The sequence below is a fragment of the Benincasa hispida genome, chromosome 1 (assembly GCF_027475165.1).
Source record: "Benincasa hispida cultivar pf3 chromosome 1, pf3_genome.v1.1, whole genome shotgun sequence".
NCBI lineage: Eukaryota > Viridiplantae > Streptophyta > Magnoliopsida > Cucurbitales > Cucurbitaceae > Benincasa > Benincasa hispida.
Window position 1 is genome coordinate 41,672,462 of NC_143478.1, and position 126,175 is coordinate 41,798,636.

At 36.2% G+C, this 126,175-nt stretch overlaps 2 protein-coding genes across 13 annotated transcripts; one reads left to right on the forward strand and one right to left on the reverse strand.

The window, feature by feature from the left end:
* Window positions 1–10,795: 10,795 nt before the first annotated feature.
* On the forward strand, window positions 10,796–17,784 carry LOC120091970 (beta-glucosidase 44-like). 2 transcript variants are annotated; one of them, XM_090316854.1, is made up of 12 exons: window positions 10,797–11,198; window positions 11,297–11,355; window positions 11,802–11,877; window positions 11,989–12,060; window positions 12,243–12,330; window positions 13,964–14,216; window positions 15,131–15,246; window positions 15,675–15,892; window positions 16,562–16,593; window positions 16,691–16,793; window positions 17,377–17,489; window positions 17,582–17,784. In XM_090316854.1, the coding sequence occupies exons 1-12, from the start codon at window positions 10,946–10,948 to the stop codon at window positions 17,603–17,605; spliced, it is 1,407 nt and encodes a 468-aa protein (XP_090172980.1). In that variant the 5' UTR covers window positions 10,797–10,945; the 3' UTR covers window positions 17,606–17,784. The 2 variants fall into 2 exon arrangements, with proteins under 2 accessions (XP_038906085.1, XP_090172980.1); XM_039050157.2 differs by having other exon boundaries at window positions 10,796–11,198; window positions 17,377–17,784.
* Window positions 17,785–21,481: 3,697 nt separating this feature from the next.
* On the reverse strand, window positions 21,482–97,287 carry LOC120092733 (AAR2 protein family). 11 transcript variants are annotated; one of them, XR_005486138.2, is made up of 15 exons: window positions 97,028–97,274; window positions 95,571–95,653; window positions 82,504–82,561; window positions 79,746–79,805; window positions 50,808–50,937; window positions 47,511–47,734; window positions 47,309–47,401; window positions 47,163–47,234; window positions 40,394–40,426; window positions 37,194–37,328; window positions 36,601–36,657; window positions 26,375–26,423; window positions 23,887–24,981; window positions 21,926–22,021; window positions 21,482–21,832 (listed from the first exon to the last, which is right to left on the reverse strand). XR_005486138.2 is itself a non-coding variant. In XM_090316860.1 (14 exons), exons 1-13 carry the CDS (start codon window positions 97,121–97,123, stop codon window positions 21,954–21,956), a joined length of 1,158 nt encoding a protein of 385 aa, XP_090172986.1. In that variant the 5' UTR covers window positions 97,124–97,274; the 3' UTR covers window positions 21,482–21,832; window positions 21,926–21,953. The 11 variants fall into 11 exon arrangements, 9 of the variants coding, with proteins under 9 accessions (XP_090172986.1, XP_038906828.1, XP_090173004.1 ...); XR_005486146.2 differs by lacking the exons at window positions 23,887–24,981; window positions 26,375–26,423 and adding an exon at window positions 22,249–22,334; XM_090316860.1 differs by lacking the exon at window positions 23,887–24,981.
* Window positions 97,288–126,175: the final 28,888 nt, after the last annotated feature.

A 126,175-nucleotide genomic window follows, 5' to 3' on the forward strand; every position in this document is an offset into this window, starting at 1 on the left:
TGGTTCTCAAATGGAACGAAAATAAATGAAGCATTGTCAACCGTCTTGATAATACAAACTAACCTCGACCTTTATTCTAAAATCAAGGTTTTAGAAACTTCTTTTTTTTCATAATTTATCATGAAAGGTGTTGGGTAGTAGTGTTGATATTGATTAATTTTCAAAAATTAAAAAACAAAATGGTTGTCAAATGGAGCAACATCAATCTTCTCGCCAATGACGACTAACCTCGACCTTCATGAAATGTGATTGATTCTTTGACATTTTCTTCCTCTATTAACTTTCTGTGCTGCAAATAAAAATGGAAGTTTAAAGTATTAGGTGAAGAAGAAGAAGAAGAATTATGTTAAAAAGAGTGAAAGAGAGGAATATGGTCAACCTCATTAAAAGGGTGTGTGTGAGAGTTCAGTAGCCGCATCAATAATATGCTCTTTCTGACTATTCATAATTGCCTTCGCCATTTTATGCTTTTTCTCTCTCTTTTTCTTTCTTATTTTTTCTTTCCAAATTACTCAAAGAAGTGAAGTTAAATAAATTTCTCTTTTGAGATGTAATTCCATATTAATGATAAATGATGATTTCCCTCTTTATTTTTTAGTTTTAATTTGATTAGATTATACTTTAACTTGAATAAGTGATGAAATGGTGAAATTTTAATAGAAACTAGTTTTGAATGTATAATCTCAATTTCAAGAAATATTGATCAAATTTACGAGAAATGTCAGCGGATGAATATTTCTAAAACTATTTACGTTTAAGTTAAGAAAAAATATATTTTTCGTCATTAAGTTTTTTATCTAGTTTTTATTTGGTTTCCTAGTTCCAAAATGTTACAATTTATCCCGAAGTTTTGAATGTGATTTCTATTTGATCTCTTTATTTCAAAATGTGATAGATTTACGCTTTGTTTTGAGTTTAGTAATCATTTGGTCCTAAGGTTTCAATACTTTATACTTTTATCTCTAAGTTTTTGCTAATGCTTACTTTGGTATTTGACGTTAACTGTGATGGAAAATTAGTGAAAACTAATTAATTATAGTTTTTTTTATTTTTTAAAATTAACTAATAGATATTAACACTAAAGATCGAATGTGTGTATCTAGTGTAAAAAAAAAATCAAGCTTAAAAGTGTAAATTTTGAAAATTAGAGACCAAGTGAAAACCAAACTTAAAATTCAATATATGATAATTACATTTTGAAATATTGTATTTTAGTTGGGTTAATAACTTAATTATAAGCTTTAAAAAACATTGGTTCTTTTGTGGGTTTATTTATTGAAGTTAGGGTGGTTTATGAGTGGTTTTGGACTGAAAGATGGTGTAATAGACATAAAATAGAGATAGAAGCAAAAAGACCAATAAAAAAAAATTGGGCCCACATACCCATTTTGGGCCTAAGGAAGATGAAATAACTAATGAGATATGTCTTGTGTATGCCTCGGCCCAAAGCATCACCCTAGGACCCAAATGGGCTTGAGGAAGGTACTCAGCCTCAATCTAGGTTGAGGCTAACCCTTTCCAAAGACGAAACAGAGCATGCCCTTGGTCTTGTGAGATGAAGAGTTATCCTAAAGTTATTCCTAAACTCTAATATAGATCAACCACTCCTATAAATGCATCCTTATAGCTCTATGAAAGGTACGTCCATTCTAATACTAAAATCTACTAAGTTGTCACAACATCACAATGAAAACCCATTTTATTGAATTTAGGGCCATTAAGAATTATTATCCTTAAATTAAAATTTGAAAACAAATAAATGGCAAACTATGTCACATGTCTTCTTCCTGGTCATTTGATCACAATGATATATTTTTCAAATTCAACACTTCTTAACCCTAAACAACGATCGATTAATTTCGCTAGTAGCCCAATCGGACATGAAATTATAAATTGGATTGAGTTGAGTAATTAAATTCACTCAAGTCCAAGTCCAATCCAAAGTTCAATTGTTGGGCCTAAAAGACAACCAATCCCAAATTCATGTAAGACCCATGTAAACTCTATAAATAGTTTTTTAGGTTGGAAAAACTAAAAGATAAAGCTCTGAAACTCTAAAGATTTGAAGTCTTGATGATTCAAGCTAACTCTAAAGACCAAAGCTCTAAAGTTTTGATCAAGCTCTAAAGATCAACTTTTTCTCTCTTGAAGATATTGTTGGGATTGATGCCCTAAAGTCTCGTGTCCTGTAGTTTGTAAACAGTTTGTACGAACGATTGTGTTGTTAATATATGATATTTACTTCGCATCTGATATTTTGCTCAGTTACTTGTTTTATTTGCTTTACCACAAACCAATAAACATAAAATCCCTAGTTATCTATATGTGACTCAAGCATGTATGTGGTGATATACAAGTGGATCATATCTTGAGTGATAACCAAAATGGTTTGTAATATATGGATATAGGAGGGAAACCTTATCTTGGTAACGCTACGGATGCGGCCCGCTTTGTGGAATGGTCACAAGTTTTAGGACTTGTCACAAATTGTCTGATCCTAATCATTCGTGTTGGGGACATGCGAGCGGGGGCGTTTTATACAAAGAGTTTGTATAAGACCTGACCATGAAGTGTTAACGTCTCGTTATATAACATCGTTCATGACAGAGACTTCACTTCACTAGGATGACCATAGGTAACATGACCTCAATCCTGAGTGAGTTGGGAACTCCTGCCATTGAGGGCGGTCCTTTGATTTGTATGGGTACGAGTGACCAGGTCGTCGATTCAAACCTACCATTTTGGGGATTCGTCTGATTTAGGAGTTGGGAACTCAGCTACACAAGATGGAATTCACTCTTTCCCCGAGGCAGGGGTAAGTAGATAGATAGCTCCTTTAAGGGTTGATTTCGGGGCTTGAACGATATGGCACCACACACCTTCTCTTGGCCCGAGAGGTGTTCACACATAGTTGGACGATGTTGTATTGTTCATTAGAGGAATCAGTGGTACTTAAGGAGTGAGATGTAACTACAAGGGCATAACGGTAATTTGGCCCAATTGTACTTACGAGCATCTGTGAAGGGTCATCGTATTCATGATTGGTTATATCCGATGGACACAGAAATATATCTGTGGTAAGAAGAGTTCAGCTGTTGGTCTTTAGTGGAATGTCTGAAAGTTAACGGATGGTGGATCTCATGGCTAAAGAGTTTAGTCAGCTATTCACGGACCGCTAGAGTTTCGAGCCACAGGTCCATTAGGTCCCTTGGGTAGCTTGGATAAAGTTGAGAACCAGTATTTGGGTTAATTTGAAATGTTCAAATTGACAAGAGAAAGTTCGATTATATATGATATAATTGGACTGGTTAATTATATATGATATAATTGGCTAAACGTATAAGATACATTATTTTGGAGGAAATTAGATATAAATATGATTTATATCAAGTGGAGGAGAAAATACTATAGTAGATATGTGATATCAAACTATAGGATAAAAATATAATATGATTATATTTACTAATTAATTAGTTGGTTAATTATATGATAATTAATCCAAAATTTACGTTCGGACGTGGGTTAGTGGGGCAACGTCGGTTATTGTAATCGATGAGTTAAAATGAAAATGGTTTTCATTTTGATCAATCGCCTGAAGAGAAATCGTAAGAGTGCGCACTGGAGAATAGAGAATGATCGCTTAAGAAAATTGAGAGCCTATACGATAGTTGCTCTTCTTCTAGACGATCGTTTACCTCGCGCCTAAACAATCGCACACTATCGCCTACACGATCGCATAGCTTCTCTAAACGATTGTATACCTTTTCCTAAACGATCGTTCAGTAAATCCTACACGATCGTGTAGCTCCTCCTAGACAATAAACATTTTTGCTATGCGATAACGTCTTTCTCCATCCCACTTGCTTATCGCCTACACGATTCGTGTTTCCTCCTTCCTCTACCAAATTCACAAAGACCACCCTTTGGGTTTTCACTCCGAGAATACCCGGGGCTCTTTAGTAGTGGTGTCGTCCCTGTTGCGGTCACGAGTTCACGGTTGTTCGTGCTGCTGCAATCGACACTTCCGCTGGGTGTTGGTAGATCACGTGGAGGTTTTCGCTGCATTGGAGTTCCGAAGTGTGAAGAACGTCTTCAACTGGTATGGAACTTTCTTCCTTGTTATTTATCTTGTTCATAGCATGCCGATAATTATTGTTTGTTTGCATTACTGTATGTATTGAATGTATAATATGTATTTCGGTCACGGTGAGATGAGAGTGATCCGAACACGCTCATGGAACTCTTAGATATGAGATCCTTCAGATAGAAAGGCTAAAGCTTAGAAGACTACTAAAAGATCAGAAGACTCTTTGATTCATAAAGTCAAAAACTCGAGAGACGATCGAGAGAAAAATTTAAAGACTCCAACGGAAATCTAGAGAAAACTCAGAAAGCAACCACTCTCCAAACTCATAAGAACAAACTGAAAGTTCTCAAGACTAATCAACATCAAGAATAAACTGCAAAGGCCTCAAGATAAATCCACCTTCAAGAATCATTGACAAAGCACTCAAGACAAATCAACATTAAAAACAAGTTGCATAGTGTAATGACCCAAAATTTTAATATGTTTCTAGGACGCTACTCTATGCATAGGCTTGACAATACATTTTCTCAAAGAATAATAAAATAAAAGAATAAGAATTTTTTTTATTTAATTTAAATAATGCTCCAATAAGCAAAGGTGAGAAATCATTACAAAAAAAAAAAAAAAATTACCGTTCGAGGTACCCTTAACCTAAATTTAAAATGAATAACAAGTAAATAATCAATAAATAAAATCAATGAATATTTCAGAAAATTCTAAAAACGCCAACTTCTAAACCAGACTCCAATACTTAAATCCTAAATGCAGAAGTAATAAAACGTCCAAATGGCCAGGTCACGGATCTCTTTTGTCATGCGCCAGTCTATCGTTACCCCTACCTGAAAAGCATGAAAAGAAAATGATGAGTATATAAATATACTCAGTAAGCAGCCCACTACTGGGCCCACTCAGTGATCTGTTAGTCTTCCCATTGGGCCAAAGTGCACAAGGGCATCATAAGCGTAGGCATAGGCATAGGCATAAGGGGCGAACCCGAAGGTATGCTTTCATAAATAATGACCTCCGTGGGCACTAACATAGACATAGGTGGTGGTCCCAAAAAGGGACACTGTACATAAGCATAGAGTGTGGCCCGAAGGTTCACAATATGCGATGTGCATAGCCCAATGGTAACACTAATAGTCACTAGAATCTTAAACAGACATAAGCATGCAAACAAGATCATAGATCATAAGGTCACGCCTCATGCCAAGACCATCCAACAGTTCACAATTTACCCACCAAATCCAATTTTGCAACATACAATACTGACATACAGTGGCATAAGCATAAGCTTTCAAAATTCTCATCAGACCAGTATGCATACCAAAATAGTTTATTCCAACCAAGGAACCAATACGTTACACATGCTTAGCAACCAAACTCTAATTATCAACCAAATCCCTCTTTGACTCGAGGACGCTCGAATTGCCCTAGAATAAACCAATTTAATGTTAAACCTTATAAACACAACCTATTCACCCAAACTGCAAAAAAAAAAAAAAAAAAAAAAAACTCCAAACCACTCACCCAAAAGAATGCCGACATAACCAGAACTACACTGAGCTCCAAGAACGGAATCCAAAACAGTCCTAAGCCAAGCTGAAATGTTTCAAAAATAAATTCTAAAATCTAATAAACACCAACATTCACCAAACCAACTGGGAAACGAGATTTAAATCAGAACAATCAATACAGCTTACCAAAAGGCGCCTAAGCGAACCTTGATGCTGCTGGACAGTACCGAAAAAATATCTTGAAATCCTGAATTGAGCAACAACGCACCCTGAGTAAACTTAAATCAGACCAAAAATCGGTAGCCATTCAAAACCCATTAACTAAAAACCAAAAAAGAATTTAAATCTCATCAAAACCAAGTTCTTGGCGAAACAGAAATGGTCGGTGACTGGCAGACGCAAGAATGGAAACGGAAAAAAATCGAAGAAGCTCGGCTGGTAGGAAGCGGCGCGGCTGGAAGCAACGGTCGAGTGGCATGGCTAGAAGCAAACGCAACTTCGTGCGGCTAGAACGATCGAGACCTATGGTCGAACGGCGGACGATGGACGAAGATGAGGCGTGCTGGGCTGAGCCGTGAGGAGGCGGCGGTGGAAAAGTTGGGTGAAGGGGAGCTTCGTGAGGGCTGGAAGGAGGAAGAAGAAAGGAAAAAGAAAAAAAAGAATTTTTTATTTTCTTGCATGCAAACCGAGGTTCCCTAATTCCTTATTTATAACCATTTGCCCTACTAAACCATAATTCCCCTTCTCTTTTCCTTAATTAATTATTATCTCTCTCCTTTTTTTAATATATATATATATATTTTTTCCAAAATCCCCTAACTATTTTCAATGTAATTTCAAACTCAAAATAAAAGAGAACAAGACGGATTTTACTTTACGATCTTTGGGGCGGTACCATGATTCTCACACGATCATGATTAGCATTAAGGGAAACTCCAATCCCAACCCACTTTTTGTTTGACTCTTTGAAGCTTCATCGGACCTTAGGCGAGGTTCTTTCATCTTCAACTCTCGTCAACCAACCCATGGACAACTATCCAACTCGGGACTTTCTGGACTTCCATCGATTCGGACATAGACATAGACCCTTTTCGGTCCTTGTCGAATCAAAACGACATACTAGTTGCTACATCAAACTTCTAGCCCATGGGAAAGGGTGCAAGCTGGCACATTCGTGTCGCCCGATGGTCCATGAGACCCCATTCTCGATGAAAGATGTCCAAGACACTTGTCTTGCAACATTTACCCACACCATGACATACACATGTGCCATGGGGTTGCCCACTTAGGCCACAGGGCCCAGAGGTGGTGGAGAGTTGACACCATGCCTCTCCTTTATAGTGCATTTTGAACATTTTCCTCTTTGCCACCCTTACATATGAAATGTGGCGAACTGTCACTCACCAAACGTAGAGCACCCGTCTGAACTCCGATTGACATAAAATTCGACGTACTTGCATATCTTATCAATATGCATCTAACTTTAGAGCCGCTTGTCCAAACTCGTGACGGAACCCCATCTTTCAAGGTCATGGCCCGGGGGCCCAACTGGCCCCTACGGAGCTTATCATTGACACCACCGATGACAAGGTTGCTTGTCCTTTCACTTAATGTTCAACATGGCATGCTCGCCCATTTATATTGGTGCGTTGGATGATGAACCGTTCTCCTCGGTCGCATCATGGCACTTCTCTTGGCCCTTTGTCTTTTCCTGATGTGTCGACACTCACGTGTTGCCACTACACTGTCTACACAAGTGGGGTCATAATCTACTATCTCAAAGTTAGACTGCGACACTTTCCCCTACTTAAATTGTCATCGTCCTCGATGACACACTTGGGCAAGCAATCCACTTTCATTCTCGTGGATTGCAACAATCTCCCGCATTTAATCTCGGCATCGTCCCGATGATGATCCAAACTCGGGTTGGCTTGCTAACGAACTCGCTGAAATAATGTGTGTTAGACCAAGTATGGAAAGTGCCAATACGTATAGCCTATCCACGGGCCTCCTCGCACCCCACTCTAGGACTTGGCCTCCGAAACTCTACAACATACGCACGGCAAAAGCTTTGGCATCCTCTCGCCTCCACTAACAAGGAATATCTTTTCATCCCACACAACTTGCCCGTCACCACAACTATAACACATACTCTCTAAGCACACATCAAGATGCACCCCTCGAGGTGAGACTCATAAGCCTACCACGGAATTTCACTCATCATGGCACTTACCTACACGTTTGCAATGTCGGACAACAAAACACAACCCCCTCTTTCGCCGACACTACACTTTAGCCGACTCCCTAGCCACCTCATGTAGTAACGCTGCGAAGATGCTTCTCTTGCTATGCAGCTTCTCTTCTCTTTCTCTGAACTGCCAGACTGTTGGTCATCTCCAATACGCACTGGCCCCAACAACTGTGACGCCACCCCACTTAGGCATGTGGAATGACTTAAGGGACACACTAGCTCCACAAAGGGAGCATTCTCACGGGACAACAACCCATTCTTGCGAGTTGTTTTCCAATCACTTGGCTCTACTAGCCATGACGTCCGCCCATACAGATTTTTTATGCACAAAGGCACTTGATCGACGCATGTCTCCCTGACCCCCAGTTCTTTTGCTTGCAACCATTAGCACTGTCTTTCTTGTGGTAATGGTTCTTTCGAAGGCACCCTACCTGGTACACCTGTTGTGCTTCTTCTTGCTAAGGTTGCTTGTCCTTTCACTTAATGTTCAATATGGCATGTCCACCCACTTAGGTTGGTGTGTTAGATGATGCATCGTCCTACTCGATCGCATCATGACACTTCTCTTGGCCCTCTGTCTTTGTCTGATGTGTGGACACTCACGTGTCGCCACGATACTGTCTATACAAGTGGGGTCACAATCTACTATCTCAAAGTTAGATTGTAACACATAGCACTCACGATAAATTTGCTTTTTGAAAAAAAGCATCAAATAATCATTCATTGGAGACTGTACTCACTATAGTATACTTAACTCAATACAAATACAAAGTTAACCTCAACAAATTAAATTTCTTTGGAAATCTCGTCCAACATAGATTATTTATGAAGTTTTATCAAACCATAAAAACTAAATTTTGAATTTTAAAACGACTAGTATTTGACCACTTGCATTGCAGGTGTGTTTAATAATTTTAAATAATTTAGATGAAATAGTGTTAGTTAAGATTATATATATATAATTGTCAATGTTCAATATTCTTTTTATGACTTTAAGATATATATAGTTCCTGTTAGGTTTGTGTTTTTATTTTCAATTTTATATTTTTTCTAACCGATCAATTTTTTAAAAGTAAAAAAAAAAAAAAATGGTTATCAAAGGCAACTTTTCATGAGTTTTCTTAATCAAAGGCGAATGGCGAGACTGAGAGAGACAACTTCTTGCCTCGCCTCGCCTCCGCTCTTTTTTTCTTTTCTTTTTTTTTTTAAATAAAAATAAATAAACAATAGAGAACGTGAATCACAAATATTTATTTTAATATTTAACAAAAAAATATTTATTTTAATTAAAAAAAATATGTAACATTATCAACAGAATTTCGCAGCTTTTTCCATTTATTGATATTTTAGAGCGTTGTTCGTGATTCGTTTTTCTTTTTCAAATTATTATTAAGATATAATATTATAAGATTTTGCTTCTGTGTCAAATAATCATTGATAAAGATTGTGAAATACTATATATATATATATTTTTTCTTACTTCAAAGTTATATTACAATTATTTCTATATTATTAAGCTTAAAATTAATATGCATACCATAAAATGTTAAAATATACTATTTTTTTTATTCAAAATAATCAATGTCATGAAGTTTATATAATATTTATTTCACATGCAAGATACATTTCAATTTTATCTTATCTTTTAGAATACACTTTATGAGAACACATTTTGTATATTTGTATTTGGAAATGAGATTTAATTTCTTTACATTTAAAAAAGTAACATTATTTTTTTTTTAGTTAAACAGAAAGTTCGAATCTACACATTTGGATTAAAAGATACAACAAATGTGAGAAAACAATCACAATCTTTTAAAACCAAATACTAAAAATAAATGTCTCATTTCATAACTATTTAGATTTTTGTTTTAAAAAATTAAATTTATAAACATTAATTTAACCTATTGATTTCTATAATACATTTTAGTTCTCAAAATCTAAACAATTTTTGAAAACTAAAAAAACCAAATCAAATAGTTTTAAGAATTTATATTTTATCTTTAGAATTTGACTTAAAACTCATAAGTTTATTTAGAAAAACAGAGATCGTAGTTAGAAAACTATGAAAAACGAAAACAAACAGAATTTTCACTTCAGAAACAAAAGTCAAACTATTTATCAAAGGGCCATAATTTTTAGTTTTTTATTTCTTATTTTTGAAAATTGTAATTGTTTTCTAACAATTTTTTACCATTATCTTCATCTTTTCTAAGTAGATTTTTGTGTCCTTAGCCAAATTCTAAAATAAAAACTATGTTTTTCTTTTTAATTTTCAAATATTGTCGTGAAATTTCAATTTAAAATAAAGAAATTATACGTGAAAGTAGTGTTTTTAAATTTAGTTTTAAAAGAATAAAATCGAAAATCAAATAATCATCAAAACAGGATCCAATTACACTCTCAATTAAACTATAAAAAAGGATTCAAATGATTATCAAACATGGACCTGATTTTTAAAATCATTACTTAGTTTGCTTTTGTTTTTTTCAAATTTATTTAAGAGTTTTAATGTTTCTTTTAAAAAAAATACAAACGATTATAAAAGAAATTGATTGTAAACCAACACAGTTCTCAAAAGTTGAAAATCAAAATCATTATCAAACTGACTTACACGTCATCATATACTCTTTTTTTTTTCCTCGTACAATTAATGTTGCACTGAAATTTTAAAAGATAAAACAAAATTTCATTACAAGTTTATCTTATCCAATTATTTATTACCATTAATGGATATTAGAAAAAAGTTTATCTTATCCAATTATTTATTACCATTAATGGATATATTAGAAAAAAGTTTATCCACTATCTTATAAATGTTAAGAATAAAAGTCTGTCCACCTTCATTAGCAATTTTAATTCATTCATTTCAATAGCTTACTTTAAACATTACAAAAAGAATGATCTCTTTCCAAAAATACTCTAACTAAAATAATAATAATAATAATAATAATAATAATAAAATCTTCCAGAATCCCAAAATCATATCTGAGAAATCATAAAAAAAAAATCTTCATTTCTCATGTTATATAAACTCAAACTAGCTTATAAAAGCAAAGCAAAGATAGTTTAATTATCTCAAACTCATTTATGAATATGGAACGTTGTTGTATCTTCTTTGTAATTTTTGTGTTTTTAATTAACCTAAGTCGGGCCGAGCCGATCGACCGATCTTATGGTTTCGATTTCTCGAAGATTCGGTTCGATACGGGAGGACTAAGTAGAGATGCATTTCCAAAAGGATTTACATTTGGAACTGCAACTTCAGCTTATCAAGTAGAAGGAATGGCCGACAAAGATGGTCGAGGACAAAGTATTTGGGATCCTTACGTTAAAATTCCAGGTTTTTTTTAAACATGTTTTTCAATTATTTTGTTTTTTTGTTTTTTTTTTTTCTCAATTTCTTTGTAATTTTTTATATATAATTTTGAGATTAAATAGGTAATATTGTTGGTAATGCCACTGGAGAAGTTGCTGTAGATCAATACCACCGATATAAGGTCTGTACAAAAACTAATATTGAAAATTTGAGACTCGAATTGATAACCGTTTTGGGTTTTTGGTTTTTGAAAATTAAATTTATCAACGTACATCTTTTCATTGGTTTTTTTCCATATGCTAAGATTTTTCAAAATGAACTTGTTTTTATTCTACAATTTTCAAAAATCAAAATTAAAATAGTTAGACTCTACTTGGCAATGATTTCGATTTGAGTTTTCTAATTTTAAAATTTATGCTCTTACTTTCTTCTAAATTTAATACTATGATTCTCATATATTTTGAATTAACACTTGAATTCTTAGTCAAATTTCAAAAACAAAAACAAATTTTTAAAAACTATTTTTTACGAAGAAACTTATTGCAAAAATCAATCCCTTAAAATTAAATAGTTATCGAAAGAGGCCTTAAAATTTTGGTTAATATCATTTTTTTCCATATTATTCAGGAAGATGTTGATATTATGAAAAGATTCAGCTTTGATGCATATCGGTTTTCGATCTCGTGGCCGAGGATATTTCCAAGTAATTAACCTAACATTAATACATTATTGATTGAATTAAGTTTACTTAATCATTAAAGTAATCAAGTTCACTTTTAATTTTACCTTTTTCCTTATGTTTTTTTTTAAATAGATGGAACTGGTGAAGTAAATTGGAAGGGTGTTGCTTATTACAACAGATTGATTGATTATATGATTGACCAAGGTAATTCTAATTTTTTTTAATATATATATATATATATATATATATATATATATATTTAAATTTTCTTATGTAATTACTGATGAGATTTGGTAGCTATGAATGTTTAATTGGTTGTATTTAAATATTATCATCTTGGATTTTAATCAAAGTATAATTATTTTGTGTTTTATGATATTATGTAGGCATTACTCCATATGCAAATCTGTACCATTATGATCTTCCATTGACACTTCAAGAGAGATATGGAGGCTTATTGGGGAAGCAAATTGTGTAAGTTTTGAAATGAATTGTCAAGCCAAAAATAAATAATAAATAATAAATAATAAAAAAATTAGCTTAATTTCTATTTAATCCATAAATTTTAAAATGTTACATATTTAATCTTTAAGTTTTGAATTAGGTCTCAATTTAGTCCCTAGCTTTCAAAATGTTACAAATTTACTCTTGATATTTGAATTTTGCTTCAATTTAGTCCCATGTTTTGAGATTTACACTTTTGACCTCGATTATTCACTAAATACTCATTTTTCGTTTTTAATATTACTTTATGTTAATAAATTAAAAATCATTAAAAGAATTATAGTTAATTAAATTTCATTAGTTATACCACTTTTAACATCAAATTTAAAGTTTCACTTTGTAATTATTTTTAATTAATTAGTAGAAATTGACATCAATGATTAAAATGAATATTTAATAAAAAACTGAGGTTAAATATGTAAATCTTAAAAATCTAGAAACCAAACTGAAACGAAACTCAAATCTCAAGGGTAAAATTATAATATTTTGAAACTTAGAAACTAGATTGAAACAAAACTCAAAACTTAAAGACCAAATGTGTAAAGATTCGAGAATCTAGACGAAATAGAAATTAAACTAAAAAATTAGAGAAAAATGTAATTTTCTTTTAATAAAAAAAACCCTTTCCAAAAAAAGAAAAAAAAAAAGGTTAAATGATACAAATCAATTATGCTCACAAACTTTTTCATTTTTATGCTTAAACATTGAAATAGTTAAGTTATACTTTTAATGAAAAAGTTAAATTGCATAAGATACCCTAACTTTGATGTATTTTACAATTATGCTCCTATATTTTGAAAAATAACATTTTGAACTTCGAAATTATTTCGAAAAGTTCTAGATTTTTCTTTTTTCATTAAAATAAGATGAAAAATGACAACAAACAACGACTTTATTAACATTTTTGTGACCATATTTTTTTGACAATTTTTCACCGTGGTTAATATATTCATATCAGTACAAAAATATCAAATTCTTTAATTATTTATTGACAATGGTAACTTCTCCTATGGTAGATTTATATCATTGTCAATAATTGTTTGTTGTTAACAACAATGTAATGTCATTGAAAGGTATTTCTTGATATAAATTTGAGAGTTTAAGAATATAAGAATAAAACTTTAAGTCCAGTGCATAATTGAAACAGTTTAGGCCAAAGTTCAAGAGCATTTTGATTAACATTGTCACATCAATTTACACTAATTTTAAAATTTAATGACGAAAATAAAATTTAGTAACGAGAACCTAAAATGAATCTAATATGTAATATATGTAAGGTTTAAAATATCGATATTGATGGAAATATCAAGGCCTTAATTTTACAAAAATGTCAATCATGAAAACAACTATAAAATGTTATGATATAAATAGATATTTCTCACAAAAAAATTACAAGGAAAAAAAAACTAAAATAATATTTAAATTAGTAAACAAAAATTTTGTGTTTTTTTTTTTATAATAAATTTCAATTAAAATGTTTGGTGTTTGTATATTATTCACATGATTGATTTATTTTTTTGTTCACTTCCATATATCGATGTCCAAACTAAAGAAATGTGGAAATTTCGACATGTCAATGACGTAAATAATATCTATAATGCAGGAAGGATTTTGCTAAGTATGCGGAGTTTTGCTTCGAACACTTCGGAGATAGAGTGAAGAATTGGATGACATTTAACGAACCGAGAGTGATAGCGGCTTTAGGGTTTGACAATGGCATAAACCCTCCTTCAAGGTGTTCCAAAGAGTATGGAAATTGCACAAATGGGAACTCAGGGACTGAGCCTTACATTGCAGCTCACCACATGATTCTTTCTCATGCAGCAGCTGTGGATACATATAGAAAAAAATACCAAGTAAACTAAAACTAAACTCTCCATAAGCTTTCGATTTTGTATCTAATTTAGTTATCGAACTTTTATGTTGGTATTTGTCGTCTAATAAGTGTTAACTTTTAATTTTATGTCTGATTTAGGCCATGTTTGATAACCATTTTGTTTTTTTAAAATTAAACCTATATCGTTCACATTTTTTACCATGATTTATAATTATTGAATTCTTAGGCAAATTCCAAAAACAATAACAACTTTTTGAAAGTTAATTTTTCTAGTTCTTAAATTTTGATTTAATTTTTTAAAACCATAGGTGAAAAATAAATAATAAATGAAGAAATTTAAAGATGAAAGTAGTGTCCAGAGATTTAATTTTTCAAAAAAAAAAAAAAAAAAAAAACATGATGTTCACTAAACAAGACCTTAGTTTTTTAACTTACATGTTTGTGTTTGTTGTCTAATAGATTATAATTTTCAATTTTGTATCCAAGTTTGGTTTAAAAATTTTGTATCCAGTTTTTGAACTTTTAGGTTTGTGTCTATTAAGAGATTTCAATTTTATTCCATGCATTTTCAGTTAATGGATCCTTAACCTACTCAATTTTTTTAATTCACATATAAGTTATACACAAAACTAAAAGTTTAGGATCTTATCGCACAAAATTCAATTTTAAATCTTGATCAATGGATTTAAAATTTTGAATATGAGAAAAATTAGAAGTTCAAGGACCCATATTTAACAAAAAGTTTAAGGATTTTTTAGATACAAAATTAAAAGCTTCAAGTCATACTAGACTCTTTTTTTTTCTTTCTTTTTTTTTTCTTTTCTTTTTTTTTTTTTTTTTAATTTCATGGCCTTTATTTTGACATAAACTTGAACCTCCTTGTTATTATTTATTATTTTTCCAAATGCTTATAAACTATGCAAATATTTTCAGAAAGCACAAGGAGGCAGAATTGGGATCCTGTTGGATTTTGTGCATTATGAGCCTCTTACAAGGGGAAAAGAAGATAATTATGCAGCACAGAGAGCAAGAGATTTCCACATTGGCTGGTATTGTTTGTTTGTTTTTTGTTTTTTTTTTTTTAAAAAAAGAGAAAAATAAGTTTTCAAAACCGATTTGGCAATCATTTTGTTTTTTAAAATTAAACTTATGAACACTAATTCCACCTCCAACTTTCTTTCTTTGTTATCTATTTTTCACCAATAGTTTAAAAAACCAAACCAAATTTTGAGAACTTAAAAAAATAGCTTTCAAAAAGTCATTTTTATTTTTGAAATTTGATTAAAAAATCAATCATTTACTTAAGAACGATGCAAATCATTATAAAAAATATAGATGAAATAAACTTAATTTTAAAAAATACAAAAACGAAAACTAAATGGTTACCAAATGAAACCTAAATGATTTTGATTGTTGGTTTTTAATCAATATATATACATATATATATATATAAACTTTTTATATTTTGTGGGTTTAGGTTTTTGCATCCAATTACATATGGGGAATATCCAAGAACAATGCAAGAAATAGTTAAAGAAAGACTACCAAATTTTAGTGAAGAAGAGGTTTCTTTGGTGAAAGGATCAATAGACTTCTTGGGAATCAATCAATATACAACTTTCTATATGTTTAACCCAAATTCAACTCAACTTGATGCCCCTGGTTATCAGAATGATTGGAATGTTGGCTTTGCATGTACTCCCCCTCTCTCTCCTCTCTCTCTCTCTTAAAAAGAAAATTTTTTAGACTAAATTATGAAAATACTCCTCAACTTTGTACCTATTTCTAAAAGGTCTTGAAATTTTCAAACGTTTTAATAACACCCTTCAACTATGAAAAAAAAAAAAAAACGTTAAGAAATACACTCATCATCAGATTTTGATGGAAACTACTGATACTTTGTTTCAAGAATACCTATGTCATTATTGTATTCTTTTTAAAAGTTCAAATGTATATTTATTAACAATTTTCATCCAAAACTAATAACAGTAGTATTTTTTAATTTTTTTTAACAATGTTAAATTTATTAAAGTTTTAGACATTCTTTAAAAAAAGTACAAAGTTAAAACAACATTTTTATAATCTAACAAAAGAAAAAAAAAAAAAAAAAACTCTTAAGTTAGAGCATTTCTACCATAAGTGCTTGATCATTTTGCATTTTTATTACATACGGAATAAAAATAATAATTTATAGTATGTTTGAATTGACTTTCTAATATAAAAAATCATTAAAACTTTTGTCCACTTTGCGAAGTTACTTTCTCTTATTATTATTATGCTAATGTTTGGTGTTAATGTCATATCTTCTTCTCTACTAATTTTGTTAATTTTTTTCCCCATCTCTTACCTTTTGCTTTACCACAGTTGAAAAGAACGGAGTACCAATTGGTCCACGGGTAACACGTCATTTTTTAATTAACTTTTTATTAGTCTGATTACTCTTTTTTTAAGAGCCTATAAATTTGAATTAATATTGTATAATCAAATTTTCAGGCCTATTCTACTTGGCTTTACCAAGTCCCATGGGGAATGTATAAAGCCTTGATGTATGTCAAAGAGCGCTATGGGAACCCTAATGTTATTCTTTCGGAGAATGGTATGAATATGAACTAAATAAATTACATCTCATAGATTAAGTTCTCTTTTTGACCAATTGTTTTAATGGGCGGTCTTGATGTCATCTTAATTGGAATCGTTACTAAGACCAATACAAAACTTTTCATTATTATTTTTTTTTTTTTTGGGATTGATATCGCAATCTCGATAAGGACAATAATCAAGAATAGTTTTTGTGCTATTGGTATCGATATTGATTTTCTATTGAAGCTCCCAAGTCCATGGTACAAAGCCTAAAGAGCTCTCTTCAAGCTTTCCCAGTTGTCAGTGGAGCTCAAGATCAAGAAGACCAAAGAGGAATTGGATCGAATGAAGTTTTCGATACGGTGAACTCCGATTCAACGAAATGGAAATCTAATTTTTCAAAGAGGTGCAATAGAGTTGGGAAGAGGAGAAATGGGACGAAGTGTGAAGTTTTTTGTTGGTATTGGTACCAATCGCGTCCTAGATGGCAACATGACGATCCCATAAAAACAATGGGTCAAAAACAATGTTATTTGCAAAAAGTGAAAAACTCGTGCTATTTCTGACCATTGTTTTTTTTTTCTTTTCGCAATCAACAGGTAGAGATACACCCGACATACAACTCCCCGAAGCGCTCTTTGATTTAGAGAGAATTGAGTACTTCAAGTTGTACTTGCAAAATATGAAAAGAGCCATTGATGATGGAGCCAATGTAAGTGGTTACTTTGCTTGGTCTTTGCTAGATAACTTTGAATGGCTGTCAGGGTATACCTCTAGATTTGGCATTGTCTATGTTGACTACAGAAATGGCCTCAAGAGATATCCTAAGATGTCAGCTCATTGGTTCAAGCAAATGCTTCGGAGGAAGAATTAAATTTGGAATTGGGAATTTAGGGAATTTCTGTGATTCATTTGTAATAAAATGTTTTAGATTTCATTGAAGCTATGTTTGTTTTGAAATCTTGTGTAATAATAAAGTTCAGTTAGTCATTTGATGACTATGTTAATGTTGGGACAACTTAATTTGGAAAATTTTGTTTTGTCCAAACTGAAATAACTTTAAGCATAAAGTAACAAAAAGTACATTGCTAAGATTGAAATGGAAATATATAATGCAATGACATTTCATGCGTAGAAATCATGCTAAAAAGTTATAAATTATGATATGTTTGAATTTTTTTTACTCTACTTTTATAAAGTGTGTATATACATAGCAAGAGATAAAAAGCAAAGGCAATAAGAGTTAAAAAGCATTTTCTAGAGTAATTCTAAAATGATTAAAATAATTTTTCATTTTCAAAGCCACTTGAAAAATGATTAACTATTCAAAATCATATTTAATAGTATGAAGAATAGTGTTTAAGAGTGTAAAATCAAACCGTAAATTGATTTTGAGTGAGTGTTATGAAGTGATTTTAAACATGCTCAAAATCACTCGTGCGTCTTTTGGTTTAATTTGAAAGAAAAAAGGATCAAATTTACGTAAACCTAATTTGTGTGTAAGGACCAATATTATGTATAAAAACATTAAAAATACATACAAAATATGACTATGAAAGAGCCCCAAGGAGCAAACTCCTTATTGGGACTAGCCAATCAGGACTTGTTTGGATCGAGCAAAAAAATATTTTTCAAAAAAATCATTTTTATTTAAACTCTTCTCATAAAAGCTATTTAAATTTTCAAAAGCTAGTCCGAGTATGGTCAAACATTTATTTTCAAAATTGAGTTAAACCAAACACTAAGGGTGTTCACATTTCGGTTGGATCCAATTTTAGACAAAACCAAAAAACGAACTGAGGTGCTCAGTTTATAAGGGGAAAGAGCCATGAAAAACCAGTAAACCTGCTTCAGTTCAAGCCAGTTCAGTTCGATTTTGACCCATTTTTCCTTTTTTTAAAAAAAACAAAACCCTATACTGATTACTAAACTTGAAAATTTTAAATAAACTCCAAAAATAGTAAGAATCAATTCAAATAAAGATTGGAGAATATGAATAATCTGGTGATGAAGTCAATGACAAATGGAGGCAACAAACATGGAACAATGACCAAGACGAAGAAGAGAAGGGACTGGTGGGTGAGGATGAAGGCGATGAAGCAATGCATCTACCAAAGAAAAGGAAGAGATAAATTCCAAAAAAAGAAAAATTACAGTATAAAAATAACATGATTTTATTATTTTACTGAAGAAAAATAATAAAACCTTAAAGATTTATTTCAAAAAAACAATAAAACCTTAAAAGATTTATTTTAAAAAAACAAAACCTTGAGAACTCCGCCGTGAAGAGAGGGTGGGAGAATGGCTTGGCTGCGTGAGGATAGAAGAAAGGGGAGAATAGATGAGATTAGAGGGTTTTCTTTCCTAACTCGTGTATCTTTTATGTTAAAAATTTAAAAAGAATAGGCTAATATGAAATGGGCTGGAACTTTGGTTTTTAAGAAAAGAGTGGGTTGTTAGGTTATCCATGGGCTCTGGGTTTAAGTAAAAAGTGGGCTGCCGAGCTAATAGTATCAAATGTGTATATATAAGCTCGATTCGGTTCGATTTTTCATGGTTTTTTTAAACTACTGAACCGTAAACTGAACCCAAAAAGTCGATTCTCTCTGCAACTGAACCAAGGAACTCTAGAAAATTGAAATAACTGGACCAAACCAGGCTTCGTCGGTTTGGAACGAATTTTGCATATCCCTACTAAACAGTAAACCCTTAGTCCAAATGATTCAAACTCAAAAACCCTAGGGTCTTAATCTTGAGTATGACCCCACAAAGAAAAGAAAACGAATTAAAAAAAAGTAAAAATTAAGATGCCATCAACATAAGAATCCAGAAAATCCATGTTCAGGAGGGCATCCAACTCTTAAGATGCCCTCCTCCATGAGGACATCTTTAGATGCCTATGAATCTCCAAATGTCGGATATTTTACATTACCACAAACGCGTTAATCTACATGCCTACTACATAGAAATCTTGAATTCCCTCAAAACAAATGACCCTTGAGAGTTTTCGATACCCTCCTAAAACATGAATTTGCTGGTTCTCCATGTAGAGGACATCCCATTTTCATAATTAAGACAAATATGGTTAAGTATATGCATCACTCTTTTTTACTTATATCGCAGTTGTTTTTATTTTTTATTTTTTTTAGAAAGATTCAAATGTAAATTATTTAATTTATTAAAAAAAATCTTAAATTAATATAGATTATTTTATTGACAAAAATAAATCAACCATTCAAATTATGTCAAGTTAACTATAAACTAATGAATAACATTCTTGGAACATTATGTAAATTTAAAACATTTTCGAGTAGAAATCCTACGAAACTCACAAAGTTATTCAAATATTCTCATATATCTATAAAAGTATTCCTATAGAAAAAATATATGGTTATCTAAAGATGGCAAACATATGTAACTTCGAACATCTATTCCGATTATCCAGATTTCCAAAAAAAAACAAATGGTCCCTTGTAAGTTTTTTGTCAAACCCACCAAATGAACCAACTTCAGCATTCAACAATAGGAGGTTAATGACCTCACATTATGAGCGAAGGGGTAAAAAGGGATGAGAACTTAGAAGAACGTGCATATCGTTGTCAAGAGGAGGTTTATCTGATGGAGGTAGGGGTGTTCAAATAACCCGACAATCCGAACAACCCCGAACTACCCAACCCAAAATATAAAGGTTGGATTGAGTTAGTTTTGTTTTTGGGTTGGGTTAAACTTTTTTTATTTTTGTTGGGTTGGATTGGATCGGATCATGGGTTGGCTAAAAAAAAATTGATTTGACCCAACCCAACCCGAATTTTATATATAAATAAAGTATACTATATATATTTCTCTTTGTTCAAAATTTGATTACTTTGTATGGATTAATTTGTGAATTTTAAAATTTTTTTTTTATTTTAAAATTGTTATGATATTTGTCTTTATTTGGAGTTTGCAATAAATATCTTTGATATAATTGGAATTTAGCATTTGAATTTTATGAGATTTTAGTTATTAGTCATGTGTTGTATATAAATTTACATATTTTTAATTAAAAAGAAAAAAACAAATTATAACCTGACAACCCAACCCAACCCGATTGGGTTGGGTTGGGTTAGAGACTTTATTTGGGTTCTTTGAGTTGTCAACTCAACCAACCCGATCCAAAAAAATACCCTCAACTCAATCCAACCCAACCCATATAAACCTCTAGATGGAGGGTCGAGATTAGTGACTTTTTGTGTAAGAATTGAGAAGTTTGCTCAAGTGCAGGAGAACCAGCTCTTTCGAGGCAATATCTAGTTTTCTTCTTCCTTTTACCTCAAGTTAGCTTATCAATGTTCTGAGTTAAGACTCCATGCTGAATCAATTTCGTATATCTTATTTGTGCTGGAATTTGTTAGGAATAAGGCTAAAACATGAGAAACAAGAGACCAAATCTTCCTAGAACTCCTCTCCACCTCTCTATACATCCTACTGTTACGCTCACCCCACAAAACCCACAAAATAGCACACCCAACGAGTCGAAGAAAACGACCCTTCTCCCCACTAGGTGGGTTGAGAAGGGACTCCCCTATCGAAGCACCACCGTCTCCATGCCAAACAACCAAAATGTCAAAACATCTGAAAAAAAGAATCCAAACAGAACTGGCAAACTCACAAACGCCAAATAATATAGTCCACATCTTTCTCCGCCTTCTGACAAAGATGCAATAGAAAGAACCTTTTGTTTCTTTGCGGACTTCGATTTCAATGGTTTTTTTTGTAACAATTCTATAAGTATTAATTTTACATAGTTGAAGTCCCCTTAGGTTGCTTTTCCTTGTATGGACTACGTTTTTTTTTTTTTTTTTTTATATATATACCTTCGTATACTTTCATTTTGTTTACTCAATGAAAGTGGCTTTCCTCGTTTATAAAAAAAAAAACATTAGGGCTAAATTCATATTTAAAAAAAGAAAAAAAAAACTAACATTCGGGACTAAAATATAAATTTAACCTATAAGGACTTATAAAACCTCATGACAACTCAGAATCATCCATCCTCACAACTACAGGAGCAAACTGCAAAAGTAAATAGGCATTTACGTGAGTGTGAGAGAGAGAGAGAGAGAAAGAGAGCAGAGAGAGATTACTGCAATGTAAACATTGACTGACCTCATCATCTTCATCAAAGGAAATTCCATCAGCTGCAATATTGTTCTGGAATTTCCAGCCCAGTCTGTTCTCCAACAGTTCCTTGAGTTTCCTCGTCTGTGACACAGGAATTTGGTGCATTAATATTTTTCAATGGTTAAATTGAAGCATAATGGGAATTACATAGTAGACAGAGGTACAGTTCAGTTGACAGGACAAACTCCAGCACAAAAAGAGAAATATAATTTCATGAGATAAACTACCGAAGTTGCAAATGATTATTTTATTGTCTTTCCTAGTAATGAGTCTATTGTTAGATATTATAGATATTATATTAAAATTACCTTCACCCACTATAAGCTTTTGAGTTAATTGGTGATATAAAATGGTATCGGAGCAGGTTGCTTCAGGATGTCCCAGATTCAAGCTCCTGCAATATTTGTTTCCTCCCCAATTTAATATTGATTTACATTTGTTAAGTCTTCTTCATATTTCATACCCACAAGTGAAAGGGAGGATTAGATATTATAGATATTATAGATATTATATTAAATTTACCTTCAATCACTAGCTTAAATTTTTGGGTCAATTGGTGATTTAAGATCTATCAAAATTCCATAACTTGATTGATAAATGAACTCTCTCTGTTGTAGTTTGTGAGGGAAAAAAAAAAAAAGGAAGATTCTTGACCCTCATTCATAAAAACAAAATCACAGCATGGGGTACTAACTAATGTCAAATAATATGCGGTAAAGAAAATGATCTAATGATTCCAAAAATACAATTGTAAAAAATGAAAATCTTAGGCTCTGTTTGGTAACCAACTTGATTTATTATTATTTTTTTAAAAAATTAAACCTATAAACACTCTTTCTACCTCTAAATTTCTTGTTTTATTAACTATTTTTTATTTATGTTAAAAAAAAAACCAAAATTTGAAAACTAGAAGAAAAATAGTTTTTAAAAATTTATTTTTGTTTTTAGAATTGGACTAAGCATTTAACTCTTGTACATAAGAAATATGCAAGACATTGTAAAAAACTGAGAGAAAATAGGCTTAATTTTCGAAAACCGACAACCAAAAACAAAATAGTTATCAAACGGAACCTTAGTAAATTTCTAAAATTGATAAATACGATTTAAGGTAGGAATATTCTTCAACTTCTCTAAACAAATTAAATAATAAGATTTTTTTCCTCAAAAGTTGTAAGTCAACACTGCCTAGATCGAGAAAGATGAGATCAAAGAGTTGGTTAAACCTTCAGGGGTTGTTTGGGACGTTGAGTTGAAATAAGATGTTCGGAGTTCTTAAGTCTGTATTTAAGGGTGCAAAGTTGTTTTGTCTGAGTTCATATGTGGTGCAGAGTTGTTATGTCTATGTTTGGGAGTGTAGAGTTGAGTTCATAGGTCAGGGGTATTTGATTACAGTTTTTTTAACTCTAAAATAATCTGTTTGTATGATAATTATTTTTATTTTGAAACTCTTTTATTCAATAATTCTACCCATGTTCATTTTTTAATAAAATAATCGATTATTATTATTATTATTATTATTTTGAAGAAAACATATATTATTCATGATCTTGAAATATGGTCTAGTGTTTAATTTTGGATCTTTCATTCCAAATATTCATTTGGAACAAAAATAATAATTTTACAAATTTGATTTCTATTAGTCGATTTGTGAAGTTCCACAAAATTATTTGGATTCATTTGATAAAGAACAATTTGAGCCTATATATTACGTGGAATACCTTCAAAATGTATATATAATATGATGCCCCTATTGATGGTCAATTTACATGTTCAAAAAGTATATACTATCTATAATATATGGGTCACATTCTATGGCCTGTTTACATGCTGCACAAAAATTAATTATAAAATCAACAGATGATCAAGTTCACTTAAAAAAACTCTATATAGACATCCATAATATAATTATGAGTCAGTAAGACTTGTCCAACACATGCAGACAATACCTTCTTCTCGTCTCGGGGGAAACGACTAAAAAACAGTCTGTTTTCTGAATATCAGTCACTAGTAGATTGATAAGGGTCACTCGATCATTTTCCTCCAAATCCTCAATTATGAGTCAGTAAGACTTGTCCAACACATGCAGACAATACCTTCTTCTCGTCTCGAGGGAAACGACTAAAAAACAGTCTGTTTTCTGAATATCAGTCACTAGTAGATTGATAAGGGTCACTCGATCATTTTCCTCCAAATCCTTAACCTGATAGATTTGCTCGACGACTTCCTTTTGCCTCCCAAACTCCAATTCATATTTCTCTCTTTTCCATGACACAAGCTTTTCCATTTGAATTTCTTGGGCATCCATCGCTCTTTCTACCATATTAAGAAATTGAGATTAGACTGTATTTCTCTTTCGCTTGCTTCCTCTGGAAGTTGCTAAGTCCAACACGCCTACTGGTAGGTGTCTCTGAGAAAACCTTATCACTGCCATCAACAATCGATATGTTCTCATATGGTTGATCTTTTAGCTATTCATTATCCTGTGATCTCAATTTAGGATCCTCCATATGTTCTGTCATTTCAGATGCCTGATCAATGGGGGCTCTGACAGCTCTCACCAATAGCTTTATTCTTCCCAAAGATGATAGAAAGCTCATCAAAGTGAGAGAATGGTTTGTTTTATACCCTTCGCGTTGGGATGTGACTATAAATGGATATATATTATGTTAGAAAGAGTACATCAATTGTGATAATATACTGTAATGTATTATCTTACCCAAATCCAATAAATAGAACACGTCCTTCCCTTCGTCCACACACTTGAACTCATTCCAACCGAATTCGCTACATGCATTGCTCAACATCTCATTAATTGTTGTATATTGTCGCTTTAAAAACCTAACCATTGCACTCCATTGTTCATGCTCCTATGCTACAACTAAGAATTTTCTCATACAGCATACGTTCGAGTTGTTGTAAATAATCAGGCTTGAAAGTTCCATTATGTACTCGCCAACCACTCTTGATCAAACTCAATAATGACTCAACCAATTTTGCATCTTCAATCTTCGATCAAGTGTGGCTTTTTATCCTTTCACGACCTGCCATTAAGCTTCATGCATTTATGAATGCAAAGTATGTAAGGCATATTTCATAAACAAACAAGCTAACATGAAATAAAACCAAATAAAATTTAAATTCATAATAAGTTAGTTTGAACGATAAATGGAATGTTTCTTCATGATGCTTGTTCCCATGCATCAAACATTCGACTCGCCAAGTCATTTCTAAGGTTGGTCCATTCATCAGACTTTTCAATAAATTGTATATTATCCCTCGCCAAATTCGGTAGATTCAGAGTCTTCGTCCTTTTCTGCTTCGAACATTGCAGCTGACCTCATTTCCTTAGTGATCAAGTTGGGAAGCAGGCAACGTCATTATTGTTCGACATTAGACCTTCACTGCGTAGAATGACTTCCCACGAAGTATTGCCCATCGACCCTTCAGTATCTCAAATGCTCTTTCTATGCAGTCTTCTAGAGAATGAGTGATTCATGTTGAAAAATTCTTTTGGACTAATCAGTGCATTTCCAACACCACGCCATTCTGAAAGGTAATACCGTTCTCCCCTATCTGATGCTAAGAAATGATTAGGCATTGGGATATCCAGCATCGCATAGGTAGTAATAACCTAAACAGGGTATATAGATAGTTAATTGACAAGATATTTGAGTTCGAACACATAAAATGCGGTCCTTATTAATTCTTATACCCTTTGCAACCTTCAATCCAGTAGGTTGAAAAATCCTGAGATAGCCACTAATGTACTTGTTATTTGTTCTCCAAATGGAGAGTTCTCCAAATGTTGATGCCAGGGTGGGAAGGGTCCACAATTGATTCTAGAGTGTCTAGGGATGCAATTTCTCGATCTACTAGATTGAAGGTTCCAAATAGTATAGGAATTAATTGGGACTGCATTTTATGTATTCAATTAACTATTTGTATATCCTATTTAGGTTATTACTACCTATCAATGTTAAATATCCCAATGTCGAGGATTTCTTGGCACCGTATAGGGGAGAACGACACCACCTTTCAGAAGGGCGCGGTGTTGGAAATGCACCGACTAATCCAAGATAATTCTTCAACATGGAACACTCATCTGCTAGAAACTACATAGAGAGCATTTGGAGTAGTGAAGGGTCGATGGGCAATACTTCGTGGGAAGTCAATCTCCCCAATGAAGATTCAATGTCGAACAATTGCCTGCTTCACAACCTGATCTCCAGGGAGATGAAGTCAACTGCAATGTTCAAAGCACAAGAGGATAAGGACTCTGAATCTACTGAATTTGACGAGGATAATATACAATTTATTGAAACGTCTGATGAATGGACCAACTTTCAAGATTACTTGGCAAGTCAAGTATTTGATGCATGGGAACAAACATCATGAAGAAACACCTCATTTACCGTTCGTGGAAAGTCACTCTACCCGGTGAAGATCCAACGTCGAGCAATAACGATGCAACCTGCTTCACAACCTGATCACCATGGAGATGAGGTCAGCTTCGAAGCACAAAAGGATGAGAACTTTGAATCTACTGAATTTGGCGAGGATAATATACAATTTAATGAAACGTCTGATGAATGGACTAACTTTCGAGATGACTTGGCGAAACACCTCATTTACCGTTCAAACTGACTTATTATGAATTTAAACTTTATTTAGCTTTATTTCATGTTATCTTTAAACTCAAACAATCTGTTTGTTTGTTGAAATATATCTTACCTCGTACTCATAAATGCATTTATCTATATGTTCCCAAATTTTAGTTTAGTTAGATATATGTATAAATATAGCTTAATGGCAGGTCATGAGAGGATAAAAAAACACACTTGGTTGAAGGTTGAAGATGCAAAGTTGGTAGAGTCATTACTGAGTTTTGGTCGAGAGTGTTTGGTGAACAGATAATGGAACTTTCAAGTTTGGCTATTTACAACAACTTGAACGTATGTTGCATGAGAAAGTTCCTAATCGTGGCATAAGAGCATCAACAATAAAGTGTAAGGCTAGGTTATTAAAGCGACAATTAATGAGATGTTGAGTAATGCATGCTGCGACTTTGGTTGGAATGAGGAGTTCAAGTATGTAGATGCAAAGAAGGCCATGTTCGATTTATGGGTATGAGTAAGATAATACATTACAGTATATTATCACAATTGATGTACTTATTCTAACATAATATATATCCATTTATAGTCATATCCCAATGCAAATGGTAAGAGGCACAAACCATTCCCTTACTTTGATGAGCTTTACATCATCTTTGAGAAAAATAAGGCTACTGGTGAGAGTCGTCGAATCCCAATTGATCAAGCATCTGAAATGAGGGAACGTATGGAGGATCCTAGGTTGGGATCACATGATAATGAATAGCTAGAAGATTAACCATGTTAAAACATACAGACTGTTGATGGCATGGATGAGGTTTTCTCAAAGACACCTACCAACAGGCATGCTTGACCCAGCAACACTTCCAGAGGAATCAAGCAAAAGAGGAATACAATCCAATCTTAGTTTTCTCAACATGGTAAAAAGAGCGATAGACGTCTAGGAAACTCTATCAAAAATAGTTGTATTGCTCTGGGGCATATTTGTAATTTTTCCATTGACCTAAGGTCCTCTTGTCTATTTATTTGAGTAGTGTCCTTGTATTTTGGGTATCACTTCAATAATAAAAAATAAGTCTCTATCGTGGTTTTTTCTCCCTAGTTCTAGGGTTTTCCACGTAAACCATTTGTGTTCTTCTCCTTCATCTTTTATTTTCATCATGGTATCAGAGCAAAGCGACGAAACCCTAGCCGCCATTGATGAGTCCCCTTCGACGACCAACTCCGAGATGGCTGCCACGATTAAGGAGGCTGTCCAACAGTACCTAGAGGCCGTTTTACCGTGTTTTCTTCAACAGATCAGTGCCGGACAAACAACCCCCGCCGTGGAGACAACCCAACCGATCAACGATTAGACCGGATTGCGCCCGGCCGTGGATCGTGCCTAACTCTTCGACGGCGACTAGATCACGCGTGGTAAGGATCGTGCCCAACCCTTCAACGGCGGCGCCCAACCCTTCGACAGCGTCCAGTCGTTCGATGCCCAGTCATCAGCTTAGCCGTGGATCGCGCCAACCCAGACAACCTTGAATCCTCGGCTACAGATGACGGGCCACGTCAATCTCATCGGCTTGACCAGCCACAAAGTTTCTGTTGAGCAGCAACCAATGCTGATTGGTCCAGCCACGTCCGACAGCAGCGACACGGCTCACAGCTTCAATCCGGTAGCTTTGAATAGAGATACGGGCAATGGGCGGTCTATGGGTGTTTTCCCTGTTGAGATTCAAAGGCGATTTGCTTATCTTCAGCAACAGATTGCAGATCTTGGAACGGTTATTGGCACAAGCCCACAAACTGCTCAACTAGAGCCAACCAATCTTCCATTGTATTCCGAAAACCCGGTAAATTCTTTCCATACTTTACCTACTGCAAATTTGTTGTCTAGATCAATGGGAAATTCTGCAGGATTCATTATTGGAGAAAAACTGAATGGCCAGAACTTTGGTGTCAGTGTTATTGCACACTCAGGTACGGTTCAGTCCTTTGGTCTGATTAGTATAAATGGTAAAAAAATCATGGATTGTGAACTCAGGAGCTATAAATCATCTAACTGGGCTCATCTCATCACTTTATTTCATACTATCTGAGCACTGGCAATGAAAGAATCAAAATCGCAGATTGGTCCTTTGCCCCTGTTGTTGGAAAAGGGCATCTTTATCCATTTGAGGGTTTAGTGTTGCGTGATGTGCTACATGTCCCAAAGATTTCATATAACTTATTATCTGTCAGTAAATTTACAAGAGATTTGAATTGTTAGGCAGTTTTCTCACCTGACTCTGTTTTATTTCAGGATCTGAGTTCGAGAAAGATGATTGACACTGTCCGACACGATAGGGTACTCTATTTCCTGACCGACGATACTTCTTTTAGGGATTGTTATAGGACGAGCTTCATTTCTTTAAACTTTTCTACTTCGGAGAATGATTTTATGTTATGGCATTATCGTTTTGGGCATCCAAATTTTTCATACATGAAGTATTTGTTTTCGCATTTATTTCGTAATATTAATATATCTTCCTTACGTTGCGATGTGTGTATCCGGGCCAAACAAAGTCATGTTCCCTTTCACTCTCAGCCCTACAAACCATCTAGACCCTTTTAACCATGTCCACAGTGATGTCTAGGTCCCTCACCAACCACCACTTCTGTAGGTAAACGATGGTTTGTCACCTTTATTAACGACCACACTCGGCTTACTTGGGTATTCCTTCTGAATGATAAGTTTAAGGTGTCTTCTGTATTCCAGCAATTCTATGCTACCATAAAAACTCAATTTAACACAAAAAGCGCAATTATGCAAAGCGACAATGGGTGTGAGTTTTTTAACAATTCTTTCCGGGGTTTTCTTGCTTCTAAAGGATTGTCCACCAAAGCTCGTGTGCCTACACTCCTCAGCAGAATGGAGTGACCAAGTGGAAAAATCGTCATTTGGTGAAAGTTGCCCATTCCCTTATGTTGTCCACTTCCCTTCCTTCCTAGTTATAGGGGGATGCCATTCTTACTACCGTCCACCTCATAAACCTCATGCCTTCTCGTGTTTTAGACTTTCACAATCCCCTTGATCGTTTCAAAGAGTCATACCCTACCACCCGATTGATTCCTAATGTGCCTCTCTGAGTGTTTGGATGTGTCGTCTTTGTTCATACCCATGGTCCAAATCACATGAAGTTTACCCCCCTCGTGCTCAAAGGTGTGTCTTTATTGGGTATCCTCTCCACCAACGTAGGTATAAATGTTACCATCCACCTTCTCGAAAATACTTCGTCTCCATGGATGTTACCTTTCTCGAGGATCAGCCTTTCTTTCCCATTAGCCATCTTCAGAGGGAGAGTCCTAGTGAAGAGACTAATTGGTCCACGTACTCAGCTCCCTTAGATTTGCTACCTGAACAAGTTCATGTTGGTCCCGTCCTCCCTACCAATCTGGTAAGCCTATGGGCCTTTTTGTAATTTTCTTATGGGGCTAGGGTTTCCATCTGTTTATTTATTTAAACAAGTCTTCCTATATTTTGTATCACTTCAATAATAAAAAATAAGTCTCTATCGTGGTTTTTTTTCCCCAGTTCTAGGGTTTTCCACGTAAACCATTTGTGTTCTTCTTCTCCTTCATCTTTTATTTTCATCATGGTATCAGAGCAAAGTGACAAAACCCTAGCCGCCATTGATGAGTCCCCTTCGACGACCAGCTCCGAGATGGCTGCCACAATTAAGGAGGCTGTCCAACAGTACCTAGAGGCTGCTTTACCGCGTCTTCTTCAACAGATCAGTGCCAAACAGATAACCCCAGCCGTGGAGACAGCCCAACCGATCGACGGTCAGACCAGATCGTGCCCACCCGTGGATCACGCCCAGCTCTTCGACAACGCCCAGATCGCACCCAGCCCTTCAACAACGCCCAACCTTTCAACAGTGCCCAGTCGTCAGCTCAGCCGTGGATCGCGCCAACCCAGACGGCCTCGAACCCTCAGTTGCAGACGATGAGCCGCGTCGATCCCATCGGTTACCAACTGCGGAGTTTCCGTTGAGCAACAGTCAAGAGGAGTGTGAAGGTCTAAAGCACGGAAAGGCATGCGATTGATGAGGTGGATCGCAGTGAGGAGAGCATCCCCCATAAATAGGAAGGAAAAGATGTAGATATCATAAGGGAACGAGCGACTTCTACCAAATGCCTATTTTCCTCTCAGCTACTCCATTCTGCTGAGGAATGTAGGCACACGAGCTTTGATGGACAATACCTTTAGAAGTTAAGAAGTTTCGGAAAGAGTTGTTAACAAACTCATGCCCATTTTGACTTCGCAAAATTGCAACTTTTGTGTTGAACTGCGTTTCCACGGTAGCATAGAATTGCTGGAATACAGAGGACACCTCAGACTTATCGGCCAAAAGGAAAACCCAGGTAAGCCTGGTATGGTCGTCAATAAAGGTGACAAACCAACGTTGCCTATAGAAGTGGTGGTTGGTAAGGAACCCTAAACATCATTGTGGACAAGATTAAAAGGTCTAGATGGTTTGTAAGACTGAGAATGGAAGGGGACATACCTTTGTTTAACCCGGATACACACATCGCAATGTAAGGACGATATATTAATATTATGAAATAAATGCAGAATAGACCGAAATTCTGTTATGGTCCAACGATGATTTATAGGGTATCTTTCCCTATTCGGAGGAGGAACAGTCCAAGACGATAATGCCATAACATAAAATCAGTCTCAGTAGTAGAAAAATTTAAAGAAATAAAACTAGTCCTATAACAATCCCTAGAAGAAGTATCATCAATCAGGAAATAGAACCCCCTATCGTGTCGGGCAATGTCAATCGTCGTCCGCGAGCTCAGATCCTGAAATAAAACAGAGTCAGGTGACAAAATAGTATGACAATTCAAGTCTCTTATAATTTTACTGACAGATAATAAGTTGTGTGAAATCTTAGGGACATGCAATACATCACGCAATATTAGACCCTCGAAAGGAGAGAGATGTCATTTTCCAGCAACAGGGGCAAATGACCCATCTGCGATTCTAATTCTTTCATTGTCGGCCCTCGGGTGGTATGATATAAAATGATTAGAAGAACCAATTAGGTGATATGTGGCTCATGAATCCACAATCAATGATTTTTTACCATTAATGCTAATAAGACCGAAGGACTGAGCCATACCTGAGTGTGCAATAGTACTGACCCCGACAGCACTTAAGTTATTTTGACCATCTGCTTGAGTTTGAGCCTGGGTTTTGTCACTCGTCGAATCGTTCACCAGAGCTCGTCCAGGGCCAGACTTGTCCTGTGACTGACGTCGTCTATTATTTGGAGGTTTCCTATGCAGCTTCCAGCATTGGTCTTTTGTATTCCATGGCTTTTTGCAGTGCTCATAAACAGATGAAAGTTTCTTATAGGTTAGGTCCAGAGGATTTTGTAGCAAAAGTGACAGTATCAGTAGATGTAACTATTGGATTATTCATCGCATTAGATTTGTCTTCTTCTAAGCATATTTTAGAACACGCCTCCATAAGAGACGGCGTAGGACATTGACCCAATATCCTGCTACAGACATCATCAAATTTTGAATTTAACCCAGCTAGAAAATCATACACTCGATCAGCTTCCTTAATTTTTGAATACTGAGTCCCGTCATGTGTACACTTCCAGATGATTTCACGGCACAGGTCCATCTCACGTCCATGGTCCCTTGCTTGCATTCGTGGACTTGCTTACATAAGGTATATAGACGGGATGCATTCTACTTCTTTGAATACAGCTGCTGCACTGCATCCCAAATATCTTTGGCAGTCGTCGTATAGAGTAATGATCTGCCTATTTGGGGTTCCATGCTGTTCACCAGAACTGACCGTAACAATGAGTCTTCCGCTTTCCAGATGCGTTCTTGGAGGTTACCAGGTTCAGGCTTTGGTATCTCTCCAATTAGATACCCAAATTTTTGTCTTCCTTCTAGAGCCATTCTGATGGATTGTGACCAAGAGAAATAATTTTGGCCATTCAGCTTTTCTCAAATAATAATTCCTGCAGAATTTCCCATTGATCCAGATGACAAATTTGCAGTAGGTAAACTATGAAAACAATTTACCAGGTTTTCGGAATACCACGGAAGATTGGTTGGCTCTGATTGAGCACTTTGTGTGTTTGTGCCAATAACCGTTCTAAGATTCGCAATCTATTGCTGAAGATAAGCAAATCACCTTTGAATCTCAACAGGGAAAACACCCATAGACCGCCCATTGCCCATATCTCCATTCAAAGCTGTCGAATTGAAGCTATGAGTCGCACTGCTGCTATCGGACGTGGTTAGACCAACCGACAGTGGCTACTGCTCAACGAAAACTCCGCAGCTGGTCGAGCTAATGAGATCGACGCGGCTCATCGTCTGCAACCGAGGGTTCGAGGCCGTCTGGGTTGGCACGATCCACGGTTATTGTCGAAAGGTTGGGCATCATCGAAGGGTTGGGCCCGATCCTTACCACGTGCGATATGGGCACTGTCAAACAGTTGAGTTGTCTCTACGGGGGTTGTCTGCTCGGCACTGATCTATTGAAGAAGACGCGATAAAGCAGCCTCCAGGTACTATTGGACAGCCTCCTTAATCATGGCAGGCATCTCGGAGTTGTCGTCGAAGGGGATTCATCAATGGCGGCTACAAAATACAGATGGTTTGAACTGGTTCAAGTGGTTACCAATCTGGTAAACACTCAGAGCCAGATCCTGTACTAGGTATCCTATGTATAGTTATATGACGTACAGTAACTTATCTCCTGAGTTTGAGGCTCTTACTACCAGTCTAGATGCAGTGATGGTACCGAGTAGTATACAAATAGGTCTTTACCATAAAGTACAAGTCTGATGGCACGATTGATAGATACAAGGCTAAACTGGTTGCTAGAGGCTTTACTCAAACCTTTAGAATAGATTATTCTAAGACATTCTCCCCTGTGACCAAGCTTAATACTATCCAGGTGCTGTTGTCTGTTGCAGTGAATAAAGATTGTCCCCTTCATCAATTAGATGTAAAAAATGCATTTCTTAATGAATAACTTGGAGAGGAAGTCTATATAAGCCCTCCCCTGGTTTCGAAAGCCAGTTTAAGCACCAGGTTTGCAGACTAAGGAAGTCGTTATACGGGTTGAAACAGTCCCCAAGGGTGTGATTTAACAGATTCACCAGTTTTGCTAAAGCTCAGGGGTATAATCAAGGGAACTCAGACCACACTTTGTTCACAAAGAAGTCAGGTTCAAGGAAGATCGTGATTCTTATTATTTATGTCGATGATATTGTGCTGTATGGTGACGATAATGTTGAAATTATGAGACTTAAAGCAAGAATGGTCGAGGAATTTGAAATTAAAGACCTAGGAAAGTTGAGGTATTTCCTTCGGATGGAAGTGGCTCGGTCAAAAGAAGGTATTTCAGTCTCTCAACAAAAGTACACTCTTGACCTTCTCAACGAGACAGGAAGACTTATCAACGGACTCTCTATCTTTTCTTTTGCCATCTAATCGAATGACTGGGTGTAAACCTGTGGACACCCCTGTGGAGTATAATGCAAAGTTTAGCAATACAGACAATGGAGTTCCCGTCAACAAAGAAAAATATCAGCGATGAGTTGGGAAGATAATCTACTTATCCCACACTAGACCCGATATATCCTATGCAGTGAGTATTTTCAGCCATTTCATGAAGCCCCCTGTGAGGGACATATGAATGTTGTTGAACGCATTTTTACGGTATATGAAGCCAACTCCTGGTAAGGGCTTAATGTTCAGAAAGTCCAATATACGTTGCATTGAAGCGTACACCGACTCTAACTGGGCAGGTTCTGTTGTTGATAGAAAGTCGACATCTGGGTACTGCACATTTTTCTAGGGCAACCTGGTCACTTGGAGAAGACAGATACAGGGGTTGTAGCCAGAAGTAGTGTTGAAGCCGAGTACTAGGCCAAGAGTTTAGGGATATGTGAAGAGATCTGGTTAATTGACAGATCTTCATCAAGACAGCGAACTTCCAATGAAATTGTTTTTCGACAATAAAATAGTAATAAGTATTGCAAATAATCCAGTTCAACATGATAGAACTAAACATGTTGAAACCGATTGACATTTCATCAAGGAGAGACTAGACAATGGAAGCATATGCATTCCCTACATTCCTTTAAATCAACAGGTTGCAGATATCCCCACAAAAGGATTGTTGAGACAGAGTTTTAACTATTGTATCAGCAAGTTGGGTCTTATTGATATTTATGCCCCAACTTGAGGGGGAGTGTCGAAAATAATTGTATTGCCCTAGGGGCATATTTATAATTTTTCCATTGACCTAAGGTCTCCTCTTGTCTATTTATTTGAGTAGTCTCCTTGTATTTTGGGTATCACTTCAATAATAAAAAATAAGTCTCTATCGTGATTTTTTCTCCCTGGTTCTAGCGTTTTCCACGTAAACCATTTGTGTTCTTCTTCTCCTTCATCTTTTATTTTCATCAAACTCAAATGGAAAAGCTTGTATCATGATAAAGAGAGAAATATGAACTAGAGTTCGGGAGGTGAAAGGAAATCATCGAAAAGATCTACCAGATTGAGGATTTAGAGGAAAATGACCGAATGGCCCTTATCAATCTACTGATGATTGATATTCAGAAAACAGACTGTTTTCTAACCATTTCCCCGAGACGAGAAGAAGGTATTACCTACATGTGTTAGGCAAGTCTGACACAGAATTATGTTATGGATGCCTATGTAGAAGTTCTTTGGTAAGTGAACTTGATCATCTGTTGATGTACATTTTATAATTATTCTTTATGGAGCATGTAAATGGGTCGTAGAATGTGACCCATATATTACATAGTATAGGGGGCATCAATATTATATTTACATTCTTTGAACAACATGTAAACTGGCCATCAATAGGGGGCATCATATTATATTTACATTTTGAAGGTATTCCACGTAATATATAAATCCAAACTATTCTTTATCTAATGAATCCAAATAATTTTGTAAAACTTCACAAATCAACTAATAGAAATCAAATTGAGATTTCACATATCCTATATCAATTCAGCACCCCCAAATAGCCTATAATGGAGAGTTATTATCTCAGCGGACCAAATACTAAGTTGGGTTTATCTCATTTCATCTCAATAGGCCAATCAGCTCCTTATAATTGTAAAATGAGTCCTTGAGAGAATATGAAGCACTTGATAAGCCTTCACTTAATTGAATGATGCTAAGGAAGAAATAAGAAAAGGGTTCTAAGGAATGAAATGACGATATGGTTGAGAAAACCATCTACGAGTCGAAGGACTTGCCTCATCCATGAAAAATAATTCATTCATATTTCATACAAGTCTCATTACACCATAGATATTTCTTGGTAATTTTCATCTTCTTGGGAGGCCTTAACGTACTAGAACATGGGTAAATCTGAGTGTACTCTATATATTAAACCACCAGATGACCAAAAAGTTTAAGTTATATGACCTCACAAGGATTCTAATTTATGACCTCTGCTCTAATACCATGTTAAGTCGGCAATCGACTCAAAAGATTAACTTCATGGGTAATGAAAATTTTAATTATATCAAAAATTAAACATTCTCTCACTCGTAAGTTTGAAAATTTGTAGAAGACCCAACAAGTCCTGAGTCGAGTCTATGTAAAGTCATAGTTTAAGCTTTTGGGTCAACTGGTAATTAACACGGTACCAGAGCCGTGAAGCCCAAATAAGCATTAGGTCAAAAAAAAAAACAATTGAAATCCAAACCAACAATGGTTAACTCAAAAGAGGTATGATGTTAAGAGGGCATGATGAGGATCCCACAACAAAATTAAGGGGCCTCACAATGTGTTATAAGTTACATGGGTTATTTCTCTCATTGTCAATTAGTTCATTATCAATTAGTTATAAAATGAAGTCTCACATTATCTAAATACTATACCAAATCCGTGTAGGCTAGGATACTTGAATTCTCAGTATGGTACAATTGTATAAATGGTTAAATCAACAATGGAAAAACGATACGAAATAAGGTTTGATCCACATACCCATGTCAGAAGATCCCCATCAACAACCGGAGCCTCTAGCACCAATGAAAAGAAATCCTGCATGATTTTAATCATAATTCAGGTGATTGGCAAAATGTTAATCTCAATACAATCACCCCCTAAAAAAACAAAAAACAAAAACAAAAACAAAAATACCGAGGATTGACCTGCAATAAACAACCCAACGAATTTAATATAACATATATGGACCTCAAATAATTGAATACTCACTCACCACAGATAACTGGAGTGAGAATAGTAGCATATCCAACTTCAAAATATCATAAGCATCATAGGTGTAATAGAATATGGATAAAATATCAAATACATGAACCTTTTTAGCCTAAGCAAGAGATCGTGTGTTTGAACCTCTTAATATCGGTTTCTAAATAATTGATATTGGTAATCATTTTGTGAGTAGAAGGAATGTTAAGAATATGCAAAACCGAACAAAACAAAACAAAACCTACCAACCAAAAAAAAAAAAAAAGAAAAAAACAAACAAACAAACAAAAACATTAAAAATACCCAAACAATAAACTCAAACTTTTGGGTAAGCTAGTGGGTTTTTAATGATCATGGGACTACCTTACCTTACATAAACGATACAAGAAACTATCAGCAGTAAACCATGATTCGTCTAAAATTGTTGATGATGATCCTACTGTATCATTAGAACGATCTCTCCCTAATCCAAATTTCAATTGATGGTAGATAACCTTAATGAACTGCAATAATTCTTCAAATCGTCAGACATATAAACAGAACAGAAACAAACTTTATAGCAACAGAAGAATGTCCAAGCAAGACTTCACAAATGTATATGCTAAAACGATCCATGTATTGGATATTAAAAAGGATTATACACAACTTGAACACGGCAGGACATGCTTAGACATGGCTAGCACCAATAATAAAGCCGTAGGCCAAACCTAAAGACTAACAGAACTATTGATAATAAAAAGAGAGATTCCATAACAAATTCTGAATCCCAATATGTAGATTTGTGTTTGGTATAGTTTTTTAGATTAAAATATCAGTCATCTATCTCTTAATTACTTTTTTTAGATATCTTTTTTCTTACCGGGGACAAAATTTTTCTTGGATGAAATGAAAAGAGACTAATGCTCAAAAGATACAAACTCCAGAAGGTGAGGAAAAAATTACAATGGAAGAATAAAATCAAAACCAAATGAGACATAGAACTTGAAAAAGAATATCCAGAAAGCAGATCAGAAAAAGCACAACATTAAGAGGTTGACAAACGGACCAAACCGAACCAAAGAAGTCTCTTTAACACCCAATGTTTCTGGAACAGATACCAAAACGTCAGATTCTACTTCCAAACCATCGAGACAGGGCACTTTAATAGCTAGATCCTCTAGCCTTTTAATTTCACACCCTTATCAAATGATTCATTTAGTAATACTTCATCCTTGCCTTCTGATGAAAGTGAAGGGCATTGTCCTGCCCAGGCAACTTTTCATCTTCTATTACAAATTTAACTTGAAAAGAGTCCAATGAATTCCAATAATCATAATGATTATTCTTTTAAAAGTAATCAAAATGAAGGGTGAACCAATAGCTACAATGTCCCCAAAATTAAGGAAAGCGTTGCCCCTTATGCTGTCTTGAATTTCAATTGTGGCTGAAACCACATGAATTTTTTTTTACATCTATCTATCCCACTCCACAATCAATCAAATTAAAAGTTTTGGATGAAATTCCAATTAGTCCAACAAAATACACCGCAGTGCTTCAAAGGTGGCTTTGCTCGAGTATTGCAAAGGTAAGTTCGATAACATAATCTTTCCTACATTGTCCACCCTAAATTCCGGCTTGCTATGCTTCTTGAAAGATCAATATTCAAACTTCATATGAAATGGAAACGTAATTATCCATTTACCTTCTGTCCCAATATCACCTAAAAGTCTGCCATCTTCCATTTGCAAAAGAGCTGCATCAGCCATGAACGGATTTAACACAAAAGTAGCCTATAAAACTGTTCGATTGTCTTTTTGATATCCATCCATCATGGGCATTCAGACGTCAAATTACTATAGATGAACTCAAATCAAGGCTGGCCACTTCTTTTTCTTTTGCAATCCGAAACTTATTTCTACAAAGAGGTGGAGATCTTGTAGAAGCGGTTAACCCCTTAGAGACTGTTTCCTCTATTCTCTGCTTTCCATCCCAGATCTTCCTCGCAACATCTTCACAACTGATGGTAGGAGACTTGGTGTTGACCTCATGATGCACAAGAATATCCTTAATTGTCTCCTAGGAAATAAGCCATTTTTTTTCAATAAAACCCACTAGAACTGGTAAAAGCTTTCTTCCTCCTATAGGTGGCCAGACAATGCATTCAAAGAACCACCCCCTGTTGAGAGCCTTTGTTTCGAAAGACGGATTGTACCACTGTTGTCTGGAATTTTTTTTGAAGAAATGCGTTGACACCAGAAGTTGCAAAAGATCAACAAGCAGACTTTCAAACAAACAAAGATGGGATAAGAAAAAAGGGATAAACAAATTGCTCTTCATTTATACCATGGTCCAATCTTTCCCTATCAGCTCATCTTTTATGGGTCAGTGCACTCAAGTCTCTTTTTGGAAATGTAGTTCAAATGCAACCAAATAATGTTTTAGGACTGCTCAAGTGGTTGGCTTGAGCACTTTGAATTGGCCAAGACCAAAGCTTCTCAAATGGTGTTCCCCTGCTACTTCCCTCTACTTTATTAGCTAACTACTCTTGCAATAAGTAACAATTGGGATGCTGAGGTAAGTAGAAAGGAGTTAAATTGGGTAATTAGGTAATAGGTATAGGTTAATTCCCTTTTTATCCCTCACTTGTATTAAAACTCTATAAATAGGAGTCTTCCCCCATGTATGCACAACTAACGAATAAGATTTTCCTTCAAGAGTTCTCTAAGATTTCTCTAAGATTTGTAATCTACATCAGATGCTTTCATATTTCTTTTCCAGCTTCTATATTATGCCTTCGATTTTTTGTTTTTCTTTTCCGTCCTTTTGGTAATTGTAATCTTTGTACATCTTTGTTCTTTCTCAGTAATCAATAAGAATATGCACGATTACGCAGAAAGGGAGGGAAGAGAGAAGGAAAAAGACTGAACATCTCAGGTAAAAAAATGGACTGGATTCTCATAATAGAAAGGACGTGCAGAAGAAGACAAGAACAACTAAAGGAACTTCCAAGAAAGAGAAACAACACAGTAAACTAACAAAACCACAGGATAAGAAGCCATCTGAAAGGAATAATGAACAAAAATGATGAAGGCTACCAAAAGTTGTGAACACATTTTCAGCTCTGATATTGTTCAAGAACTGGTAAGTTCTCATTCAATGTGGAAAATTAGAAAGCCACGCCAACTTCGTGCTTCTAGAAAGATAATTTGCACTTTGCAGGCAACAGAAAGCAAAAGTAGTATATTAAATTCCTAATGTACCTTTTCCTAACAAAATAATAACAATAACAATAATAATAAAATATATCCGCAAGTGACTGGTCCTCCAATAGGTAATTCAGAAGTGTCCCTCTTTTTCATGTATGTTAAGAAAAGATAACACGTCATTATAATTGAGTAAACGACCATATATCAGCTGGGATAAGGTCCCATTAGATAACCAAGATTGCTACTTTATTTGAAAAGTGCCATCCCATATGTTCAAAAGATTATGCATCTACCTCGACCATGAACAGGGCAACATGAGAACAACACACAACAAGGAAACAAAGACAATAACATTCAAAATAATTAGGAATCACCGAACACACCTTTGTAAATAGTTGACTCCTTGTGCAAAAAGGCTGCAACAAAATGTGAATTCTTAAAAAGTGTATTGACAAAAGAATACAACACAGCTAGAACAAGAAATGCAAACTATGCCCCTGCTATTTTTCGTCCAAGGTCAGATAACCTCACAAACTAAGGGTACAATTTGCTATGTAAAAGAAGAAATATGCTGCCACAAAAAGAAATAACTTGGGCTGGAAAGAAGGAAAAAAAATTGTGGTCAAACCACGACCTGGAAATTTTTATCTCCCAAGGATAAAACAGAACATAAAGAAAAGGATTTTCAGCATACTCAGGGAGAAAATGAATAGGAATTCATAGTTCACCTATGATATCGTCTTTTTTATATAAATAAATAAATAAATATATATAGAGAGAGAGACACATTGTCAAGAATGGAAAAATAAGAAAATTATTTACATCCTTTAGCAAAAAAAAATTATCAACGGAAACAGCTTCAGTTTTTAAAAAAATTCCAAAACTACCCCTTCGTAATTCAAATTTTTTGCGCGTATATCGACAACTTCTGAGTGTAGTTTTCAACTTCACAATTTCACTTGATCAATATTTTGACCAATTTCAACTACAACTGTAGTCATGCCTTCAACTTCAACTTCAACGACAATTTCAACTTCAATTTCAATTTAGTATTCCCGATTCAATTCATTTTCTTCTTCTTGCAATCAGCACCAGGTTTTCATTCTTCTTCGTGGATTGCATAGAACACAGGTGCTCTATGAGGAATAGAAGATTTGGTTTCATATCAATTGCTTAGTTGTTCTTCTTTTGGGGGATCTTTGTGACTCTCTTCTTTTTTTCTTCTTCTTCACAGAATGTTGGATATCAATATTGGCAGGATTATGTATTGTATTATTATTTGTCTATCACTGATAGACATAGATAGAATTTTATCTCTGTTATCACAGATAGACAGAGATAGACGCCTATCTTTGTCTATCTCTAGATAGAGATAGACCTCTATCTTTGTTTATACCTGATAGACAGAGATAGACGTCTATCTTTGTCTATCAAGTCTATCTCTGACTATCCCTGATAAACAAAGAAAAATGCCTTGTATTGTATTATTATATTAGCAAGGCAGAACTATTTATTGATAGACAACGATATATCACTATCTCTGTCTATCAATCATCATTGTGATTGGATGTGTTGGTGATAGACAGAGATAGAAGTCTATCTTTGTCTATCAGTCTATCTTTGTCTATCATTGATAGACAGAGATAAAACTCAATCATTGTCTATCAGTTCTATCTTTGTCTATCAGACACTGATAGAGTTCTATCTTTGTCTATCACTTATAAACAAAGATAACTCTATTTCTACCTATCACTATTGGATATTTTCATTATGAGTTCAGTGATATTTTCATTATGAGTTTCTTATATAATGGAATTTTGGTAGATGACTGGATAGACTTTAATGGTTTAGTTGGTTTAATATATGAAGAGATTCAATTGAATGAGTTGGTAGATTTATTAGTTTTATTAGATTTTGGTAAAAATAGCATTCAAATTGTGGTTCCGATAAAAAAGGACAAGGATGTTTTTTGGTATCTGACTTTGGTAAAGATGCAATGAGTAGACATCCATTAGTTGCTCATGTAAGTGTTTGTTCTTTAGAAATGTCTTCTGCTGCTATTAGTATTGTAAGTGACGATGGTGATAAAATGTTATATTTAGGTTCTTGTTCTTCTTCAAATGATGAAATTATAAGAGATTTTTTTTTTATGGTGATTTGAAGAGAAAAAATGTATCTGAAAGTAAAGAAGTACTTTCAAAGTGTTTTTACATATATGCAGTGAAGAATAATTTTCAATTTTAGGACTACAAGATCAAATTCAAAGTCTGTTGAGTTCAAATGTTTCCAAGAAAGCTGCAAATGGTATGTCAGGACACCTCGGTATAAAGAACAGTGAGTTGTGGATGCTCAGGAAGTACATTTCTGAGCATGACTGTCCATTGAGCACAACTCAAAGTTGTCATAGGCAAGCTTCTTCATCAGTAATTGACAATTGCTTTATAGATGATTTTAGGTTCAAGTCTACGAATCAATCCATTCCTAGAGACATTATACATAAGGCTCATACAAAACTTGGAGTTAATATAAGTTATCGAAAAGCTTGCAGGGCAAAAAAACACATAGTAAAGATATTAAAAGGAGATGCAGTTGAATCATACACCTTGATTCCAAGATTTTTGATCAATTTTCCTTAACAAATTTTTATCTCTTCCCATTGTAGATTAGAAAGTGATAGACAACTATCACTGTCTATCAATGATAGTTATCTATCACAATCTATCTTAGATAGACAAGGATAGATGTCTATCGGTATCTATCTTAGTTTTGTTATTATTCAAGCTAATAGAAATGTTTTTATGTATTTTGACAGGTACCTACACTGCTTTAGAAATGGATGATAATAGTCATTTCAAGTCTTGCTTTATGTCTTTTAGTGCATCAATCGAGGGGTGGAAGTACTGTAGACCTATCATATCTGTTGATGGCACATTTTTTAAGTGTAAATTTGGTGGTATGCTATTAACAGCCTCATCACTAGATGGTAACAATCAAATCTTTCCCCTTTGGTATCATAGATTCTGAAAATGACGCATCATGGACATGATTTTTTGAAAACATACGAAGTAGTTTTAGGGAACGAGAGAATTTAGTCACTGTTTTCGATAGTCATCTTAGCATTCCTAAAGGAGTTTTAAGAGTGCATGCTAATGTTGAGTACTGTGTGTGCATACAACATCTCTTAAGAAACTTGAAACTTCATAAAAGGATTCATTTCTTGATAATTATTTCTTTAGTTGTGCTAATGCCTACACTACCGATGACTTTGAGTACCACATAAGATGCATGGAGTCACTCTGCCCGAATATTAGAAGTTATCTTAGTTGTGTTAGGTTTGAGAAGTGGTCTCGGGCATATTCATGAAGAAGAAGGTATGGAATGATGACATCGAATATTGCAGAAAGTAAACTCAGTTTTTAAGGATGCTAGAGAATTATCTATGGCTAGCTTGCTTAGTTCAATCAGAGATATATTGCAAATGTGGTTTTATGATCGAAGTAAAGCACGAAAAGTCAAGATAAAACTAATAGAGTGTTATCTCTATCTAACAGGGATAGATAAAGATAGGCATCTATATCTCTATCTATCTCAGATCTAGCCTGTCACACTCTCTCCTAGATTACCCACCTAATCCAGAAAGAGGTGTGAAGATACTAAACATCACCTCCCCTGATGATATTTAGCATCCAACTAACCAACTCAACTTGTATCTAAACTAGAACAGTTACACAATGATCATTTAATACATTTAATTTCCATTTGACATAAACCATATCATGACATTGACAAACACAATTCAATACATATTCAGCCTCACTTTACCCTTCTGCATAAGAGCACACCCTAAACCGTGGCAAGAAGCATCATAGTAAACTTCGTACTCAAATACCAAATCTGAGATAGACAGAGATAGAACTCTATCTCTATCTATTACAGATAGATAAAGACAGACGCCTATCTTTGTCTATCTTGACTTTTCGTGTTCTCGTCATAATATGTTCTCAGCCCAAGAAGTCAAAGGAGTTTTCATTGCAAAAGCAGCTTTACTTCGATCATAAAACCACATTTGCAATATATCTCTGATTGAACTAAGCAAACTAGCTGCGGATAATTCTCTAGCATCCTTAAAAACTGAGTTTATACTTTCTACAACGGGATGTTATCATTCCATACGTTCTTCGAGAATATGCCCAAGACCACTTCTTGAACCCAACACTACTAAGATAACTTCAAATATTCGGGCAAAGTGACTCCATGCATCTCATGTGATACTCAAAGTCATCAATAGTGTAGGTATACAACTAAATAAATAATTATCAAGCAATAAATCCTTAAAATGAAGTTTCAAGTTGCTTAAGAAATGTTGTATGCACACAGAGTACTCAACATTAGTATACACTCTTAAATCTCCTTTAGAATCTTAAGATGCCTATTAGAAACAATGACTAAATTCTCCTGCTCCCAAAACTACTTTGAATGTTTTCAAAAAAACCATGTCCATGATGCGTCATTTTCAAAATCTACGATACCAAATGCAAGGGCAAAGATTTGATTGCTACCATCTAGTGATGAGGCCGTTAGTAGCATGCCACCAAACTTACACTTCAAAAATGCGCCAACAACAGATATGATAGGTCTACAAAATACTTCTACCCCTCGATTGATGCACTAAAAGCCATGAAGCAAAACTTGATAGATAGTGATAGATTAGATAGGCCAACGATAGACAACTATCCCTATCTATCTAAGATAGACTGCGATAGATGACTATCATTGATATAAAGTGATAGTCAATAGCAAGAAAAACAAATTGTTAAGAAAAATGGATCATATCTGGATTCATTTCATTCAACTTTTCAAAAAATCTTGGAATCAAGATGTGTATTATTCAACTGCATCTCCTTTTAATATTTTCACTATGTGTTCTTTTTCCCTCCAAGCTTTTCGATAACTTATATTAACTCCAAGTTTTGTACGAGCCTTGTGGATAATGGACTGATCCATAGACATAAACCTAAAATTATCTATCAAGTAATTGTCAATTACTGATGAAGAAGCTTGCCTATGACAACTTTGAGTTATGTTCAATGGATAGTCATACTAAAAAAATGTACTTCCTAACCATACACAACTCACCGTTCTTATACTGAGATGCCTAACATACCATTTGTAGCCTTCTTGCAAACATTTGAACTCAACAGCCTTTGAATTTGATCTTGTAGTCCTAAATTGAAAATTATTTTTCACTGCATTTATTTTAAAACACTTTGAAAGTACTTCTTTAATTTCAAATACATTTTTTTCCTTCAAAATCACCATTTTTTTTATTTAAAAAAAAAAAAAAATCTCTTATAACTTCATCATTTGAAGAAGAACAAGAACCTAAATTCTATCACCATTGTCACCTACACAATTAACAGTAGAAGAAGACCCTTCCAAAGGACAAACATTTGCATAAATAACTAATGGATGTCTACTGATTGCATCTTTAACCAAAGTCAGATATCAAAAAACTTCTTTGTCCTTTTTGAGAATTTTATATTAGATTTTACTCTTGTGGGTTGGGCTTTGCTAGGTCGGGTTGTGGGTTTTTATTATTATTATTATTTTTTTATCTTAGGTTTGGTTTGGTTTTTAAGGTTTGGAAAAAATGCAAACCGTGAACTAAACTAAATATGTTGGTTTATTAAAGTTTTAAACCGAAAACCCAATTAATTTCAAAACACCCGAACCAAACCAGTCGATTTGTATCGGTTCGGTTTGGTTCCTCAATTTTCTCGATTTGTTGCACACCCCTAAGGAGGGGCGTTGGAAATTTTACTATTTACGAATGATTGTGTGAAAAGACTACTTGTTAAATATTTAGTATTTATTGTTGTTAAATTACCAATTAACCCGAAAGTTTAAGCTGATAGGTGAAGGTAAATTTAAGGGATAGATGCAAATATAGCAATCAGGCTCAAAATATTAGCAAGCAAAATGCAAAAGAATTTGCAAATATAGCAAAATTTAGATCTAGCTTTTAGAGTATATCAATGATCAACCATATCACTAGTAGGAGAGTATCAACAATAGACTATATCGCTAATAGGAGTCTATCAGCCTATAACCAAAATTGATAGATTTTGCTAAATGTGCAATTCTTTAAAAATGTTAGCCCTAAAAGTGTTACCCATTGCAATTACTCTAAATTTAATATTATATCAATTCTCTAACACTCTCTCTCACTTGTGGGATTTAAATATGTAGAAGATCCTAATAAGTGAAACGAATCTTAGTTGGGACGGGAAGAACATTGCAGTGGTTTCAACACAAGACCTCCTACTCAACTCTGGTATCATGTTAAATCTGATTGACCTAAATGCTTAAGCTGATAGGTGAAGGTAAATTTAATATTATATCAACATTCTAACAATTGTCTTAATTCTTTTCCATATTTGTAGTAGTCTTTCTCCGATATAAGAAGACCTAAATTGCACATATGGATTACTGAATTATCTAAGATATTTTGCTTCACTTATGCTCCCAACAAAATGTTTTCCGACAAGGTCACTCCAAATTTCCTTTTCCTGTATAGCTAAATGTAAAAAGCGGGTTCGCTTTCAGGTTCAGAGATGGACCCCAAATTTAGGTTCAAGGAAACAAATGGTTGGACTGATCTACTGAGGGAGGATTATCCAAATATCTACACCTTGGAAAACAAAATAGAGCACCATAATCATTGTGGGACACCTGGAAACAACTGTTGATCTATGGTTTCAGAACAACTCTTCTCGGCAAAAGAGGCGGAAGAATGGGTACGTTTCATCAGAGTTTTCTCTAGTACACTAAATACTATTTGACGAGAAAGCTACCAAACACAAAAGCCTCCCCGTTACACCTAAATACTTTTTACTACCAACAAAACAAGCTTATATTACAAACGTATTAAAAAAAATAAAAATAAAAATTGCTCCAAATATGAGAAATGGTAGAAGAAAGCTTCGCTCAAACAAACTAGTCTAAGAGAAAAGGTGGAACTTTTATTGAAAAGTTCAATCGGAAAATACGTTTCTAAAAGTTCAATTGGAGCTCTTATAGAAAAACTCAATCGGAAAATAATCAATTAATATATCCAAAAGTTACATGCCACGGTTGGAATCAAATACTTACGGCTTCTGTGCACTCAAGAAACAGGGTAATTAATGATTTCCACTGCAGAAATCCTTCAAGTGATTGTCCCATCTGCACGACGTTAGATGTTACATAAAATATTTGCCAACAAAAGGAGAAAACTCTTGTCCACGGCAGTTACTAACCAAAAAAACAACGAATGCAAACTGTAGCTCGCCAAGAAGTAGGTCCTCTGAACCTCCAAAATATTTTTTCAGTAAGTTTTCTAGTAGTAAGGTCTACAAAGATCACAATAACATAATCAAATTAAGAAAAAAAATTTGTAAACAACTGACATGATCTCCAACAACATTTTTTGCTACAAAATTGATACACACTAAAGTTTACCTTATCGAGATTCAAATAAGTTAGTTCCTGCCCTTGAACTCCTCTCTTTTTGATGACATGGGGAATTTCTGTGTAATAACATCCTCTCCTCTGAGATGAATCAACAGGTGTTGCAAACTTACTAGCCTTTAACTGATCATCCAGGACTTTCTCTATTGCTGGCTTAGAAGTGCTCTGAGAAATTCCAGGTTCACAAGCCACAGTAATGTCACCTCCAATGGGTTCTGTACAATGTATGGATTGTCAAGAATATAAATAATATATCTTTTTTGTTTAACAAAAAATAAAATGAACTTTTTGAAGTAAGAACATAAGGCATTCTTATTGTTCTTGGCTAATCTTGTATTCTATTGGCCATTCTTGCATATCATATATGAACGAAGATGTCCTCGTGTTACCTTACCTCTAGAACCAATCACACGTTCAAGGGCCAAGAACCTACAGTTAGCTTTAAATTCTGTTATGTACTGAGATAATTAGTATGGGGTTAGGGGTATTAAGGGTAATTAGATAAAGAGTTAGTTACTAATAGTCAGTTACTGTATGTGGTTATAAATAGAAGGAAGGTGAGTGAGTGAGGGCCGACTATTTTGTGGAGTGATCTAGGGCTTGGGTGAGAACACTCAAGAGGGAGGTTCCAAGTTCCTTTATACTTGGATTATCTTGTAGTTTCTTCTTTAGTTCTCAATATATTTCAGACCTTGATTCTTATTAGGAAGTATCCTAACAAATTCTCACATACAAATAGAGATGAACTCAATTATTGAGAGGACTCGAGCAACAAAAACTAGTCAGAAGCTCTATAATTAGTTTTATATGATGCAACAAGATGAAATTGATTGAGCTTTGTTAAAGGCCATTGGTGTTATTTTATTTGCAAGCATACTTTATTTTGGTATTTTCATTTTGGACCCATACATGTCTTACTTGGGATTTTAGTTTTATTATGTATTTTTGAGTTAGGGATAGAATGGTGTCAATGGACTTTTAAGTCTTCATGACTAAGTAGGATACATTTTAAGGGTTTGTAGGATAACAATGTACGATTAGTTTTTTTCCGAGTTTTTAGGTTTTTCTAAATGAAATCTTCTAGTAGATGACAAAGCCTCATCCCCCTTGTAATTCTTGAGCTAGGATTGCATGCCAAGAACATTCAGGTAGGTTTGATCAACTTGCTTGTAAAGTGTGAATTTCAAGTGAGGAACTAGTTCTCGTTATCTATTGGTACTCGATCAAAACATAATCCACATCTAAACCTTCCCTTTGGATTGGCATCAAATTGATTTAGGGATTTTAGAACTTATTATTATGAGTTTTTTTTAAACGGGTAACCCATTTGACCCTACAACATTTAGGTGTCAATAAAACTCACATATGATATTAAATCCTAAACCCCTCCCCCCTCCCCTCTTAACCCTATTTAGGAGTTCAACTCAAGGGTACCTAATTTACAAATTGTTAGGGTTTTCTCTTATAGTATTATTTTGAGTCTTGGCTACTTATTTAGTATTTAGTTGGATTATGTTTAAATCTCAACCAATTGTCTTTTCTAGCTTTTAGTTACTGTTGTAACTTCTTAAGTTATTGCCTTCTCCATATGAATATAAAGGTAGATTGCCACTTCGTGGGCTAATAACCAAATTGAGGTATTCTTTGAACTAGTGTACATCACTTTTCATATGCAGGTTATATCATTAACTGTTTTCTAGTAGTATATATTAACTAGCGTTCCCTCATTTAATAAGATGAATGTTAACGAATTTGTCTCCAAGATTTGATCTCCACCATAATGGTATCAAAGCCCTCGTGGAAGGGACTCTTATGTCTGGAAAGAAGGATGCTAGCACCTCCACCGGGAGTAGAGTCAACTTTTCCACCGATAACCCTCTCCCCTAGATCTTCACCTTAGAACTTAGTTTGAGACTCATCAACAGAATCATCTTTCTATTAAATCCGGGTAAAAAAAAAAAAGTTCTTTCCACAAATGAAACTTCTTTTCTTGGATTCATCTTCTTTTCTTGGATTCATGATTAGTAAGAATGGGATCCCAGTAGACCCAAATAAGATTCAGGTAATTCAACAATGGCCTACCCCAGAAAATGTAAAAGACATCCAAAGTTTTTGGGGTTTAAGATCATTCTACAGGAAGTTTATCAAAACTTTCGGTTAAAAATAATTTTGGTTTTACCTTTAATTGAGTGACTCAAAAGAAAGGAAGATTCAACTGGTGAAAGAACAACTTTCTAGTTTTGAAGTGCTAAAACAGAAACTTATCACACCTCAAGTCCTGGCTTTTCAAGGCCCTTTGACATTGGCAGTAGTTGTCCTTCCACAAAGTTATCATCCGATCGAATATTCCAACAAAAAGCTTAAGCATCATTGGATAACCATTTGGTAAATTATGTTTGTTTTCTTATAACCTCTCTATCATAGTTTTCATCTTTCTCAACTAAAATCACTTTTAACTCTTATCCAAATTCTAAAAACAAAAACAAGTTTTTAAAAGCTATGAGCCTTGTTTAATAACTATTTGATTTTTAGTTGCTTTTGAAAATTAAGCTCATATACCCTATGTTTCCCTCTAAATTTCTTTGTTATGTTCATTTTTTTAGCGATGTTCTCAATTACCTTAAGCCCTATCATCATTAGTTATATTTGTTACTCCATTTTCCCAAAGCAGAAAAGATATTTAGGCCAAGTCCAAGCAAGGGAAATCCATCCCTTAGAGATGAGAGAGCACTCTCTATGAACAAAATTCTATATGGAATGGAGATCAAAAACTTTCTCTTACAACCCTAAATTGGATATTGATAACCTTACAATAAAATAAGGAGTTGTTCTCAAATATAGAAAAATGAACCAAAATATTTACAACTAATAGCAAAATATCGATAGACCGCAATAGACTACTATCTGTATCTATCTATGTCATGATAGATACAGATAGTAGTCTATCGCGGTCTATCACAGATAGACTATGATATTTTGCTATTAGTTATAAATATTTTTAGCATTTTTGTTATTTAAAATAATTTCCCTAAAATAAGACAACTAACTAACTAATTATAAAATACTAATTAAATATTAATTAATCTAAATTAACAACTTAACAAATACTAAACTAAAATATACTAATTATCCTATAATTCTCCTCATCACAATCATAGACACAGCCCAATAGGACGTGGGCTTCCCGCACCCGGCTTCTAGTGAACGTCTAAAATAAAATTTGCATGCAAAAGTTTGGAAAAGTAAATCGTACACACACTAGGCACTGAAATAGAAAAGGGCGCATGCCTAGTCGCTTAATTGTAGTACTGCTGATGTGGTTAGATATACGTTTCCATTCTCCATATTGACCCAGATTATACGGACCAAGTTGTCTGTCAAACTCCAATTGTCTAACTGCTTCCCCAAATCGCTCCTCCTATTCAAGAGATGAAAAAAATCAACAAACAAAAATAACAAGGGATTGATGTAGGAGAAATGAAGATGAACAAGAATCAGCAATATTATAACATTAAACTTGTGACTTTGAGTAGAAGAATACTTGCTATCAGGTCTTTTAAAGATACAATTAGGCTAAACTAGGGTTAAAAAAAAAAAACTAGGAATAACGATCTAAACTAAAATCTAAATGAATCATCTCAACCAACTAGATACACCTTAATAAAGATACGAATAAATATACAAAAGATAATCAACTAAACACAAGATTCTATAAAATTATTCAAATGGGTGGAGTAATCGCCTTTCCAAAGGTAGATTGCACAACAGATACCATGAGATTCGGGTTAAATAGGAATACAAGTGGAAAACAACTTTTAAACTAATTATTCAAACTGGAATACGGGTCAAACGGGTTTTCGTTATTTTGTTACTTTTGTTGACGATTATTCTCATGTGACTTAGTTATATTTATTGAAATAGAAAAGAAAGAAACGACACAAGGAGTTTACATGGAAAACCCTAATTTATGGAAGAAAAACCACAATAGAAAATGCCTTATTATTTTTAATGTCATACATACAAGAGACCCCAACCTCAGATATAAATAGGATGAGGTGAAACCCTAATTTAGCAAATATAGTGTAAACTAAAAAATGCCCTTAGGGCTAATTCAACGTATTTCAACACTCCCCCTCAAGTTGGGACGTAGATATCGACAAGACCCAACTTGCTAATACAAGCTTCAAATGTCTGTCTCGATAACCCTTTCCTAAGAACATCTGCAACCTGTTGGACTGAAGGTACATAGGGAATACAGATAGCTTCGTGGTCTAACTTCTCTTTAATAAAGTGTCTGTCAATTTCCACATGTTTGGTTCTATCATGTTGCACGGGATTATTAGCAATATTGATGGCAGCTTTATTATCACAATACAGCTTCATGGGCCCCAAACTACTCTAGTGAAGATCAGATAAAACTTTCTGCAACCAGATTTCTTCACACACTCCCAGACTCATAGCTCTATACTTTGCCTCAGCACTACTTCTAGCCACTACACCCTATTTTTTACTCCGCCAAGTTATCAAATTTCCCCACACAAAGGTACAGTACCCTGAGGTTGACTTTCTATCAGTCACAGATCCGGCCCAATCCGAGTCAATATATGCCTCGATGCTCCGTGTGTCATATTTTCTGAACACTAAGCCCTTCCCAGGGGTGGACTTCAAGAATCTCAAAATTCAAGTCACAGCTTCCATGTGCTCCTCATATGGACTCTGCATGAACTGACTTACCACACTCACAGCATAAGAGATGTCGGGCCTAGTATGAGATAAGTAAATCAGTTTTCCTACCAAGCGTTGATACCTCTCCTTATTCACAGGAACTCCTTCCGAAATGCTTTTAAGTTTGCTATTGACCTCAATAGGAGTGTCAATGGGTTTGCATCCAGTCATTCCTGTTTCCTTCAACAAGTCCAGAGTGTATTTCCGTTGAGATACAGATATTCCTACTTTTGATCTTACCACTCCATCCCGAGAAAATACCTCAAACTACCAAGATCTTTGATTTCAAATTCACCTGCCATCCTCTGTTTCAGCTTAGCAATTTCTGCCGTGTCATCTCCTGATAAAATGATGTCGTTAACATACACCACCAACACAACAGTCTTCCCTAAGGATTATTTTTTGGTAAACAAGGTATGATCAGAATGCCCCTGAACAAACCCTTGGGACTTAACAAACACGGTGAACCTGTCAAACCATGCCCTAGGGGACTGCTTCAACCCATATAAAGACTTCCTTTGCAAACATGATTCCCAAACTTAGCTTCGAAACCTGGAGACGAACTCATGTAAACTTCCTCTTCTAACTCACCATTCAGGAAGGCATTTTTTACATCTAGTTGATGTAGGGGCCAATCTTTATTTACGGCGAAGACAGGAGAACACAAATCGTGTTTAACTTAGCCACTGGGGAAAAAGTTTCTGAATAATCAATCCCATACGTCTGAGTGAACCCTTTAGCAACTAACCTGGCCTTATATCTCTCGAGCGTTCCGTCAGACTTATACTTCACTGTGAACACCCATTTGCAACCAACTGTTTTGTGACCTCTAGGGAGAGCTACTATCTCCCAAGTCTTATTTGTCTCGAGAGCTCTCATTTCCTCCATTACTGTTGCTTTCCACTCGGGAACTTCCATGGCCGCATGTACACTGGTAGGTATTGCTAGAGCATCCAGTTGGGTAGTGAAAGCCTTAAAACCAGGAGATAAGTTACTATAGGTCAGAAAACTATGCAGAGGGTACTTTGTACGTGACCTGGTTCCCTTTCTCAGAGCAATTGGCATATCCAGAGTGGTATCATAATTGTCAGTTTTTGTCGGTCTCTCTTCAGTATCAGACTTTTGAGACAATTCTGCATCTTCTTGAGGATCTTTCAGCATCTTATTACCTCCTGAAATTTCAACCTTATTTGAGCTCATCTCATCATTTTCTATGTTCCCAGACTTCTCTTCAAGAATCTCCTCTGAAACAACAGGATCTTGAACCTGAGCTGGTTCCGACTCTTGGACATTTTCCGATGGAACACCAGGGGTTTCCTAAATTTCCTTTCTGAGATTCTTCCTATAGTATGTTATCCAGGGCACTTGTCTAGTAGGAACGACAGACACGGGAACAGCAGGAGCAGAATTAGGTTCAAAACTAGGTAGACTGGGTCCAAGAATATTAGGACTAGGCTCAAGATTGAAGCTAATAGGTACGGAGTATGTGGAACTGTTAGTCTCTTCATTCATGGTCTCCCCCTAAAGATGACTAACGGGAAAGAACGGTTTATCTTCAAGGAACGTGACATAAATAGTGAGAAAATATTTTCTGGAAGATGGGTGAAAGCATTTATAGCCTCGCTGATGAAGGGGATACCCGACAAACACACATTTTTGAGCTCGTGGAGCAAACTTAGTCCGGTATGGACCATGAGTATGAACAAAAGCTGTACACCAAAACACACGAAGAGGAACCTTAGGAATAAGACGGGTAGACTGATAGGACTCTTTGAAGCACTCAAGAGAGGTTTGAAACTTTAGAACTCGTGAAGGCATTCTATTAATGAGATGAGCTGCAATAAGAACCGCATCTCCCCACAGGTACGAAGGGAGAGACGCTGGAATCATCAAGGAACAAGCAACTTCAATGAGATGGCGATTTTTCCGTTCAGCCACCCCATTTTGTTGTGGAGTATACGCACACGAGTTCTGATGGATGATCCTCTTTGACGCTAGGAATTCCTGGAGGGTGTGATTGACAAACTGTTTGAAGGTAGGTAGAACCTCGGACTTATCAGCAAGGAGATATACCCATGTAAGTCGGGTATGGTCATCGATGAAAGTTACAAACCACCATTTACCAGACAGGGTAGAGATGTTTGAGGGATCCTAAACATCACTGTGGACCAAGTGGAAAGGCCGGGTAGGTTTATAAGGCTGAGAAACAAAAGACACACGAGGTTGTTTAGCACGTATACATACATCACAAGATAACGAAGAAACATTCACATTATGAAATAAATGAGGAAACAAATATCGCATATATTGAAAACTCGGATGTCCAAGACGAAAATGCCACAATAAATAATTTTTTTCAAACATAGAAAAAAAAGATAAAAGACTAGTCCGAAACAAGCTCCTGGAGGAAGCATCTTCAGAAAGGAAATAGAGACCTCTATCATATCGGGCAGTGCCAATCGTCTTCCTCGAGCTCAAGTCCTGAAACAAGGCAGCATCTGGTGAGAAGACAACTCTACAGTTCAAATCTTTTGTTATTTTACTTATTGATAACAAGTTGTAAAAAATTTTAGGCACATGTAGGACAATTTGTAGAGTTAATCCCTGAAATGGTGACAAGCTGCCTTTTCCAGCAACAGGAGCGAAGGACCCATCCGCAATTCGAATCCACTCATTTCCAGCGCTTGGATAGTATAAGAGAAATCGGTCGGATGAGCCAGTCAAGTGATCGGTTGCTTCTGAATCTAGAATCCATAACTCGTTCCCTTCGACAAGAAAACTAAAAGATTGAGGGTTACCTGATTAAGCAACTGTTCCGATCCCTATGGTACCTGAATCACCAGGGTTGGTCACTGGAGGCTGTGTCTGAGGTTGTGCGGCCCCCTCAACTGATTCACTCACTAGAGCACGACCAGATTTCAACTTGTCATTTGGAGGGCGACGTTTACCATTCGAAGGACGACCATGCAGTTTCCAGCACTGATCCTTCGTGTGCCACTGTTTTTTGCAATGCTCACACACTGGGGGTGGTTTACTATTCTGTTTGTCACCATCAAATCCAGCGGATTTCACCCCAAAGGCAGCTAACTCTACAATGGTAACACCCGGCCCATTCATTGCACTCGATCTATCTTCTTCCAATCTAACCTCCGAACAGACCTCCATGAGAGACGGTATTGGTTTCTGCCCTAGTATTCGACTCCAAACTGTATCAAATTTGGGGTGCAACCCTGCAAGAAAATCATACACACGCTTAACCTCTTCTATCTTTGAGTATTGAATTCCATCTTGCGGGCAGTTCCAGATGATCTCCCGACATAAATCCATTTCTTGCCATAACAAAGACATCTTTGCTGAAGTACGATGTTACATTCATGCTCCCTTGTTTGCATTCATGAACCTGTTTACGTAGATTATACAGGCGGGATGCGTTCTGGCACCTCAAATATAGCCATCGGACTGCATCTCAAATATCTCAGCCGGTGGCTGAATAGAGTAAAGGTTTCCCAATTTGTGGTTCCATGCTACTGATCAACATCGAGCGGAGCAAAGAATCCTCTACTTTCCAGACACGCTCTTGAGGATTCCCAAGATTCAGTCGTGGTATCTCTCCAGTCAAATATCCAAACTTATGACGTCCCTCAAGAACCATTTTAATTGTTTGGGACCAAGAGAAGTAATTTTATCCATTCAGCTTCTCTCCCGTGATCATTCCTGCAAAGTTTCCTATAGTTCCAAATAAAAGATTAGTGGTAGGAAGAGTAGGAAACATTGATACCGGATTTTCTGAATACATCGGGGAAGAATCATGGCCATTCAATCTGGCTCCAAGGGCGGCCATCTGTTGTTGGAGACTAACCAATTGTTGTTGGAGTTCCCCATGAGATTCAGATCTGGAGTGTTTCTGTCCATAGGCCATGGGATTTTCTTCAACGGAATCGCCCATTCGAAACTGAGGTTGAACTGGGTACACATGAGGAAGAGGCTGTCCACCATGGTACTGTGAAAAGGCTACTACGGAATCCCACCGGCGGCAAAATACGACAGCCCGTGATCGGCATTGCTCCCAGATGGCTGCGACGGTGGGTAATGGACAGAGGGCTCGGCGATCAGTTGCGATGTTGAAGAAAACACGCCAATCTGACCCGACCCGAGAGCTAGAGCAAACCCAAGGCCGCCTGGAGCAAACCCGATCGCGTGCGAAGTTGAAGGGTCGATCGTGTGTGAAGTCGAAGGACCGAGCGTGTGCGAAGTCGAAGAACAGATCGCGTGCAAAGTCGAAGGACCCTCATCGACGATGTTCGGCTGGAACGGCTGCGTCTAGAAGCTGTTCGACGCGTCGGCTGGAGCAAATCCACCAGAGCTCTGTATCGAACGTGATCCAAGCTGAGTCTGAGATCCGAGATGCGCGCCGACTGGGTTGATGATGCTCGGCGATTGAACCTATCCAAGGTGCGCGCCGACTGGGTTATTGAAATCTGGCAGCGGGGCTCCAGATGGGTCGGGTTGCACTGGGTTTAAGATGGTTCGGAGATATCGATCAACTGCTGCTTGAATCACAACCACATTAGTCATGTCTGCCAGTGTACCTTCACCTATCAAGTTTGATGACTGAGTTTCTTCTATCGGGGCTAGGATTTCATCACCTTTCTCTGATACCATATTGAAATAGAAAAGAAAGAAACGACATAAGGAGTTTACATGGAAAACCCTAATTCAGTGAAGAAAAACCACGATAGAATAGGCCTTATTATTTTTAATGTCATACATACAAGAGACCCCAACCTCAGATATAAATAGGATGAGGTGAAACCCTAATTTAGCAAATATAGTGTAAACTACAAAAAATGCCCTTAGGGCTAATTCAACGTATTTCAACAATATTTAATGAAAAATCGTTCTACTGAGTTATTGTATCATTTTTATGCTTCTCATGCTAAAATTCGAAATCAATTTAATGTCTCTATCAAAACCTTGTGCACTAATAATGCTGGTGAATATTTCTTTCATGTTCTTGGATCTTACTTATGTGATCATGGCATCATTTATCAATCCTCTTGCACAGACACTCCATTAAATGGAGTTGCGGAAAGAAAGAACACACCTCCTTGAAATAGCATGTGCCTTATCCTTTCAAATGCATGTTCCAAAACAATTTTGAACTGGTACAGTGTCCACTGCTTGCTTCCTGATTAATAGAATGTCTTCCTCTGTCCTCAATGGAGAGATTCCTCATTGTACTCGTTTTCCTACGAAATCTTTGTTTCCTATTGCCCCTAAGATCTTTGGATGTGTTTTTTTTTTGCTTGAGATATTTGTCCACATCGTACCAAATTAGATCTAAAATCTTTGAAATGCATTTTCTTAGGCTATTCGCGTGTTCAAAAGGGTTATCGTTGTTATTGTCCTACTCTTAACAGGTATCTTGTCTCTCCCGACGTTACATTTTTTTAAGATATACCTTTTAATCCCTCACTATCCAGTCATTGTAAAGAAGAGGATGATGATTTCTTTATCTATGAGATTACCTCTTCCACATCCTCTCCTACTCAACCTTCTTCTGTGTCTCTTCCTCCTCGCCCATTGGTCACTCAAGCTTACTCCAGGCGTCCTCCACAACGACCTTCAGACACATGTCCTACACTGATGGCTTCTTCGACATCCGATCCGGAATCAAGTGATGATCTACCCATTGCCCTTCGAAAAGGTAACACACTTGTACTTACCCTATTTCTTCATTTATTACGTATAACCGATTGTCTTCACTCATTTATTCCTTTATTACATCTCTTGATTCCATCTCTATTCCTTACTCGGTTCATGAAGCTTTATCTCATTTTGGGTGGCGTAGTGCAATGATTGAGGAGATGAATGCATTGGATGAGAATGGTACTTGGGATTTAGTCTCGCCTCCGACAGGAAAGAAGGCTATTGGATGTAAATGGTGTTTGCTATAAAAGCCAATCCTAATGGAATAGTGGCTTGCTTGAAAGCTCGTCGTGTTGCCAAAGGTTATGCCCAAATCTATGGGACTGATTATTCTTATACATTTTCTCTTGCTGCCAAATTAACTTCCATTCGACTATTTATATCAATGGCTGCTACTCAATTTGCCCAACTCGACATTACATGGAGCAACCACCTATGTGATTTTCAACTTACACTTGTCTGCATGGTGATCTTCAGTTTACATGGGGCAACCACCTATGTGATCTTCAACTTACACTTGTCTGCATGGTGATCTTCAGTTTACATGGGGCAACCACCTAAGTTTGTTGCTTGGGGGGAGAGTGATATGGTATGTCATCTTCGAAAATCTTTATATGAACTAAAACAAATCCTCGTGCATGGTTCGGTAAGTTTAGTCAAGCACTCAAATGTTTTGGTATGAAAGAAAAGTGCTTCTAATCATTCTATATTCTATCGACGATCTGATAATGGTATTACTTTGCTTGTGTGTATGTTGATGATATCATTATCACTAGAAATGATATATCAAGTATATCTTCTCTCAAGACTTGTCTTTAGGGTCAATTTCATACTAAAGATTTGGGACAATTGAAGTATTTCTTGGGCATTGAAGTAATGAAAAGCAAGAAAGGTATTATCTGTCACAATGGAAATATGTACTTGATTTGTTGTTTGAGACTGGAAAATTAGGAGTTGAACCATGTAGTATTCCGATGATACTGAATTTACAACTTGCTAGAGAAGGAGAATTATTTAAATACCCTGAGAGATATAGAAGATTTGTTGGAAAGTTGAACTATGTAACAGTAAGACGACCAGATATTGCTTACTTTGTGAGTATTTGTGAGTCAGTTTATGTCTTCTCCTACAGTGGATCATTGGATTGCAGTAGAACAAAGTCTATGTTATCTAAAAGCTACACCTGGATAGATTCATATAAAGATCATGGTCATATAAGGGTGGAATATTTTTCAGATGCTGCATGGGTTGGCTCTTGAGAGGATGGGAGATCAACCTCTAGATATTGTGTTTTTGTAGGAGGAAACCTAGTGTTATGGAAAAGTAAGAAATAGAATGTAGTTTCTCGTTCGAGTGCTGAGTCAAAATATAGAGCTATGGCACAATCCGTGTGTGAAATAGTGTGGAAACACTAACTTTTATTTGAGATGGGTTTCAGCGTTACCGTACCAGCTAAATCATGGTGTGATAATCAAGTTGCACTTCACATTACATCCAATCCGGTGTTTCATGAACGAAGTAAACATATTGAAGTGGATTGTCACTTTGTTCGCAAGAAAATACAAGGGTATCTACAGGATATGTGAAGATTGGAGAATAGTTAGGAGATATATTTACCAAAGCTATAAATGGAGTAAGAATAAGCTATTTATGCAACAAACTAGACATGATTGACATATTTGCTCCAGCTTGAGGGGGAGTGTTATAAGATATATTTAAATTAATATGTACAGTTGTCCTTTATTGTAATTTTGTATATCCTAGATTAAGGTTTCTCATGCTTCTATATATGTACCTTTTATCTAATTAAATGATAAGAAATTTATTTTCCAAAAGTACGGAGTACATATTGCATCTTCTTTCTTTTGGATTAAGCAAATGAAATTCTCTTGAACACAAGCATTTAGTCTTCCATTCTCATGGAAGTCTTCTAATAGAGTTTGAAAGTTTCCTTTCACCAAATCCCAGAATTTAATAAAAAATTCTACTGTCAAACCATCGGGTCCTGAAGCTTTTGTTCTTTCCAAGAGCCTTCAAGGCCAATCTAGTTTCAACTTCTGAAAAGCGAGCAATAAGCATAGAATTCTGATTTAAAGTAACACAAGGCCAACAGTTGGCACACCTTGATCATTGATCAGTTCCTAATCAAATTCCTTCTTTTTTTAGCTGCTAAAAATCGATGGAAGAAGCTGGTATTTTTGTCCCCCAATCTAATCCAATTTAACTTACTCTTTTGGATTAGGTTTCTTTCATCCAGCCTATACAAGTTCATCAAATCAGCCTTCAAAGAGATTCTGGTGGCAGTATCACCTGAAGCTAAAATGGAGTTTTCAGCCTTAACATCAAACTTTTCAATTTCATCTAAGAGCCTCTCTTCCTGTCTTTTTTGCTTCTCAACGAATCCAGTATGCCAAATCTTTAAAGCAGAGTTCACCTTTCTTAGTAATAATCTGGACACAATTCTTATTTAATAGCCAGCTATTACAAAAACGAAAAGGCAATGAGCCCCAGCTCACTGAACCAGCTTCAAGGCCCAGCTCACCGAACCAGCTTCAAGTAGTAAACAAAATTGCCGACTCACTCTTGTATTTTCAAAAGCTTCATCCCATTCTTTAATAACAAAAAAAGGTCAATAAGTGATCGGGAGATTGAATTGCCTTTACGTGACCAAGTATATTTTTTCCCATTTGAGATAGGTACTTCCATAAGCTTAGCATATTCCACAAAACTATTAAACTTCCCCGTTCCTTTTGTGCCTCGACCCAGTGGAAGTCGTTCATGACCCAACGAGTTATATTGAAATCCCCACCAATGCACCATGCTTCCAAACCGTATGCTGAAAGGGATAATAATTCTGGCCATACAAATCTTCTTTCTTTATAATCAATCTTTTGGACCATATGTTGAGAATGTCCTAAACTAAAATATATTATTTATCAATAAAAATGTTGTTGAATATTTTATTCAATAAATTACTATTGATATTGCATTCTTTTATAAAAATCCAATAAATAAATTCATGGCTATAACATGAATACTTTAACCATATGTGGGGACATAAGAGAGGATCAAATTCTAGTATGTAGCCAAAATGGTCTATAAGTATACGGATGAAATTGGATACCTCATCTTGGTGACACTATTGGATGCTGCCATTTTGTATACTGATACAAATGATGTGATCCAAAAAATCATTCATGTAGAGACATGTGAGTGGGGGCATCCTGTGCAATGAGTTTGCATAAGACCGGACCTCGAAATAATCACTTTTCTTTATAACAACCGTTTACTGTTAAAACTGACTATCTTGAACTCAATGATCTAGAGGAGCTTGATCTTAATCCTAAGCTAACTATGAACTTTTGTTTATTCGAGATTATCCTTTGATCTGCATAGGTGAGACAGGACTGCTCAATAAGCCTCCCATTTGGGGATAAGACCGAATAAATAGCTGAGGACATAGCTTTGCAATATAGAATTCACTCCTACCCGATTTACGGTTAGCAAATGGGTTGTTCTCTTAAGTGATGATGCTTTTTCTTGAACAACGGGGCCCCGCCCTCTCATGAAAGAGAGGGTTATGATTTATAAGTTGGTTATAAATCAATTGTTCAATGGAAGATCAGTGGGAGCTTAAGGAACAAGATATATTTATAGGGGTAAAACGGTAATCTCTAACCCAGCTATAAATACGAATGACTTATGAAGGATTGACTTATCGATTATAGTTAAAATGGACAGAAATATATCTACAGTGAGGAGAGTACAACTATCGAGCTATAGTGAATTGTCTTGGTAGTTAACGAATAGTGATTAATTCGGTTTAAAGAGTTTAACCAAATAATTACAAATCATTAGAGCTCATGATCTATAGGTCCATAAGGTCCATCTACTAGCTCGTAACTTGGATTAGTATATTGAGTAATTTTGATGAGATTTGAAATTAGGGTTTAGAATTTGAAATGTTCAAATTCGATTAGGGTTTCTATTAATTGTATTTGATACAATTCAAATGTTTAATATCGAAATTAAACAAAATTGGAGAATCAATTAATGTTTAAATTATTATTTAAATATTAATTATATGAAATTAAATTCATTATAATGAAATTGGTATTTTATTAATTTAATATTAGATATTAAATTAACAAAATTAATTAAAATGTTTAATTAATTAGTTTTATTTAAAATTAATTAATTGAATTAATTTTTATAAAACTAATAAAATAAATAAATTGGTTTATTTGTAAATTTGATTTTAAAAACCATTTTTTAAAATAAAATTTGAAAACAAAAACAAATTTTGCGGATTCAAAGTTTCACTATGGTGCAAAGCACCTTATTCTTAAAATACGATGATTTTAAAAATAAATTGATTTATTTGTAAATTTTATTTTTAAAATCATTTTTTAAAATAAAATTTGAAAACAAAAACGAATTTTGAGAATTCAAAGTGGAAATTTCCACTATGGTGCAAAACACCTTATTCATCCAATTCCACTTAATCCATGAAGAAAGAGTTGGCCTTCATGCAGAATTTGAATTTACATGATGAAAACTTTATAAATTATGCGTTGGGCTGAATGATTAAGCTAAGCATTCAAAATTTCTTCAAGAACTCTGCAAAATTCGTAACCTTCCAAACCCTCTTCATATCTTCATCAAATTCAGCTCAATTTAGTGTTTCCACCACACAATCCTTGCAAGCGAATAGTAGAGAAGATCTTCGTGGTGGTCTACATATAGATTTAAGTATATTTACGTGGAGCTCAGCTGGTGTTGAAGAGGTCTCATCACAATACCGTTCAGCAAACCCTTTTCTGTAATAGTTACTTTGAAACATGTTTTAAACTCAAATTAAATATAATTAGAGTGCTTATTGATTCTAATTTGCTTCGTTGCATGTTAATTTACTATATCACCATACACATCAGTCACTCAACAAATTTAACTAATACAAATTTAACTAATAAAAATTAAAAATTAAAAAAAAAATAAAAACTCATTGCTCAAGATATAATGACACAAAATAAAAGAAGACAAACACAGCTACAGCAAAACATAAGAACCATACTAGAAAAATAAAAGCATTCCATTTTAAATATAAATCTTAAATAGAAAAGTCTACAAAAAGCTCGAAAAGGGAACACCATGAACAAGCATTAATCCAAGCAGCTTCAAAAACAATCAAATCAAGGAAGAGACTTATCTTGAGAAAACCATTGATTGTTACACTTCGACAAATGTTTGAAAAGAAAAGGAAATTTTGATAGACTTTCCAGGACTAGGGGTTAGTTTTGCCACCCTTAAAAACAGATTGTGTTCTACCTGTGTTATCGATTCTAATAATATGTTATCAAGCCCACAAGTGAGGGAAAGTGTTAAAGTGTTTGATGAAAAAGAAAGAAGAAAGCAACACACAATTTTATGTGGAAAACCCTAGATCAGGGAGAAAAAACCACAATAGAAGACTAATATTTTATTATTTCTGATACACTGAATACAAGAAGACTGCTCAAATAAATAGACAAGTAGGAAACCTTAGGGGCATGGTAGATTACAAAAACGTCCCTAGGTCAACCCATTATTTTCGACACTCCCCCTCAAGTTGGGGCGTAGATATCAATGAGACCCAACTTCCTAACACAATAATCAAAGCTTTGTCTGAGCAACCCTTTCGTGAGGACATCTGGGACTTGTTGATTTGACGAAATATAGGGAATGCATATGCTTCCATTGTCCAATCTCTCCTTGATGAAATGTCTATCGATCTCCACGTGTTTTGTTCTATCATGTTGAACCGGATTATTCAAAATACTTATCGTCGCTTTATTGTCACAAAACAGTTTCATCGGAAGTTTACTATTTTGATGGAGATCAAACAAAACTTTCTTCAACCAGATCTCTTCACATATCCCTAAGCTCATGGCCATGTACCCAGCTTCAACGCAACTTCTGGCTACAACCCCTTGTTCTTTACTTCTCCAAGTAACCAGATTACCCCAGACGAAAGTGCAATACCCAGACGTTGACTTTCTATCGACAACAGAACCTGCCCAGTCAAAATCGATGTAAGCTTCAGTACAGCGTTTATCAGACTTCCTGAACATTAAGCCCTTACCAGAAGTTGCTTTCAAATATCTTAAAATGAGCTCAACAGCCATCATATGTTCCTCATAAGGGGCTTGCATGAACTGACTGACAACACTCACTACATAGGATATATTGGGTCTAGTGTGGGATAAGTAGATTAATTTTCCAACTAGTCGCTAATATCTTTCTTTGTTGACGGGAACTCTGCTATCTATATTACAAACTCTTGCATTATACTCCACCGGGGTGTCAATAGGTTTACACCCAGTCATACCTGTCTCTTTGAGTCAGTCAAGAGTGTACTTCCGTTGAGAAACTGAAATATCCTCTTTTGATTGGGTCACTTCCATCCCAAGGAAATATCTCAACTTTCCCAGATCTTTAATCTCGAACTCCTCAGCCATTTTCATTTTAAGTCTCATGATCTCAACAGTATCATCACCAGATAAAACAATGTCATCGACATAAACTATGAGGACTGTAATCTTCCCTGAAACTTACTTCTTTTTAAACGTGTGGTCTGAGTGCCCTTGGTTATACCCTTGGGCTTTAACAAAGGTGGTGAATCTATCAAACCACGCCCTCGGAGACTGTTTCAACCCATATAGTGACTTACTCAGTTTGCAAACCCGGTGCTTAAACTGACTCTTGAAATCGAGGGGAGGACTCGTGTAGACTTCCTCTTCTAGTTCCCCATTAACAAACGCATTTTTTACATCTAGTTAATGAAAAGGCCAATCTTTGTTCACTGCAATCGAAAACAGCACCCGGACAGTATTAAGCTTGGCCACGGAAGAGAAGGTCTCAGAGTAGTCTATGCCAAAGGTCTGAGTAAAGTCTTTGGCAACCAGTCTAGACTTGTATCTGTCAATCGTCCCATCAGACTTGTATTTTATGGTAAAGACCCATTTGCATCCAACCGTCTTGTGTCCTTCAAGGAGAAAAACCTGATCCCATGTCCCGTTTTTCTCAAGAGCCCTCATTTCCTCCATAACTGCAGCCTTCCATTCAGAGTCTCCATTGTTATATGTATGCTACTTGGTATCATCACTATATCTAGGCTGGTAGTAAGAGCCTTAAACTTGGGTGACAGGTTACTGTACGTCATGTACTGTGCATAAGATACTTTGTACAGGATCTAGTCTCTTTCTTCAAGGCAATGAGAAGATCAAGGGAAACGTCACGGTTGTCCATCTTGTCTAGTTTTCCACCATATTCGGTTTTCTACTCCACCTGAAGAACCTTTCCCACACTAATCTTCACTAGTACCACTTTCATTCTCTGGAGTCATTTCCTCGGCACTGTTATTTTCAGTTGTCTCTACATCTCCCGTGGTGTCCTTGGCAGCACCGTCGACACCTTCCTCATCTTTACCCACTCTGCAAGTATCAATCTCATTACAAGTACCAATATCCTTAGTGGCAGGAATACAAATACCTAGAGCTGATGCTGGGTCAAACTCATGGATCGAAGCTGAAGAAACGACAGGTGGCACTCGTGTTGTTTCCTTCCTGAGATTCTTTCCTATAATACATTATCCACGGGACTTGATCGGTGGGAAGGACAGACTCGATAGGTTCAGGGGACAACTCTAAGGGTACTGAATAAGTTGACCAATTAGTCTCTTCACTAGAATTCTCCCCCTGAAGATTACTAATAGGGAAGAACGGTTGATCCTCGAGAAAGGTAACATCCATGGAAACGAAATATTTTCGAGAACGTGGGTGGTACCATTTATATCCACGTTGGTGGAGAGGATGCCCAACAAACACACATTTCTGAGCACGAGGAGCAAACTTCGTGCAATTTGGACCGTGGGTATGAACAAAGACAACACAACCAAATATCCGAAGCGGCACACCAGGGATAAGGCGGGTGGTAGGATACGATTCTTTAAAACAATCAAGGGGATTGTGGAAGTTTAGAACACGAAAAGGCATGCGATTAACTAGGTAGGAGACAATAAAAATACCATCCCTCCATAAGTAGGACGGGAGGGAGGTGGACAACATGAGAGAACGAGCGACTTCCACCAGATGGCAATTTTTCGGGTCGGCCACTTCATTCTACTAAGGAGTGTAGGCACAAGAGCTTTGGTGGAAAATTTCCTTAGAAGCAACGAAATCCCGGAAAGATTTGTTAAAGAACTCACACCCATTGTCACTTCGCAAAATTGCAATTTTCGTGTTAAACTGGATTTCCACAGTGGCATAGAATTGCTGGAACATAGATGACACCTCGAACTTATCAGTAAGAAGGAAAACCTAAGTAAGTCGAGTATGGTCTCGATAAAGGTGACGAACCAGCGTTTACCTATAGAGGTGGTGATTGGTGAGGGATCCCAAACATCACTGTGGATAAGAGTGAAGGGTCTGGATGGTTTGTACGGCTAAGAGTAAAAGGTGCAACGACTCTGTTTGGTCTGGATACACACATCACAATTTAAGGAAAAGATATTAATATTACGAAACAAATGCGGGAACATATATTTCATGTATTGAAAACTAGGGTGTCCAAGGCGAAAATGCCATAACATAAAATCACTCTCAGAAGTAGAAAAATTCAAAGAAATGAAACTAGTCCTATAACAATCCCTAGAGGAAGTATCATCAGTAGGAAGTATAGTCCCTTATCGTGTCGGGCAGAGCCAATCGTCATCCCCGAGCTCAGATCATAAAATAAAACAGAGTTGGGTGAGAAAACAGCCTGACAACTCAAATCTCTTGTAATTTTACTGGGGAAATTTTTACGGATGACCCAAAAATTGGCCCCAAAATGTCAAATGACCCATTTTTAAAAAATAATGTCAATTGACCTTCTGCTGACATCATGGCCATACCAAATTACGTAAATTGCCCTTACACCGGCCTCACGAGATAAATCTCGCTCTCGCTTGAAATTCCCTGGTTTGATGTGATTGCTCGTCAGTGTACTGTTGATTTGACAATTTTCACGACGGAAGCCTCAAATCAAATAATAATACCTAAACACAATACAATGGTGATTTCTTTAAACTCTAAAATCCATTTCAAAAGTGATTACTTCTCTAGTTTTTTACGGTGTTTTGTTGAACAGAGATTTTTCGAACAGGGATTTCCAAGACAAGGCTTTCTCAGAAAGGAACAGCTTTTTCAAAAAAGTGAATTATTTTGAGTCTGTTTAATTATTTTTGAAGTGTTATTTCTGAAAAGGTAGCATTACGAAATTTTGTATTGGGAGAGAGTAAGAAAGAGGAAGAGTAAGAGAGAGAACGAGATTAAGAAAGAGGGAGATTACGAGAGACAACGAGATTTTGAGACAGCAAGATTTTGAGAGACAGCGAGATTTTGAGGAAGAGCGAGATTGAGAGAGCGACAATGTGAGCGAGAGCGAGAGGGAGATTTTGAGTGAGAGCGAGATTTTGAGAGAGCGAGAGTACACTTCAATCGCTTGTATAGCTGACAAATGTTCTCTTGCTTTGTAGGATGACAGAAAAGTGTCTATTTATTCGATTTGGAGGTTATTGGAATGAGAATGAAAGTTCGTATATTGGGGGACAGTTGAAAGGAATCGTTGTGTCCCCTACATTGAATTATGAAGAACTTAAATCTCGCATTTAAAAGGTTACAAAAGTCAGTTCTTCAGAGTCTTCAGAGTTGGATCTTATCCTGAAAGTTAAATATAATCTTGAATTTGAAGCCCCTCCACAATCCGTAATGGATGATGATGATGTTCACTTCCTTCTTTTGTGAGAAGAGCTTAGTAGACTTCAGATAGCTGTAACGTTGAAGTCTAAACAGGACGAAAGGGTTGGAATGGGTTTTGGAAATGTGAGTTATGATGATACGGCTGTGGACAGACAATACGAGGGATCATATCAGTTTCATCGGGAAAAGGATGATATTCCATTGTCTACCAACACTGTACCATCAACATTCGATTATATGGATTGTGGTCTTTCAGTGGGTGTGGATGTGGATGCGAATGAGCAACTAGCAGGATTGAATGAAATGGATCGTGATCATGGAGATGTGTGTCGTTCTACAGCAGCTTCAGTGGTTCCACCATCTGTGTCTTCAAGTCCTAGGACAAAGTTGATTATACCTGATACCTCTTCATCTGGGACAGAAGACGTTGAAGTTGGTCAACTATTTTTGAGCAAAAAGAACTTGAAAATGACATTATCTATTCTGTCCATCAACAGAAATTTTGAATTTAAGATCGGGAAATCAACCAAATCTCTGTTCACTGTCAAATGCATTGGGGAACATGTAAGTGGAGCCTTCGTGCAATCAAAATGGAAGAGTCTGATATATTCAAAATCACAAAGTACTGCAGTTCGCACACATATTCCATAGGAATTTTGAATCACGACCATAGACAAACAACTGCTACGGTTGTTGGTCAACTAATCAAAGATAAGTTCACGGACATAGGACGTATTTTTAAACCTTGTCATATCGTTGAGGATATGAGGAGAGATTATGACGTGAACATAAGTTATGATAAAGTGTGGCGTGCAAGGGAAGCTGCGTATGATCTCACTAGAGGTACTCCAGAATATTCATACTCCATACTACATGCTTATGGAGAAGCGCTAAAAATAGAGAATCTGGGTACAGTCTTTGAGATCGAACTTGAAGATGAGGTGCATTTCAAGTATATGTTCATGGTATTAAGACCTTGTACTAGAGGTTTTGTAAGCTGTCAGCCTTGTATTATTGTTGATGGGTCGCACTTGAAAGGAAAATACAAAGGCACCATGTTGGTTGCAGTTTCTATGGACGGGAACAATCAATTATACCCACTAGCATATGCAATAGTGGACAATGAAACCGATCGATCATGGAAATGGTTTATGTCAAACTTGAAATGCAATATCGGTGAACCCGATAATCTGGTGTTTGTATCCGATCGGATGGTATCTATCGACAATGCTATTCGTACATTTTTTCCCACAGCATTTCATGGATTGTGCACATGCCATATAGAACAGAATCTGATTACAAACTTTAAGGATAGCACGGTTGTTAGGATATTTAGAGATGCAGCAAGGGCATTTCGCATGACAGAGTTCCAGACAAAATGGGACGAACTCTGCAGTTTTAGAGACGGTGCTGTCACGAAATATTTGGAAGACATCGGTCTTCAAAGGTGGGGCACGGGTTTACCAAATTGAACGAAGATATGATAACATGACATCCAACAGTGCAGAGTATTTCAATTCCTTAACTAAAGAGTATCAACTAATGCCCATAGTATGCTTCATTGAACATGGTAGAGGAATATTCCAATCGTGATTCTACGAATGGAGGAATTACTGGGCATCTCGAACGGCATTGCACTATAACTACTGTGAAACCCGATTGGCAAGTGAAGCCAATAAGGGCAGATGATATCGGGTGGAGCCTATTGATTGTTATCAAGTACACGTGCAAGATAATCGATTGGACGGTATTGTCAATCTTCACACGAAGGAATGCATGTGTAAGGAATTCGACTCACTTGGTCTCCCGTGTTCCCATGCAATTGTTGCTACCAAGGAAAGAAATATACCTATCCACAGTCTTTGTAGTCGATTTTATACAGTGGACTCTCTAATGACTGCGTATGCGGAGCCTATAAATCCACTTGGTCACATATCTGAATGGAAAGGACCTTCTGGAAACGGTCGACCACATTTCATTTGTCTGCGAAATTCTCCTCTGGATGGTATTCTTCTCACTCTCTGTCGCCCGACTTGTGGCACAAACTTCGGAGGAAGGATAATCTTTTCTACGTTTTCAGAAGGTCCTTTCCATTCAGATATGTGGCCAAGTGGATTTATAGGCTCCGCATACGCAGTCATTAGATAGCCCACTGTGTAAAATTCTTAGGTTTGAAAAAGAATCAGAATGCTTTATTCATTCACCAAAGATTCATGTAGTCGACCGTTTCCAGAAGGTCCTTTCCATTCAGATATGTGGCCAAGTGGATTTATAGGCTCCGCATACGCAGTCATTAGAGAGTCCACTGTGTAAAATTCTTAGGTTTGAGAAAGAATCAGAATGCTTTATTCATTCACCAAAGATATGAATATATACAAGAGTACAAAGCAAAGAAAAGAAAAATATCACAAAATATTTACAAGAATGGAAAACACTAACTATAGAATTATAACACTCCCCCTCAAGTTGGAGCATATATGTTAATCCTGCCCAACTTGTTAAATAGATAATCTATACGTCTTCCATCTAATGCTTTCGTGAAAATATCTCCTAATTGTTCTCTAGTCTTCACATATCCTGTTAGATACCAACCCTTGTTGAATTTTCTCACGTACAAAATGGCAATCAACTTCAATATGTTTAGTCCTTTCATGAAAAACTGGATTAGGAGTAATATGAAGTGTTGCTTGATTATCACACCACAACTTTGTCGGTGTGGTGATTTCAAATCCCAACTCAACAAGAAGTTCATATATCCAAACCAATTCACACATAGATTGTGCCATTGCTCTATATTCTGATTCTGTACTTGAATGTGACACCACATTTTGCTTCTTACTCTTCCAAGAAATCGAATTACCACCAACAAAAATACAATACCCTGAGGTTGATCTTCTGTCTTCTTTAGATCCTACCCAATCGGCGTCTGAGAAACATTCGATATTAGTATGACCATAATCCTTATATAATAAACCACGCCCAGGAGCAACCTTCAAATAACAAAGAATCTATTCCAATGCAGCCCAATGATCAATTGTAGGGCATGACATGTACTGATTCACAATACTTACTGAATAGGCTATGTCGAGTCGAGTCACTGTAAGGTAATTAAGTTTTCCCACTAACCTCCTATATCTTTCAGGATCTTTTAGCAATTCTCGATCTTTTGTGAGCTGTAGGTTGGGCATCATTAGGGTACTACATGGCTTAGCCCCTAGCTTTCCTGTTTCAGTCAACAAGTCAAGTACATATTTTCTCTGTGATGATAGAATTCCTTTCTTACTTCTTATTACCTCAATTCCTAAGTATTTCAACATGCCCAAATCTTTTGTATGGAATTGACTATGAAGAAAGGTCTTTAGAGACTGGATACCTAAAGCATCATCACCAGTAATCACAATATCATCCACATATACGACTAACAAGATGACACCACCTTCAGATCTCTTAAAAAAGACTGAATGATCTGACATGCTCTTCCACATTCCAAAGCTTTCAATCACCTGACTAAATTTACCAAACCAAGCTCGTGGGCTCTGCTTTAATCCATACAAGGATTTACGAAGGCGACACACCGTTCCATTCTCCCCCTGAGCAACAAACCCTGGTGGTTGCTCCATATACACCTCTTCTTGAAGATCACCATGAAGAAATGCATTTTTAATATCAAGCTGATGTAAAGGCCAATGATTGATTGAAGCTAATGAAATAAACAACCTCACAGATGTCATTTTTGCTACAGGAGAAAAAGTATCAGCAAAGTCAACGCCATAAGTTTGTGCGTAGCCTTTCGCTACGAAACGCGCTTTTAACCGAGCAACAAAACCATCAGGATTCACTTTAACTGCAAACACCCATTTGTAACTGATAGCCTTCTTTCCTGCAGGGAGAGAAACTAAATCCCAAGTACAATTATCATCTAAGGCAATCATCTCCTCCACTATTGCGGCACACTAACCAGGATGAGAGAAAGCCTTATGAACAGTTTTCGGGATGGATACAGACTCTAAGGATGCAATGAATGAACATGTGGAAGGCGACAAATGGTTATATGAAACAAAAGGGGAAATAGGATGAGCACAAGTACGTTTACCTTTATGAAGAGCAATAGGAAGATCATCACCGTTTCTGGATCCAATGACGAAGAAGACTCTGGTACAGAGCATGGAACTGGAGGAAGTTGTCGTCGAGTATAGACCTTAACGATGGGAGGAAGAGTAGAGGTAGCCACAGGTAGAGATGAATTAAGAAGAGGATCGGAAGGAGAAATAACTATGTAGACAAGGAAATCATCCTCTAATTCCTTAGGCTCCCCCTGACTCTTATTCAAAGAGAAAGACGGTGATGAAAAAAATTGGGTATGTTCAAAAAACGTGATATCAGGAGAGACTAAATATTTATTTAGACTAAGAAAATAACACCGATATCCCTTTTGGACACGGGAATAACCAAAGAAAATACATTTTAAGGACTTTGGATCCAGCTTGGTATACTGAGGCCGAACATTCTGAACAAAGTAGTTACAACCAAATATTCTGGGTGGAATGGGAAACAACTGTTGCTTGGGGCATAAAGTACGAAAAGGTATCTCACCCTTAAGAATGGAAGAGGACGTGTGATTTATTAAGAAACAAGCTGTGGAAACAGTATCAGCCCAAAAGGATTTTGGAACATGCATCTGAAACATCAAAGCTCTGGCTGTCTCAAGGAGATGACGATTCTTTCGTTCTGCAACCCCATTTTGAGATGGAGTATCCACACAAGAAGATTGATGAAGAATGCCATGGGCATCTAAATAAGACTTAAGTGTATGAGAGAAATATTCCTTAGCATTATCACTCCGTAGGATTTTAAGAATACCACTAAACTGAGTTTGAATTTCAGCCTAGAAGTTACGAAAATGAGAAAGTAACTTAGAACGACTTTTCATTAAATATAACCACGTAACACGAGAATAGTCATCGACAAATGTACCAAAATACCTAAACCCTCCTTTGGACTCAACAGGATATGGACCCCAAACATCATAATGGACTAATTCGAAAAGAGCACTAGCTCGTTTATTGACTCGAGGATACGAACTCAAACGATGAAATTTAGCAAACTGACATGACTCACAATCGAATGAAGACAAATGTTGAAGTTGTGGACGAATAATCTTCAACATAGAGATAGACGGATAACCCAAACGACAATGCTCTTCAAAGGAAAACGACACGCTAGAGCATGTGGTGGCCGTAGATGTTTGTGGTTCAAAGATGTAAAGACCTCCAAATTCCCGCCCTTTACCAATAGTCTGTTTCGTCGTAAGATCCTGAAATAAACAATAACCAGGAAAAAAGAAGACACAACAATGAAGAACAAGAGTGAGTTTACTGACCGAAATCAAATTAAACGAGAAATTTGGTAAATTTAAAACTGATGACAAAGAAATTGATTCAGTGAGATGGACAGTTCCTAATCCTAAAACAGGAGTGGAGGTTCCATCAACTATAGTGACATTAGGTGAAGAGGTAGATGTACAAAGGGTAGAGAATAAACTGGGATTACCTGTCATATGGTCTGTAGCACCAAAGTCAATGACCCATTTTGATGTGGAGGAAAGAAGACATTTAAAAATGTTACCTGTCTCTGCGATGGTTGTAATGGAAGTAGAAGATGATGCCCTCAATGACTCTTGATACTACTGAAATTTAGCAAACTCCCCTGCAGAAATCGTAATTGACTTGTCAAGATTATCAGGAGTAGAAGCGACATGTGTAGAGGGTGATAGCATCCTCTGACCCTTATTCAGCAATCTTCTGCATTCACGTTTCGTATGGCCAGGTTTATGACAATAATAGCAAACAACACCTCCTGGATTTGATCTCCATGAATAGTAGTTGGATCCATTCAACTTGTGTTCAGTTACTTTTGACACCATAAGAGCAATCTCAGACATTACTGGTTTCTTATCAGCCATTACCTCAAAAAGTAGACATCAGACAGCAAAGAATCAAACCCTAATTTACCGAAGAGATGTCTATATAAGCTGTGAGTATATCTATATATCCCAAACAAACACACCACCAAGAAGAGCCAACAACACTGAGGAAACCCACTGAAGACGGACGAAAAACGGCAGGGCCAGCGCGTGGACGGACAGCGAACTAGAACAATCGGCGCGTGAGCCTCACGCGCTGGTCAGATGGCAACCAGACTTTGGGGTTTTGTAGATTGGCGGCTGGGCTTCTCGTTGGAATGGGCGGTGTCGAAAAAAACAGCCTTTTTTTTTCCTCGGCGGCGGCGGCTAACGACAGCGAACGAACCGAAGACTGCAACTGTAAGCAAAAGTGTAAACTCACCTTTCCACAAAACCCTAAACGTATCACAAATGGGTTCTAAATTCTCAAACACTAAGGTTCACAAAAAAACCTAAGTTTATTTAGAGAGCTCTGATGCCATGTAAAACTCTTAGGTTTGAGAAATAATCAGAATGCTTTATTCATTCACCAAAGATATGAATATATACAAGAGTACAAAGCATAGAAAAGGAAAATATCACAAAATATTTACAAGAATGGAAAACCCTAACTATAGAATTATAACAGACTGCAAAGACTGTAGATGGGTATATTTCTTTCCTTGGCAACAACAATTGCATGGGAACACGGGATACCAAGTGAGTCGAATTCCTTACACGTGCATTCCTTCGTGTGAAGATTGATAATACCGTCCAATCGATTAACTTGCACGTGTACCTGATAACAATCAATAGGCTCCACCCGATATCGTCTGCCCTTATCGACTTCACTTGCCAATCGGGTTTCTGATAACAATCAACAGGCTCCAACCGATATCGTCTGCCCTTATCGACTTCACTTGCCAATCGGGTTTCACAGTAGTCAGAGTGCAATGTCGTTCGAGATGCCCAGTAATTCCTCCGTTCGTAGAACCACAATTGAAGCATTCCTCTAACATGTTCAATCAAGCATACTATGGGCATTAGTCGATACTCTTTAGTTAAGGAATTGAAATACTCTGCACTGTTGGATGTCATGTTATCATATCTTCGTTCAATTTGGTAAACCCGTGCCCCACCTTTGAAGACAGATGTCTTCCAAATATTTCGTGACAGCACCATCTCTAAAACTGCAGAGTTCGTCCCATTTTGTCTGGAACTCTGTCATGTGAAATGCCCTTGCTGCATCTCTAAATATCCTAACAACCGTGCTATCCTTAAAGTTTGTAATCAGATTTTGTTCTATATGGCATGTGCACAATCCATGAAATGCTGTGGGAAAAAATGTACGAATAGCATTGCCAATAGATACCATCCGATCGGATACAAACACCAGATTATCGGGTTCACCGATACTGCATTTCAAGTTTGACATAAACCATTTCCATGATCGATCGGTTTCATTGTCCACTATTGCATATGCTAGTGGGTATAATTGATTGTTCCCGTCCATAGAAACTGCAACCAACATGGTGCCTTTGTATTTTCCTTTCAAGTGTGACCCATCAACAATAATACAAGGCCGACAGTTTGCAAAACCTCTAATACAAGGCCCTAATACCATAAACATATACTTGAAATGCACCTCATCTTCAAGTTCGATCTCAAAGACTGTACCCGGATTCTCTATTTTTAGCGCTTCTCCATAAGTATGTAGTATGGAATATGAGTATTCTTGAGTACCTCTAGTGAGATCATACGCAACTTCCCTTGCACGCCACACTTTATCATAACTTATGTTCACGTCATAATCTCTCTTCATATCCTCAACGATATGACAAGGTTTAGAAATACGTCCTATGTCCGTGAACTTATCTTTGATGAGTTGACCAACAACCGTAGCAGTTGCTTGTCTATGGTCGTGATTCAAAATTCCTATGGTACATGTGTGCGAACTGCAGTACTTTGTGATCTTGAATATATCAGACTCTTCCATTTTGACTGCACGAAGGCTCCACTTACATGTCTCCCCAATGCATTTGACAGTGAACAAAGATTTGGTTGATTTCCCGACCTTAAATTCAAAATTTCTGTTGATGGACAGAATAGATAATCTCATTTTCAAGTCCTTTTTAATCAAAAATAGTTGACCAACTTCAACGTCCTCTGTCCTAGATGAAAAGATGTCAGGCATAATCAACTTTGTCCTAGGACTTGAAGACACAGATGGTGGAACCACTGGAGCTGCTGTAGAACGACGCACATCTCCATGATCACGATCCATTTCATTCAATCTTGCTGGTTGCTCATTCACATCCACTGAAGAACCACAATCCATATAATCGAATGTTGATGGTACAGTGTTGATAGACAATGGAATATCAGTGATGGTAGACAATGAAATATCATCCTCTTCCCGACGAAACTGATATGATTCCTCATATTGTCTGTCCACAGCCGTATCATCATAACTCATATTTCCAAACCCCATTCCAATCCTTTCGTCCTGTTTAGATTTCAAAGTTACAACTATCTGAAGTCTACTAAGCTCTTCTCACAAACGAAGTGAACATCATCATCATCCATTATGCATTGTAAAGGAGCTTCAAATTCAAGATTATATTTAACTTTCAGGATAAGATCAAACTCTGAAGAACTGACTTTTGTAACCCTGTAAATGTGAGATTTAAGTTCTTCATAATTCAATGTAGGGGGCACGACGATTCCTTTCAACTGTCCCCCAATATACGAACTTTCGTTTTTATCCCAATCACCTCCAAATCGAATAAATAGGCACTTTTCTGTCATCCTACAAAGCAAGAAAACATTTGTCATTAAGCTATACAATCAATTGAAGTGTACTCTCGCTCTCTCTCAAAATCTTGCTCTCTCTCAAAATCTCGCTCTCTCTCTTACTCTTCCTCTTTCTTACTCTCTCTCAAATACAAAATTTCGTAATGCTACCATTCCAGAAATAACATATCAAAAATAATTAAACAAACTCAAAATAATTCACCTTTCTGAAAAAGTTGTTCCTTTCTGAGAAAGCCTCGTCTTGGAAATCCCTGTTCGAAAAATCTCCGTTCAACAAAACACCATCGAAAACTAGAGAAGGAATCACCTTTGAAATGGAGTTTAGAGTTTAAAGAAATCACCAATGTATTGTGTTTAGGTATTATTGATTTGATTTGAGGCTTCCGTCGTGAAAATTGTCAAATCAACAGTACACTGACGAGCAATCACATCAAACCAGGGAATTTCAAACGAGAGCGAAATTTACCTCGTGAGGCCGGTGTAAGGGCAATTTACGAAATTTGGTATGGCGATGATATCAGCAGAAAGTCAATTGACATTATTTTTTAAAAATTGGTCATTTGACATTTTGGGCCCAATTTTTTGGTCATCCATACAAATTTCCCAAAAAGGTAACAAGACGAAGAAGGGCAATTTACGTAATTTGGTATGGCGATGATGTCAGCAGAGGGTCAATTGTCATTATTTTTTAAAAATTAGTCATTTGACATTTTGGGCCCAATTTTTGGGTCATCCGTACAAATTTCTCATTTTACTGACAGACAATAAATTATATGAAATCTTGGGAACATGTAACACATCACGCAACATTAAACCTTCAAATGGAGAGAGATGGTCTTTCCCTGCAACAGGAGCAAATGACCCATTTGTGATTCTAATCCTTTCATTACCAGCACTTGGAAAGTATGAAATAAACTGGTCAGATGAGCCAGTTAAATGATCTATCACTCCTGAGTTAATAATCCAAGGGTTTTTTACCATTAACACTAAGGAAGCCAAAGGACTGAACCGTACCTGAATGTGCAATAGCACTGATTCCAACGGCACTTGAATTACTTTGACCATCTACTGGAGATTGAGTCTGGAGGTTTCCACTTGTCGAGTCATTCACAAAGGCACGTCAAGGGTTTGACTTGTCATGTGACTGACGTCGTCTGCTATTAGGAGATCTCCTATGCAGCTTCCAACACCGATCTTTTGTATGCCACAGCTTCTTGCAGTGCTCATAGACAGGAGGGGGTCCATTATTCTGCTTATCACCGTCAGAACCGAAAGACTTCGTAGCAAACACAGTAGCATCTATCGATGTGATTACTGGATTGTTCATGGGACTTGATCTGTCCTCTTCTAAACGTATCTCCAAACACACCTCCATGAGGGAAGCTATAAGACGTTGGCCCAATATCTAACTCTGAACCGCATCGAACTTTGAGTTTAACCTAGCTAGGAAGTCATACACTCTATCAGTTTCTTCAATTTTGTAGTGTTGAACTCCCCCACAAGAACAATCCCAGACCATTTCTCGACACAGGTCCATTTCCTGTTACAGTAGGGATAATTACATTCATGGGCTTGTTTGCATAATATGTACAGTCAAGACGCATTCTGTCTTTTTTAATATAACTTCTGCACAGCATCCCAAATGTCTTTCACAGTAGCAGCATAAAATAACAACTTGCCAATCTGAGGTTCCATGCTGTTCACTAAAACCGATCGTAACAGAGAATCTTCTCCTTTCCAGATACGTTCCTGAGGATCGCCAGGCCTTGGTTTTGATATCTCACCCGTTAGGTACCCAAATTTATGGCCCCCTCGAAAGCCATCTTGATTGATTGGACCCATGAGAAATAGTTTTGGCCATTCAGCTTGTCTCCAATGATAAACCCTACCGAATTTCTCATTGATCCAGATAAAAAATTTGTTGTGGGTAAAACAGGGAAAGAATTTATCGGATTTTCAGAATACATCGGCGGATTTGCAGAAAGATCTGGGTGAGCTCGTTGAGGGTTTGTACCAAGAACGGCTCCAAAAGCTGCAACCTGTTGTTGAAGATGGGCGAACTGACGTTGGATCTCATTAACAGGACCTATATTATCCTGAAACTTGGAAGAAGACTCTCCCCGCTCAAAGCCCATCGACTGATTTGTGTTAGTGTTTTCGCTTGGGGCCACATGGCGCGCCGCTGCCACTTGGTGCAATTGTGAGGTTGTGCAAATCGAGGAGGCCTTGCTGATCGGGAGGAATGGTAGTCGTGCCGCCCAGTGCAGTCATCGATTTGATCGAAGGAATGACCAGCTTGATAGGACAAGGCTCCAGCCGCGCAGGTCGATGGAAATCAGCAACGTGGTCGGCTCGTTCAGCGTCATCTGTGGTTGTACCTGACGAGCGAATCAGCGACTGGCTCGAGCGAGGAAGTTCAGCAACGGTTGGGTCGAGATCAGCAACTGTGAGGTGGTCTAATGGCGTCGAATTTTGCTGCGTCTGGAGGGTCTGAACGCGCGTCTTCGCTGGGCAGCTCGAGCTGTCTGGGCTGGTCCCTGTTGCACCGGTGAACGGCTGAAGGAGGACGAGTAAAGCCGTCTAAAGGTAGCGTTCCATGGCCGCTTGTATTGCGGCATTGATGTCGGCGCCGATGGCTCCACTTACCCCTCCAGATGCTACTAATGAAGACTGTGGTTGAGTCTCGGCAATGACGGCTAGGGTTCCGTCGCCATGCTTTGATACCATGATAAAAAAAGAAGAAAGCAACACACAATGTTATGTGGAAAACCCTAGATCAGGGAGAAAAAACCACGATAGAAGGCTGATATTTTATTATTTCTGATACACTGAATACAAGAAGACTGCTCAAATAAATAGACAAGTAGGAAACCCTAAGGGCATGGTAGATTACAAAGACGCCCCTAGGTCAAATCATTATTTTCAACCATGTTTATATAATTAAATTTTACCATTAAGCTTTTGCACTAATGGGTGATTTAACAAGAACCAAATAGTTTTTTTAAGCAATCAAAAATGTTTGTTTCATCTATTTTAGGGCAGCCAAATTGAAGGCCATTGTTGGTGAACTTGCAACTTGGCAGGCCTAAGTTCTAAAGTTTCTGACTTTCAACCAATCAGACATACTACGTCAATTTACAAACTCTAAGCTACAACTCTACCAAAAAGACAGCTGCTTAATGAAAATTTTGTTAGTTTCGAACTATATAATCATTATAATAATAAATCTTGGATAAATAAATAAAAAGAAATGCAAACCTCTTCTTCTAATACTTTAACCAGTCGCTCCTCCGTCGGATCCCACCTCCGAACAATAACCTATTTCAGCCAAAATTGACGCACAGTACTGTTATTATAAAGAAACAAAAAATTTCATTCATGGATTTTTGGTGAAGATGTACTGTTATTAGTAAGAAACAAAGAATTTCATTCATGGATTTTTAGTGAAGATGTTCATGTCAACATATTTAAAATTCTTTGCATCCCATTTCTTTCGATCAAAGCTGCAGGCTTACTCGGTCTAATGCTTTTCAAGCAATTCTTTCAGAAAGTTTGTTGGAAAGAAAAGAAACCAAAGGATCTTCCAGAAAAAAAATGTTATTCATGGTCGAAGCGTTTTGAGATTATCGAGCATAAAGCATGATGGTGTTTGGTGTTTCCTTTTAAAAGCTTTTGAGGGATATAAAAGCTCCTTTGTAATGTACTTTGAGCATTAATCTCTTTTCATTTTCTCAATGAAAAGTCTTGTTTCCTTTTCAAAAGAAATAAAAGCTTTTTTTACCTTTATGATCTGTCTTATTTTACTTGTGTACTATCTGTCTTTGTCCTACTTCTACATTTTGTTCTCTTTTCTCTATTCCGTCTACTCCATGTAGGCATCTGGCTTTCTTTTCTCTTGTACCCTTCTCTCCGACGGGAAGATATGTTTCCTTTTTTGGGAAAAAAAATCCTGAACAAAAATTCAATATCTACAAAGAATAGTCTGAGAAAAAATAAAAGCAAAAAAGAAAGCCAACACTAATAAGAAGCTTTGATCAAGGATGGATTAACAAACAACCCAAATGAGGAACTCACCTTCAAAAGTCATTGATTTCTTTCAAACAAAATTTCAAAAGGATTAGTTTGGTACCATCGATCCAAAGAATATATGCTTTTGTGGGAAGAGATGAACCACAAAGGAGATGATGAATATGTTAACTGGAAACCTCAAAGAAAATCCAACTGCCAACACATGTCAAAATGATGGAAAAAAGCACTCCAGAATGATATGATTATGGACAGTGAAGTAAAACATTGCTCTATCTTCTGAAATCAGAAGGCACAAAGAAGCCAAAGGAGGTAATGCCATCAGTTCGGCTTGGATTCAGATCAACTGAATTTTCATTGAGGCTATTTTCTAATTGAAGAAGGCATTCAAGAACCGTTATTAAGCTTTTGAATCATAGACTTCACAGGTAAGGAGCCAAAGAATCAAGCAACCAAACTTTTCTATCATCTATAGATCTTAAAAAAACCTCCTACAAAAAGAGCACTCCACAACAATGATATGTATATGAACAGTGAAGTAAAATATTGCTCTACCTTCTGAAATCAGAAGGAACGAAGGAACCAAAGGAGATAATGCCATCAGTTCGGCTTGGATTGAGATCAACTCAATTTTCAGTGAGGTTATTTTCTAATTGAAGAGGGCACACTCAAGAACCGTTAATAAGCTTGTGAGTCATATACTTCACAGGAAAGGAGCCCAAAGAATCAAGCAATCAAGCTTTACTGTCATCTATAGACCTTTAAAAAACCTCCTACAAAGAAAGCACAAAAACGTTCTACCTCAACCTTCTTTAGGAATCTGCTCAAAGTGATATTCCAAGATTCTGAATGGGCATCCTTTACCCATCTCGTTCCCAATGTTACTCTATCTCACCATAGCTACTCACGAGTATGGAAGTTGGACACAATGGTTTTTTCACATCAGTCTCTCTACACAGCTCATCTCTTCTCATCCACCGATGGGCCAGAGATTCTACAAGATATGGAAATTGTCGTGCCCCAAGAGAATTAAATTTCTCATTTGGGAGATTGCCCATTCATGTCTCAACACATCAGACAGACTCCAAAAACGATGCCCATGGATTTGTTTATCCCCTGCATGCTGCTGTTTGTGCCATAGAGGAAGTGAATCTCACAGTCACTTGTTTTCAAATTGTGACTGATCTTTGGGAGAAAATACTTGAAGCTTTTAATTGGCACATTGTCCTTCCAAACAACTCATTGGATTGATCCAATATGCTCCTCATTGATCACCCTTTCAAGAATGCTAAAGAGACTTTGTAGAAAAGCATTGTGGTTGCTGTTTTTTGGAAGATGTGGGATCAGAGGAACGCTCGAATTTTTCAGAATAAATCCAAATCATCCGGACATGTTCTTGAATCTGCCATCTTCAATGCAATCTTTTGGTGTAAATCTTTACCAGCATTTCAAAGTCATAGTTTTTCCTTTCTTGTTACAAATTGTATATCTTTGGATTTTTCCTTTGATCAATGACATTGTTTCTTATCCAAAAAGAAACAAAAAAAGGGGATGGAGGAAGAAGAGAGAAGGATTTTCATTTTGTCAATGAAACTATGAGAAAGTAATTAACAAAAGTGTTTTGAAGGCCCAAAGATAAAATAAGTGACATCCTCCCCCCATAGTCACTCCTTTGACTTCTCAATCTTACAAACTAATTAGAAAGGAGCAATTATGAAAAGGGGGATACTTGACTTTTAGAGAATAATCACATAGAATGCATTAATTAGAAGTGAAAGCCATTCGAGGAAATGTATTGACTTTGCCAGCTGTCTTGATACTCTTCCGAGAGCCATAGACTGGATTTATTTTATTAGGATACTTATTTTTTTCCAAAAATTTTCAAGGAATGTTCAAGAACACAATCAATCCATTCTTAAAAAGATGATCAACATGCGATGATCATCATTTTGTACCAAGTAAAATATCTAAAGTATATGAGAAGTCAAACCTCAGAGGGACCAGCATCTATAAAAAAGCCAGTAATTGGTGAAAACTCTCTGCCGTCTCTACACAGGAAAATTATAGAATAAATTTAGACACAACTCACACAACTAAGTAATCTTTAAAACAAAGTTTATAGATAAAACAATTCTCATAAAAAAAATTTATAGATAACATTTTTTAATTAAAAAAAAAACAAAACAAAATAAAACAAAAAGACGCTACTTTTCAATGAAGAAATGAAAATACGCTATTGGTAAAAAGACTTCTTTCATTCTTAATATGAAAGAATGTGATTAATCTTCCCTATTGACCCAAACAAAGACAGACAGGGGACAGCCCCATCACTATCCCTATCGACCTATAACCTAACAGGATTCCCATGGGGACTTAACCATTTAGATGGGAATTTCCATGAAAAATATCACTTGATCAAAAAAACCCTAGAATATAAGCAAAGAAGCATGGACACAGACACAGGACACACGATGATATCAACACGACACCTCAATACGTCAATTTCTAAAAAAGTAAGACACACACACATATATATATATGGCCTGTTTCCAAATATATAGTAAAATGAACCATAATATTTATAAATATAGTAAAATGTTGATAAACAATAGACATCTATCAGTGTCTATCACGAGATAAAACAATTAAGGTCACGAGTGAACTGGCTAATAGAAATTAAATTAAAAGACAATTAAGGAAAAGGTAATAGAGAGGACAAAGAAAGTGATGGAGTAAGAGAAATGGTGTCGGATCCAAGAACAGAGGAGGTTGATCCATCTGCCAAAATGACAGACAGAGATGAGATAGGGGACAAAGGCGTAGAAAATAAGTTAGAATTACCTGTCATATGAGCGGTGGCACCAGAATCAATAACTCATTTGGTAGATGATGTAGAAGACACTTCGTATTACCTGTCTCGACAAACGTGACAATAAAATTTGATGAGGAAGACGCCTACAAGGATTCTTGGAATACTTGAAATTTAGCAAAGTCGTCAGCAGAGACGATAACAGACTTCTTAACCATATCATTGGTGGAAGCTATCTAACCATGTTGAGATCGTTGAGTCTTATACAACAATTTTCGACAATCACGTTTCATATGTTCTAGCTTACAACAATAGTGACAGACGATCTCCTGAGAATCTGATCTTCGATTATCATAACTAGGCTTCTGAAAATTGTTAGTCATCCCTGAAGTACCCCAAGAGTTATTATTATTCTTACTCATAAGAGCACTGTAAGGTTGAGAAACAGGCAAACCATATTGAAAACTCTCAATACGAAGAACACGACTGAAGGTTTCCTCTAATGACAGAATTTCAGAATTAGAAAAAATTTGTATTAAGCCACACTCAAGTAAAAGTCCATTCAAAAAGATCATAACAGCCATCTTTTCTCGCTAAGCTTGTTGAACTTTGACATCGGGACTAAATGGCAATAGTAACGCAAGTTCGGCAGTCGTCTTCTTAAGTCTCATAAAGTAACTTATAATAGATTCTACTTTTTGTTCAGCTCGAAAGTATTGCATATAGACATCAAATATTCGATGAACGTGTTCTTTTCCCGAGTAAAGAAATTCTAAGAATTCAAAGAGTTCCTTCACAGAATCACAATGATCTACCAAACCAACAACCTCACTTTCAATAGAATTCTTAATCTGAAGATAAAGTCGAGCGTCATCACGAAGCCACGCCTCTTTCTTATCATCTTTTGGTGGCTCCTTAGTCACATGGTCATCCATATCCATACTAAGCAAATAAAATTGAATCGTCTAATGCCAATCATAGTAATTAGAGTCATTTAACTTGTGTTCAGTTATCTTCAATGCTAGGAGAATTACATTAGATACTACCATATGCTTCACTTCATCCATTATGATAAACAGTTTGTAGATCTCACGAGCAGAAAAAGCGCAAATCAAAATCAAAATCAAAGGTGAACCAAAGAGCAAAACAGCACCAAATTTGAAGCAAAACAGCAACAAACCCTAAGCACAAAAAGGATAAAATGAGAAGAACCCAACTGACGGAATGAGGAACGGACGCCTCACGCACTCACACGGGCTAGCGCGTGGCGATGGAGGAGATCCTTTGTGGCGGCATGTGAGCCTCACGCGCGGCTGTTTCCAGCAACTGACAGTTGTAGAGTCGAGCGAACAGTGACGGTGCTTCTCCTAGGATGGGTGGTCTGGACAAACGACCACTCAAACTTGATTACGCGATTCAAACCCTAAACTTATGAGAAGCATAAACTCTAACATAACTGTCGAACGAATATTCTAAACCTCAAACTACTCTGATACTATGTTCTCAATACTTTTAGAGAGAATAATAATCTTATTATTCAATCAGGCTGAAGATACATATACATATATATATATAGCCAACAAAGGAATCTATAAGCTCTCACTCCCTGCAAGTCTGAATAAAAGAGCAACAACCAGAAGAGAAACAAAACAGAGACAAAATATGGTGAAGACGATAGAAAATATAGTTCTGTTATTCCTTGCTTTTATTTATAAATGATTTCTTCTAAAAGAACCCCTCCATACAATCATTCAACAGTCCCTCTCGACCTTCCCCAAAATAGAGCAAACCTCTCCCCAAAATGACTCTCCCCTGCCTCTCCAAAAGAAGAAAAATACAAACAAGGAATATCCCAGCACCTTAGAGAGAGCTGGGCACTTCTTTCCTTACCAAAAGCCTTCTCACTTTTAGCAAATTCCTTTCCTGCCTCCTTCAGTACGATCCCTGCCCTTTTGTAACAGCCTCATGGTCCCCTCCATCCTTTCTCCCCACATTCTTTCCTTGGTCATCGTTGGTTGTTGTGACATTTCCCTTTTTACCCCTTCTTTTATAAGTATATATTATTTGTGGCCTTACAATACCTCCCTTCTCGAAATGAACCTTGTCCTCAAGGTTGAAATGAGGAAACTGCTTATTCAATACTCGAACATCTTCCCAGGTTGCTTCATTCTCAGACATCCCCTTCCATTTGACCAGCCACTTGTGTGTTGCCATATCTCCATTCCATCGTATCCCCAAAATAGTCTCAAGTGCAGTTTGCAGCTCAAACTCCTCAATCAACATGGGAGGGTGTTGTTGGATCTATTGGCCTTGTCCTAGCTTCTTCTTGAGCTGAGAGATATGGAATACATTATGTATTTCAGCTTCTGGTGGCAAGTCTAATCTGTAGGCTACTTCTCCCACTCGTTCAGTTATTCTATAAGGTCCATAGAACCTCGGTGCCAGCTTCTCACTTCTTCTTTTTGCCAATGTTTTCTGCCGCTAAGGTCTCAACTTCAAGTATACTTCTTCTCCAACCTCAAAATTCAATTCTCTCCTATGTTTGTCGGCTTGCTTCTTCATTCTATTCTGAGCGATGGCCAAATTCTCCTTCAAAGCATTGAGTGCTAAGTCCCTCTCTTGTAACTGTTGTTCCACAGTGTTGTTGAAGGTCTTCCTGTCCCCATAAGTGATTAGAGGTGGGGGTGGTCTCCCATAAACGGCCTGAAAAAGAGTGGTTTTGATTGAGATATGGAAGGTTGTGTTGTACCACAATTCGGCCCATGCTATCCATTTGTTCCATTTCCTTGGTTGTTCATTACAGAAGCAGCGCAAGTAAGTCTCTAAACATCAGTTTACCCTCTCCGTCCGTCCGTTAGTTTGAGGATGGAATGATGTACTTCTTTTAAGTTTCGTTCCCATCATTGTAAACATCTCCTTCCAAAAATTGCTCACGAAGACTTTGTCTCGATCAATCAAAATAGACAAAGGTTCTCCACAGTGTCTCACTACTTCCTGAATAAATATTTCTGTGACTTGCTTTGCTGAAAAAGGGTGTTTGAGAGGGGTGAAATGAGCATACTTACTCAAGCGGTCTATCACAACCACTATAACATCATACCCTTCAGCCTTTGGTAACCCTTCCACGAAGTCCATGCTCCAATCCTCCAATATCATGTATGGAATAGGGAGTGGTTGAAGTAAGCTTGCTGGTGTGAGGGTCTCGAACTTGTTTCTTTGGCATATTTCACACCCCTCAACATACTTCTTTACATTAGATTTCATTCCCTGCCAATATAGCTCTCCACTCATTCTCTTGTACGTTCTCAAGAATCCCGAGTGTCCCCTTAACACCGAATCATGGAATGTATGCAATAGTGAAGGGATTAAACTAGATTTTTTGGATAGTACTAACCTGTCCTTGTAAGTCAAATGGTCATGTTGTCATTTATACCTCGGCATTCCCTCTGGATTTTCCTTCAAAAGGGTGATGATTTTCTGTAATTTCTCATCTTCCTCTACTTCTTTCAAAACAACTTCAATATCTATAATAGTTGGTGCTGATAGTGTACTCAATTCCCCTTGTTCCCGCACTCTTGACAAGGCATCTGCGGCTTTGCTTTGTAACCCCAGTTGGTATAGGATTTCAAAATCATATCCAAGTAGCTTGGTTAACCACCGTTGGAACTAGGGCTGTACTTCTCACTGCTCTATCAGGAATTTCAATGCCTTCTGATCCGAGATCACTGTGAATTTGCTTCCCAATAGATAATGCCTCCATTTTTCAACTGCTAGAACTACAGCCATCAACTCCTTTTCATAAATAGACTTCCCTTGGGCCCTTGCTGATAATTTCTGACTGAAATAAGCTATAGGTTCGAGTCTTGGGACAGAACAACCCCTAAGTCGGTTCCTAATGCATCTATTTCTATCATAAATCCTTTTGAGAAGTCTGGGAGGGCTAGGACGGGGGTCGTGGCCATGGCTTGCTTCAGATTTATGAAGGCTTGATTGGCTTCTTCACCCCATTTAAATGAATTTTTCTGGAGAAGCTTAGTAAGTGGGGCTGCTATATTCCCATACCCTTGCACAAAGCGTCGATAGTAACCCGTGAGCCCCAAAAACCCTCTTAATTCAGACACATTCTGAGGTTGTGGCCACTCCCTCATAACTTTGACCTTCCCATCATCAACTTCTACTCCATTAGCTGATATCCAATGGCCTAAGTATTGGATTCGTACCTGGCAAAAAGTGCATTTCTTTTTATTTGCATACAGCTTGTGATCTCGAAGCACATTGAAGACCACTCCCAAGTGTGTTTCGTGCATTGATAGGTCAGGGTTGTATACCAATATGTCGTCAAAGAAAACAAGTACAAATTTATGAAGAAAAGGACGAAAAACATGGTTCATTGATGATTGAAAGGTGGCTGGTGCATTTGTGAGTCCGAACGGCATGACAAGAAATTCGTAGTGACCTTCATGAGTTCGTAAGGCTGTCTTCTCGATGTCCTTCTCATTCATCCTGATTTGGTGTTACCCTGACCTCAGATCCAACTTAGAGTAGACTACTGACCCGTGTAATTCATCTAACAGCTCCTCGATGACTGGCATCGGAAACTTGTCAACCACTGTTGCTTGGTTTAGTTTTCTATAATCAACACAAAACCTCCATCCTCCATCTTTTTTCTTCACTAATAGGACCGGACTGGAATATGGGTTGTGGCTTGGCCAGATGATTCCTGCCTTCAGCATTTCCTCCACCAATTTCTCAATTACTTCCTTCTGGCAGTGGCCGTACTTATATGACCTTACATTGATCGGTCTCTGATCCGTGTTCATCAATATGCAATGGTCTACAGCTCTTTTAGGTGGTAATGTCTTTATTTCCTCGAATATATCCTTATTTTCTTCGATCAGGGCTCGGATCATGAGTGGAAGCTCTTCTGCCTCCTCGAGCTCCTCTTTCCCCTCATTCTTTTCTTCACTGTCATACTCATAATTTTGAAACTCTACCAAAAAGCCTTGGTCTTCCTCTTCCCAGGATGTTGTGAGTGTCTTGAAGGAAACCTCTACCTTGGTTAGGGAAGGATCACCCTTCAAAATGACTTGTGAGTTCCTGACATAAATGACATGGTTAAGGATGGCCAATGTACTCCCATGAATCCCGTCGTGCATAGCCAAGGCATCCCTAGTACTACGTCCATTTGTCCCAAATCAATCGCTAGGAAATCGGCCTTTAACACTGAGGTTGGGTAGTTTAAGATCAATCGCCTTGCAAATCCCTCCCCCTCTTATAGCATCCCCATTCCCGATTAGTACAGAGAAGCTCTTCCTATTCATTGGTATTTTCAGTTCGTCTACTAACTCCTTTTATGCACAAAGTTGTGTGTGGCTCCGTAGTCGATCAGCACCACTACTTCTTGCCCCTTCATTTTCCCTCTCAGCTTCATCGTCCCCTGGGTTGATAGGCCATATATCGACCTCAAAGAAATTTCAGCCATTTCCTCTGTTTCTTCTTCTTCCCGCGGCTCCCCTTTTTCCTCCTGCTAGAGGTTGATTTCTTCATTATCATTGGTAATGAATAACATCAGTTCCTAGTTCTCCTTCAACTTGCATCAATGTCCTGGGCTGTATTTCTCATTACAACGAAAACATAGTCCCTTGTCCAGCCGTTCACGAAACTCACTGTCTGAAAGACGTTTCATGGGTGGCTCCTTCTTCACGAAGTTGGTCTTCACTGGTAAGGTGATCCGTTTGTTTCCTTGTGTATCCATGCTCTTCCCGCTCTTTAGCATTGAATTCTCCTTACCTTGGGCTTCCTTTTTGCAAGGCCCAACAACCCCCATATCTGATAAAGCTATCTTCAGGGCCATATTGCGGTCGCTCACCAGTTAGGCTTCATACATACATTCCTCCAAAGTGGTTGGTTTTCTACTGATCACTCCGGCCCTCAAGGTTGGTTCCAGCCCATTTACAAACACATCTTTGAGAACTTCTACAGCCAGGTCGAGTAGGGGTGCCGAATACGTGACAAATTTCTTCACATAATCTGCATAAGATCCTTCTTGCTTTATCCTCAACAACCTCGTGCCCAAGCTCCTTTCTCCGGTCGGTCTATAGTATTCGAACATCCTCTTTTTCAACTCCTCCCATGTACTAATAGGTCTCCAGTTGTGGCTCCATCGAAACCAGTCCACTTCCTCCGGCCCAAAGCTGATGACCGCGATCTTAACCTTCTCCTGATCAGATAGCTCGTGGATCACGAAATAGTGCTATGCCCTGTACACCCAAGACTCCGGGTTCTCTCCAACGAAAACCGGTATTTCCCGCCTCTTGTACTTGCTTTTATCGAATCTCCCTCCTCCATTGCTGGGGTCAACTCGGTTTCGTCAACCTTTCCTTTCATTTTCATCCTCCTCCCATCAAAAGCGCCCAACTCCTCAGCTTTCCGAGCCGCATTACTTTCTCTCATCTCCTCTGTCAACTTCTCGATGTTCTTGCACAAGCCCAGCTACATCTTTTTCATCTCAGATACTTCCCTCTCATTCTTTTCAAGCCTTTCCTCTATTTGTTTCTAAGCCATCGCCCGCGTACGCCCAAGATGAAGCGGCTCTGATACCACTTGTAAGCTCTCACTCCCTGCAAGTTTGAATAAAAGAGCAACCAAAAGAGAAACAAAACAGAGACAAAATATGGTGAAGACGATAGAAAATATAGTTCTGCTACTCCTTGCTTTTATTTATAAACGATTTCTTCTAAAAGAACCCTTCCATACAATCATTCAACAGTCCCTCTCAACCTTCCCTAAAATAGAGCAAACCTCTCCCCAAAATGACTCTCCCCTGCCTCTCCGAAAGAAGAAAAATACAAACAAGGAATACCCCAGCACCTTAGAGAGAGCTGGGCACTTCTCTCCTCACCAAAAGCCTTCTCACTTTTAGCAAATTCCTTTCTTGCCTCCTTCAGTACGATCCCTGCCCTTTTGTAACAGCCTCGTGGTCCCCTCCATCCTTTCTCCCCACATTCTTTCCTTGGTCATCATTGGTTGTTGTGACATTTCCCTTTTTACCCCCTCTTTTATAAGTATATATTATTTGTGACCTTACAGAATCCTAATCTAGGAGATATAAATTACAATAAAGGATAACTAATCATAATTACAATATAAATACATATTATAACAAGAAGAAATATAGCATCTATAATAGTATGTGGTTGTTGACCATATATAGGTATCCACAAAAACTAACTAATAATAGGACAACATATAATGCATTAGGTTGCTAAAATATTGTCATACCTAAAGTTAGAATGAGACACGCAATTATCAAAGTGATGTAGGATGTAAGGCTACATAGGTCATGGGAGGACATGAACAATAATAATAAAATGTATGATGCATGTGCGGAAATAATAGAATGTATGATGCATCATATGACATGACATATGTTATGATATGTATTTATATTGTAAACTTAATTAGGTGTCCTTTATTGTAATTTTATATCTCCTAAATTAGGGTTTCTTAATTATCTATATATATGTATTTTCAGCCTGATTAAGCGAATAAGAACTATCATTCTCTCTAAACTTCTGACTACATGGTATCAGAGCCATCTAGGGTTTAGAATATTTGTTCGACGGCTACGTTAGGGTTTACGCTTCTCACAAAGTTAGGGTTTGAGTTGAGTCATCAAGTTTTGAGTGGCCATTTGCCTCACCACCCATCCCAGGAGAAGCACTGTCACCGTCCAATCACGTCTGCAGCCATCTGTCGCTGGAAACAGACGCGCGTGGAGCTCACACGCCGCTGGAACAATAGTCTTCCTTTGCCACGCGCCGGCGCGTGGAGCTTCGTCTCCACTTTCGGCCAGTTGGGTTCTCCTCGGCTCGTCGTTTCTGATCATTCTGTGCATTTGGTTTCATTAAAATCTGCTTGGTTGCGAGTTATTTGGATAAAATACCCTTTTGTGCTTAGGGTTTGTTGCTGTCTTGTTCAGCTTGGAGTAGTTTTGATCTTTTGTTTGCCTTTGATTTCGATTCTGGTTTGTTCTTTCTGCTTGTGAGGTCTACAAATTACTTATTAGCTCATAATGGATGAAGTGAAGCATGTGGTCTTCAGATTAAGAATTCTATTGAGAGTGAGGTTGTTGGTTTGGTAGATCATTGTGATTCTGTGAAAGAACTCTTAGAGTTCTTAGAATTTCTGTACTCTGTGAAAGAACATGTTCATAGAATGTTTGATGTCTGTATGCCATTCTTGCGAGCGGAACAGAAAGCAGAATTTGTTACAAGTTATTTTATGAGGCATAAGAAAATAGCTGCTAAACTTGTCTTACTATTGTCGTTTAGTCTGATGTCAAAGTTCAACAAGCTCAGCGAGAAAAGATGACTATTATGATATTTTTTAATGGACTTTCCCCTGAGTTTGGAATGGTTAAAACACAAATTCTTTCTGACTTTGAAATTTCATCATTAGAGGAAGCCTTCAATCGTGTTATTCGTATCAAGAGTTCTCAATCCAGTTCGCATGTTTCTCGACCGAACAGTGCCCTTATGAGTAAGAATAATAATACTTTCCATGGCACTTCAGGGACGACTTAACAATTTTCAGAAACCTAGTTATAATAATCGAAGATCAGACTCTCCGGAGATCATATGTCACTATTGTCGTAAGCCAGGACATATGAAACGTGATTGTCAGAAATTGTTGTATAAGACTCAACGATCTCAGCATGCTCAGATAGCTTCCACTAGTGATATAGCTGAAAATCTGTTACCATCTTTGCTGACAACTTTGCTAAATTTCAAGTTTTCCAAGAATCATTGCAGGCATCTTCTTCATCTAATCCTATTGTCACCATTATCGAGACAGGTAATACAAAATGTCTTCTTACATCATTTACCAAATGGGTTGTACTTTGGGGCCGCCCATATGACAAGTAATTCTAACCTATTTTCTATGCCTCTGTCTTTTGTCTCATCTCCGTCTATCAACTTGGCAAGATGGATCAACCTCCTCTATCCTTGGATCTGGCACCATTTCTCTCACTTCATCACTCTCTTTGTCCTTTATCTTACATTTGCCTCAATTGTCCTTTAATTTAATTTCTATTAGCCAACTTATTCGTGACCTTAATTGCTTTGTCTCATTTTTTCCTGGTTATTTTAGGATCGTATGATGAAGAAGATTATTGGTAGAGGATATGAGTCGGGGGATCTTTACATCTTCGACAATCAAATACCAAGAGTTGTGGCTTGTCCTGAGTAATATCCCCGTTTGATGTTCATTGTCGTTTAGGTCATTCATCACTGTTTGTGCTGAAGAAACTTCATTTAGAATTTCGCTCCTTATCGTCTTTGAATTGTGATTCGTGTCAGTTTTCAAAATTTCATCGTCTTAATTCCAGTCCTAGGGTTCATAAACGAGCTAGTGCTCCTTTCGAGTTAGTTCATTCCGATATTTGGGGTCTTTGTCCTGTCTTGTCTTAAACAGGTTTTCGTTACTTTGTTACCTTTGTTGATGATTATTCTCGTGTAACTTGGTTATATTTAATGAAAAACCGTTCTAAGTTATTGTCTCATTTTTGTGCTTTTCATGCCGGGATTTAAAATCAATTTAATGTCTCTATCAAAACCTTGCGAACTGATAATGCTAGTGAATATTTCTCTCATGTACTTGGATCTTACCTGTGTGATCATGGCATTCTTCTTGTGTAGACACTCCATCTCAAAATGGGGTTGCTGAAAGAAAGAACAGACACCTCCTTGAAACAACCCGTGCCTTACCCTTGCAAATGCATGTTTCAAAGAATTTTTTAGTTGATGTTGTGTCTACTGCTTGCTTCTTGATTAATAGAATGTTTTCCTCTATCCTAAATGGAGAGCTTCCTTATCATATTCTTTTTCCTACAAAATCTTTGTTCCCCGTTGCTCCTAAGATCTATGGTTGTGTTTGTTTTGTTCGAGATATTCGTCCAAATCGTACTAAATTAGATTCAAAATCTTTGAAATGCATTTTCTTAGGCTATTCACGTATTAAGTTATCGTTGTTATTTTCCTACTCTGAACAGGTATCTTGTATCTCTGGATGTAACATTCTTCGAAGATATACCCTTTAGTCCATCACCGTTGAGTCCGTGTCCGAGGGAGGATGACGATCTTTTTATCTACGAGATCACATCTTCTCCATCATCCTCTCCTTCACCTTCCTCTATATCTCTTCCTTCTGATCCCCAAGTTATTCGAGTCTACTTCAGGCGTCCTCCACAACCACCTTCAGATCCATGTCCTCCACCACTGGCTTATTCGACATCTGATCCGGGACCGAGTGATGATCTTCCCATTGGCCATCGAAAAGGTAAACGCACTTGTACTTATACTATTTCTTCGTTTGTTTCGTATAACCAATTGTCTTCTCCCACTTATTCTTTTCTTACATCGCTTGATTCCACCTCTATTCCTAAATCTGTCAATGAAGCTTTATCTCATCCTGGGTGGCGTAGTGCAATGATTGAGTTAAGGAGATGACTGCTTTGGATGATAATGGTACTTGGGATCTAGTTTCACATCCGGATGGAAAGAAGGCTATTGGATGTAAATGGGTATTTGCTATCAAGGTTAGTCCTGATGGGACAGTGGCTCAGATGAAAGCTCGTTTGGTTGCCAAAGGTTATGCTCAAATTTATAGGACTAATTATTCAGACACATTTTCTCCTATTGCTAAATTAACTTCCATTCGACTATTTATCTCAATGGTTGCTACTTACAATTGGCCTTTGCATCAACTTGACATTAATAATGATTTTCTACATGATGATCTTCAAGAGGAAGTCTATATGGAGCAACCACAAGGGTTTGTTGCTCAGAGGGAGACTAATAAAGTATGTCGGCTTCGAAAATCCTTGTATGGACTAAAACAAAGTCCTCGTGCATGGTTTGGTAAGTTTAGTCAAGCACTCGAATGTTTTGGTATGAAGAAGAGTACGTTTGATCATTCTGTACTCTACCGACGATCTGACAATGGTATTACTTTGCTTGTTGTATATGTTGATGGTATTATTATCACTGGAAATGATGTATCAGGTATATCCTCCCTCAAGACTTTTCTCCAGGGTCAACTTTATACCAAAGATTTGGGATCATTAATGTATTTCTTGGGTATTGAAGTGATGAGAAGCAAAAAAGGTATTTACCTATCCCAACGAAAATACATACTTGATTTATTGTCTGAGACAGGTAAACTAGATGTCAAACCATGTAGTACTCCGATGATACCAAATTTACAACTTTCAAAGGAAGGAGAAGTGTTAAAGATCCTGAGAAATATAGGAGATTAGTTGGGAAGTTGAACTATTTAACAGTGACACGATCTGACATTATTTATTTTGTGAGTATTGTTAGCTAGTTTATGTCTTCCCCTACTGTGAATCATTGGGCTGCAGTTGAACAAATCCTATATTATCTGAAAGTTGCACCTGGACGTGGGATCTTATATAGAGATCATGGTCATACAAGAGTTGAATGTTTTTCAGATGCTGATTGGGCTAGATCTTGAAAAGATAGGAGATCAACTTCTGGATATTGTGTTTTTGTAGGAGGGAACTTGGTGTCGTGGAAAAGTAAGAAACATAATGTAGTTTCCCGTTCGAGTGTTGAGTCAAAATATAGAGCGATGGCATAATCTGTGTGTGAAATAGTGTGAATACATCACCTTTTGTCTGAGATAGGCTTCAGTATTACTGTGCCAGCTAAATTATTGTATGATAATCAAGCAGCTCTCCATATTGCATCCAATTCTATGTTTCATTAACAAACTAAACATATTGAAGTGGATTGTCATTTTATTTGCGAGAAAATTCAAGGGTTGATATCTACAGAATATGTGAAGACCAATGATCAGTTGGGAGATCTACTTACTAAAGCAGTAAACAGAGCAAGAATAAGTTATCTGTGTAACAAGCTCGGCATGATTGACATATCTGCTCCAACTTGAGGAAGAGCGTTATGATATGTATTTATATTGTAAATTTAATTAGGTGTTCTTTATTGTAATTTCATATCTCCTAGATTAGAGTTTCTTAATTACCTATATATATGTATCTTCAACCTGATTAAGTGAATAAGAATTATCATTCTCTCTAAACTTCTGAGTACAATATCTATGTGAGAACCAATTTAATATGACAACATACAGAGCGTTATGTATATGATAGTTTGCCACAATACAATAGATGTATCTACAAAACCTGATTAATGATACAACACCTGCACGATGAGCTGTAATAAAGGAAATGAGGTCCTGGAGGAATCATCTTTATACCCTTGAAAGAAGGCCCTACAGAGAACATCTTAAGAAGAGAAACAACTAATTAGTCACTCTAAATAAATTTAATTTAATTTAACTAGTGCAATATTTACTCCAAATTGATCAAAACAAAAGTGAAGCTATTTCAAATTTCAATGTTCCATTTTAGAATAGAATTTAGCCTACAATTGAATGCTCAAAAGGCAATGACCAAAAACTTCATTCATGGTGACTGGTGAGATATATCGTGAGAATAAGTCTAGCCCATAACAAAAATAAACATTGAAAACAAACCATGAATTGCTAGCAGCAAAAATAAACATTGAAAATGATAGCACCTCATAGACTAAGACTTGCCAGCAGCAGATAAACAATGAAATAGAATTTAGTCAAGAAAATTATAAGTATTGGTGGCCAAACTATGAAATCACCTCATGATATGGCTTCTCAGCCAACCAAACAAAAAGTATGCAGTGGTTTTGGGCAATTCATTCCCAAAATGATAGGAAATACATATGATATATCGAGAGAATAAGTCTAGCCCACGACAAAAATAAACATTGAAAACAATATCAATAAATACTACTGTAAGTATTAGCCGCCAAAACCCATGAATTCAGCTCCTAACGTGGCTTGTTCTGCCAACAAGTCAAAAAATGTACAGTGGTTTTGGCCAGTTTTCAGCTAAAATTGATAGGAATACAGGGTGAGAAAATATAATCCTCACAACAAAGAGAAACATTGAATACAAGATTTGATTTAAAAAATCTTAAGTACTAGCGGCTAAAACTATGAAACCGGCTCATTGATTGGCAATTCTGCCAGCCCATGGAAACACTTTGGTGGTTTTGGCCATTTCTTCTCACAATAACTGGAAAGGGAGGAGTAACATGTAACATTATCTAATCAAAAATTTTGAAGTATTAGTAGTTAAAACTATGAAACCAGGTCATAACGTGACTTTTCTGCCAGCCAAACAAAGCGCTTATAATGACTTTTCCGTCCACGATCGGAAATGGAGGAGAAATATACACATTGCCCACGACAAAAATTAAAAACAACATTCACCGAACAAATTTAAAGTATTAGCCGCTAGAACTATGGAATAAGGGCTTTCCCGTCAACCCAACAAAAAGGGTATAGAGATTTCAGCCAATATCAGACAAAAATGATTGGAAATAGAGGAGTAACATGTAACATTGAATCAAGTTTTCGTTCATTACAAATCGATATTCAAATCCACAGAATCAAACATTGCGATCACAAATTTCACCCAGTAGCAGGGAACAGCAGTTAGTACTTAGTATATAGTATGACTAAAAATCTATTCCTGCGCTTCAGTTCCTCGAAAATTCTTAAAACGTTTGTTAGAAGAAAGAAAAACAAAACAACAGAAAGATGAATTTATCTGATTAACCTGAGTATCAATTCCAACGAGGGTGTACTGAGGAACGTCGAGGAGGAGAATCGTCGCTCCCTGCTTTACAAGCTCTAGGGCAGTTTCAGAATCCATTTCAACTTCAGAAAACACTGCGGAAACGAAAATTGGAGCTCCAATTCCTGTTGCTCTTGCTGAAATTGATCGCGGCTACCTGAGTGGTTTCTTCCCTTGTCCTCTCTCGAAATAGAAGGAAACGTTCTTTCTTTGAAGTCCAGAAGCCTCTAGAAAGTATTTATACTCCCCATTTTAAATACATGAATAAATTAAATACAATGACATTTGCTAACGGTCGTTTTTATTTCCATTATTATTTTAGATTAAAATATCATTTTAATTCTTACATATTCATTTTGTATTTTTTTAACAAAAAAATATTATAATTATTTAATCAATCTTGATAAAAATTAATTTCAAGAAATTAAATTTAAAATTCACTAAAACTAAAATTAGACAATTAAAATTATAAAGATTAGAATTCAACAAATTTCAAAATATAATTACCACAATGATATTTTGACTTTTTTTATTATTACTAATTTATACTATTTGCATTATTACTCGTCTTTTTTCGTAAAGTTTGAAATGTTAATTACAAAAAAATTAGAATAAGATTTATGTATAAATGAGGTTTAACTAAACTATTTTAATATAATACTTTTGGATTAAATTTTAGTTTATAAGTGATTAATTAATTATCCTGATAGAATAATTATTGGTAGTTAATATATAGAGTCGTTTTCAAATTTGGGAAAATGAATAAAAATATCTACAAATATAATAACATTTCACTATCTATCTACGATGGATCTGTCTATCTATATCATGATAGACACAAATAGTAGTACCGCAGTCTCTCGCTAATAGATTGTGATATTTTGTTATTATTTATAAATATTTTCAGCAATTTTGTCGTTTAAAATATTTTTTCTAAAATAATATTATGTTACTAAAATAACATAAGCATAATATAATATATTACTAAAATAACATAAACATAATATAATATATTACTAAAATAACAAACATAATATGATATAATAAAAGGGACCAACCTAAACCTCCTATTTGTTATGAAAATTAAGGAGCGGGAATACGATATGAAAAATATAATATAATAATATTTTTATGTTATAATAATAAATAAATAAAAACTAAAATTATAAAATAAATTAACTAAAACATAAAATAACCAAAATCATGAAATTGGATAATATGGAAATTGGTGAAAGTGGAATTCTTACCAATACTTGTGTATTCTTAAAATCCACTATTTATAGACAAAGTAACAAGTATGATGTGGACTTACATGAACACCAAGTATAAATAACTGCATGGCACATGGACAACATGAATGGTGACACTAAGTAATGGACATCTATTTTCTATTATAATATTAATAATACTCCCTCTTAGATGCCTATATATATATATATATATGTGTGTGTGTGTGTGAAATATGCCCCGTTAAAACCTTACTAGGAAAAACCCTAGTGAAGGAAAAATAGTACATATTTCATATAATACATATTCCTAAAAAAAAATACAATATATTTACCTCCCTCATGAAAACATTACTCAAGATCTCTGAGTCGCCACATTCCAATATTGTGCTCCAATGTTTTAAAAGTTGCAGTTGGTAATGTCTTTGTAAATAAGTCTGTCAGGTTATCCTTCGAACAAATTTGTTGTACAGTGATGTCGCCATTTTCTTAAAGATCATGAGTCTAGAAAAGCTTCGGTGAAATATGCTTTGTTCTATTTCGTTTAACATATTCTCCTTTGATTTGGGTTATGCAAGTTGTGTTATCTTCGTATAATATTATTGGAAGGTTTTTATTAGAAGACAAGTCACACGTTTCACAAATGTGCTAAGTCATTGAACTTAGCCACACACATTATCAATTAGCCTCGTGAATTGCAAGAATTCCAGCATAATTTGAGGAAGTGGCCGTTATAGTCTGTTTCACCGATCGCCGTGATATAGCAGTTCCTCCACATGTGAACAGATAACTTGTTTGAGATATAGCTTTGTGTGCATCAGATAAATATCCATAATCTACATGACCAACTAGATCAAATTTTGATTTATTTGAATAAAACAAACCCATATCGATTGTTCATCGGAGATAACGGAGTATATGCTTAATTCCGTTCCAATGTTTTTTTGTAGGAGAAAAACTATATCTAGCTAATAAGTTTACTGAAAATGCAATATCTGGTTTTGTATTATTAGCAAGATACATAAGTGCACAAATTGCACCGAGATATGGTACTTTAGGAACAATAAGTTCTTCATTATCTTCTCGAGGTCAAAATATATCTTTCCTTATATCCAATGAACGGACTTCCATTGGAATATTTAATGGATGTGTTTTGTCCATATAAAATATTTTCAAAATTTTTCCTTATAAGTAGACTGATGAATAAATATTTCATCTGCTAAATGCTCAATTTGCAAACCAAGACAAAATTTCATTTTTTTTTAGATATTTCATCTCAAATTCTGTCTTAAGATATTCTATTGCATTTGAAAGCTCTTCAGGAGTTTAATTATATTCAAGTCATCAACATATACGATTATAATAGCAAATCATAATTGTGATTTCTTTATAAAAATACACGGACATATTGGACTATTTTGATATCATTCTTTCAATAAATATCCACTCAGGCGATTGTATCACATATGACCTGATTGTTTCAATCCATATAGTGATCTCTATAACTTTATTGAATACCATTCCCGAAAATTTGATGTATATGTTTCAAGTACTTTAAATCCTTCTGGGATTCTCATATAAATATAATTATCAAAATATCCATATAAATATGTTGTGACTCCATCCATGAGATACATATCCAAACTTTTATATATAGTCAAGCTAATTAAATATCTTAATGTAATTGCATCCACCATCGGAGAATACGTCTCCTCAAAATAAATACCAAGTATTTGTGCAAAACCTTGTGCAACTAGTCTTGCTTTATATCTTGTGACCTCATTATTTTCATTTCTTTTCCTCACAAATACCCATTTGTATCCCACAGGTTTAATACCCTCTGGTGTTCAGACTACAGGTTAAAAAAAACCTGACATTTTAAAAGTGATTTTAATTCTGCCTTGATTGCTTCGAGACATGAAATGTGGAAAATGCCTTATCTAACATATCAGCATCAGTAATTTTCTCACCGCATAACAATAATTTTGAACTGATTTTAAATAATGGGGAGTTGTAATCACTTACTGAGTTGAAATATTGTAACCTTGAGTGCATCCACTCATAACAAACTTTAGAAAGAATAACTGTTTTTTTATGATCATACCTCTCTTTTAAATTTTTTCACAAGACACGCGGATCTTTTATTGTAAAATACTCCATTTTCAATCTCTCGTGGATATGATGCCGAATGAAAATCATAGTTTTTGCTTTGTCCTGACTGGATGTCATGTTTTCTTCTTTAATAGTCTCCCCAAGATTCATAGCATCTAGGTGGATTTTAGCATCAATTACCCATGACAAATAATTATTACTGTTAATATTAAGGGCGACAAATTTCAATTTTGTGAGATTTGTCATGGTAGCACTATCATAAAATATTGTACTTATGTTATAATTTTAATAGATATTGAATATGCAAAATAACATTAAATTTATTAATTATAACAAAAAGGGAAAACGACATACTTTTAGGACCTATCTTTAGCAGGGAAAACGACAAGAGCTTGTGTTGATAACGTGTTATGAAAATTGAGGAGCACAACGGAAATACAGATATAAAAAATATAATATAATAATAATAAATAAACAAAAACTATAACTATAACATAAAATAACCAAATAATGAAATTGGATAATGTGAAATTGGTGGAAGTGGAATTCTCACCAACGTTGGTGTGTTTTTAAAATCCACCAAATGTCACTATTTATGGCAAAGTGGCAAGTAGATGTGGACTTACATGGACACTAAGCATAAATAACTACATGACACATGGACAACGTGAATGGTGACACATGACCTTTGAGATACTAAGCGATAAACATCTATTTTCTATTATAATATTCATAATACTTGATTTCAAATTTTGTAGGTTACTACGATTTTAGTTTGTTTTGTGATGATTAAAACTTTTTATTTTGAAAACAGAATAATTGAAGCTATTAGGTTTCTATATTTAAGGCTTCGTTTGATAACTATTTGATTTTTTCTTTTTTCTTTTTTTAAAATTAAGTCTATAGACATTCTTTCTACCCCAAATTTCTTAGTTATCTATCTTTTACTAATCGTTTGAAAAACCAGGCCGAATTTTGAAAACTAAAAAAGGTACTTTTTAAATGCTTATTTTTGTTCTTGGAATTTGGCTAAGAATTCAATCTTGATAAAGATGCAAATCATTGTAAGAAACTGAGAGGAAATAAAATTAATTTTAAAAAACAAAAAACAAAAGGCCGAAATGATTACCAAATGAGATCTACCTTTTTTTTAGTTTTCAAAATTTGACCTAGTTTTTAAACTATTGGTAAAAAATAGATGACAAATGAATAAATTTAGAGGTGTAAGTAATATCTATAGACTTAATTGTTAAAAACCAAAATCTAATAATAAATGGGGCGTTTGGAGCAAGGACTATCCTAAGATTATAATAACCAGCTCTTGCTATAATAAATACTATTTCAAAAACTTTAATGAGCTACAATCAAATTATTATAATCCAATTATAATATTTGTGTCCACTTGATTTAACCATAATCAATAAGTTGATCATTCAAAAGTTGTTCGTAATAACGGCTGGGCCAATATGCTATTTTACCACCGATATTACATTTGTAGGAGTATATCAGCATGCAGCGGAAGCAACAAGGATCAATAAGCATTCTAATTCATTAATTTTGGCTGTAAATAAAGCATGTTCGTATAATAATATGAGGGTTTCAAGTCATACCTTTGCAGAACCTCTTAAATCTCGATTCTCAACTGTAAAACTTCTCCAAATCTCGCTGTGAACCACCTCGAGATCTTTCCCACTATTCTCTTGGAGCTTTAGATTGAGTTGTAGGACTCAAGATAAGCTTGAATGAAGGGAACTTGGAGAATAACCCACTTGAAAAACAACTTCTTCAACTCGAATTTTTCAGCAAAAACTCTATCAATGCATGTCTTAATTCCTTCCCAATCTTCTCTATTTATTGCAGGACTTTCATGCAAAAAAAATGGTTATATGAGATGCAGCTCATGCTTAAAGATTTGAAGCTAAAGACCAGGGATGTTGTGAGAGCTAGTTCATGATAGTGGAGAAATCCAACTTTCCAAAAGTTTGTGTTTTTCAATTTTTATTTTCAAAATGATTTTTAAAAATCAATTTTGTTTTTCAAAACTAATTTTTTTTCATAATTTTCTAATAAAATTAATAATAAATAATTAATTAAACAATTTAACTAATTCTCATTAATTTAATATCAAATATTAAATTAATTTTATACAAAGTCCATCTTCATGAATTTAATATTTAAATCATATTTAAATATTAATTAATTATCCAATTCCGTTTAATTGTAAAATTAAACGTGTAATTATATCTCATATAATTAATAATTCCCTTAATTTTAATTTGAATGTTTCAAATTAACTTATCACACTACTCTAAAACTAATCCATTTACGAGTTAGTAGGGGGACATCGTGGACCTACAGATAATGGGCTCCAACGATCAGAGATTAATTGGTTAAACTCATTACACCAAATTATCCCCATTCATTAACTAATGGGTCACTCTACTAAAGCCCATAGTTGCACTCCCCTCGCTATAGATATATTATTCCACTCGATATAACCATGATTAGTAAGTTAACCCTTAACAGGTTGTTTGTAATAATGGTTGGGTCAAATGTCTGTTTTACCCCCGAGATTACCTATTGTTTCTCAAGTCCCACTAATCCTCTAATGAACAATTGATTTGTGATCTAATCAACAAAATGAGTCCCTCTCAGGCCAATGAGAGGGTGGGGCTCCTTGTTCAAGACCCGAAGTTAGCACTTAAGGGAATAACCTCTCTACTATCCCTAAAACGAGTAGAAGTGAATTCCATCTTGCACCCTATGCCCCCAGCTAACTACCCGGTCTTACCCATGAAATTGAGGTTTATTGAGTCGGCGTTGCTGAGCCAACCCTCACCTATGCAAATCTAAGGATAATCCCGAATAAACAGGAGTTCATAGTTAGCTCAGGATTAAGGTCAAGTTACCTAGGTCATCACTTTGAAATAGTTAGTCTTAAACGGTAAACAACGTTATAAAGTAAGAGTGACTGATTTCATGGTCCGATCTTGTACAAACCCATTGCACAAGATGCCCCCACTCCCCAAGTCATAACATTTACGAATTAGGATCACATCGCTTGTAACACTTTACAACTCCTTGTAACAACTATAGAGTGGGTCACATCCGAGAGTGTTACCAGAATAAGGCACCCAACCTCATTCATATATTATTCATCATTTTAGCTATTTACTCGAACTTGATTCACTTTTATGTCTCCACATATAGTTCAAGTACTCATGTAATAGTCATGGGTCTTTAGTTTATTGGATTTCTAAAACAAAATAAGCAATACATATTTTCAATAACAACTTATTAAAATTCCATAATAAGTTTTATTGTTTACAAACCACAAGTTTTAGAACATAAAACCCACAATATCATACTCCTTAAGTTCCATTGATCCTCTAATGAATAATTGGTTTGTGATTTAATCACTAAACCAGATCCCTCTCGGGCCAATGAAAGGGTGGGGCCCTTTGTTCAAGACCTAGATTCAATACTTAAGAGAACAACTTTTCTCCAAGAGTTCATAGTTAGCTAAGGATTAAAATCGAGTTACTAGGTCATCTAAGTAAAATAGTCAGTCTTAATTAGTAAACAACATTAGAAAGTAAGAGTGACTTATTTCTTGGTTCGATCTTATGGAAAATCATTGTATAGGACGCCCCCACACCTCATTTCAATACATAAACGAATCGGGATCACTTCGTTTGTAGCACCTTACAACAAATTGTAAAAACTACAGAGTGAGCCATATCCAATAGTGTTACCAAAATAAGGCACACAACCTTATTCGTATACTATAGATTATTTTGACTATTTACTCAAACATGATCCACTTTTATGTCTCCACATAAAGTTCAAGTATTCATATAATAGTCATGGATCTTAGTTGATTGGATTTAGTCTTTACAAGTGAAATTTACAAATTCAATAACAACTTTATTGAAGAAATGTTGAATAACATTTTTACTGATAATATAAAATATTTAACTCTACAAACTGCAAGTTTTAGGATATAGAACCCAACTGTTGGGGTTGATGCCCTAAACTCTCGTTGGGTCATGTAGTTTATAAACACATGTATTGAACAAACGTTTGTGATGTAATAATATGAGATATATTCTTCATTGTTGTCTATGAAACATGAGATGTTTTAATTGCTTTACCACAAAACCAATAAACTAAGATCCCTGTTTGTCGTTGTAAATTAAGCATGTATGTGGAGATATATAGGTGGATCATGCCTTAAGTGATAACTAAAACGGTCTGTAGTATATAAATATAGGAGGGAAACCTTATCCTGGTGACATTACGGATGTGACCTGCTTTATAGATAGTTACAAGTGTTGTGATGTGCTACAGATGGTTTGATCCTGATCATTCATGTGGAAACATGCGAGTGGGGGTGTCCTATACAAAGGAGTTTGTATAAGACTAGACCACAAAGTGTTTAGTCTCGTTATATAACGTCATTCATGATAGAGACTTCACTTCACTAGGATGACCATAGGTAATATGATTTTAATCCTGAGTGAGTTGGGAACTCCTGCCTTTGAGAGCGGTCCTTTGATTTTCATGGGTGCAAGTGGCTAGACTGTCGATTTAAACCTACCACTTTGGTAATTTGTCTGATTTGGGAGCTGGGAACTCAGCTACACAAGATGAAATTCACTCATTCCCCGAAGTAGGGGTAAGTAGATAAATTGTTCCAAAGGCTGATTCCGGGGCTTGAACGATGTGGTGCCATACACCTTCTCATGGTTTGAGAGGTGTCCACTCATAATAGAACTATGAGATATTGTTCATTACAGGGATCAGTGGTACTTAAAGAGTTAGATGTAACTATAGGGCAAAATGGTAAATTGGCCCAGCTGTACTTACGAGCATTTGTGAAGGGTTATTGTATTGTTGATTGGTTATATCCGTTGGACACAGAAATATATTTGTGGTAAAAATAGTGCAACTGTTGATTTTTAGTGAAGTGCCCAGCAGTTAACGGAGGGTAGATCTCGTGGTTAAAGAGTTTAGTCAGCTATTCACATATCGTTGGAGCTTTAAGCTACATGTCCATTAGGTCCCCTTGGTAGCTCAATGGATTCAAGTTGATAATCAGTTTTTGGGTAGTTTGAAGTTTTCAAATTGACAAGAAGGAGTTTGATTATATATAATATGTTTAAACTAGTTCAATTATCTATGATATAGTTGACATTATGTATGAGATACATTAATTGGAGGAAATGGATATAAATATGATTTTATATCAAGTAAAGGAGAAAAGATTATGGTTTAAATGTTGCATATGATGTGATATTAAAACTATAGGTTATAAACATAATATGAATAACTAACTTATATTTATTTATAATTAAAACAATTATGAGATCGTTGTTGGTGGTTTTCTCGTGAAAGTGGGAGGTTGCATTCAATTTTCATAACTGAAAGGATAAAATAAAAAGTGTTTTCATTTTGAAATGGAATCGAAGTATCGCTTCATAAGTTGTACACTGCCTATCGTTTAGCTAATGAGAGCCTACACGATAGCCTCAAAGTGTTTCCTAAACGGCCGTATACACATGCATCTATCTAAACGATCGTATAGCTTTTACTAAGTGATCGTGCGTCCAAGCGAGATTCACTAGACGATCGTGTAAACAATCAAGCCATATTACCTAAACGATCGTACATCTTTTCTAAACGATCAAGCACAAGTCTATACGATAGACTCAAAACTCTCTTACTTGCTTGGTCGTTGAATACGATCGTTGTTTCCTCCTTCCCTCTGCCAAATTCAATAGAGCCCACGCCTCCTGGATTCTCACTCAAATAATACCAAGGTCACTGAGTGGTAGTGTCCTAGTTGCTGATTGTTCATGGAGAAGACAGTTTGTTTGCTGAGCGACAATGAGAGATTTGGGTAGACGTTTGCAGCAACAGCGAGAGGTGTTGTTCTTGATGAGAGCGAGAGATAAACAGAGGAAGAATTCTTCAAAGGTGAGTCTCTCATTTCTTTGTATTTAATTTATTGAAAGCATGCCGTAATTTATTTTGAAATGCATAACTTGCATGGATGTTTGTGAATGCTTGTATTTCTGTCACAATGAATTTGGAACGATCTTGCGTCCGCTCATAGGTACTTTTTTATAAGAGTTCCTTCACCAACATATCAATGTCAAAAGTAGTTAAATGAGTATCTCTAACTTCATCTTCTTCTAATGGACCTACATGCATTTCTCTTCTTATAAGATTCTGAATTAGACAACAAGTTGTAATAATGCGACATCGAACTTTTACTGGATAATAAGATTTCCCTTGAAGAATAGCTCATTGACCTTTTAATAGTCCAAATGGTCGTTCTATTACATTTCTCGTAGAGGAATGCTTCATATTAAAAAATTCAGTTGGAGTTCTTGGTTGGTATCTTTGCATCCAATCATTTAAATGATATCATTATCTTCTGTAAGGAGCCAAAAAACCTTCACCATTTTTATAGCCACCATCAGATAGATAGTAACAACTTAAATACAACAATTGAATACTTGAGAATGTATGTAAAAAGTGTATCTAATCAAAACTACATACCAATCATAATATCATACATGTTACCTTTTGGAATCTTTGATCCATTCCTCCTAGATACAACATCTCGTAAAACTCTTGAGTCAGAAGCTGAACCTTCCCATCCAGGTAAACGTAGATAAATTGCATGTCTTGGGAGCAAACTCCTAAGACATTAGTAGCAATTTCATTCTTCCTGGTTTGATACCTAGGTTAATCGAGAATACCCACATTGACTTTAATGTAGGTTCCATCTAATGCACATAGAAAATTCTACATACAAAGAATACTATAAAATAATCAAACCACCTATTAATATTTAAATACGAGTAAAACTATAAAACAAAAATTGCCTAATAAATAAGTTCTATGGTTTCAGCAAACTTATTTCAAAATGACTTCCACAACTCTAAATTTACTCGATGCTAACAAATTAACGAGCGAAAATTACACATCTTGGAAAAATATGATCAACACAATCCTAATCATCGATGACCTCAGTTTTGTTCTATTGGAAGACTGGCCTCCTATTCCAGCTTCAAATGTTGCTTAAAATGTTCGAGAAGCATACAAGTGTTGGACATGAGCAAATGAAAAGGCCCGAGCGTACATCTTAGCAAGCCTTTTCGAAGTCTTAGCAAAGAAACATGAGCCCATAGAGTCCCTTAGGGGAATTTTCGGACAACCATCTATACAACTCAAGTACAACGCTCTAGAACACATCTTCAATGCCCGTATGCAAGAAGGGCATATGTTCGAGAACATGTTCTCGACATGATGGACCACTTCAACGTGGCGAAGGTGAATGGATCCGTCATCAATAAAGCCAGTCTGGAATCTTTACCTGAAAGTTTTCTTCAATTTCGTAGGAATGCGGTTATGAATAGGATTGACTACAACCTGACCACTTTGCTTAACGAGTTACAGACCTTCCAATTCTTAATGAGGAACAGAAGGGTGAAACAAATGTTGCTTCATCGTCTAAGAAGTTCTATAGAGGTTCGACCTCTAGGACACAGTCTGTGCCTTCTTCTTCTAGCACTAAAAAGTGGAAGAAGAAAAAAGGTAGAAAGGGAAAAGCTAGCCCACCAGCTGCTACCTAAAAGGATAAGAAAGCCAAGGTTGCAAAGGGAATATGTTTCCATTACAACCAAGAGGGATATTGGAAAAGGAACTATCCCAAATACTTGGTAGAAAAGAAGAAGGCCAAGCAAGGTAATTTGATTTACTTGTTTTGGAATCCTGATTAGTGGAGAATGATAATTCTGCTTGGATAATAGATTCGGGCGCCACTAACCACGTTTGTTCCTCAATTCAAGGAATTAATTCTTGCAGACATCTGGAAGCTGGGGAGATGACGATGCGGGTTGGAACTAGGCACGTCGTCTCAGTTGTGGCAGTGGGAGGTCTCCAGTTAACTTTATATAATAAATATATTTTACTAGAAAATGTATATGTAGTTCATGGTTTGAAGAGGAACTTAATTTCTGTAAAGTATTTATTAGAACAAAGTTATTGTATATATTTCTCTATAAATAAAGTGTTTATTTAAAAGAATGGTGTCAATATTTGTTTTGCTGAATTGGAAAACAATTTTTAAATGCCAAGATCGTTATCAACTAAAGATATCCATAACACTGAAATGTTTAAAATTGCGGTAACTCAACATAAAAGACTTAGAATTTCTCCTAAATAAAATGCTCGAATTTGGAACATGAGATTAAGACACATCAATCTCAATAGGATTGAGAGGTTGGTGAAGAATGGACTTCTAAATGAGTTAGAAGAAAATTCTTTACCTGTGTGTGAGTCATGCGTTGAAGGTAAAATGACTAAAAGACCTTTTACTGGAAAAGGTCACAGGGTCAAAGAGCTATTAGAGCTAGTACATTCAGATATTTGTGGTCTAATGAATGTAAAAGCAAGATGAGGGTTTGAATATTTCATCACCTTTACTGATGATTATTCAAGATATGGGTATGTTTATTAAATGCAACATAAGTCTGAATCTTTTGAAAAGTTCAAAGAGTTCAAGACAGAAGTTGAAAATGCATCAAATAGAACAATTAAGACATTTTGATTTGATCGAGGTAGAGAGTTTTTGGATCTAACATTCTAAAAATATTTGGAATTATATCCCAACTCTCAACACCTGGTACACCTTAGTAGAATGGTGTATCAAAAAAGAGAAATCGAACCCTGTTGGACAAGGTTCTGTCTATGATGAGTTAAACTTCCTTACCTTATTCGTTTTGAGGTTTTGCAGTACAAATTGCCACGTATATTTTAAACTGTGTTCCATCTAAAAGTGTTACGAGAATGCCTTTGGAGTTATGGACTGGTCGTAAAGCTAGTTTACGTTATTTCAGAATATAGGGTTGTCCAACACATGTGCTTGAGGCAAATCCTAAGAAACTAGAACATTTTTCAAAATTGTGCCTATTTGTAGGCTACCCCAGAGGTACAAAAAGTGATTACTTCTTCAACCTTAAAGAAAATAAAGTGTTTGTGTCGACAAATGCTACTTTTCTGGAAAAGTACCATATAAGGGAGCACAAGCCTTGTAGTAAGGTTGTGTTGACTAAACCTTCAACAAGAGTTGTTGAAGAACCCAACACCTCAACAAGAGTTGTTGAAGTTGGATCATCTAGTAGGGCAAATCCACCTCAAGTGTTGAGGGAGCTCATGCGTGGAAAATGGAGTAAATAAATATGCATTCATTATTCGTTCTCCATGCATCGCTGGTCATGCATTGAACTAAGGGATATGCAATATGCGTCTGATGACCATGCGTTCCTGCCACAAGTTTTCTTGCTCTCTCGCCAAGTATAACGAGATCGCAAGTTTCTCGGGGTGATCTGAGGTCAAACTCAGGGACTTGTAGCTAAGTGTTATGAAGTAATGTGTTGCTGCGAAGAATAAAAGAATATTGAAGTTTAAGGGCTATGCGCTACTCCTACTCCTAATTAAATAGATGAAGCAATGGAAGTATGACTATGAGAGTTGGAGACATGGCAACTGTTAACTGATAATGGGCAAAAATGCATGTTATTACAATGCTAAGTTATTAAACAATGCAGGCTTAAGTTGATAAAATATATAAGATTGCGTCCAAAAAGCATTAAGTTTATAATATTGCGGTCACATGCGTTCATCGCATAAAAACAGTTAACTTTTGTATTTTTGTGCAGAATATGCGTTGACACAAAGTGTAAAAGGCGATCACAAGAAAGCAACGGTCGAGCGCAACGTTACTGTAAGGCTTTTCGGTGACTTATGCTCGCAAATATCTGCTCAAGAAGGATTGCCGCATAGAGCCGCCGCAACTTGGTGGGTGCATCTGGGTGAAAAGCATAATTAATCACGATGGGACAGAAACTGATGACGGTCGAGTCCGAATTAAGTTAACAAGCCGTTAATGGTCTACTGTAGCAAGTACACTCAACTTTTCGGTGACAAATATTCGATGCATTGGACAAAGAATTAAAGCCATCCCATCAGTGTAATCATAAGAGGGAAGACGCTTTTTATCCCGAAGCTCTATAAATACCGAAGACAACCCTCAGTAAAGGAGTTCAGAGTTCGGATAGTTAGAGAATTTTCCCTTAGATGGAATAGCCTTGTTCTTAAATTTTCTCTTATTTAAGGAGGAAGCGAGAGAAGCGAGATTGTGCCAAGAGATCATTCCGGTGAACTTGGAAGAGTGCCAAAAGCGTCAAGATCAGAGAGAGGGTTAGCTCCTGCGGAAGCAGGAATATCTTTTGAACATAATAGAGTTGACAGTGTAAAAGCCTTTAAAAGCAAGAGATTGCTACCAGACTCTCTATCCTTATCTTTCATTGTCATTTTCTACTTAAACTTATCTATAGAAATGGAATTTACTTCTTTATATCTGTTCACTCCCTGTTAATTACGCAAGAGTAGCTAAATCTGTCGAATGGGTTGAAAAGCACTTAGCTAGTATAACTAGGGATCTTCACTCTATGCGATTATCTTGTATTATGTATGCATCATTCGTCTATTAGAGATACTCGGGAGGGTAGTCTAAAGACAAAATCTAGGCTTGGAAAAGTCAGGTTAGAATCTAGGCTTGGGAGAGTCAGATTAGAACGCATAATCAAGAGATAGAAGCTTAGGAATAAACATTGTTTGCTATTAACGCATCGCATGCATCCTAGAGATAGGATATGATTGTGTGTGGTCACCTTGTCTTTGTGTGCATCTTGCATTATCGCATAGGAAAAAATGTAGAGACTTAGGAATAAGCTCTATGGACATTATTGCATTCAACACATGCGTCCTAAAACTAGGAGCACCGCATTTGCATTGGAAAATGATTTGTTGTCGCATGAGTGTAGCATGATCGCATAGTTTGATGCATTCCTGTGAAACGCTAGCGAAAGACTTTCTCGACCAGTTCCTCTGCATACTCAGTGTATCTACCGCATAATCAATCTTTTCTCAAATATGCCACATACATTTAATTTATACCGCAAACAACAACCCAAAACAACTATTTGATTATTTGGTTACTGCAAGGTCTTCTTTGAAATTATCACCGCATACTATTTTTCCTAGTCCCTGAGTTTGAGCCTGGACTTACCAGGAAACTCAGTAGGGTTTATACTTGGATTCCATTGAAAAAACTTGTTGCTCAACGCATCTCCATCACCACATTTCATTCTATAATTTCATCACATAAAATAATGCATCATTAACGCGTAATAAGATGTATGGAAAAATAGATAAAATCGTGGAAGGGATGACTTCACTGCATCAATAAGTTTGATCGCAAGGGTAACCCCAACCAATGCAAGTTATGCGATTATGCTATACGCAATTAACTAAGACGCATGAGATGCATATGCAATTGTGTCGATAGGACTTATGTCTAAGTCTCAATTCTTGCTCACATGCTCCCACACATAAACAAGGTGACCACACACCACCGTAACCTACTTCTGGACGCATGCGATGTGACCGCATACTTTCTTATCCTATTTATAGGGTGCATGCGCTATGTAATAGCAAACAGAACTTATTCCTAAGCTTCTATTCTTGCTTATGCGATCCAATCTGACTCTCTCGAGCCTAGATTTGGTTTTTAGACTACTCTCTCAAGTATGCCCAAATAATGAATGATGTGCTCATAAGACAAGGTAATCACATAAAGCATGGTTGACATAAGATTATTCCTATCCCTAGGAACACTGCTCACTTTGCTTAGTGTGTTCCACTACTTACCCTCTTGGGCAATTAGTCGTCGTTGATCAACTCATAGACAAGCATTGCATCCGCTCATAGACAAGCGTTGCCTCAGCCTCACACTAAGCAAATAAAATTTTCTCACAATACCCGCTCAACGCACACCTCTCGGTGGTTTGCTACATGCTTCATACGTCTATGCCGCATGATTAAGTATATGATACTCTAGCAATCTTACTCGGTCATTGCAATAAAAGTAAAGGATAATAAAGTAGAGGTAAATGAGGATGGAATCGAAGGAGATAAAGAAATGCATTGATCACAAAATATATTAATGTCTTAAGCCATAATGTAATACAATACAGAGATAGAAGAGAGATGGAGGGCCAGATGGGCAATGTCTTACTTCCATCAGATGTGTATCAAGGCTGCCAGTGGTGTCATGGATGGGCGGTGGAGTAATCTCTCTCGAAATCTATCTTCGACGAAGCTCCAATCATCACTCAGAATGGTTGGAGGAATGAAGAACTCTTAGAGAATTTCTTCTCACACTTTCGTCTGGATCACAAGGGTCTATCCTAAGGCAGAAGCTCGGATGAATTGAAGTTGGGCTTTAAGGCTTCTATTTATAGAGCTCGGTCATCAAAAGCATTAATGGTCATTCTTTGAATTTTTACTACTAACGGTGTGATGGACCTGCTCTGAATCTCTGCTACTAACGGCGTGGTAGGTGAAATGTCAACATCATCTTTTGATACTCCCAAGGTATGCGCTCGTGCTTGGTTTCCGAAGTATCATCGCATTTCACCACTTTCTCATGAATTCTTAGTATAATTACCATATATTCTTCTCATCAGCCCTCATAATTCTAAATAAAAGACCTACAATAACGTACATTTCTGCCTGTCATCAAAAGCCTTGATGCAGTGGGAGAGTTGCAAACTCGTCTGTCCATTACATAGGTTTAACATAAATCCTAGCTATGGTAGCTGATGGAGATGTTGAGGATCCATTGTCTTACAAGAAGGCAATGGAAGATGTTGACAAAGATAAGTGGATCAAAGTTATAGATCTTTAAATGGAGTCGATGTACTTACCCCGAGCACACGCAATGGAGTCGTAGACCGTCAAGTAAAATCCAATCCATGAAATAATTTGATCTATGGACAGCATCGTTGTGTAAAGGTCGTAATGCCAGAGGAATCATTACCGCAGGGCATAGAGGGGGAGGTCATAAGCGTCTATATTGTAAAATCGATTTTCGACGGAATGAAAAAGACATATATGGTAGAATCTAAATCTTCTAATCGATAATTGGGCCAAAGAAAGCATGATTTACTAAAAAAAAAAGATTCTAACTAGTTTTGGAAAATGGACGTCAAGACTGCCTTTCTGAATGACAATCTTAAGAAGACCATTTATATGAAGCAACCCGAGAAATTCATAAACTAAGGTTAAGAATAAAAGGTTTGCAGGCTTAATTGGTCCATGTATAGACTGAAGCAAGCTTCTCGATCTTGGAATATAAGAATTGATACTGCGTTCAAATCTTATGGCTTTGATCAAAATGTTGATAAGCCTTATGTATACAAGAGGATCATCAACAGTTCAGTAGCTTTCTTAGTGTTATATGTAGACGATATCCTACTCACTAGGAATGATGTAAGTCTACTGACTGAAATTAAAAACTGGCTAGCGACCCAATTCCAAATGAAAGATTTGGGAGAGACTCGGCTTTTGTTAAGAATTCAGATCTTTAGAGATCGAAAGAACAAAATGAGCTCTGTCTCAAGCATTGTACACTGACAAAATGCTTGTCAAAGATTCGATGCAGAACTCCAAGAGAGGTTTACTACCTTTAAGGTATGGAGTTATATTGTCTAAGGAACAATGTCCTAAGACACTTCAAGAGATTGAGGAAATGAGATGGATTCCATAAATATCGACTGTTGGCAGGCTAATGTATGTGATGTTGTGTACTAAACTTGACATCTTCTATGCGGTGGGGATAATGAGTAAATATGAGTCTAATCCAGGATTTAATCATTGGACCACCGTATCCTCAAGTATCTATGGAGAACGAGGGACTACATGCTCGTGTATGGTTCTAAGGATCTGATCCTTTTAGGATACACAAACTCTGATTTCCAAACTGATAAGGATTATAGAAAATCCACATCAGGATTAGTGTTCACCAACCTCCAGTTGTCGCCAAAATCTAATCCCCTGAAAAGAAGAACAAACATGGTTAGCAGTGCTCGAATCAATTATCTAGATAGAAACATCATTCTCCACCAAAAAGTTTCAATAACAAATAAATCACATTTACCTTTATCGACCTTGGCTTTAGCCTTGGTTGCTTTCTTCTCTTTCATATACCGATGACAGTTCCTCTTCCAGTGTCCATCTTGGTTGCAGTGAAAACACTTTTCCTTAGCAACCTGTGGACGCCTCCTTGGGGCGACATACGGTGGGTTAGCAGGTGTCTTCCCTTTTCCCTTACCACCCTTCTTCTTCTTCTCCTTTGCAGAGTTAGAAGTATAAGGTGCAGACTTCATTCCTGAAGTCGAACCTCTATGGAAAGTCCTAGAGGATGAAGCAACATTTTCCTCACCCTTCTACCTCTCTTTAATTTTCTGTAAAGATTGGTATGTCTGCAACTCGTTGAGAGAGTTGTAAGGTTATATTTCACTTTGTTAAGAATTACATTATTAACAAAGTGCAAAAAGCTCTCCGGCAAAGAATGCAAGATTATGCTAACTTGGCTGCCCTCATCGATGGTAGACCCATTCAACTCCGCCACATTAAAATGGACCATCATCTTTAGCACATGTTCACGAACAGAGGTGCCTTCTTCCATTTTAGAGTTGAATATGTATTTAAGAGCCTCATGCATAAGGTGTTCAAACAGTTGTCCAAACATCCCCCGCAGGGACTCCATGATCTCACGCACTGAAACCATAGGCTCATGTTTCTTTGCCAAGACTTTAGAAAGACTTGCCAAGATGTAGGCTCGAGCCTTCTCATTCGCTCTTGTCCATCGCTCGTATGCCTCCTGAACATTTTAAGCGGCATTCGGAGCTGGAATAGGAGAACAAACCTCTGTGAGAGCGAACATGAGATCCTTGATGATCAGGATCTTCATGATCATGTGTTTCCATGTTGCGAAATTATCGCCAGTAAGTTTTTCGGCGCTTAATAATGCCAATGTGGCTATTTCCATTTTGAAAATATTGTTGAAAATACGAACAAATTTTTATTAGATTTTGCTAAACCACTTTTAAACCAATCAGTTTTTGCAAAACAGTTTCAAGTACCCTAAGTTATAGACTTTTATTTTATAATGATGCCTCAGTGAAGCAGGACAAACGTCACCGGTGGGGTGACCAGTTGCCCCTTCGCTGGGATACATTCTCAACCATTAGGTAGAACCAACTCTTGGAACTGAACCTAATAACCACCATTTTTTGGTCCAAAATCGTTAATCTTTAACTATTTCGCGTAAGTGTAACCCCTCGTTTTCGGTGCTAGAGTCCCGCCCTAATGAGCCCACCGTAGGGAAGAAGTAGATTAGGACAAGAGACTAAGTTATCTTATCCTCTTATAGGAGATCAAATAAAGAAACATGCAAAACTACCATCCTTTAGAGGGGACACTCCCAGGCTGCCTCGAGGCAATACGCAATAACTTTATTTAACCTAATGAGGGAGACCGAGGGATATGCTGTCGCACTTCCCGCTCCCATTTACTATGAACACTCTTTCCATCCACCTTGATATTGACCTACCCAAACACCATCCGTTAAGGGGACACGCCAAAGATGCCATGAGGTCGAGGATAGATCTCACGGTGTGAACTATTTAGGAGAAATATGAGAGGTTTAAGTGAAGCATTTTATGCCCCAAGTACCTCCCACTGAATGTTCTACCTAAAACAATCCGGCTACTGATTTTAATCTAAGTCGTCTTTTTAAACTCTGCTCATAAACAATCTTTGTCTATGAAATATGAACAAGTTCAAGTAGTCACATTTAAACACTTTATTAGACTGTCCTTAACTTGCATGTATGCATTAAATCTATTTAATTCACCTTTCCAGGTAAGTTCCCAGGTAGGGATGTTACGTTTCCGTCAACTTAAATACTCCAGCCTAGACAGAACCCGCCTTAGACAAAAGGTCGTTTATAGATAAATTTACTACACTTTAGCCTTTTATTGGCCAATTTAATCCTATTAAACTGATTAAAAGATTAAAGCCTTAGGGTTGCTAATCATATTAGAACCGTGATCTTAGGTCTATATGCTTCAAGTTTTAAACACTTTAAAACCATGAATTAAACCTAAGTGAACATGTATGTCTTACTTATTTATTTTAGTTCTAATTTCTCTTTAACTTTTTAAAAGAAACAACTAAAACCATTGCGCACAATGAGGTGTTTATAACATTTATAAAGTAACCTATGTGTCATGCTTCATGCAATTTCCGGTCATTACTATATACAACTTTTATATAATGCGTAACAACCAAGCAAACATGCTATCATTCACCCGTATACTATAACAATTATAATAAAGATGATGCATGTCAATTCTTTTTATGCATGTATAAATATAACTCTTATATTATATGACGCATAACATGCTCTTTCATAAATAAAATAATGCTTCTCTAAATTATAACAATTACAATAAAGAGATGATGCATGACCATTGCATAACCTAAGGTGGGATTTACTATATGTGCATACCATATGATATATAAAAAACATATATCGCATGTAATAAATAAAGGATAAATGGACCGAGATGAGCCTTTACAAAAAATCGAAATGAAATAAACCTTATCTATTACATTTTTCATCGAGCAAACCGGTTCACAGGCGAACCGGGTCTTAAACCGCCAGAGGACTCCATCATGTAGTAAACACAGTAGGTAAACGATCGTTCAACGTGCACTAGACGATGGGAGCATAATTAAACGATCGCATAGACGACGATGAGGCTGCGAAGCCCGATCGTCTATACGATCACGTGGCGCGATGAAAGGTAAACAATTTATCTTGCGTTACTAAGCGATCGTTTAGTCAGTTACTAAGCGATGAAGCTTGCTAACCTAAACGATCGTCCAGCGCACGTGCATTAAACGATATGTCAGCATCTCATCATCTACGATGTGATACTCAACGATAGTGTACCCAATCGTCAAAACAATACGATCAACTCTTCATCACATACCCCATAATTTAACCGATGCATTCAACAGTGATTGCATACTCCATTGTTTTTTATGATGCAATCAACAACTATCGCGTACCACATCTTCTGCAAGATGTGATCAACCCTAGATCGCCTCCTTCCTCGAAGAACCGCAACGCTTGCCTAGAACTTCTTCGAACAACTCAAAACTTCAAACAAACTTTGAATACAAACTCGAGAACGATTATTAATGCCCAAAAACGCAGGGGCCTTTACAAACAATCGCAAATGTAAAATGTTCTAAATCAAATCGAGGTTAATCATTCTGAAAACATCCATTAATCTGCACATCCACAGTAAATTTAACCATTAAACAGTGTAGAAATGCACCCACCAATAACGTAAATGTCATTTTGTTGCAACATATGAAATCGGAGTATCTGAACTTATCTCTGATACCAGTTGAAGGTTCTCTTACCGAAGAGTTCCATGAGCACATTCGGATCACTTTGATCTCACCATGATCGAAATACATATTATACATTCAAACGCACGATTATGCAAACAAATCTTAATTAACGGCATGCTATGAACAACAAAATAACAAGGGAATGAGTTGACATACCAGTTGAAGACAGTCTTCAAACTTCGGAACTCAATGCAGCGGAAACCTCCATGCGATCTACCAACGCCCAGCAGAATCGTCAACTACAGCAGCATGAACACGAACGTCACGGGGACGACACCACCAGAAAAGAGCCCCGAGTATTCTCAGAGTGATAACCCAAAGCGTGGTCTTTGGAAATTTTGTAGAGGAAGGAGGAAGCACGGATCGTGTAGGCGATACGTAAGTGGGAGGGAAAAAGGCGCTATCGCATAGAAAAATGCTTATCGTTTAGGATAAACTACACGATCGTGTAGGTTTTACTGAACGATTGTTTAGGAAATGGTATATGATCGTTTAGAAAAGCTATGCGATCTTGTAGGAACTAGAGTGCAATCGTTTAGGCGCGAGGTGGACGATCATTTAGGCAGAGAGGGACTATTGTATAAGCTCTCGATTCTTTTAAGCGATAGTTTACGATTTACCAACGCGATCTTCTATCATTTCTGGACCGACTTTAACGAAATGAAAAATATTTTCATTTTAATTCATCAGTTACAATAACCGACGCTGCCCCACTAACCCACATCCGAACATGATTTTTGTCTTAATTATCATATAATTAACCAATTAAAATTATACTAAATATAATCGTATTATATTTTTAACCTATAGTTTGATATCACATATCTACTATAGTATTTTCTCCTCTACTTGCTATAAATCATATTTATATCTAATTTCCTCCAAAATAATGTATCTCATACATTTAGCCAATTATATCATATGTAATTGAACTTCCTCTTGTCAATTTGAACATTTAAAATTAACCCAAACACTGGTTCTTGACTTTATCCAAACTACCCAGGGGACCTAATGGACATGTGGCTCGAAGCTCCAACAGTCCGTGAATAGCTGACTAAACTCTTTAACCACGAGATCCACCATCCGTTAACTATCAGACATTCCATTAAAGACCAACAGCTGAACTCTTCTTACCATAGATATATTTCTGTGTCCATCGAATATAATTAATCGTGAGTATGATGACTCTTCACAGATGCTCGAAAGTACAGTTGGGCCAAATTACCATTTTGCCCCTGTAGTTGCATCTCACTTCTTAAGTATCACTGATTCCTCTAATGAACAATACAACATAATCCAACTATGTGTGAACACCTCTCGGGCCAAGAGAAGGTATGTGGCGCCACATCGTTCAAGCCCTGGAATCAGCCCTTAAGGGAGTTATCTATCTATTTATCCCTACCTAGGGGAAGGAGTGAATTCCATCTTGTGTAGCTGAGTTCCCAGCTCCCAAATCAGATGAATCCCCAAAATGGTAGGTTTGAATCGGCGACCTGGTCACTCGCACCCATACAAATCAAAGGACCGTCCTCAATGGCAGGAGTTCCCACTCACTCAGGATTGAGGTCATGTTACCTATGGTCATCTTAGTGAAGTGAAGTCTCTGTCATGAACGGTGTTATATAATGAGACGTTAACACTTCATGGTCAAGTCTTATACAAACTCTTTGTATAGGACGCTCTCGGTCGCATGTCCCCAACACGAATGATCAGGATCAGACCATCTGTGATAAGTCACAACACTTGTGACCATTCCACAAAGCGGGTCGCATCCGTAGCGTTACCAGGATAAAGTTTCCCTCCTATATCCATATACTATAGACCATTTTTGTTATCACCCAAGACATGATCCATTTGTATGTCACCATATAATGCTTGAGTTACATACAGATAACTAGGGATTTTATGTTTATTGGTTTGTGGTAAAGCAAATAAAACAAGTAACTGAGCAAAAAAATAAGATGTGAAGTAAATATCATATATTATACAACACAAGCGTTCGTACAAACTGTTTACAAATTACAGGACACGAGACTTTAGGGCATCAACCCCAACAAGGCCATGTTTAGATTTGGACAAATGGGAGTTTTGTATTGGACATGTTATGCCCTAGTTTATTGTTTGTGTACTTTATATACTAGTTTGACTTATATATTATACACTCCATTAGCTATAGGTCAAATAGGAAATTGTTAATGTTGGTACCCTTAATCTCGTAGGGTCCTATAATCTGTAATTGTTTACAAACATCTTATCTATTTAATAAAATATATGATGTTTTATTTCAATTTGAGTTGCATTAACCACAAACCAATCAACTAAAATGATGTTTAAGTGATAACTAAAATGATTTGTAGTAGATGGATAAGGTTGGATATCTTATCTTGGTGACACTACGAGTATGGCTCGCTTTGTAGATGTTACAATTGTTGTAAAGTGCTACAAATGATCTGATCCTGATCATTCATGTAAAGACATGTGAGCGGGGATATTCTATACAAAGAAGTTTGTATAAGATCGGACCAAAAATGTTTAGTCTCATTATATAACGTCAATCATAATAGCGACTTACATTTCACCAGGCTGAACATATGTAACATGACATTAATCTTTAGTGAGTTGTGAAATCCTGCCTACAAAGGTGGTCATTTGATTTGTATGGGTGAGAGTGGCCAGATCGCCGGCTCAATAAGCATACCACTTTAGGGATTCGTTTGATAGGCGAGCTGGGAACACAAATACATAAGAAGGAATTCACTCCTTCCCCAACTCGAGGTAAGTAGATAATTTGCTCCTTTAAGGGCTGATTCTGGGGCTTGAACAATGTGGCGCCACACCCTCTCCTGGCGAGAGAGAGATTTGTTCATAGTAGAACTATGATTTATTGTTCATTAGAAGGATCAGTGGTACTTAAGGAGTTAGATGTAACTACAGGGGCAAAACGGTAATTTTTGGCTCAACTGTACTTACAAGCAAATTGTGAAGGGTCATCGTACCGTTGATTGATTATAGCCAATAGATATATAAATATATCTGTAGAGCGAATAGTGCAACAATCAATAAAGACATTCTAGCTTAGAGGATCATAATGGCTCAATATAATCTTGTTCATCGAATATCCAATTGTAATTTTAGCTTTTTGACTATGTCTAATCCAATTGAATAGAAATCCAACCAATGGTCCTAATTACCTAGTTAGCTAAACATGAATAGATGAATCCATATAAACATATTTAACCAATCGCACTACACTCTAGGGATCATGCTAGTATGAATATTTCATTTACAATCGCTTAATTAGACATTCAATATAGTTTCCCCTAGGTCAACGAGGTTAATGCTTTTCAGTATAGACAACTAATAATTACAAGTCTATCTAACCTTTTACTTATTGAAAAATCAATCGATAATTTCATCTCATATACTACAAGTTAATCTCAAGCAATCAATTTTAAATTCCCAAGTAGTTTATCAAATAATCAAGAGAAAATACAATGATAAAACAAATTTAAATAGAAAGAAACTCATAGCCAAGATATATAAATTACGTTAAAACAAATCAGCCAAAATTACATTGAGTTCATCCCAAAATCCTTTAAACTAGAAATCCCTAAACCTTACCTTCCCATGGAGATGGAGAAGTCAAGATCTGATATCATCTTTGTTGATTACGTGAGAGAAAATAAAGAAAAATACAAGTGGAAGGGAAAACTGGAGAGAAAATCAGGTGGACGCTGAATGGGAAAATGATTTCTGCCCTAAAACTGAAGATTTTTTTTTTTTATACAGTTGTGATGGCACTTTGGTGCTGAGAGACAATGCCATGGAGCTAGGCCCTAAAGGGACCTTGCTGCAGAAGTGCAACGTTGCACGAGCGCGTGCGTGTTGATGTTCCAAAGCACCGTGACGCTGCACCAAATAGGTGCCTTCTAGATTTTGCACCACTATGTCACCTCTTGGGGGTATTTTCGTAATTTTCCATTCGTTTGAAGTCTGATGGCTCTTTTTAGTTTCTAATTGCTCCAAATTAACCCCGAACGACCCGTAACAGACCCAAATGCATGAATTACTCGATACCCTACAAATATAATCATATAAGCACATTAAACTTCATAAACGAGTAGAGGCACTAAGATAACACATTTTGGGTATTATAATCTAACCTAACGTATTTTCATTCCTTAGGTTTCGTTATCTACTACTGATGACCCTAGAATCCTAGCAATCGAACCATAACTATAACCAAAACCTATTGCTACTCAAATTAAGCATGATATAGATACAATTATAGATAACTACAACATGCATAGCATGGGCAAACAGACATATGAGTATTCCCGATTAAGTTGCCCATTTAATCTACTAATATGTTCATCCTAAATATTCAATCACGGAAAGGAAAATAAGCAAATAGAAAATCTCAAGAACATACATCAAAATCTCACAAAATCCATAGAAAACGCCCAACGATCCTCAAAATGAACGTTGAGGCCTTCAACTGTTCATCAAAACTTGAATCTTGATGCCAAAATATGAAATACAAAGCAAAATGTCAAGAAACCTCATGGGTTTTGGCCAAGAAAACATTATAGAAGAAAACTATAAACAAAAACATATATATAACAATAGAGAGTAATGGAATACTATCACGGTCTATCACTGATATACAATGGTAGTGGTCTATCATTGTCTATCAGTGATAGACTGTGATAGAACAATACCACCATCTATCACAAGTTTTGTATCCTGCTTTCACTTTCTCCTTTTTAGGCTTTTCAAATTTTATTTCGTTTCCTCTACTTGATGATTCACCTTTGATCATAGTTCTTTTTGTGTTGCTTACCATTTGTTTACAAAATTTAGGTTCAATATCCATACAAACAAGATCTTCTTCAACATGATAAACTTATATTGACTGTTGTTAATGATAGATGTGATAAAAAGAAAAAGATTAGTAATAACCTTGAAGAGTTGATGCGTCTACCGATGCAGGAGAAAAAAAGGAACGAAGCAGCAATAATTGATAAAGATTCATTGGTTGGGAGAAGATGAAGCGCGCACGATTTCTACTTTTTCATTTGCACGAGTCAAGTAGTCGGGTGGGTTCATGGGTTGCATTGAATAATTGAGGTGATTAATCGGGTTGTGGGCTTTTTTGGCATGGGTTGTGTGAAGTGTAAGTGTGGGCTTTTTTGGAATTTCACCTGGACTGTAAAGAATTTGATAAATTTTGCTATATTTGTAAATAGTTGAGTCCATTTTCTATATTTGAAAAGGTCCCTAAATAATTCTAAAAATGAGAATTATCAGCACCCCAATTTACCAACACATTATGATCTAATGGTTATGTCATGGAATTGACAAATAAAGAAAGCATAAAAACGTAAAGTAATATAAAATCAAAATCATTTTATAATTAAAGAGAAAAATTCATAATTCACAATATTGGCATTTAGGGTTAGAAAGTGTATATAGTGCATTTTTTTAAACCATAGGGTCACGATTGTGAATAATAAAAATATGTCAACTACTAATTTAACTTAAGTTTCTCGTACGGAGCGTTGGAAAACAAATTCAAGATATACAAGATTTTTACCAACTCAACGTAACTCATAGTGTTAAGCCAATGTAACGCCCTGAGTTTAGGAGAGGATGTGGATGAACTGAGATCACATTCGAATGAGAAGAACCAATATGAAAGTATGGTTAATAAAGAATAATTGAAAGTTACTACCCATACAAAAAAAGTGCATTTTCTCTTTTGGTGGCTCAATCATAGGTGAAGGGAATTGAATCTCAGCGGAAGCGTGTGATCGCATTCTTTGATTTATTGAACAAATTAAAAATACAAATAATCAAGAAAATGTTAAGCAACATACCTTCGTGGATCCACAAATGCAATAAAATTTTCTCCTTGAACCAATAGTCTTTTCCACGAGATCTTCCTTGCTATGACTCTGGCAAGGATCCGACTTGTGGGAATCGCTCTTAAAAGAAGATAAGGAAGAAGAATTTTTAGAGAACTTTTATTTAAAAATTGGGATAATTTTCTTGGAAGATAAATTTTTTCAGAGTGACTATATAGATTATTTTGTAGAGTGCAGAACGTGAGTCCATGAGAGCTCCCTAAGGTTCTATTTATAGATCTCGGTTGGATCACTCATAAATTCTATTAGGAGAATCATTTTGCAGATATTTTAGATTAAATATTCAATAACATCTAATAAGAAATATGTTTCCATTTAATATATCACGTTAAAATGTTTAAAATATTTAAATCATATTTAAATATTCATTTTCTGCAGATTCTCTTTAATTTGAATCTCATTCAAGTTAAATACTTAATTATTTGAACCATATGCAAATCAATATTTTCCATATCTATTAATTAGAATCTTATTCAAATTAGATTATTTATTTATTTACATAGATCTCATCCAAATAATTAATTAATTATTTGAATCATATTCAAATAAGTTAATTCTCCATATTACAAGGTTGTAATTTGAATCTTATTTAAATAATCTTTATGATAGATCATATATTTAATTGCATTCAATACAATTAATGTTTTTCCTAATTAATTTGAACATTTCAGTTTTTTTCAATATACTTGATCATCGTCGGTCTATGGTAAGCTAGCAAGGGGAACTTATGGACTGATTGTAAGCTTTAGTGATATAAGATTAATTAATTAAACTCTCTAATTAAATTAATTTCCATTCATTAACTCAAAGTCAAACTACTATAGACCCATAGTTGAACTCTCATGCACTGTAGGACAAGTTGTGTCCATGGATATCATCAACATAAGCAAGTGGATCCTTCACGAGTTGTTCATCATTACAGTTGGGTCAAATGTATGTTTTACCCCTGTAATTACATTTTTTCTGTAAGTACTAATGATTCCTCAATCGAACAATTTGTATATGGTCCAACCATGAACTAAGTTTCTTCAAACCAGTGAGAGGGTGAGCTCTCTTGTTCAAAATCCAAAATCAGCACTTAAATGGAGCTATTCATCTACTTGCCCTAAAGACATGAAGGAATGAATTTCATCCTGTGAAGTTACGTTCCTAGTTTTTCATGTAGTCAAGTCTTATAAATGGTAGGCTTATTGAATCGGCAACTCATATCACTCTCAACCATGCAAATCAAAGGACTGATCTCATAGACACGAGTTCATAAATCACTTAGGATTAAGATTGAGTCGTACATGATTATCCTATGAAATATTGATCTCATCAATTAACAAATTTACAAAGAAAGATTAAATATTTCGTGTTGTGGTCTTATACAAACTCTTTGTATAGGATACCTCCACTCACGTGTCTCCACATGAATAGTTAGGATCAAACCATTTGTAACTATTACAGAATGGGTTGTATCAATAGCGTCACCAGGATAAGACACCCAACCTTATCCATATACTATAGATCTTTAGGTTATTTCTTGAACACGATCCACCTGTATGTCAACTACATATTGTTTAAATACTACATGTAATAACCTTTGATTTTTTTTTTTTCTAGTTAATGGATAAACTAATATTGCATAATTATTGATTAAATTAATAAAGTGATTAATTACGAGGCTTCAGGGTACAAAATCCCAACAATTGAAATTTCATAATTAAATATGTTTAACTTAGAGCAATTCTATTTTAGATGACATATTGAGAGTTCTCCTAGGAAGCACGTTGGTTCGTGGAGACAACTTTCACTCTTAGAAGCATCCAAGACAAGCAAGGCGTAGCTAAGTCGCAGGGGATGCAGGAAAATGCCTAAGCCATTAGGTGTCGAATCCATATTTCGAATCTTAAACCTGGCATTGCAGCCAAACACCCTCTTTAGGGACTATAAAGGCAATTTTCTCTTAAATCAATTAAACCAGTACTAAATTGAGCTAATCCCCGTCTTTATAAAGAGCATCATAGACGAGGGTATGTTGGTCATTCGAGCATAGAAAATCAACGGATATAATCCTTCAAAACAAAAAAAATATCATATTGAGTTTAGGGTGTTTTTTTAGATCAACTCAAAAAATTGGGTTGGTTGAGTTGGCAACTCAAAAGACCCAAATAAAGTCTCAAACCCAATCCTTAAAATTCGAGTTGGGTTGATTGGGTTGTCGGGTTATAACTTTTGTTTTTCTTTTTAATTAAAATATGTGAATTTATATATAACGCATGATAATAATTAAAATCTCATAAAATTCAAATGTTAAATACCAAACATATATGATATTTATTACAAATGTTAAACAAAGACAAATATTATAACAATGTTAAAAGAAACGATTAAAAACTTACAAATTAATCAATACAGAGAATCGAACTTTAAATAAAGAGAAATATATATATCTATATTATCAATATATA

Bases quoted from the DNA above. Each gene is read 5' to 3' on its own strand.
- LOC120092733 (XM_039050900.2), bottom strand. From the start codon at position 97,123: ATGGATTCTGAAACTGCCCTAGAGCTTGTAAAGCAGGGAGCGACGATT. The intron at 37,329-40,393 runs GTGTGTTCGGTG...GAATTATTGCAG, and splicing joins GGAGTCAACTATTTACAAAG to TTCATTAAGGTTATCTACCA. The intron at 21,833-21,925 runs GTCAGTCAATGT...TTACTTTTGCAG, and splicing joins CCTTTGATGAAGATGATGAG to TTTGCTCCTGTAGTTGTGAG.
- LOC120091970 (XM_039050157.2), top strand. From the start codon at position 10,946: ATGAATATGGAACGTTGTTGTATCTTCTTTGTAATTTTTGTGTTTTTA. The intron at 12,331-13,963 runs GTAAGTTTTGAA...TCTATAATGCAG, and splicing joins TTATTGGGGAAGCAAATTGT to GAAGGATTTTGCTAAGTATG. The intron at 16,594-16,690 runs GTAACACGTCAT...TCAAATTTTCAG, and splicing joins GAGTACCAATTGGTCCACGG to GCCTATTCTACTTGGCTTTA.